General features: G+C 44.8%; 2 protein-coding genes and 1 non-coding gene across 11 annotated transcripts; 2 read left to right on the forward strand and 1 right to left on the reverse strand.

Annotated features, from left to right (window-relative positions):
- Positions 1 to 54467: 54467 nt before the first annotated feature.
- On the reverse strand, positions 54468 to 113116 carry Xpnpep1 (X-prolyl aminopeptidase 1). 9 transcript variants are annotated; one of them, XM_076563278.1, is made up of 23 exons: positions 112345 to 112399; positions 111785 to 111910; positions 108112 to 108241; positions 105722 to 105810; positions 98539 to 98663; positions 87556 to 87619; positions 86331 to 86435; positions 84827 to 84919; positions 84419 to 84562; positions 82667 to 82762; positions 80263 to 80344; positions 77607 to 77817; positions 76279 to 76368; positions 75300 to 75350; positions 74194 to 74252; positions 73994 to 74071; positions 63825 to 63896; positions 62448 to 62508; positions 60902 to 60971; positions 59919 to 60092; positions 59474 to 59550; positions 58578 to 58676; positions 54468 to 54995 (listed from the first exon to the last, which is right to left on the reverse strand). In XM_076563278.1, exons 5-23 carry the CDS (start codon positions 98653 to 98655, stop codon positions 54867 to 54869), a joined length of 1872 nt encoding a protein of 623 aa, XP_076419393.1. In that variant the 5' UTR covers positions 98656 to 98663; positions 105722 to 105810; positions 108112 to 108241; positions 111785 to 111910; positions 112345 to 112399; the 3' UTR covers positions 54468 to 54866. The 9 variants fall into 9 exon arrangements, with proteins under 9 accessions (XP_076419393.1, XP_015841415.1, XP_076419391.1 ...); XM_015985929.3 differs by lacking the exon at positions 111785 to 111910 and having other exon boundaries at positions 112345 to 112476; XM_076563276.1 differs by lacking the exon at positions 108112 to 108241 and having other exon boundaries at positions 112345 to 112469.
- Positions 80647 to 80751, forward strand: LOC121826936 (U6 spliceosomal RNA). The gene has a single exon (XR_006069097.1). It is a non-coding gene; the product is annotated as a U6 spliceosomal RNA (small nuclear RNA).
- Positions 113117 to 114012: 896 nt separating the features above from the next.
- LOC121824421 (uncharacterized) lies at positions 114013 to 116511 on the forward strand. The gene is made up of 2 exons (XM_076563282.1): positions 114013 to 114104; positions 115828 to 116511. The coding sequence occupies exon 2, from the start codon at positions 115944 to 115946 to the stop codon at positions 116364 to 116366; it is 423 nt and encodes a 140-aa protein (XP_076419397.1). The 5' UTR covers positions 114013 to 114104; positions 115828 to 115943; the 3' UTR covers positions 116367 to 116511.
- Positions 116512 to 131831: the final 15320 nt, after the last annotated feature.

A 131831-nucleotide genomic window follows, 5' to 3' on the forward strand; every position in this document is an offset into this window, starting at 1 on the left:
TCCAGACCAGCCAGGGTTACATAGTGAGACCCTCTCTTAAAAAAAGAAATTTTGAAAAGTAGCCTGGTCTGATGGAAAAACATTAGTGTCCATCTCTCAACCTCTATTCTAGGCATGTTCTTCATCCTAGAATCAAAGGGAGATTCTCAGGAAATAAGGAGCGAAGTTTTATTAACATTCCATGGGAAAAAAAAAAAGTTACACAAATTTCCCCAGTGATCACATATAATTTTATCCAACAACTACTAAAGGTTTAGCCCCCAAAGAGCACTTGTTTCCATGTTATAAATTTATTGTCAACTTTTCTTAGTCTATTTGTTATACTTTATGGACAGCCTTGCAGAGTATTGTATAAGTCTCATCAGACTCAAAATTCATAACACAGAAGTACTGTCACATGCAACAAATCACTGTCTTGACTGGCAAAAGCTGCAGGGCCTAAGGAACAGCCGTGTGGTGTTCTACACTGACATTGTCAAATCGACACATGCTTAACTTTACTCAAAGTGCCAATGGAAAAGCGACCGGTTGTACCTCATTCATGAAGCACTTGTACTTCATAAGCCCTCTCACAATTACCCACTGTTTTGCTTTTCAGTTGGGGCATGATTAAGTGCATTTTACAGAGGCTCTGAAACTCAAAGACAGGATAAGAATTACCTCATTGAGTACATTTGGTCAGGTAGCAGGCGAGCATACACTCCAAGATTTGTCTCCAAGCCCCTGGATTCTTCATTTCTAGCGACCTTCCCTCCTTGGGGCTTTTAAGTTTTGCATGCTGAATGCATCTCTAAAATGTGAGGGGGGAAAAAGTACACGCTCAAGGAGAGACAAAGGATTAATAAAAACAGTATTTTAATCAGCCCAGATGAAACAGCTTCGTGTTTACTTCCAAGCATTTTTCATTCACAGGGAAGCAATCAAGAAAATTAATTCGGACTTTATGTCTACGGGTTGAAGGAATTAAGCATTCACCTGATCACCCAAAACCTGAGTCCATTCTTCCTGCTTTCTGCAGAATGCTTTGCCTCTGGCCTCCATGTCTGACTCTGTTGGCCCCAGCAGTTCAAAGCACCTATGGGCGCTTCCCTGGACTTTCAGAAGGTGGTGCCTTGGAGCACTGTTATCTCACTTTCACTTTTATTTAACAGAAAGAGGGAGCACCAGATTCTAGAAGTGCCTTGAACAGCAGCCCTCTGCCTGTTGCATATGACAAGTTCTTGTTGCCAGTCCCAAGGACCATCAAAACCTGAAGAAAAATGACCTTAGGTGTGATAAGGAGTATAAAATCCAACTCTGAATGTCATAGAACCAATAACGTCCTACAGGAAGCCTCAATAAAAGACATAACAAAACCCACCACTACTTATTTGAGATAGGTAGAAGGACCCAATCTTCCCTAAGGCTATTAGGAGTTAAGACTGCTAAATAATATTAAGAATAATAATATTATTTCAAACATCCTTTAATGTTTATTTTTCTTCAAATAAACTAAACTATATGGGCAGCCTGGTTTGACCCTTTAATTGACAACTACCAGACCCTTCCCACATGCCCATGTTCCTTAAGAGTTTTCTGTCAGCCAAGAAGCCCACTTGCTTAGCAACTAGTCAGAATGTCATTGTGGTATTCCACATGAACATTTCACAAACACCTTAAGGAAACTATACTCCAACCACTGATAAATTACAATCATGGCTGCTGCAGGTATCATTAATTTCTATTTCATAAGGTCTGCCTCCAGTCAACCTTGCTCCAGTCTATACCAGTATCAGAAAGCTTTAGTTCAGCCATGACCTTCCAATGACCCTTTCTGAAACTGCTCCAAGAGACCATCCACTCATCTATCTCGTCCTCCCCCTTACACACACATACACCTCATCTGCTATAACAGCAGCTCTCAACAAGATTTGGGAGGAAGGATCTGTTTGGGAGGCATCTAGGCAGTGGTACCAGGTCCTGGGCTCGTTGCATGAGTTAGCTGTTTGAAACCTGGGACTTATGCAGGGACACTTGGCTCAATCTGGGAGGAGGGGACTGGACCTGCCTGGACTGAGTCTATCAGGTCGATCCCAGTTCTCGGGGGAGACCTTGATCTGGAGGCGGTGGGATAGGGGGGTGGGCTGGGGGGAAGGGGAGGGGGCAGGAAGGGAGAGAACAAGGGAATCTGTGGCTATTATGTAGAACTGAATAGTATTGTAAAATAAATTTAAAAAATAAGTAAAAAAAAAAAAAAAAGATTTGGGAGGAAGAAAAACACCTCCCCTATGACTCAGCCCAAAGCTTATGACTGACACAAAGTAGACTGTACCTATGCAAGCCTAGTGATTGGCCTGTATGCAAAGTATATGATTGGTTAGAATTGAAAAATTGAGACTATCCCAAGCTGTGATTGATTGAAGAGCAGCCAAAACACAAACATACCTCACCTACTTGTGGCCAATGTGTGGCCTTATCATGGGAAGAGTAGGTCTTTACTAGTCATTCAATACCACCCAAGCTCCTGGGGCTTGGAGACTCAACAGTGGCTGCAAGATGGCAAGCAAAAAGCTCCAGAAAGTCACCAAGAGCTGAGGACCCTGACAACTGAGATGGAGTAAGATGGCAACCGAACAGGAAGAACAATGAGCTAAGAGTGCAGATGGTGAGAGGCTGGGAAGAAGCAAAGGTGGTAGCTGGGACTGCAGGGCTTGGAGCATTCAGGGGCTGGAGAGATGGCTCAGAGGTTAAGAACACTGGCTGTTCTTCCAGGGGTCCTGAGTTCAATTCCCAGCAACCACATGGTGGCTCAAAACCATCTGTAATGAGATCTGGTGCCCTCTTCTGTCATGCAAGTACACATGCAGGCAGAACACTGTATACATAATAAATAAATAAATCTTTAAAAAAAGAATTTCAGAGAGCAGTCAAAGGTTAAAAAGCAGAGGATTCCTAACATGCAGGAGCTGGGATTCCATCTGGGGGTCTACTCTCTACACTGGGCAATAGAATTCTACTCTTGAATATCTGAAGCAATAATCATTGACTTAGAAAGCTTGGAACCATAGCCTCTAGTTCTCATGGCTCAGAGTTAAAATCTGTGGGTTTGGGAGCCCAGCCTGTGAGCTTCTAGAAGACAACACTAAGGACCCTACCCTTTTTCCTATTATTGATTTCTATCGAGATGAAAAAACTCAGCCAGGTGTTGGTGACACCTTGAGGTTTGGAAGTATCTAGCACATGCTTCTAACCAATAGAATTCAGCACAAGTGATAGATAGGGCATCATTCTCAGGATTGGGTTACATCCTAGAAGACTTCATCATATAAAACTCTCCTGGTCTAGCGAAGTAAAAAGTCATGTTGTAAAATTCACATGGCAAGAAAACCGAAGGTAACATCTGAGAACTGAGTGGCCTTCAGGAACTAGAAAGGGTCTAGCAATTGAAAGTAATGTCCAACCAAGGGCCATAAAGAGTTGGTTCTTTTGCTATGACCACATGAAAAAGATTCCTGTCAATATAATAGAAAATTGCCAGGTGGTAGTAGCTCATGCCTTTAATCCCAGCACTCAGGAGGCAGAGGCAGGCGGATCTCTGTGAGTTTGAGGCCAGCCTGGTAGAGAGCTAGTTCCAGGACAGTCAGAACTATATAATGAAACCCTCATATGAAGGCTGAACAAGGCAACACAATAGGAGGAAAAGGATCCCAAGAGCAGGCAAAAGAGTCACAGACACCCCCACTCCCACTGTTAGGAGTCCCACAAAAATACCAAGCTAAACAACCACAGCATGTATGCAGAGGACCTAGCTCAGATTCATACAGACTCCGTGATTGCTGCTTCAGTCTCTGTGAGCCCCTATGAACCCTGCTTAGTTGATTCTGTCATCCATGTTCTCATGGTGTTCTCAACCCCTCTGACACCTACAATCCTTCCTCTCCCTCTTCTGTGGGGTTCCCCTAGTGTCTACCTGTGTGTCTCTCTATTTGTTCCCATCTTCTGGAGGAAGCCTCTCTGATGATGATTGTGCTAGGCTCCAGTCTATGAGTATAGCAGAATATCATTAGGAATCATTCATTTCATTGCCTTATTTTTCCAGTCTGGTTTGGTTCTACCCTAGGTCTCTGGGTCATTCAGCTTCCAGTTCCAGCCCATCCAGGCAGTGTCAGGTATGGGCTCCCTCTCATGGCTTCAGCTTCCTCTTGAGGCATGGGCCTTAAGTTAGACCAGCATTAGTTGGCCACTCCCACAAGCTCTGAGCCACCATTGCCCTAGCACATCTTGCAGCCAGGATAGATTGTAGGTTGAAGGTTTTGTAGCTGGGTTGGTGTCCCAGTTCCACCACTGGAAGCCTTGCCTGGCTACAGAAGATGGCTGATTCAGGCTCTGTGTCCTCCATTACTAGGAGTCCTTTCTAGGGTCACCCTCATAGGTTCCAGAAAATTTCTACTACACTAGGTTTCCATATAAACCCCCCCCCATGCCTCCCAATTCCAGTTATCTCTCCCCATACTCTCTCTCTCCATCCATCCTCCCCGACCTGATCCCTCCCATTCCCATCCCCACCTGGCCCCAGTCCACCTGCAAAAATCTATTCTATTGTTTCTTTTGAGAGGAGTCTCTTGGAATCCAGCCAGGCCTCTAACTCTGTATGTAGTCTAAGAGGGTCTTAAATTCCTTCCTGATTCTCCTACTCCACCCCAGAGTGCTTAAATTATAGGCATGTGACACTACCCTCAGTTTGCAGTCCTGAAGACCAAAACGAGGGCCCCATGCATGCTAGGTAAGCACTCTATCAACATAGCTTCAAGATTCCTTTTGATTAGTTCAAAATCAGTATATTTGGTATGTTAATTACACCTTCAAAAATCTCATCATACTAAGATAGATACAGTGGTATAATTCCAGCCGTCAGGAGGCTGAGGAAGAAGGAATACCAGCTTGAGGCCAGCCTGGTCTTTGTAGCAAGATCCTGTCTCAAAAGAAACCCTTTCATTTTTGCTGTGCTCTTTTGACTAGAAGCAAGTTATAAAGGCCTTTACTCATAAAAGAAGAGGGAGTAGAAAGATATCAGTCATGGCATTCACCTTGGCTGTATCCAAGACAGGCAGGGCATAACCTGAATTTTCACTCAATGTTGGTAATTACTATACTTTCATTTAGGCATATTATTTTATCAATTTTCATTAACTTGAAGGACTTTCATTTAGCCATTATTACTGTACCAATTTTACTATCTTTATGACAAGAACCTATATTACATGCATATTGCCAGATAATTCTCTATTAGGTGTCAGCATCCTAATTAGGTTAGATTTGGACACACACTGGTTTCTGTTCTTATTTAACATGCAGACCCAAATCTCTAAGTAAACCAAAAGTGTCCTCTGGCCAATATACTTCATGGTACTTATGTGTTCTTTAATCTTGGAAAAGGCAAATCTTGGGATCTGAAACCACTGTGCCTAATAGGAAAATGACTCAAGTTTCCCATAATAGACCATACTGACCTAGTTTGTGATACAAAGTATTTTTCCAACAGCACTTTCGGCAGAGTCTCTCTTCCCTGATACTGCATAAAGAATGATCAATAGTCATGGGGTCCGGAGATCAGAACTGACCATAGGATTCATTTCCCAAGATTATTTTCTCATTTTCACTTTTAATTTGGGTAATTATCTATCTGTCTGTCTAGTGTCTTAGAGGGAAATGGAGCTGCTTTTCAATGTGGCCACACAGGGAGCCATCAAGTCCATCTTTGGGGTCCTGAAGTAAGATCAAAGTTTTAATAGAAAGTGTTCCAGACATGTTCCCAAAGTTACAATGTCTGGTGTGTCTAATAGAAAACATTCTAGCTGCTTTCTAGCATTGTGATGAACGCCACCACCAAAAGCAGCTTGGGAAGGAAGGGTATATTTCATCTTATAACTTACAGTCCATCATTAAGGGAACTCAAAGCAGGAACTCAAGGCAGGAACTGAAGCAGAGGCCATAGCAGAACTGCTGCTTACTGGCTTGCATTCTCTGGCTTGTTTAGCTACCTTCCTTCAGGCTATGCTGAGATCCTGTCCTCTGAAGCAATCATTCGGCTTATATTGATGTGTTTGACCAATGGTTTTGCCTTCTGGCTTCACAGTGCAGTCACCTAAGATTTTTAAATGTATTTATTTCAAAGAAGGGAGAACGATAAATTCTGACAATGTTCCAGATACCTGTGGTGCCAACACAAACCGTAACTTTGAGTTCTGTAAGCCACTACATTCTTTTTGGCTTGGCATAACTGAAGCAATAGTAGGGTTGTCTTTTATTTTCCATTACTTGCAACAGTAATTTCCATAACTAATACATTGCCAGAGGCAAGTTCAGATCATAAGTCTGGTTTCAACTAGCTTGATCTCCACAGCAACACAGATCAATTGGAGTTATGGATTTTTAAATGCTGGGAAAGAGATCATTGAATTCCTAGTCCAACATACTGAGTTTGTGGATTGGATAATTTAGCATCTACAATGGATTGGAAAAGGACACACTAATTGGTGGCAAGTTGTGTAGCAAGGTCACATTTCTTGACTTGAAGTCTGAGTGGTTTTTTTTTTCACTACTCCATGCTTCTTCAATCATGTATTAAAAATCTGTTAGTGATTGTTGAGAAACAACCATGTGCTCAGAGTTATTGGCTCTTTTTTTGTAGATAAATCTCTCAATAAATATCAGCTTTTCAACTATTTACTATACTCTATTGCTATGACCTTTGTATGTGGAAGAAATTAAAGGATAGAAGTAGAGGTATTGTTCCCATTCTCAAAAAGTTTAATAGCACAAGTACAAAAACATCTATTGGATATCTATTGTACATTTTCCAACCCAGTTGAAGACAGAAAAGGGAGCCTTGAATTATCAGCAAACCACAGTCTTGCAGTCAGGTTGGATTTGCATCCACCTCTCCTATCTGCTACTACTTGACTAACTCGTGAAGTCTGAGTGTGAGCATCCAAGAATGATCTTAGCATCCTGCTGTGGGACGGTCTGTATGTCAAATTGCTCTGCTTGGTCAATAAATAAAACACTGGTTGGCCAGTGGTCAGGCAGGAAGTAGGTGGGACAAGGAGAGAGGAGAATTCTGGGAAGTGGAAGGCTGACGCGGAGAGACACTGCCAGCTGCCGCCATGACCAGCAGCATGTGAAGTTGCCGGTAAGCCACCAGCCACGTGGCAAGGTATAGATTTATGGAAATGGATTAATTTAAGCTATAAGAACAGTTAGCAAGAAGCCTGCCACGGCCATACAGTTTATAAGTGATATAAGCGTCTGAGTGATTATTTTATACATGGATTGTGGGACTGCGGGGCTTGGGGAACCTGGAGAGAAGCTCTCCAGCAACAAATGGCGCCCAACGGCTCCAGTTTCCACCTTAAACCTGAGAATATTTAATAACCAATTCTAAACAGAGCCAAAACCAAGTTCCTGCTTTTTGTCTCATACGGGCAGCTAGACGCTGCAAAACGCGGGTTTGAACACTGGCGGGTTCCTGGCGTGTGCGTTTGACCAGCAGTATGGCGGGAATGAGGCGTCTGCCAGCGGCACATTACGCTGTGTGGTAGATTTAGTCTTTACTAGTATTAAAAAAAAAAAAAAAAAGAGGTTTCTGGGCTACACGCTGCTTTGATAAAAGCTTAGACCTACTATTTCTGAGAATTGATGGCTCCTCAAGCTGGCGGAAAACGTACCACCGCCATGTTGGGAAGCTGAAGTGGGCGGAGCCAGCAGCCACAGCGCTGTTTCAGTCTTAGAATGGTGCAGTTTAAAGCAATAGGCTCAAGGTAATATAAAACATAAGCCACATAAAGATGGCTACCACACAGAGAATCTGGATTATGTTCTCTTTGATATTCGTAACTGAAGAGAAACATTTGATTGCAAAAGCTGTTGAGTTATGCCAAAATGTGTATTTTAAAGGTACCTTAACTTCAAAATTTGGATGTAAGGATATGTTGTTTTGGAAAGGAGGCTCTGCTTTTGTTTCCACAGAAAGCCAGAGGCCATGGATTTGTTCCAGATTAAGATACATCAGGTTTGACCAGCCAAGACCACCTGAAAGGTCTCCGATGACACCATGGCCCAGATGATCCAACATCCAGAATCGTTTCAAGGCAACTGGCTCAGACGATATGGTCTCAATTTTATTTGTGTCCCCATAAGATACAGCACCCCCCTCCAGCAGGAAGTAGTAAGAGAAGCTACGCCCAAATTCCCAAATATACCAAGCTGACTTTGGAGATGTGTAAAAGTTAAAACCTTCCTTTTAAAAAAAAGAAAGGGGAAGTGCTGTGGGACGGTCTGTATGTCAAATTGCTCTGCTTGGTCAATAAATAAAACACTGGTTGGCCAGTGGTCAGGCAGGAAGTAGGTGGGACAAGGAGAGAGGAGAATTCTGGGAAGTGGAAGGCTGACGCGGAGAGACACTGCCAGCTGCCGCCATGACCAGCAGCATGTGAAGTTGCCGGTAAGCCACCAGCCACGTGGCAAGGTATAGATTTATGGAAATGGATTAATTTAAGCTATAAGAACAGTTAGCAAGAAGCCTGCCACGGCCATACAGTTTGTAAGCAATATAAGTCTCTGTGTTTACTTGGTTGGGTCTGAGCGGCTGTGGGACTGGCGGGTGACAAAGATTTGTCCTGACTGTGGGCAAAGCAGGAAAACTCTAGCTACAGCATCCTCTTTTTTCTCACCTTAAACTTTAATTAATGTATGCTTCCATGTGGAAAATATTTCAGTTAAATCCCTTAGAACTTATTACTATATCTGATTATTATTATTCAGTGAATTAATATAGTTATCATTACATACATGACATATGTCTATGCTCAGTATCCTGAAACATATTGGATAAGACAAATTACTCCATGGTCAATAGACATCCAGGGGTGCTAAAGGTTCCGTTGTGGACTTTGGGATTTGCAGTTGTCAGCCCATGGGCTAACTCTATTTTCAAGCATGGTTTGTGTGGTCCAAAAGCAGTGTGTGTGTTTTTTTAACACCTTAATTAACTTCCAAAGCTCCAAACTTAGGACTCTTTATGTGAAAATCTGTATTTCTTTCTTTTCTCACAACTCAGAAGATCTGCCAGTGCAATGGGGCTGCATCTCAGAAGGGGAGCAATACCTGACATGGGTAATACCTAACAAGTTCCGAAAGATCCATCCAACCTCTGTGCCACCAGCCCTATCCAGTAAGATTTTTGTCTGACTTCTGCTGGCTTTGAAGTTTGGGAACTCAAATATACACTTAACAAAAATACTGTTAGGATTCCCTACTTTCAGAATATACTAACGTATTTTAGACACATGCACAAAGAAAGAGAGGGGGGAGAGAGAGAGAGAGAGAGAGGAGGCAGTCTCTCCATAGTCACATGCTTTAGGAAATGTGTCATAGTAAATCCTCAACCAGTTAGAATACTATGACTCATTCATGATTCTAGAAACACAACAAGAAAGAGACATGTTCAAACTGTTTTAATTCAATGTTGCCCAAATATACTTGACAGTTAAAAAAAATTCCTCCAAAGACCTGGTGACACTATCTGTATAAGTGTTTTTTAAAACAGATGAGAATAACAATTTTAAAGAACTTGTGTTATACTTGAAGTTACTCTGCATGCTCCCAGAGACAAATAACCATCAACCCAGCTACTAATCCTGCCCATAAGATATGCAGATGCAATAGTAACACCAACACTATGGAAATAACTAACCACTCTCTGATTGGATTTAAAGCCCACTCCATAAGATGCAACCCATGTCTGACACTGCTCAGGTGGCCAAGAACTTGAGACTGGATAGATCATAAGGCTAAGAGAAAACCAAATACTATTGTTCTGCTAAAAAAAAGGAACAATAAAATGATTCCTAACAGCATTCTGCTATACCCATAGGTCAGTATCTTGCTCAGACACTATCAGAGAAGTGCCCTCCTGCAGTAGACAGGAACTGAAACAGAGGCTCATAACTGGACAATGTTCAGAGAGTAAAAGACTTTGGAACACATAGTTCTAAATGAGATGTCTTCACCAAACCCCTTCCCTCAGGGCTCAGGGAGCTATGGGGACAAGGAGGCAGAAAGATTGTAAGAAAGAGAGGAGATGGATGATGCCATGAAAACAGTGTCTTCCTGACACAATAAACTGATACACGTATGAACTCACAGACACTGTGACAGCACACACAAGGCACACACATGCTCAAACAACATGGGGTCCCAATGCTGAGATGGGGAAGTAGACCTGGTCTCCCACCCCTAACCAAGAAGCTATCTGCAATTGACAAAGGAAAAATTAGTTTTCTCCAATGTTGTCTCATTGGGTATATTAACTACATTTAAGGGTAGGTTCCATGCCCAACAGTAGATGGCCAACACAAAATTAACTCAATGGTATTTTTGTAGACGTTTTAATTTTACATTGCTTTGTTTTCTTATCTTGTGGGGTTTTTTTTTTTTTTTTTGGTCTTGTGTTTTTCTGGGTGTACCTCCATGGGCGCGCACGTGCGTGCGTGCGTGTGTGTGTGTGTGTGTGTGTGTGTGTGTGTGTGTGTGTGTGTGTTTCTTGTGTTTTTTCTTAGGTTTTTGGTTTTTGGTTTGTTTTTTTTTAATTCTGGTTTGTTTGACTGTTTGGAAACAAACAGGAATTATCTTCTGTTATCTCATAAATAATTTAACTTAATAAAAAGGATGCTTTGGGGAATTAAGCCAAAAAAATGTCTGGCTACCATATCTTAAGCAAAGCAATTGTGACAGTGATGTTCAGAAAGTACAAGTTCTACCACTTGGCACAGAACCTGTTTTGATCTGTTTGTCATATCTCTCCTCTTTCTCCATATGCTGCTCTGTGACAAGTAAGTAACGGAGTCTCTTTTTGTGATAATTAGATGGGAAGATCCTAGGGCCGATGGTCCACTTTCTTTGGCAAACTCATCTCAGATTGATCTGTAAATTTTTGTTTACATGGCCCAGCAGATGTCTCTTGTTTACTGACTTCCATCTCTATGAAGAAATCTGCAGTGTGTCATGGTGTGGCCTGGTGAGTCACCAACTATTTGCAAGTGTCAACAATTTCTGTCTGTGTTAGCTTGTCACCCATTACTTTATGAATGTGTGTTTTATTGTTTGACTACTGAATGAATATGTGGTGGTATTGTGTTCCCCAAAATATTGTGTACTCTAATAAATTTATCTGCGGTCAGAAAACAGACAGCCACTAGATACAAAGGCTAGAAAATGGTGGCACTCACACCTTTAATCCTAGCATTCCAGAGATAGAAATCCCTCTGGATCTCTGTGAGTTCAAGGCCACATTGGAAATAGCCAAGCATGGTGACACACGCCTTTAATCCCAGAAAGCCAGCCTTTAATCCCAGGGAGTGGTGGTAGAAAGCAGAAAGATATATAAGGCGTGAGGACCAGAAACTAGAAGATTTTGGCTGGTTAAGCTTTCAGGCTTTGGAGCAACACAGTTCAGCTGAGATTCTCTCTGGATAAGGACTCAGAGGCTTCCAGTCTGAGGAGACAAGACCAGCTGAGGATCCGGCGAGGTGAGATAGCTGTGACTTGTTCTCTCTGATCTACCAGCATTGACCCCGATAACTGGCCTCGGGTTTGATTTTATTAATAAGTACTTTTAAGATTCCTGCTACATGAGTAGATATTGGAGAAAATTAGAATTACACATAAAAGAAAAACATTTTTATTTTTTAGTATTTTATATTCTTTCAAAGTTTTATAGATTTATAAAATATACATTGATCATATCACTTCACCAATACCTGCCCCAAACTCCCTCTATCACCTCCCACTCTATCTCCCTCTCAAAGAAACATCATCTTTTGTTGTTGTTTGTTGTTAGTAACCCTCTGAGAGAAGGGAAATTTTAAAAATCAGTTTGAGGTAGTATTAAAGAATAGTATTTTGAAATATGTCCTACTCTTTTACAGAGAATATAAAACATATGTATCCAATATACCCATACATGCACATACCAATATACAGATACATCTTCTGTAATATCAACTTTTAACCTTACAATTTAAAAAATTCTATAGAACATACTTTTTATTTTTATTCCACCTAACTGCCCATCAATAGTAGACTGCATAAAGTTATTTGATATATATATAGAGAGAGAGAGGTAATACAATTTTTACATATATAATGTATATACTACATATATTACTCTCACTCAGTATGAGAGGGTTCACCTCCTCATTAACTCACCAAGAAGCCAGTGATTGGTAAGATGAGGGATGTGTGATTGTCCTTTATGCAATAATCCCACTGTATTCAGTAGAATTAGGACCTGTATTGTTACCAATGAAAATAAAGTCCTTTTTTGCATTCCACATCGATGCTACACAGGGTATTCAGCTCATTTTCAAATCAACAGGGACATGCCCTCCCATGATGCTTCTGGTGTTATACTGTCCATCCCAACAAAAGGCTTCTCTCAAATAGTCTTTTCTTGCCTCCTTTAGCACTGGAAGAGCAGGCTAGGCTGGTAACAGCAAGGAGAGGTGACGATGGCTGTGGCAGAGGTGGTAGCCATGGTATTGATGACGCTGGTGGCGGTAGCAAACCATAAAGAAAGGTCTGAAGCATTCTAGAAGGCAAATGGGGGCAGAAAACTGAGGTAGTTGAGATAGCAAAGGAGGAAGGAAGGCAAGAAGAGGCATAAAACCAAGAGGGTAGAAGCAGGCTGTAAAGAATACATATGAGAATGCAGCCCCAGTCAACAGGAGAGTTCTAAGGAACTGCCAGTACCTGAGGCCCAGAGGCTGGAACACTGGGCTCCATTGGAACCAGTGGTCCCAACACCGAGTGCTAGAGAGCTCAGGATGCTGGCAGCTAGAACTGCTACCAGTTTCAGCTGCTGTACAAGCTGTGGATCACTGGTTGCTGAGTGTTAGGCTGGTGATAGGAAAATCCAGAGCAGTAAAGCCCCTGACCTGTGCTTCCAGAGCTGTACCTGTGCATCCAGAGCTGCCCCTGTGCATCCAGAGCTGTACCTGTGCATCCAGAGCTGCCCCTGACCTGCACTTCCAGAGCTGTACCTGTGCATCCAGAGCTGTACCTATGCATCCAGAGCTGTACATCTCTGGCCTTTAGAGTTTGTAACCATAACTTTCTAGTTTTCAGGACTCAGGGGCTAAGCCTCTGGGACTGTTTGTCTATCTGTTTAGCTCATGGGTCCTTATCCCTGTAAGACCTAGAACCACTAAGAACCACCAACACTGAGCAAGTCCTCCTTTGTTTGTTGACAAATTCCATCTGGGCAGAGTCAAGGAACCAGCCACGGATTTTAGCTGAGTACAATTAAATTTTCTATCAGCAAAAATAACACTGTCTAGAAGTTGTAAACTTTTCTCTGGTCATTTCAAATGTATCGGTTCTAAGTGAGATCAGACAAGAGATAAGTAATTTGCATGTTTCTTTTACTTTCCTTTGGTGACAAAAAAAATGTTGCTATACAGAAGCCAATCTTTTCAGCAAGACGCTAACTGAGTGCACTGGGTGAGAAGCAATCTGTAAAATAGATCAGTGATACTTGAGTCAAGTCAGCACTGGGGCCTGTTTCAATCTCATTTAGTTACAGCATAAGCTGTCAGATGCAAATGAATGTAATTGTACTTCTAGCCACAGTAGAATAGCTACAGCTGACTCTACCTATTTTATTCTATAACCAACTTGACCTAATAGACAGAACATCTCTTCCAAAACTTCAGAATGCACATTAATTCAGTTTTGCACACAGCATTCACCACAGCAGCCTGGATATTTGGCATAAAACAAGCATCAGTATATTTTGAAAGCTTGAAATCTAAACTAATATATTCTCTAGCCACATTGGAATTAAACTAGAAATTAATAACAGATGTTTTGGAAAAACCCCAAATAACTAAAAATTAAGTGATAAACTCTAAGTAACCTATGTGTCAAAAATGAAATCACAAGAAAAATTAAGAATATGTTAAACTGAATGAAGATAAAAATACAGCTTTATCAAAATATGAACACTGCTGTATTAGAGATGTAGGTCACTGGTAAAATGCTTGCCCAGCATAGATGAGGTTCTAGATTCAGTTTCAAACAATACATACACACACACATACACAAACACACACACACACACACACACACACTTGTATCTATAGGAAACATTAAAACTTTAAATTCTTACATTCACTTAAAAATAATAAAAGTATAAAACTCAATTTTCTAAGTTTCCAGTTAGAATGTAAAAAAATAATAATAAGCAAGTTCCCTTCCCCCATGATAAATAAAATTAAGAAAAATGAGGTGTATATATTTTCAAATATAATTATTCCAAAATTAAAAGGAATTTCTTCAGTGTGTGACAGCATAGATAAACCCTGAAGACATTGTGCTAAGTCAGATAATCTAGCCACAGAAGATAAATCGTGCATGGGTGCATTTATGTAAAGTGTCTAGAAGACTCAAATTCGTCGAATAAAAGCACAGAATTGCAGTTGTCCTGGGATGGTGGAAAGGCAAGACGGAGTTACTAATCAAGGGGCTGAAGTTTCACTAAGCAAGGTAAATACATTCTAGACATTGCCTGTGCAACATTGGATTTATAGTCAGCAACATTCAACTATGCACTTAGTGTCTATTAAGAGAGTAGGTCTCATGTTAAAAATAAACTTTTAATTAAAAGTAAAATTTAAAAATTAACTTGAAACGGATCAGAAACTTTCATGGTAAGGCTACAACTTAAAATTTTTACAGAAAGAAACCCGGTTTTAAAAAAAAAAGGAATTGTGGCTGTATGAGGCAGTGGCTGTATGTGGCTGTATTGAGGCTTAGATTTCTTAGCTAAGATACAAAAGTATAAGTCTTAAAGTGAAAAAGGGGAAAACAGAGTTAACTCAAATTTAAAACTTCTAGAGCTAAAGTTATCAATAATAGAAACCTCAAATGCTTGGCATGGATGAGACCCTGGAGTGAGGAGGAAAAGAGAATGTAAAACTGCGGCTCATTGAAAGATCCCACTGAAGATAAAACACAAGTGATGCTCTGGAAGAAAATCTATGCACTGCACACATCTGACAAAGAACATGTATCTACCATTTAAAGAAAGACCAAAAACGATAAGACAGACCATTCAAAGTGATCACATCTTTGTGAAGACATTTTGCAGAGATGGTGGATGCCCAGTGGTACCAATGGACAGGAAATGACCTCCAGAGGCTCAGGTATTAGTCCTTTGTTACTTGTTGGTGCTGCTGGTTCAGGAGAGGCTGTTAAAGGTAGAGCCTCCCTAGAGGTGGATCAATGGGCATGGCTGTAAAGATTAAGCCTAGTCCCCGGGATCCCCCACACCTCTTTCCCTCCACCATGAGCTAAGCAGTCTCTGCTACCAGCATTCCCACAGAATGACATCCTATTGAAGCACATGTAGACAGAAGCCCATTGACTGAGCCCTTTGAAACAATGAGTAAAAATAACTCTTTTCTTCCCTTAAATTAGTCTCATCAAGTATTTGGGGATCAACTCTACATAACCAAACAGCACATGTAAAGATATTTCAAGATTATTAGTAACTAGGCAAATGCAAAGTAAAATCAAAATGAGATATCATTTCATACATATATCAAAATGAATAAAATTTTAAGAGACAAAATATTGTATGTTAATGAGGCTATGGATCAACCTGGATCACTGGTGAATTGCTAGTGGAATATAAAATAGAAAAGGGGGTTGAGGGAGGATGGTGGGAAAGACAACTGGAATTGAGAAGCTTTTGAGGGATGGTATGGAAACCCTAGTGCAGTAGAAACTTCTTAAAATATATTAAGGCAGTTCTAATTAAGTCTCCTAATAATGGGGGCGACAGAGTTCCAACTGGCTATCCCTTGTCACCAAATGAAGCTTTCAGTACCAGAGATGAGTCACTTTCAATTGGGTCAAAGGGGTGCCATGTAAATCACCAAAAAACCCAGGCTGTTGCCAAGATAGTAGGTTGCTTTCCACAAACTGACAGCAAGGCCCCATTGCTGTGGACAATATCCACACAACTGATTGAACATGGAGAGGTCAAGCTGGAACCTTCACCCCTATGTTCTAGTGTCTTTGGTGCTGGAAGGCACTCTGCAGGCTACTGGAAGAGAAAGGTAAACACCAACCCAGACACAAAACCTTTGATCTACAATCTGTCCTGTCTGCAAGATATGCTAGGGTAATAGTGGCACAAAAGTTGTGGGAGTTACCAACATCTGATTTGACCTAAGACCCACTCCACGAGATGAAACTCATACATAACACTGCTTTGGTGACTAAAACCAGAGACTAGATAGCCCCCCAAGACTTAGGGTAAAACCAAATACTACTGTTTTGCTAAAGGAACATTGCAATAAAATGACTCCTAACATCATTCTGCTATACTCCATAAATCTGTGCCTTGCTCAGCTATCATCAGAGGAGCTTCCTCCTGCAGCAGATGGGAACAGATGCAGAGATGCACAGCCAGACATTGCACAGAGAAAGAGACCTTGGAACACAGCGCTAAATGGGATGTCTCCATCAAATCCTTCCCCTCAGAGCTCAGGGAACCTCAAGGAAGAGGAGGCAGAAAGAGTGTAAGAGCCAGACAGGAGGAGAACAAGACTTTCTGAATCAACTGATCAAGGTTCATATGAATCCACAGAGGCTGAAGCAGCAAGAACAGGTGGACACAGGTCTGCATCAGGTCCTCTGTGTATATATTATAGCTTTCAGATCAGTATTTTTATGGGACTCCTAAGTATGTGAATGAGTGGGTCTCTGATTCTTGTGCCTACTCTTGGGGCTCTTTTCCTCCCATTAGGTTGCCTTGTCCAACTTCACTGTGATGGGTTTTGCTTCATCTTACTATATCTTATTCTGTCATGTTTGATTGCTATCTCTTGCAAGGCTGTTCTCTTCTAATGAGAGACAGAAAGAGATCTGGAAGGGGGGAAGGAACAGGGACAAGTAGATCAAGGGAAACTATAATTAGGATATATTATGAGAAAGGATTTTTAATAAAAGGGGGAAACAACGCATTTTTTAAAAAACATGAAAGTACGAGGGGACTTGTTGGGGCAAAGAGCAAGAGTGGAGGGGGCTGAAAAATGGAAAGGGAGTTGGAAATCACAAAAACACATTATATACATATATGAAAAACTGTGAAAAAATAAAAAACATAGAATAATTGCTTTGAGGATCATTTGGCAGTTTATCAAAATTCAGACTCTTGGTGACCATGTGATCCCTCATTTCCAGCCATAGGTATTTACCTGTGAAAAATAAAAAGATACCTACAATAAGACTTCTGCTCCCAGAAAGTGTTAATTGAAGAAAGCTGACACCAGACCAAACACCAAGGTATAGGCATAAACAAACCATGCATGTCAAAAACCATGTGCTAACGGAGCCTGACCCAGCCATCTTCTGTAACCAGGCAAGGCCTCAAGTGGAAGGACTGGGACACCGACCCAGGTACAAAACCTTCAACCTTCTGTTTGTCCTGCCTGCAGAGTGTTCTGGGGCTGGAGCCTAGCAGAATCATCAGCAGAGACCAGAGAGACTTCATCCAGCAGTTGATGGGAGCAGATGCAGTCTCACAGCCAAACATTAGGTGGAGCTCCAGGAGCCCTACGGAGGAGAGGGAGGAAGGATTGGAGGGACCACAGGGGTCAGGGATACCATGAGAACATGATCCACAAAATCAATTGACCGGGACTCATAGAAGCTCGAAGACATGAGGGAGCCTGTAGGGGTCTGACCTAGGTAGGTCCCCTGCATATATGTTATGGCTGAGTAGCTTGGTGTTCTTGTGGGATTCCTAACAGTGGGGGCTGTCTCTGACTTTTGTGCCTGGTTGTGGGACCTTTTTCCTCCTACTGGGTTGCCTCATTCTGCCTTGATGTGATGGTATGTGCCTGGTCTTATTGTAGCTTCTTATGCCATGTTTAGTTGACACCCCTGGAAGGCTTGCTCTTTTCTGAAGGGAAGCAGAAGGGTAGTGGATCTGAGGGAGAAGGGAGGTAGGGGTGTAGAAGTAACCATCTTATTCAATAAGAAACACAGAACCAATACAGAGATGAAAGCCGAGAGGTCAGAGCAATAGCTAAGAGCTAAAAACCTTACCCTTCACTGTCGCTGTTGTCCTACCTCTCCAAAAGAGACCTACTTCCTGTGTGTCTGTCTTTTTTTATAGAGTTTCTGTTCTGCCTTCTCATTGGTTGTAAACCCAACCACATGACCTCCCAGTCACTGCCAGTCTGTACAGACCTCCAGGTCTTCTATGGTTGGTATTGAGATTAAAGGCGTATGTCTCCAATGCTGGCTGTATCCTTGAACACACAGAGTTCTACCTAGCTCTGCCTACCAAGTGCTGGAACTAAAGGCGTGCACCACCACCACCCAGCTTCTGCTATGGTTTGCTATTAGCTCTGACCCCAGGCAACTTTATTTATTAACATACAAATAAAATCACATTTCAGTACAAATAAAATATCACCATAGTGGGGAGACACTGGGGGAGGTGAGGGAGGAGAAACTCAGTCAGGATATAATATATGAAAGAAGAATAAGGGCTGGAGAGATGGCTCAGTGGTTAAGAGCACTGACTGCTCTTCCAGAGGTCCTGAGTTCAATTCCCAGCAACCACGTGGTAGCTCACAACTACCTATAATGAGATCTGGTGCCCTCTCTAGCCTGCAAGGACACATGCAGGCAGAACACTGTATACATAATAAATAAATCTTTAAAAACAGAAAGAAAGAAAGAAAGAAAGAAAGAAAGAAAGAAAGAAAGAAAGAAAGAAAGAAAGAAAGAAAGAAAGAAAGAGGGAGGGAGGGAGGGAGGGAGGGAGGGAGGGAGGGAGGGAGGGAGGGAGGAAGGAAGGAAGGAAGGAAGGAAGGAAGGAAGGAAGGAAGGAAGGAAGAAGAAAAAATAAATAAATAATAGCTAGACAGTGGTGGCACATGCCTTAATCCCAGCACTCGGGAGGCAGAGACAGGAGGATCTCTGTGAGTTCAAGGCCAGCCTGGGCTACAGAGTGAGTTCCATGACAGCCAGGGCTACACAAAGAAACCCTGTCTCAAAAAACAAAATTAAAAAAATAAAAGATATTGTTGTTAATATTTCTTATTGATAGGTAAATTTGTGATATTACTGGAACCTCAGGTTTTCATTAATAAAGAAAACAAATAAACAAACTTAATTAAAACACACGTGCTGTGTACACAAAGCCAGAAGAGAAGAGTACAAATCATGCAGAGACCCACATCCGAGCACCAGGCCGAACTACGAGAGTCCAGCCAAAGAGGGAAGAGGGAGAAAGGAGCAAGGGGGTGAAGATCACGACGGGGAAACCCACAGAGACAGATCACCCGAACTTGTGGGAGCTTACGGACTCTGGACCGACATCTGGGGAGCCTGCATGGGACCCAACTAGGACAACTGCATGTAGGGGACAGTTTTGTAGCCTGGTCTGTTTGTGGGACCCCTGGCAGTGGGACCAGGATCTATCCCTGGTGCATGAGCTGGCATTTTGAAGCCCACTCCACATGGTATGATGCCTTGCTCAGCCTTGATGCAGGAGATTGGGGGGGGGGGGGGGCGGGAAGTGTTGGTCCTGCCTCAACTGAATGTGCCAGGCCTTGTTGACTCCCCATGGGAGGCCTTACCCTTTCTGAGGAGTGGATGAGGGTGGATTGGGGAAGGTGGGGGAGGAGCAAGAGGAGGGGGGGAACTGTGGTTGGTATGTAAAATGAATTTTTAAAAAAGAGTAAAAATCACATGTAATAGCTAATTTTGTCAACTTGCTGGGATTGAATCACAGAAACACACCTGTGGATGTGCCTATGGGAGTGCTCCCAGAAGGGAGTGCTCCCAGAAGGGATTAACTGAGGAGGGAACACCCACCCTGAGTGTGGGCATCACCATGCCACAGGCTGGGATTCTGGGCTGAATAAAAAGAAGAAAAGAAGCTGAGTGCCACCACACATCTCCCTCTGCTTTCTGGCACAGTGTGACCAGCCAGCCGCCTCATGCTTCCGATGTCATGCCTTCCCACCACCGAGCACTGTACCCTCAAATGATGAGCCCAAACCAGCTTCCTTCGGGAGTTAACCTTCGTCAGGCATTTTGCCACAGTAATGAGAAAGTAACTAATACACTACATTATTCACTCATTTATAACTCCTGAATTGTGAAAGCTGATCCACAGTGACAAAAAGCAGTGCTGGCTGGAGCTGGAATGAGGGGATGCAGCACAAAGCACATTGTGAGCCTTTTGGAGGGTGTTCAAAGTGAGCTACGTCTTTCTTATGCTGGTAGCTGCACACTTATGTTTACTAAACAATAAGCTGTACATTTAAGATGATGTATTTCATTACAAATACATAGGTTGAATTTATTATGAAAAAAAACACACAAAAATGAAGGGTCAGCTACCAGGGCAATGGTTTCTTTTCCCCCTTCAATTTTTCACTTTGTTTTTAGACACAAGCTCTCACAGTACAGCCCAGGCTAGCACTGAATTTGTTGCAGTCCTCCTGCTCACACTTCTTAGTGCTGGAATAACAGGCATGCCTCACCATAACCATCCTGACCTTCAGATTAATTCCCATTTCTTGTGTGGTAGTTGTCCTCCCAAAAGACAATGTGTTACACCCATAGAGTCTCACCAGCTTGACCGTCTAAATATGAGCTAAACAAAGAAGACACCATGGACCTGCCAAAGTGGATGGGGAAGACCATGAGACCACACAAAGAACTGCACACAACTAAGGAATGCTAAAGTGAGAGGAACGGTCTTCTCCAAGGAAGAGCACACCAGTTGGTTATCCATTACCAAATGATGAGCCCTAAAAACATAACATACAGGTAACATTATACAGACCGAGGAAGAGGTGTACGTGGAAAGATTTGAAGGGAAGAAAAGTAAGTTAGAAATGTTGTAGTTATATTATAATCTCAGAAATAAAAGAAAAGTGTTTTTCAAGGACAATGTGTTGACAAACCTGTGTTCTGAGCCTGCAATTTGCAGTTAGGAACACACACCATCAATGCCTGAGAGAAGTCCTTGTGATGGCCCTTCAAACGGACTCCAGGTACTTGTGGTGGTGAAGTTTGGGAGGATGGGAAGTCGTCCCCTTCAACCACATGGGACCAAGATGGTATTCTGATTTGAAGGCCTGAATAATTTCCTTGCCAACATAACTGGTGTCTTTTCCCAATGGCTGCAACCAGGAAGACCTGTTTCTCGCCATCTTTTGAGAAGGCAACCTTCACTGAATTTGTTAGGTCTGTACAGGAAAAGCTAGGGAATTACACACTGCGTCACCAGAGGTGTTATGTCACATTGTTACCACATAAGCCTAGCACTTGTCAACCTTCATTAAACTGTTAAAACTCAGGCTTGCTTCTAAATGGCAGGGTGCCAACATAGGTCTAGCAATTATAAAACCAATTACTAAGATCAAAAAGGAAATATAGAATAAATATTCTCCCTACAGGTTTTTTTACTAACTTCTTATCAAGAGGTAAATAGCTTAGCTGGCATCTACTAAGAGGTTATACTGTACTAGAAAGGAATTTTTTCTTAGATGTTTTATACTTAAATTTATCAGAGATGTTGAGAAGGAGTATGTGGAATAAGGAGAGACACTTTATTACTAAAGAATTCTATAGAACTTGGCTATGCCCATGATGCTTATCAAAGAGCATGATTCTGATCAAATTACTGCAGAACAAAGTAAGGGGATTTGAGCCGATATGCCAAGTGGAATGGGGAAAGTGGCGAGGACCAGTTTCAACTTTATTGAAAATCATGACTTTTGGAGTCAGAAGGGATGCTGGGGTCACCTAGCTCTGAGATTTCCTACACTGAAGGAATGAGCTGGTGATGTCTGTGTGTCCTGAGACCCTGTAGTCCTTGCTTCTTCACAGCTTGTTCAGAATCTTGCCTCCCTACGCTGGTTGAATGAAGGACAGGATGGTGGCTAAGTCCATGCATGCTGAATAACCATAGTGACCAGCAGGGGCCAGGAGTGCACAGATTGTCTTTCCGCAGTATCCCCTCCCTGGAAACCCTTGTGACAGAATGCCTTCCCCTGGGATTCCTGGGGCTTCATGATTGCCTATATCCTGGTGAAGAGGCACCACACAGAAGGTCTTGGACCTTTTACACTGTTTTCGTGCTCTTCCGTGGTCTAAAGTATGAGTGTAGAAGAACCAATGTTTATAAATGAAAGAAAAAAATTTGAAAGGCAGATTTTATTTCAAAGCATCACTCTGCCTTCTGTGTTCTATCTTTTAAATGGCAACAACTGCTCCTTTCTTACTCAAATAAGATGGTTTTTCCCCATAAGCAGACAGGAGACTCTAAGTCTCAGAGACCTGGAGGGAAAGACACAAGCTGCATGTATAAGAAGGATTTTTTGTGATTCCTCACCTACATTCTCTCTGTCAGCTTTACGAATTGTGAATTATTAGGTCAGAATTATGAATTTTATATGTGTAAGCTCACCACCAAGTGCTTTACTATGTGCCACTTCATCTCCTCTTTTGCAACAGCTCCGTGGTGTTTCTTCAGTGACTGAGAAAAGCCAGCCAGCCAGTATTTACTATTCCAAGTGTCATCATTATGCTGAGCCTAGAAAGCTGAGCCACCTGTTTTTAAACCATGTACAGTCTTATGGGGGGCAGAAATTAAGCAAGTAATCATAATACTGAGGCAGGAGAATAAGGTAGAGTGAGATCTGGAAGGCTTACACAAAGACTTACAAAATCAGTTAAGTCAGCTGAGGTGGACTTAAGCTCGCACAGAGCAGAGGCATTCCAGAGTGACTGAGAGAGACTTATGGCTCATTACAATAAGAAGGTGTTACACCCCTGGCTAGAGATTTAAAATGTTAATGACATAAGTGATGCGTGAAATTGTACACAGAACTGCATGTAACAGAGCATGCTCAGAAGGGCCTGTGTTATGCAAATGAGCCAAAAAGCCCATGTTATGCAAATGACCCAAAGAGCCTGTGTTATGTCACATTAAAAACCCCAACTCTTTGTACAGGGGGACTATTGAGCTTATTAACATTCTCTCTTTGCTCAGCCCACTTCTCTATCCCTGGAAATATACTATCTCTCAATGAATTGTCTCTGAGCTATTCTTTGTCCAGGAACAGAAGAACCTGGGACCCTTCCACAAGTACCTTCTGAAGCCGATACCAGGCTACATCAACACCATGTGACCCCTACAATGATCGTCCTATTTTCTATGCAAAGTATTATTTGGCGTTCACACATTGCCTTCAATCTTATGGGGAAAATTGCACCATTCTCTCTACCTGCAGATCCCAGAGAGACATCTAACAAAGTGGATCTGTACCAGGAATTTGGAGGAAGAAAACTGACCAAGCAGACTTTCAGAGAGAAGGGAGGAGAGCATTCTCCACAGAGAACACAGTCCAAGAAGTCTGCCAGTGTTGGTTGATGGAAGAGCACATTTGCAGAACTTCATAACAGAGGCCAATGGGAACACCCTGTCCAAGATTCTGCTGCTCTTTAACAGTGACGTGAGAGGTAAAGGATAATTTTCCTTCCCTGGTGAGAAGCAGCCAGGCTTTCCCAAACACACTGAGCTTCCTGAATTGGAATGCTTCCTGACCTTCCAAATGGAGTCGTGCAGCAAATCATCTCTGTTATTCTTGATTTTGAACAGCATCTCTTTGGACAAACCATTTCCACACAATAGCAAATTGCAGTAGTTATGATCATCATAATAACATCACAAGAATAATCAAATGCTATGAAACAAAAATGATCCCATTTAAGTCAAGCTTCAGCTACAGTGATATGCATTTGAGTTTATGCACATTTATAATTTATGGTGAAGTTTGTGCCCCTTTCTGGCTCCTTAGCTGTTATGGTAGACTGGCATCTATAGTCTTGTTTTGTTTGGCAATTTATCTCTATCCTCCTTTTGGGAGGGGGAAACAACATTCTTTTTGCAATCCGAGAATAAGCAAATTAAGAGCTAAGTCATGTTGTGCTGATTGGTAATTCTGTTGAATCCGTCCTTTCCTGGCAAGAACGGATTGGACTTTTGCAAACAACCCCCATGCAGCAATCATCTCAGCCCCTCATCAGCTTCCTGAAACTGGCGGCATGCTGCCAGTCTTTCTTCCATGTCAGTTGCTCTCAGCCTGGCTCCTCTGGTAACTTTCTTGAAGGAAAACCGTGTCTGGCCACAGAATGTTTTCCTGAAGAAGCCACACAGAAGCTTTCTAGTTCCATGAGTTTTATATGTTGATTGTTGGCTTTAATTCCAGAGTGAATGGAATCCTAATCAGATAGTCCTTCCTACAACTGTCTCTTGTAGATACTGCCTATGTTTTCTCCAAGCAGTTTCAGTCTCACAATTGGAGTCCATTTGTGCAGGGTGCTGTATATGTGTCTAATTTCATTCTTCCATGTGTGGCTATCCAGTTTTCCCAGCACCATTTGTTAAAGATTCTGTTTTCCCCAGTGTGTGTTTTTGACATCTTTGTCAAATATCAGATGGCTATAATTATGTGAACTCACATTTGGGTCCTCTGTTTTGTTCCATTAATCTACATGTCCATTTTTGTGCCAGTACCATGCTGGTTTTATTACTATAGCTCTGGGATATATATATATGAAATAAGGCAATCCTCCCAACATTGTTCTTTTTGTTCAGGATTTCTTTGACTATTGTGGTTCCATATGAATTTTAGAATATTTTTTCTTTGTTTATGTGAAAGATATCATGGGGATTTTGATTGAGATTGCATGGAATCTGTAAATTGTCAGTACTGTGGTGGTTTGAATGAAAATGGTCCCTATAGGTTCATATATTTAAATGTTTGGTTCCCAGTTACAACAGTTTTGGAAGGATTAGGAGGTGTAGCCTTGTTGGAGACGGTGTGGTCTTATTGGAGAAGGTAGGTCACTGGGAGTGCCCAGTCTCGTCTCTCTCTCTCTGTCTCTCTCTCTCTGTCTCTCTCTCTCTGTCTCTGTCTCTCTCTGTCTCTCTGTCTCTCTCTCTCTCTCTCTCTCTCTCTCTCTCTCTCTCTCTCTCTCTCTCTCTCTCTCTCTCTCTGTCTCCCCCTGCAGGTCAGAATGTAAAGTTCTCAGCTACCGCTATAGTGCCATGGATGTCTGCTTCCCACCATGGTGATCATGGACTAACCCTCTAAAACTGTAAGGCCCCAACTAGGTGCTTTCCTTATAAGAGTTGCTGAGGTCATGATGTCTCTTCACAGAAATAGAACAGTGACTCAGACAGGTAGGATGGTCATTTAGGTCTAGAGTCCTAAGAAAACCTCCACACAATCTAAACTATTTCGTCAAGGCAAAAAGTTTTGTGAAGAATCATAAGAGTATGTAGCCATGCTTAAGCTAGCAAGAAAGCACACATATCAAGCATCCCACTGGATTTTGACCCAGTTCAAAGGGGTCCTGCACCTCACTCTGAGTGGTCAGAGTTTGGTCTCATATTATGGCATGATTAGATAATAGAGTAGTTTCAAAATTTGAACATATATTTTAATTACAAGAAGCACTGACCCTGAAGGAATTTTAATTTCTTCCAAATGCCTTCTTTACAATTTTTAATGGAATGCCTCATTTAACCCTTTGAGAGAAAAAGACAGTACATTTTCTTTCCATTTCCCACAGAAATGATCTTGTTTTAAGGAGAAGGCCACAAGACTTTGTGGGTGGCATCATATGTGCCTATCAAGGTGCAATGAAAACTTCCAAGCTCAGCTCTCAGTACCACAAATTGGGCAGCACTCATATGAAACTAATTGTTCTTCCATGATGGATTTTTCTCCTTGGCAGCCCTGATCCTCCTGTGTGATGTCAGCCACAACCACAGGTCACAGCTCACTGGCAATGAGCAAGGGTGCAGCATGAAAGTCTTGGAATCAGGCCATGCTGTGGTGGTATTGTGTTCCCCAAAATATTGTGCATGCTAATAAACTTATTGGGGGTCACAGAACAGAACAGCCACAATATTAAACATAGAGGATAGGCAGTGGTAGCACACGTCTTTAATCCTAGCATTCCAGAGGCAGAGATCTACCTGGATCTCTGTGTGTTCGAGGATACAGCCAAGCATGGTGATTCACATCTTTAATCCCAGAAAGTGAGCCTTTAATCCCAGGGAGTGATGGCAGAAAGCAGAAAGGTATATAAGGTGTGAGGACCAGAAACTAGAAGCTTTTAGCTGGTTAAGCTTTCAGGCTTTGAGCAGCACAGTTCAGCTGAGATCCATTCAGATGAGGACACAGAAGCTTCCAGTCTGAGGAAACAGGATCAGCTGAGAAACAGGCGAGGTGAGGAAGCTGTGGCTTGTTCTGCTTCTCTGATCTTCCAGCATTTACCCCAATATTTGGCTCTGGGTTTGTTTTTGTTAATAAACAATAAAGAATCTTAAAGGACTCTTAAAGATTCCTGCTACACCATGCAAACCAAACCTAAGGAATAATCTTATTCCAGGTATGTGCCACAAAGTTGTAAGGCTACAAGAATGGAGTTTCCTATGCTAAAAATGAGTTTAACAGTATAAACTCCACAGGAGACAGCATCTGACTACGTAACTGACACCCAGAGCCTTTCTCTCAAGTCAAGTTTGAGGTTTGATTGGTGTCTGACATTTTCTCCTCTGACAGAGTCTGAATTCACAGGGAAAGGCAAATTGGCTGGAAAGAGAAGATTCAAACTAGAGCCTAGTCCCTCCAAGGTGAGGCTTCCAGAAGATGCCAAAGCTAGGCCAGACATCTCAGCCACCAGAGACAATTAGAGAAACTTCAATATCTTGCTGTGCTTTGGGAGCTTTGGAGGAAAAACTATTTTCTAGCTTTCCCTACGTGATTTAGGAGGAGGGTAGCTTGATGGGAAGCTCCTCTGTCCTTATGCAGTATTAGTTGATTAACTCACTGAATACTACTGTAGTCTGCTAAGGTCTATTGAGAAAGACAATGAAATCTGGGTCATTAGTACCATGGAACACAACAAACAATCAGGATCTATACATTGTATAAAAACAAAACTGTGACACAGACCAAAAGAGAAACTCACCAATAGGAAGAGATACAGAGATGAACGGGGTGATGAATTTAGTAGTGAAAACTTTAAAACAGCTATTGTTAGAGAGAAAATACAGAAAATGCCTCAGTTAACTGTATAAAATGGAAGGAAGGAGGGGGTGTAGAGAAGAGGAGAAGGGAGGGGAGAAAAAGGGGGAAGAGGGAAAAGAAAAAAGAACTGATGGTCAGATAAAGGCCAATGATAAGAGAGTAGCCTCAAACCCAATTAAAGGCAAGTGGAATAAATACTCTAATTGAATTGTGGAAGTTGCCTAACTGGGTAGAAATTAAACAATCACATGGTCTATGGCAAGTATCTAATTTGACCAAGATATCTGGTAAGAAAAGTTAAGTACTAGGAGACAGACCATAACTTGTCTGGAGCCAAATAATGTTGGGTCATGTTGTCAAATCCTGTATTTCTTATGAGTACTTACACCTTCTGTGTGCGAATAAACAGCCCAGCCTGAGATGGGATGAGTCCTCAAAAAACAGGTATAAAGCTGATTTACTTTGATAGCATGTTTCATGCTATCAAAAAAGCAAATCCTTCTCTTACCATGTGATACTTACCTCCCTTATAGTGAATAAAACAGCTATGACCAAGTATTTTGGCTCTCCGGGCTCCCAATGTATAAATAAGTCAGGTAGTATACAAAAAGTTGTACTACATTCTACGACTCTTTCCTTTAAAAATGAAAATATTCTTTAAAAGTGAAGAAAGAAATAAGCATACTCATCAATTGTCATTAAAGCAATAAAGAAATTAAAGCCATCCTTACTCAAACTGTGGTTCTCAGAAGATATCTCCCTTTTTATTATGATCATCACTGTTGTTGTTATTTCATTTTTAGTGGCCACTGTATATGAAGGTTCCTGGAGTTAAAAGCACAGTGAGATATAGAAAAGATATTGCTTTTGCCTGAGTTTCATGAAGCCGATATCAATCTTTTACTTCATAAACCTCAAGCTGGTTATTGCTTTAAATGAAGGCTGTGTGCATTAACCATGGTAGGGACAGGAATACATAAGAGAATTCCCAGTGACAATAAGAAGTGCAGCAAGGAAAAGTTGAACTGGTGTCCCTCCCATGCCCAGGGAGTCGAACATAAAGGAGGTCACAAAACCACCAGACCTGGAGTTGCATCTGAGCTCAGTGGTTTTTGCTGTTGTCTTCAACTAGAGGGAGAAAGGATGGATGGTTTGACTGAGCAGAAGGACAAGATCTGGTGACAGTGGGGTTCAACGTGCCCAGACCTCAGCTCTGATATGAAGCATTTTGCAAGAGTTCATCCCTAAAGTCACCTCTGGCTTAGAATTGTAAGGCCTGAGTACACATCTGTGAGGAGCAAACACCAGTATTTGAAAAATGTTTTTCAAAACACAGTTGTCTTGGAGCTAATAACAATCTTGAGAGGAGAATGGGACACAGTTAAGTTAACTGAGGTATATCTGTACAGAAGGAAGCAATCTACTTACCAAGTAAACGATCTTGTCTGTCTGTCTTTGACTTTAACTTATGGATATTGTAAAGGGCAATGACAGCAAACACTGACAAGTATGTGGGAGAAAAGGAATTCCTACACACCATCTGATGGTGTGGGTGTAAACTAGTGTAGCCTCTGTGGAAATCAGCCTAGAGGTTCCTCCACAAACTAAAAGTAGAAGTCTCATATGATCCAGTTTTACCACTCTGGCCTGTATATCAAAAAGAACCTAAGTCTACATACTACAGAGATGTTGCACATCCATGTTGATCACAACACTGTTCACAATAACTAACAAGATACAAAACCAGCCTGGGTATCTGTGAACAGATGGAATGAGAATGTTTGGTGTATGTACACAGTGGAATTTTATTCTGCTATAAAGAAGGATGAAAGAGACTAGAGAGATAACCCAGTGGTTAGGAGCATGTACCCAGGTTCAGCTCCCAGATCCCACATTGTGCAGCTTACAGCTGCCTATAACTCCAATTCTGGGGGTTCTGACTCCCTCCTCTGGACTACATAGGCACCTACATACACATAGTATACATATAGACAATCAGGAAAACATACATACATACAAATACATTGTAAAAAAAGAAGAATGAAATTGTTCATTTGCAGGAAAGTGTGTGGAACCAGAAGTCATCGTGTTAAATGAAATGAGCCAGACTCAAATAACTGAGTTGGTGATGCTGGCCTGTAACCCAGTGACTCTGAAGGACAATGCAGGAGGATCACAAGTTTAAGGCTTTCCTGGATTAAAAGTGAACTCAAGGTCAGCCTGGAAAACTTAGTGAAGCTTTGCTTCAAAACATAAAGTCAGAGAGAGGGTTGAAGGCATAGTAGTAAATTGCTTCTCTGTGTGGGCAATTCTTTACTTTCAGTCCCCAGTATTGAGAGGAGAAAAGAGAAGATCGGTAAGTACCATACTCTTATTGTGAGATAAGAGGGAAAGAGAGAGACGGGGGAGAAACGGGGCGGGGGAGCAGAAAGGAGACCACATGGTAGAAGAGGGAGAAGTTATAAAGGGAGGAAGAGGAGAGACCACGAGAGGATAATGGGAGGGGAAAGACAGACAAATGTTGCATATATATAAACCTTGGTTTATATAGATGAAAATGAAACTAGATGGGAATAATTAAGGAAGAGGAAAAGGGACCAGCAGGAAGGGGCAAGGGTGACAAGAAAGCGTGATATCCTGACAAATATGAGCAAAGAACCATGATACATACTGTGTACGACAGCATCATAAGGAAATCCATTGCTTTGCATGTTAATTAAAAAAACCTAAGGGCTGACAAGGTGGCATTGTCTGCCAAGACTGGAGAGCAGAGTTTGACTCCTGGGACTTACATGTTCAAAGCAGAAAACTGACTCTCACAAGCTGTCCTCTGCCCTCTACACATGGACTTCATCTTGTGTACATAGACAAAGACAAACAAACAAACAAACAAATAAATAAATAAATAAATAAATAAATAAATAAATAAATATGTCACAAAATTTTCAATTAATTTAAAAATAAACCGATTCTAACAAGCCACTGGCATAAATGCCATTAGTGTCTGAGATAAAAACAAGTCTTTATGTTGCCAGACATTTGAATCATTTCTCCATGGACTACAGAAAAATGGATTAAAATCCTCAGCTTCCCAGATCCCCAGTAATCTGACTTGTCTAGCCTGCAGTCTATGCCCACCACCCTCTTTAATGCACTATATGACCAGTCAGACCACAGACAGTCCTTGTCATCCCTGCACCCTGCTTGCTAACCATGCACTTACTCAGGCTCTTTCCTTAATTATAATTATGTCTTCTGCCTTCATATTCACATGTAGAATATTCATTTACACTGGGTGACTATATGTCACTGTGATTGATTTAATAAAGAAGCTGACTGGCCAATAGATGGACAGGATAAGGTTAGGTCGAAGAGCCAAACTCAGAATGCTGGGAAGAAGAAGAGCAGAGTCAGGAGTCACAGCAGATACAGAGAGAAGCAAGATGGACATGCTATGCTGAGAAAAGGTACCAAGCCACATGGCAGAGCGTAGATAAGAAATATGGGCTAATTTAAATGTGAGAGTTGGCTAGTAACAAGCCTGAGCTATTGGCCGAGCATTTATAATTAATATTAAGCTCTGTGTCAGTTATTTGGGAACTGGTGGGTGGGAAAGAAACTTTCTCCTACATCTACACATCTCCACAATTCCAGGAAACATCCTCTTCCAAGTAGCAATGCTCCTCTCTCTCGTCTGCATTTTTTATTTCTGTTATTATTGACAGTAAATGATCTTGTCTGTTTGTCTTTGGTTTTTCTTATCTCCTCTCTTTTAAAAATTTTTAACACATTTATTTATTTGTGTGTATGTGTGTGCATATTTATGTGAGTGTACATGCCATGGCATGCATGTGGAAGTCAGAGGACAATATAAGTGAATCTGTTCTCTCTTGCCATGTGGGTCCCAGAGGTTAGAGTCAGGTCATCTCAGATTTGGTGACAAGTCCCCTTATCTATTGGTCCACTCACTGGACCCTTATCTCCCCTCTTAAATGATACTTTCTGCAGTGGTATGAATGAAAATGGTCCTCATAGGCTCATAGAGAGTGGCACTATTAGGAAGTGTGGCCTTGCTGGAGTATGTGTGGCCTCATTGGAGAAAGTGTGTCCCTAGAGATGGGCTTTGAGGTTTCAAATTTTCAAGCCAGGCCCAGTGGTCCATTCTCTCTTCTGGCTGCCTGCAGATCCATATGTAGAACTCTCAGCTACCTCTCCAGTATCGTGTCTGCCTGCATGCTGCCATGCTTCCCGCCATAATAGACTAAACTCCTGAACTGTAAGCCAGCCCCAAGTAAATGTATCCTTTATAAGAGTGGTCATGGTCATGGTATCTCTTAAGAGACATAGAAATCCTAAGACACCTTTTTTCAAGGTTTTCTAATATAGACTTTCACAAAACATAGATGTAAAAAATTGAACCAACTGCATTTTGATCTTGCCTAGATCTTCCTGGCATCTGAAATTGGACATTAAATAACTCATTACATAATGCACAACAAGTTTGTTGAATTATTTAGGATTTTTAAAGATCTATTATTTTAGTGTGTGTGTGAAGGTACCAGCAGAGGCTAGATGAGAGCGAGCATCAGGTTTCAATGGAGCTGGAGTTACAGACAATTGACAACCACCCACATGGGTGTTAAGAACCTAGCTCAGGCCCTCTGAAAGAGTAGCAAGCCCTCTTAACCACTGAGCATCTCTTCAGCCCCCTATTCAAGATTTCTCTATTTTTATTTCAAAACTATTTCTACATTAAAACTCATTTCCACACTTTATTCACTGTGGAGTAGCGTTACCAAAATCAAAACAAATTAGTGAAAAGGCTGGGGACTCATAAGTATGTTTTAAGGGGATTTTCTTCTAACAAATGGGTACACCAAAGACTGAGACTCAGGATCCCATTGCTCAGTTCCGAAATCTATAGAAAGAACTTTGATCTTGGAAACAGAATTTCTCTGTGCTCTATGGGAATTTCCACATGGGATATTTTTAAGCCCTGGATGCAAACACGCTAAACTAAAAGGAGTGTTTTTCATGTCAATGCATCAAACCCTTATTCAGTTGACTAGTAAAACACACGCCTAATCATGGCACATATGTAAGGCCCTGAAATATTTATGATACAATTCCTGAGAGATGGTGTACCATAACTGAGTCTACAATTCAGAGAAGTCTGCTTACAATGCCTCAAACTGATGCTCTCAAATTAGCATGCCAGTACAAACAAATTTTCCTTAAAAACAGTTTGTCTCCAGGATTTGACTCTCACTCTGAAAGATCATGTTCTCTAGGTATATCTTAGACAACCTGAATAAATCAAGGCTGGCACTCTCGTTCCCCAGCCATCAAAGCACATTCTGCCTTGTGGCTGTATTACTTCTGAACATGTGAGATGATTCTCACTGCTCCTAACATTTTAGAATTAGTCTATAAAATGCCAGGTCTAAGTACATATTTGCTAAATGAAATAAAAATTCTCAGTCAGATTCCCTGGGGTTCTGAACGGCTCCTCACTACTGTTTTGGTGTCTCATCAGAAGCACCGGCTACATCAGTAAGTTTGGAAGCCTTGGGAAGCCACGGAGACTTGGTTTAAGTGGGACAAAAGCCTTTCTTTGTCAGAGCCTGAGACTGCTTTGCTAATTTTCCTTTTTTTTTTTTCCTTTTTTTTTTTTTGGCTCTGCCCCTTTAAATCATGTCACCTCTGTGACTCTGTTTTTCCTCCCATGATCTCCCTTGCCTTTTGTGTGGCTTTCTTTCCTCACTTCATATGTTACCAGAATGCAATTCAATGCCCAATAAGAATTTTTTAAAGGAAGAGAAAACAGTTTGTGAAACTTTCCTACCATGTGTGTTAAGAGATTAAAAATGTGAGAACAGACATGACCTCTGACCTGGTGAGGTTAAAGGTTTGTGGAGAAGGTGAAGCATCACTGAAGCACCACATAGCTGACATGTGACAAGTGCTAAGAAGCAGCTCGTGGTAGTGGGGTGCTGTGGAACATTGCTTCAACTAGGTAAAGATGCGCTACATCTGTTTGTGCCATACTTGTTTAACAATGTAAAGGTATGTTGCTTTGCCTGCCTAAGGCACCTTGATTGAGCTAATAAAAAAGCTGAACAGCCAACAGCTAGGCAGTAGAGGGACAAGTGGGGCTTGCCAGGAGAGAATAAGTAGGAGGAGAGATCTAGGCCCAGGAGAGAGAAGAGAAGAGAAGAGAAGAGAAGAGAAGAGAAGAGAAGAGAAGAGAAGAGAAGAGAAGAGAAGAGAAGAGAAGAGAAGAGAAGAGAAGAGAAGAGAAGAGAAGAGAAGAGAAGAGAAGAGAAGAGAACAAGGGAGAAAGAAAAGGAGCCACCCAGGGTCGGCCAGGCAGCTACCAGACAGACATGGAGAAGGAGATACCAGAGAGAAAGGTAAAAAGCCCCAAGGCAAAATGTAGATAAAGAGAAACAGGTTAATTTAGTTAAAGAAAAAAAGCTAGCCAGAAACAAGCATAAGCTAAAGCTGAGCATTCATATTTAATAATAAGTCTCTGTGTCATGATTTGGGAACTGGTTGGTGGCCCAAAAGAAAGTGGGCAGGAATATGATCAGCGTTCTACGCTGTCCAGAAAAAGAGTGCTTCCTTGAAGATACCATGATAGATGAGGACATCGTGGGAATAGGAAGAGGCAGGGCTCTGGGAAGGCTCTCAGGATGACCCCACCTTGATTTGCTGGCAGTGGTCCAGAGGATGCCTGGACCAGTCTACTCTGGTGACCAGCCTAGCAAATAACCTAGCTGTCATCATAGAGCCTTTGTCCAGTGACAGATGGAGGCAGATGCAGAGATCCATGGCCAGGCACCAGGCTGAGTTCTGGGAATCCAATTGATGAGAGAGAGGAGAGATACTGCAGGCGAGGGACGTGGAGATCATGATGGGAGGACCTACAGAGATGACCAGCCACACTAGTGGAAGCCCATGAACTGTGGACTGGTGGCTGTGGAGCCCCCATGGCCCTCTGGATACGGAAGACACTTGTTTGGCTCAAACTGTTTGGGGGGCACCCAGGCAGGGGGATCAGAATCTGTTCCTGGTCTATGGGCAGGCTTCTGGGAATATGGTGCCTGTGGTGTGATGCCGTGCAGAGCCATTGTGCAGTGGGAAGGAACTTGGACCTGCCTAGGCTCAGTGTGTCCGGCTCTGCTGACTCCCCATGGGAGACCTCTATTTGGGGGATGTGGGGATACAGGGTGGCTCGGAAAAGAGGGCTGGGGGTGGGGGAGGGAGGATCTGTGGATGGCATGTGGAGTCAGTAGAAAATTTCTTAATAAAGAAAAAAATTTGAAAAAAATAAAGAGACATAGACAAGGAGGAAAAAAAAGAGTGTTTCCTTGAGAGAGCGAGATCCAGGACAGGCACCAAAACTACACAGAGAAACCTTGTCTCAAAAACCAAAGAGAGAGAGAGAGAGAAGCTTCAGTGGTGTTTTTAATTGTGAGTATGGGGTGACAATGTTTTTAATTGTGAGTGTGGGTGACAATGTGTTTGAGTGTGAGTGTGGGTGACAATGTGTTTGACTGTGAGTGTGAGTGACAATGTGTTTGATTGTGAGTGTGAGTGACAATGTGTTTGACTGTGAGTGTGGGTGACAATGTTTTTATTGTGAGTGTGGGTGACAGTGTGTTTGATTGTGAGTGTGGGTGACGAGAGACAGGGCAGAGCACACCAAGCAGGACAAGTGGCATGCGAGGATGGCAGTGGGAAGGAGGAACCCAGGAATTACCATCAGTAAAAGAGGAACGCAAGCCCAAAGCTGAGGAACACTGGGAAGAGAGGGTGGAAAGATTCTAAGAGCCAGAGGCCCAGGGCACTCACTGTTAATAGATAGTGTCCCCTCAGCATGACAGGGAAAATGCACCCGTGAAATCTCAATGATATGGTTGCCTGAACTAGATCAGCATAACGACACACCAGTTGGCATGCCAATATGGACAGGGAAAATACGACATTTAGGTCCTGACCCTAAACAAAGAGCTACAAGTGACTAGTGGCTGCTGAGAGGGGCAGTCAGTTTAATTTAGGGACAGGTTCCCATTTGAGTTATCCAGTTCCAAGTAATCGACCCTGGACATAAAAACAATGATAGACTCAGTAAGTTGTGGATGCATGTGTGCATATGTGTGTGTGTGTGTACAGACATGTAACAATAATAATTAAAGAAGATATTATGAATTTGGGAGGGAGATGTAAGAGGAGTCTGATGGGGGAGGGGTGGGAGTGATATAGACACAGTGCTCATGAAGGAAGTTCTCAAAAAATAAAATTCAAAACAAATACTTTAAAGATGGATATGGAGTGGGTGAACAGATGGAGGGAAGTCTAGAGAGGAAAGTCAGCTTCAGGTCATACAGACATCTAGCTCCCTTTTCCAGAGCATCAGTTTAAGAGCCACAGAGGCATTGTTGGATTTTAAGCAGAGAATTGACTTCATTGGATTTGGGTTTCAAAACCAGTATGAAAAATTACTGATACAGAAGGAGAAGAGTGACCCCAGAACTGCCTGGTGAGTGGAGGGAAATATTAGCCAGAAGGTTAATGACAATGCGCTTTCACTCTCTGCTCCCCTCTCACTGCTAAATTGGCACATCTGTTTCTAAGGGAACAGCACATTTAAAATCGTCTCCACAAAGGTGCGTGGCAGCTTACCTCCTGTACCAGCCTTTGGGTGGGCAGAGGTACTATCTTTATAACAAAACAATGAAAAAAAGATTATCTGCTCCAGCCTCAGAAAATACATTCCTCATGTTCAAGCAGGGCTGTTCATAATAACAAGCATGAATGGAGGATTTGGGAAGGAAGGAACAAGTCCATTGAAGTTGGATCACTGGGTGCAGAGAGATGGAAAGCAGAATGAAATCAGTTCTATTGGTGGGATCTAGATGCAGAAAGCTTAAAAGGGATGACTAGGGATTTGCTCTCTAGTCTATAGGTAATGGGGAGCTGCTGTGGGATGTTCTGTATGTTAAATGTGTTGCTCTGATTGGTTAATAAATAAAACACTGATTAGTCAGGCAGGAAATATAAACAGGACAAGGAGAGAGGAGAATTCTGGGAAGTGGAAGACTGAGTCTGAGAGATGCTGCCAGCTGCCTGCCATGAAAAGCGAGATGTAAAGTACGTGGCAACTTATAGACTAATAGATATTGGTTAATTTAAGATATAAGAACAAGATAACAAGAACTGCTACGGCCATACAGTTTATAAGTAATATAAGTCTCTGTGTGTTTACTTGGTTGGGTCTGAGTGGCTGTGGGACTGGCGGGTGAGAGAGATTTGTCCTGACCTTGGGCCAGGCAGGAAAACTCTAGCTACAGGGAGCCATAGTGGGTTTCAGAGCAAGAAAGTGGCATGATCCAAACTATGCTTCACAAGTCTAGTTGCTTTGAACATAGAAAATGGATTCAGAAGGGAAGAGGCTCATAGCAGGGATGCTGGTGTGAGATCATTTCAGTAGATCAGAAGGAAAAAACAAAATCACAAACAACTAGGGCATCTACAGAAGAGAAGAAGAGAGGGTATGAGGAACCCACTGAGATAAAATGAACTCCAAATTCTTCCAAAGGAGAGTGGATAAACAAGGAGTCAACTCAGAACACCTGAGAAGTAGGAACTGTAACAAGCATTGGGTGTACATTGGGTTCTACAAGACACAGTCTTAGCCCATGCAACCCTCAGGAGCACCATATGAAGTCAGCCTAGCTTTTTCAAGTGTAGTCACAAAGACACCAATTGTGTTATGCAAAGACTTCAAGAGGTTACACAGCATGCCCAAGTATACTCAACTGATGAGGACAGTACCTGCCACTACAGTGCTTTGAGCTAGGCCACCTGTGACATGGCTCACCCTCTTCATCATAAAGTAAAACTAAATCTCTAAGGCCAGAAATCCAAGAAACCCCATAGATTTAGCCTGCATGAGACTGATAAGATGAAGAAGGGGCTAACCGGGAAGAAAGGGCTTGGTTGGTAAAGCATAAGGACTTGCTTTCCAGTTCACTAGGACCCCTGTGAAAGACTGAGTAAAGTGGCACACGCTCGGAGGATGTGTAGACATGGGGATCCCTGCAATTCACAGACCAACCAGTCTAGCGGAAGCAGTGAACTCCAGGTGCAGTGAGAACTCTTCTCAAAAACGATAAAGTGATTGAGAAAGACAATATTGACCCCTAGCCTCCACATTCACATGTGTTCACTCAAACCACACACAGGTACATGTGTGCTCCAACACACACACACACACACACACACACACACACACACACACACACACACACACACACACACGAAGCCTAGAAGGCATCCAATAACAAGGTCAAATCTGTGGGAATCCCCAAGGTCAAGAAGGGGGCTTCTAAAGGGAGTGACAGTGTGGGCCACCCTGTTTACTGAGTACTCACTCTGTACCTGGAGCCTTGGCAAGCCGTTCAAATGCTTCCCTAGCACCCTGGAGATGTTCTAGCAGGTAGCTACAGTGTGGTTCCTTGGATTCCAGATAAAGAAACTGAGACTCAAGCTTATATATAGATAAGGATTTGAACTCAAGTCTCCATTTGTTGTCAGAATCTAATCAGTTATCCAATAAATTATTCCAACACAGGAATCAGCACAGATGTGTAGCAGGAATCTTAAAAGTTCTTATTAATAAAATCAAACCTGAGGCGAGTTATTGGAGTCTATGCTGGTAGATCAGAGAGACAGAACAAGCCACAGCTATCTCACCTTGCCAATTCCTCAGCTGGTCCTGTTTCCTCAGACTGGAAGCTTCTGTGTCCTCATCCCAATGGCTCTCAGCTGAACTGCTGCTTAAAAGCCTAAATGCTTAACCAGCCAAATGCTTCTAGTTTCTGGTCCTCACGCCTTATATATCTTTTTGCTTTCTACCACCACTCCCTGGGATTAAAGGCTGGCTTTCTGGGATTAAAGGCGTGTGTCACCATGCTTGGCTATTTCCAATGTGGCCTTGAACTCACAGAGATCCAGAGGGATTTCTATCTCTGGAATGCTAGGATTAAAGGTGTGAGTGCCACCATTTTCTAGCCTTTGTATCTAGTGGCTGTCTGTTCTCTGACCCCAGATAAATTTATTAGAGTACACAATATTTTGGGGAACACAATACCACCACACAGATGAGAAAAAAGAAGAGACCCTGGGCATGGCTGCCTGGAAGGGATGAGCAAAAGGCTTAAAATCCAAATTAGAACACTTGAGAAGATGAAATGGAAGGCTGTTACTAACTGCGGTGGTTTGAATAAGAATGGCCCCCACAGGCTCATACATTTGAACACTTAGTCATGAGGGAGTGGCACTATTTGAAAGGATTAGCAGGATTAGGAGGTGTGGTCTTATTGGAGGAAGTGTGTCACTGGGGGTGGGCTTTGAGGTTTCAAAAACCTATGCCAGACACAAGCTGGTTCTCTCTCTCCCTCTCCCCCTCCCCCTCCCCCTCCCCCCTCCCCCTCTCCCTCTCCCCCTCCCCCTCCCTCCCCCCCTCTCCGTCCCTCTTCTTCTCTCTCTCTCCTCTCTGCTACTTCGGCACCATGCTCCTCACCATGATGATAATGGACTAAGCCTCTGAAACTGTAAGCAAGCCCTCGATTAAATGCTTTATTTTATGAGTTGACTTAGTCATGGTGTCTCTTCACAGAAGAAGAACAGTGACTAACACGTTAATTCTTCTAGAACAGTGGTCTCAACCTTCCCAATGCTGCAACTCTTTAAAACAGTTGCTTGTGTTTTGGTAACCCCCAAACCATAAAATTATTTTTGTTGCCACTTCATTACAATAATTTTGCTACTGTTATGCATCATAATGTAAATATCTGGTATGCAGGATATCTGATATGTGACCCCTGTGAAAGGGTCATTCAGCTCCCAAAGAGGTTGCAACCCAGGCCTTGAGAACTGCTGTTCTAGAGGAACTGGTAGAAAGTGGCACCATTCCATTCTACCGAAAATTTTAAATTCTAGGATGGTATAAAATAGTGGTGATAACAAGTGCTAGGTGATAGTGAGTTGGGACAGGAACAAAGCAAGAAGGGTTGGGGAAGATGAAGATGGACTCAGCTTCATGAAAAAAGCCTGTTGACGTCAACAGCCACCTCAGAGGGGCAAGGTCTGCTACACTGTGAATGAGGTAGCATCTTGCACAGCATCCAACCCCAGTGAAGGCCCTTCACAAATGTCTGCTGACTCATTCACTAGGACCAGAGAAGGGATTTGTTTTTTCAGAAGGGAGAGATGTAAAGTATATTTGTAGTGAGACAAAAAGGACTCTCCTGGAGGCAAAGAAGATTAAAAATGCAAATGCCAGAGCAGTTTGTGCAATAAGGAGGGTTGGAAAGCCGCAAGAAGGCACGGGTTGGGGAGTTTGCCTTGGCAAAGGGAAGAAGTCTCTTCTCCTAAAGGAAGAGTGCAAACGAAGCCCTCGTCAGCGGACCTACAGACGGGAGATGGAGAGAGAAGGAAGAGCTCCAGGCTGAGGAGAAGGTGTCAGCAGCAACCATGCAAATTTACCAAGCGGCTTCCCGTGTTCAGGTCTCCCAAGGCATCCTTCTACTAGACAGCCTCCAACTGTGTGTCTACTCACAGACTAGGTGTCCCTGAGCTAAGCCACAGAGGTGAGACCTAGCTCCAGGTTGGCCACTGCCTTATTTTGACTTAGAAATAAGCCATTTCTAAGCAAGCTTTCTCACCAGACTTTCTTTTGGGAACACCAGCTCCCCAATAATGACACAGAGACTTATTATTATGAAACTTTGGCCTTTAGTTTAGGCTTGTTCCTCTTATAACCTAAATTGCCCTCCTTCTATTAATCTACGTTCTGCCTTGTGACTTTTACCTCTCTCCCATTCTGTACATCGGACTTGCTCCACATCTTGCTGGTGTCTCCCTGCCTCTCTTTTACCCAGAGTCCCTCTCTCTTCCTGGAAATCCTGCCCATTCTCTCCTGCCTGCCTATTGGCCATTCAACTCTTTATTAAACCAATCAGAAGGTGTCTTAGACAGAGACACACCTTTACAGTGTACAAAGAGATTATCCCACAGCACATTCCCCTCTCAGAGGCTCAGAGGCTCAGAGGCTCCTCTGTGGAGAACTAAGCACCCAGGCTAGATAACAGTGTGTGCCTGAACAATAGTGCAGATGGGGAAACCAATTTATATTTCTCTGGATTTTCACAAACTGAATATACAATGAAAGGAAGCATAACTAGTAACTTAGAAGCCCCCCCCTTGCTGCCTTCCACTTAACAAGCATAAGTCAGAGTCATCCAAGAATATAAATAGCTACCCTTTGAATCTGCCTCATAAGATATCATGTCTTAGCTCTTTAATTTTAAAGTCACTGGGAACTTTACATTTTAATTAATGAGCCATGCTTTGCAAGGCAGTGAGAAACATTTCTGCCAATTAGCATCAGGTCGTGTGTGTGTGTGTGTGTGTGTGTGTGTGTGTGTGTGTGTGTGTGTTTTAAATCTACACTTGTACTGACCTCCTTTCTCAGGCATTCATATGGATTTTGTCACTCCATTGTATTCACTTTTGCCATCCCGCTGTCAAGGGACAACTAGAATATCAACACCTGCTACCCCCTGACCCAGTCGTGGCAAATACAATTTCCTCCATAACAGGATCACCCAGAGTGCCACCTCTGCTTGCCAGGCCTTGCAGCCAAGTCTGAAAATGGCAGCTGCCTGCATGAGACTGGCACCCATGACATGGGGTGAGGGTGTCTAGTGCCTCTTGGATGCCAGCCCAGTCTCCAGAGTCAGCCTGCCAGCTGACATTCCTGGCTCCATCCTTTCCTGGCTGTGCAACCTTGAACACGTCATTTCTCTTCTCTTGGCTCTAACTTCTGGTTATGTAAAATCAGATGGTGATTAGCACTCACCTTAGAGGAGTTTTAAAATGATCAAATGAAACTGTAGTATTTTTTAAAGAACCTGGATTCTTAGGAGGTATTCAGCAAAATAAATGATTGCTAAGGTTCTGTTCTCTTCTGGGCACTTTCTGGAGAGCCCAGGGAGTAGACCAGGGCCATGTGGCGAAGGTGAGCCAATTTAACACCCACAAGCTCGGTACCTCTGCCCTCTCAGAATCCCACAGCCACCCGAGAAGGGCTGAGCAGGAGACCAGAGCTGATCTCACAGAAGAAAAATAATTTGGATATCCGGGCTCTTCCTTAGGATGGGCACCGTTTCAGGAGAACCAGGGCAGGAGAAGTGACTGAAAATCGACTCAGCATTCAGCTTGACAAGGGATGGGCATGGTCCTAGGGCCTAGATGGGAACGTACTGAAGACAGACAGATAGCTAAGGAAACTCAACTGAGGACTAAAAAGGTGGGAACTCGGAAAGCAGAGCTGGAACATCATGACAAGACCAGGATTAAAGGCGGTGGCTGATCACAGAGCAGCGGCCCCCTGTTTCGCTGAGATTTCAACCAAGGACTGTGATTTTGTTGGTTCTGAACACAAGCACACTAAGATAACCAGATTACCCAAGGCTACAGAGCAAAAAACCACATGGAGAAAACACCAAGAATCAATCTGTGGCTAGAGGATGGAGAGATGCCCATTGGCTAAGAGTCCTCTCCATTCTTCCAGAAGCCCAGAGCTCAGTTCCCAGCACATGTGTCAGTCAGCTCACGGCTGCCTGTACCTCCATCTCCAAGGAACCCAACACTCTTCTGGCTTCCAAGGGTCCCTGTGCATCTCTAGTAAAGGGTAGAGGGTACAACAGAAGAAGCCCCCAGCCCTCTTCTTTCCAGGAATGGAGTCCACCCCAGGTGACCCATTTCAGATCAAAAGAGACAAAGGAGTCTCAGAGAAAAAGAGAAAGGTGATATTGTTGATGGCGACAATAAAAAGGGCAGGGAGCAAATGCTGCCCTGACTTACCATCACGCTGACCATCGTACCCAGACCCGAAGGAGGTCTGTCCTCCCAACTAACGGAACTCGCCTGTTACCCGGGCAAATCTCAGTCAGATGCAGTGTCAGCGCGACAGAGCACCAAGCCCCAGCCAGGGCACCCTCGAGAGGTTCTGCAGACGCCTCCCAGGGACGGCTTAGATCATAGGCCCCGGGCTGCAGCTGACAGGCCCCACGTGGCGCGCGGCTCTCTTCCCACCACACTAGCTCAAGGGCCCCTCAGGGCCGGCACTTGAGTCTAGCTTATTAAATGAGCTCTCCCTCTCCTCCTCCCCACAGTCATGGGCTGCTTAGATAGTGAGCTTTCAAGGGACATTGAGTGGCAGCCATGTGGCAGCCCCTGTGTCAGAGATGTCCTGGGGTCCTCCAGGGGTCCCACTGAGTATCTGTAATTGACCTCTCTTTCCAGGCCCGATGGTGGTCTCTGCTCGCTCCGAAGAACCACACTGCCACCTGCTGGCAAAACATGCAGCTGGGCCTGGGATGCTATAGGATGTCCTGGAAATTCCTCCCCGGTGCCTATCTCTAGGGATGATATCCTGACCCACGGACGTCTACCCTGCTTGCTGTGGGAAACCCTGCTCAACTGTTCCCTTTGGCTTTTCCCCAGTTGCCCTTTTTTGCTTCTCTTGTTGAGAAAGGTGTGTCCTCCACCACCCCACCTGGGCTCAGGGAGCATGATGGTGGAAAGAGCCAGATACCATCGTCCCCACACATACAACTCACCCCTTCCCAACGAAATTCACTACACCAAGTCACAGCACCCAGGGGAGCTTAGGCAGATGCTCTATTATGGCAGTTTCTATGTTTGTTTCACATGTCAATAATCAGGATGCACTTTACATTCACGATGATGCCAGGTGATCTTTGACATCTGGAGATGGCAAGAAAGTACCACTGTATTGGTCATTAGGTGGCTGGCATAGTATGTCAGTTACATCTCAGTAATGCTGCGATGACATTTTTTAAAATGTCTCAGGTTGGGTTGAAAGGCATGGGTGTACACAGAGCTCTCATATGCAACAACGACCTGGTTGAGTCCTCACCATCAAACCTCATCAATGTATCTTTACCTCACCAATGTATCTTTACATTGTTAAACAAGTACGGCACAAACAGATGTAACACATCTTTACCTAGTTAAAGCAATGTTCCACAGCAGCCCACTACCACGAGCTGCTTCTTAGCACTTGTCACATGTCAGCTCTGTGGTGCTTCAGTGATGCTTCACCTTCTCCACTAGACCTTTAACCTCACCAGGTCAGAGGTCATGTCTGTTCTCACATTTTTAATCTCTTAACACACATGGTAAGTCCTCACCATCAAACAGGAGGTGGGACCACCAACCTCCATAGGGAATAGAGACTCAAAGGCTTGTGCTGCCCAATGACACGGCTCAGACACAGTGAGGTCTACCCCGGAATATGTGTTTCTAATCACTGTAATTCTCTCTTGTTATGTTACTTCTAGAACAAAAAACTAAGATCAAATTTTCTCTAATAAGAAAAAAAAACTTTCTCTTTTGAGTTAAAAAACTATATTGGGACTAGATGCTGGAGACTTGGCTCAGCAGTTAAGAGTGTTTGCTGATCTTGCAGAGGATCCTTCTTTTAACACCCACACAGTGGCTCCCAATCGTCTGTAACTCCAGTTCCAGGAGATCTGACACCCTCTTCTGACCTCCTTAGGCACCAGGCATGCATGTGGTGCACTTTCATACATGCAGACAACCACATTCATACAGTTAAAATAATAAAATAGTTTTAATTAAAAATAAATGGATATTAGGACTGGGGATTTATTGGGGAAAATGCACAGCATGTTAAAGGCCCTGGGTTCGATTCCCAGCAAATATGTGTGTGTGTGTGTGTGTGTGTGTGTGTGTGTGTGTGTGTGTGTGTGTGTGTAGGTAGATTAATGATATATAACTAATAAAAGGCCAATAGGTAGAAAGATCGGTAGACAGATATTATGATAGAAAGCAACCAATCTGCCCTTCAACAGGTGACTGGTTTACAAACTGCTATATCTATGTACTAGAATATTATTCAATGATTGAAAAAGACGCTATTGAGCACTTGCCTATTATGTACAAAGTTCTAAGTACAACACCCCTCAACAGAAACAAACAGAGAGACAGAGACTCAGAGAAAATGCTATCAAGTCACAAGACATGGATGAACCTTAAGTACATATTGCTGATGAGAGCCCCATCTGAAGAACGTATTACTTTACAACTCCAGTTATGTACCATCTGGGAAAGACAAAACTTTAGAGACAGTAAAAAGATCAGCAGCTGCTAGGAGCTTGCCAGAAAGACAAGAGGGAGGCTTGAGTAGATGGAGTTTTTGAGTGGGGGATTTTTTTTTCAAGCGGTGAAACTATCTTCAAGATATTGTCATTATAGATTTAGAACACTAAGTGCTTATCAAACTCATTGAACCTTACAGTCAGAAAGAAGACTGTACCTCAGTGTGTGTAAATATGAATGAATGAATGAATGAATGAACGAATGAATGAGCCAAGAGAATATAGGATGGGATTCAGAATGTGACCTAATAGCCTTTGAAGGAATGAAACAACCACATTCAAATGACAGGGGGGAAAGGTTGGGTCTAAGCCACTTTTAAAAATGAAGGAATGGAGCTTATACGTCAAACAAAAGAAGGCGCATTGAACAGTGACAAAGGTACCCTCACGGTGGCCCGGGTTACCAATCACAACACAGATACTAAAACCCAACAGTCAAGTGCACACTCAGACTGAACAGTCAAGTCACATACATGGTGGACGATGGTGAGTCAAGCTTCTCACCAACGAGCAAGGTTGCAGATGAACGAGAAAACATACCTTGCCCATGGACTGGAGTTGGAGACATCAGTTTGAATCATATTTAGTTTAACACAAACACGTATAACTGGTTACATATAGAAGCATTTGTACAAATAATGAAATGTTCTATGACTCTGTACAGATGTACAGATGTACAGGTGGCTTTGTACCCTTGCACCAGCTGAATGGGTCTAGAAGCAATGATAATCCAATAGCCAATAGCCAAGAATCCATCCTTGGTACAAGAGCTTAGTTTTAAATACCTCCTTCCAAAAGAGTTTGAGCTCCTTGGAGAAATGGCTAACTCAAGGACTGGCCAGGAAATATACTATACAAGTAAGTCTGAAAGCATTGGATACCAAGAATGAGGCAGGGGTGGAGAAGATCTGGCAAAGGGACACAGAAGCCAATAGGAAGAGATCCTAATAACCAAAGATGGAACAGTTCGAGAAACAAAAATTTCCTTCCAAAATACAAAATATCCACAGGTTTATGGATATGAAAAAAATGTAAGAAGAGAGATAAGCTGGGCATTGGTGGAACATGCCTTTGATCCCAGCACTTGGGAGGCAGAGGCAGGTGGATCTCTATGAGTTCATGGTCAGCCTGGCCTGCAGAGTGAGCTCCAGGACAGCCAAGGCTACACAGAGAATTCCTGTCTTGAAGAAACAAAAGAGGAAGGGGGAGAGAGGAGAGAGATCTCCCATGTGGATTATTTTCTAATAAGTTCTGTAGATACTCACTCTTCTAGAAAGCTGAGTGTAACTCCCTACTCAAGTCTGGTCTACACGTAGTGACTTATTTCAGAAGAGTATAGTAACAAGGAGGGAATTAACTTTACAGTGAAGAAATATGAGCAAAACCTCCTCAGTCAGATGGCCAAGGCACACACCAACAGTGACAGGCTGTCTTGCTGGTGTGTTCCTTTGATCTGATGTGGTAAAATAGTACTTTATCTTTGTGTCTTCCCCTTGAAAATCTAGAACCACAGGTTAATCATACGAAAGTCCCAATGTAAGGACAGTACACAGAATAGCTGGCCATTATTCCTCAAAACTGTCAATGTCATCAAAACAAAATGAGAAACTGTCACAACCTAAAAGGACATGACAGCTGTGATGGCTAATTTTTTGTCAACTTGATATATGATGGAGTCATCTGGGAAGAGGGGGAACTCAAGGAGCTGTCTCCACCAGATTTCCCTGTGGGCAGTCTGTGGAATATTTTCTTGCTTGGTGATATGTAGAAGGACCTAGCCCAATGTGGGTGGTGCCATTCCTGTGCAGGTGATCCTGGGGTATGTAAGAAAGCAAACTGAGCAAGTCAGGAAGAGCAAACCGGTAAAAAGTGTTCCTTGTGTCCTCTGCTTTTGTTCCCACCTTCAAGTTCCTGCCTTGGCTTCCCTCAGTGAACTGTGACCCGGGATCCAAGCAACAGAAAACACACAGAACAACAGCTAAATGTGATCCTCCGATCAGAAAATAGTACAATACAAACACCGAGAAAACTGGAATGAAGAATGGTCTTCGGTTATTAATAATGCATCAACATTTGTTCATTGTGATAAAAATGAATCTCTCTGTACTGTTTTCACAGTAAATCTAAGACTGTTCTAAAAAAACATTTGGTTCCCTTGAGATGCATTTTTATTTGTGTTTACTGAACCTGGAAGTATGTGTACATGGGTGCAAGTGCTTGCAGAGCCCAGAGGAGGGTGTTGATCGCTGGTACCGGAGTCACAGGCAGTTGTGAACTACCAAACACTGGTGCTGAGAACCAAACTCAGGTCGTCTGGAAGAGCAGCAAGCACTCTTACCCACGAATTCATCTCTCCAGCCCCTGAGAACATTTGGTTTTTAAAATAATGATATAGGGATGAAGAGGAAGGAATAAAGAACAATAGTGAGAGAATTCAATACAGAATACATGTCTCTCCTTCTTGACTAAAAACACAGGTGCCCTCTCATAACACTCAGCTTTACTGGGTGGCAATGTGTGTCCTACAGTAGGCTAAGATTTGTGGCCATTGTTTTGCTTCATCCATACAAATAAGCTATCAAGGATGTCATTACTACTTCTATTTTATAAATGACAAAACTGGAGGTCAGAGAAAATAGATGGTGCCAGACTTTGAAAGCCGTGGGAAGATGCCTATTCTGCTTCCATATCCTGTCATCTGTAAGCCTGTTTGAAATATCTTCACCCACCATGTCAATAAATAAATATTTTTAGTGATTATGTTCCTAGTTGTGGCCACAGACTGTGTTGAGTCTCAGGAAGCTGTAAGCCTAGTGCGAGAAACATGGGGAAGTTCAGCTTTCAAAGGGAAATTTCTTACAGTTTTTGAATGCTATAGAAAGCTGGCATAGGGACTCATGCAGAGGGATGTGCAGAATTGGAGCTAGGTTCTGAAGAAGAGAAGGAAGTGGAAGGATGGACGATATGGGGGTCCTCCAGGCAGAGGAGGCTGTGGCATGCCATCTCTTACAGGACAGGTGCTGGGTAGGTAGCAAGCCCCAGTGCAGTGAGCCCTTGGCCTGAGACCCAGCAGGAGCTGCTAGAGTGTCGGTCTTAGCCTTCAGTCTGGCTCCCAGACAGCTTTGTCAAAACCTCCTTAGGTCCCCCTGTACTGATTAAAACACAGAAGATTCTAAGTTGAGAGACCCTTAGTCCAGTGACCTAGTATCCGTTTCAGCTTCTCTTGGAGTGGTGTAAATGCTTCAAAACCAGGAACTGGAGAGATAGGTGGACCAGTGGCTAAAGAGTTTGCAGTACAAGCCTGAAGACCAGAGTTCAAACTGTCAGAAATCTCATAAATGCCAAGTGGGTGTGGCCGCCCTCAGAGGTCCAAGGCAAAAGATCCTCAGAGCAAGCTGTCTAGTGAGACATGATCACAAACTCTGGGGTCAGTTGTGAAGCCCTGCCTCAATAAAGTAGAAGGGCCAAAGAGGAGAAGCACTGACATCAACCTCAAGCCTGCATACACACACACACACACACACACACACACACACACACACACACACACATGCACGCACGCACACATATACACACAGGAAATAAGAAATGCTTAAAAACTACAAAATGTCACTCACACATCACTCCCATTTATATGCTCACACACAATTTCACCTCTTCCTTAAAACTGTATTTTCTCTGTTCCCCTTAAGCCCTCCTCATCCCGTGGCGAACCAGTGCAGATGGTGCCTCCTGCCAGCTTTATGCTGGACACATTCCCTCCTCCATCCCACACCAATCCCACCAGCACTAACTAACTCAGTTATCTTGGCAACCTGGTCAATGCCAGTGCTACTTTTAAAAAGAAACCTTTGTGAGTGTTAATTTTAGCTCAGATACCAAACCTAGCATGAAAGTGGAGCTTAATCAATTATAATGAAGACCTCTGCTGCTGTCATGCCACTTTCTTGACTCCGCAGGGCTGTGAAAATGTCTGATGACAACTTTGTACTTTTCCCACTGTACAGATCCTGTGGGTGTTTTGTTTAAACACTAAAAGGTTTCTTCCTTCTTTAAAGTCCAATACTTACTACATTCTGTACTGTTGGACATTATTGGTTTACTTATATAGCTGTGAGGTGTACCTTTTCAATGTATCAGTTCACATTTTTATTCTGTAATCTCAGGGACGTTTGTTTGAACATTGTCAAATATTTGTTCTGTTCCTTTGCTTTGGTTTCCATCTTTGGAGAAACCTGTATAAATGTTTAATTTGTTGTCCATCTGTGTCGTACTCTTAGTGTTTTTTACTCATTTTGACTTTTGTGTGTTTAGTGTGTGCTAGTGCCTGTGCACTCACATAGAGATCATACATAGGTTGATATCAGATACCTTTCTCGACTCGTCTCTGCCGCCGTTCTTTTAGACAGGGTCTCTCTCTTTTAGACAGGGTCTCTCTCTTCTAGACAGAGTCTCTCTCTTCTAGACAGGGTCTCTCTCTTCTAGACAGGGTCTCTCTTCTAGACAGGGTCTCTCTCTCTTAAACAGTGTCTCTCTTTTAGACAGGATTTCTCTCTTTTAGACAGGATTTCTCTCTTCTAGACAGGTTCTCTCTCTTCTAGACAGGGTCTCTCTTCTAGACAGGGTCTCTCTTCTAGACAGGGTCTCTCTCTTCTAGACAGGATCTCTCTCTTCTAGACAGGGTCTCTCTTCTAGACAGGATCCCTCTCTTCTAGACGGGTTCTCTCTCTTCTAGACGGGGTCTCTCTTCTAGACAGGGTCTCTCTCTCTTCTAGACAGGATCTCTCTCTTCTAGACAGGGTCTCTCTCTTCTAGACAGGATCTCTCTCTTCTAGACAGGGTCTCTCTCTTCTAGACAGGATCTCTCTCTTCTAGACAGGGTCTCTCTCTTTTAGACAGGGTCTCTCATAGGGTCATCACTGTCAGGGTCATGCTGTCTCTGCCTCCCGGGCTGGGACTGCAGGCACACCCTGACTGACCTGGCTTTTAATGTGAGTGCCAAGGCTCCCACCTCAGACCCTCAGGTTTGGGGCAGAGAGCTCTTGGCTGACAGCCATCCCCTGCCTGCTCTGACTTGTTGCATTTTCTTCATTCCTTTTCTGTTTTCCTTAAGATACTGTCTGCTATGCTTTTCCATCCTGTATTCATGTAAGCCTGAGGTTTTGAAATGTTTTCCATCTGTTGTTACCACATCTCCCTGAGGTGTGCCTCCATTCCTGGCATATAATTCTGCGGTTTTTCAAATGTTTCTAACTTCTCACCTCCATCTTTCTTCTGTCATGTTTCTGTGACATGATTCCTTCTGTGATTGTCTTGAGCTTCAGGAAAAGAGACTTGAACTGAGATCATTTTTTATTATTGGGGCTCTACAACAGTCTTTTCTGATGATATTGTGACTCATTCAAAAGACAGCACCTACTTTGGGATCTCCCCAGCTCTGATCCCGGTCTCTGCTGGATCAATCTCCACCTTTGCCTGTCCTGCTCCTGTTTAGGTCTATCCTCAGGAGTGTCTCCTGTTTGGGACTGTCCTCAGGAGTGTCTCCTGTTTGGGTCTGTCCTCAGGAGTGTCTCCTGTTTGGGTCTATCCTCAGGAGTGTCTCCTGTTTGGGTTTATCCTCAGGAGTGTCTCCTGTTTGGGTCTATCCTCAGGAGTATACCCTGTTTGGGTCTATACTCAGGAGTGTCCCCTGTTTGGGTCTATCCTCAGGAGTGTCTCCTGTTTGGGTCTGTCCTCAGGAGTGTCTCCTGTTTGGGTCTATCCTCAGGAGTGTCTCCTGTTTGGGTCTGTCCTCAGGAGTGTCTCCTGTTTGGGTCTGTCCTCAGGAGTGTCTCCTGTTTGGGACTATCCTCAGGAGTGTCCCATTTGGGTCTATCCTCAGGAGTGTCTCCTGTTTGGGCCTGTCCTCAGCAGTTTCTTCTTGCTGTGGGGCTTTGCCCCGCCAGTTGCTAGGATTCTCTGCTGTGGCTCATGCCTCTCTTCCACAAAACCCACAAACATCACCAAAATGTGCAGTGTTCTTTGTTTTGATCACAGCTCTCAACCCAGCTCTTGGAGCCTGAGTTCCTGGCCTGTTCCCAGGCTGGTTGAGCACCTGGCCCCTCCTTCACCTTCCTCCAACACAGAAGTGGAGAGAACAGCTGCCCTGGTCCTGTTGAATTGTGTCACTGTTTGTTGTAAATCTCATCCCTGCATTTCCATTTTGCTATCCCAGCTTCTCTGTCTTTATAGTGATTTGGAGAGATTCAAAACTATGGAAAAGTTGGAATCTGCATTTTTAACTCTAGATCCTATGAATTTCTTTTTTGTTTCTTTGGGACTTTTGTGGAAGGTTTGTTATGGTGATAGATTGTGTACCCTAATAAAATTTGCCTGAAGATCAGAGAACAGAACAAGTCACTAGATTAAACATAGATGCCAGGGAGTGGTGGCACACATCTTTAATCCTAGCACTCAGGAGGCAGAGATCCATCTGTATTTTTGTGAGTTCAAAGCCACCCTGAACTAGCTGAGATTGATTCAGTCTAGCAGAGAAACAGAGCCAGGCAGTAATGGCACACACCATTAATCCCAGCACTAGGAAGGAAGTGACTGCTGGGTAGAGAAAGGCGTATAAAGCCTAAGGAGACAGAAATCAGAGCCTTTTTCTGCTGAAGCTTTTTCAGCTGAGGAGCACTTTTCAGCTGGAGCCCTTTCGGCTGAGGACTCAGAGGCTTTCAGTCTAAGCAATTGTGGAGAGAGGATCTTGCCTCCATTTCAGCCTGAGGATTCGGTAGTGGTGAGAAATCTCTCTGGTGGCTTGTTCTTTTGTCTCTCTGATCTTTCAGCATTTACCCCAATGTCTGGCTCCAGGTTTTTTATTAAAAGACCTATTAGGGGCTGGAGAGATGGTTCAGTGGTTGGGAGCCTTGGCTGCTCTTCTAGGAGACCTGGGTTCAATTCCCAGCACCCACAAGGCGGCTCACAACTGTCCCTTGGAAAAAAACTACTGGACCACTCATCTCTAGCTCACCAAAAAAAAAAAAAAAAAAAAAAAAAAGACCTATTAGATTTCATGTTACAGGTTGTTTTTGTTTTGTTTGGTGCTTTGAGACAGAATCTCTCTACACAGTCCTTGCTGTCCTGTAACTCACTCTGTAGACCAGGCTGGCCTTGAACTCATATCGCCTGCCTCTGCCTCCCCAATGCTGAAATTAAAGGTGTGCACCACCATGTCCCACTTGCCTGTGAATTTCTTAATCTGTATTCTGACTAGCTGGTAACCACCATGTGGGCTTGAAAAAGGAGGTAGCTCAACTGGTAAAGAGTTTGCTGTTACAAGCATGAGGACCTGAGTTCGGATTTCCAACACCCATGTAAAAAGCCAGGCGTGGCAGCACATGCCTGTAATCCCTGTGCCAGGAAGCAGGGGCAGAAGGTCCCTTGGGCTGGCTGGCCACCAGTCTAGCTGAACCAGTGATTTCCAGGCTCAATGAGACCCTGTCTCAAAGACTGTTGTGGAAAATAGAGGAAGACACTGGACATTGACCTCTGCCCTCCACATAATACACACACACACACACACACACACACACACACACACACACACACACACACACGAACACGAACACGAACACGTACACACACAACATAAAAACTGCCACATACTTACTTCCTCCCTTGAGGCCCTCCAGAACCACTACTACTCTTCCCAGAAGTAAAGTACTCGGAACACTGAGAAATTCGAGATACTTTATGCTGAGCCTCTAGGTCATCGGTGGTATAAACTCTGAGCCGCTGAGAAACCCTAACACTTCCAAAGGAGCCAGTCACTACTCCTGGGTCTGCCTCCAAATCACTACCACCACCCAGAGCTGGTGTGGTGAGAAACAGCAGAAGGCTGTTGCTTGGCAGTTAGATACCAGGCAACCTCCTAGACCAGAGATCATGGGGGGGGAGGGGGCGCGGGAGAGGCTGTCTCCCATGTGCAAGTATCACAGAAGCAACAGAGATTGAAAAGCACCCCGGAAACCAGCCCCTGGGGTGTTCAATGCCGAAGCCATGCATTGAACCATTCCTTGATCTTCACTATTGTACTTAAAACTTTACCAGGGAACAGAGCAGGCAAAACAGAAATGAGACGGGGTTCCTTGGAGTTCTGTAATGTCGCATCAACGCTGTTTTCCCACTCAACATCTATCACTTATTCAAATTGATTCTTCTGTTCTGCGGTTTGTCTCTCACATCTTCCCTCGAGCTCTGGCACATTAGAGCTGTATCCGGCCCTGTCTTTATGGAACTGTCTCACCTAGTTTAGGTCTCAGAGGCGTATGCTAAGACAGTACAGCCCAGGCAGAAGCTCCAGGCACCTGGCACCTGTCAGCATGGCTGGAGCCAATTAAGTCAAACTGCTCTGAGGCTGCCTTGGGAAGCGACAGGCTGAACAGCCTGATGAAGGAATGGTACAGTTGCCGTCACACTTGAGTTATGGTCTGTTTAAACTTGAAATCAACTGTGATTCACAGTTCCCATTTCTATGGATAAGGAAGCTTTCAGGATATCAGGAGATGACAGACAGAGTCCTAAGGGGATGCCTCCTGCCTTCCAGAGGGATGACGGATGAGAAACATGCCTAATCCATTCTATCCTTTGGGGAGAGATTTTCCCTCTAAGTCTCACTTTCTGGTACATATTAGAAATATGATCAAGTACGGGGGAAAGACAGTCAAGAACTCATCTTCAGGGGATCAAACTGCATCCTGCTATTCACTGGCAAGCATCATTTCTATACTTTTCTGACCCTGTTACAAAACAACCTGAGGAGGAGATCTTGCTCCCACCACGTGGCAGGTTGGAATTAGGAACTCAAAAAGAAAGCAAACCATACTGGCAAGCTTGTTGGTACTCTGTGGATCTGGGCTCACTCTTCTAGTAAAAGTGATACCATCTTGGTTCTAAATGGTAACATCAATTAGTTCTTTTATTTTCCACTCCCGATTGGCAAAAATAATGGACACTGCCAGTCAGGCTTTGATGAACAGCAAGTGTACTCACATTTGTTCATCTGTCAAAGCCATTCGAATGACAGGTATGGTTTAGGACCGAGTTGAGGGACAGTCACAAAGTGGGACCTTGTGATTCTGTCTGCTCACCTACACAGCACCCACACCGGCAGAACCCGTCGATGTGACCATCTGGGAACTACCAAGTCAACCGAGGGCTTGGAACTTGCAGAGGCCTTGACAGCAAGTAGAGGTTGATTTTGGACAAGTTCAGCCTGTAGCCCTGAAGCAGCTACCCGCCCCCTCCCGTCTCATTACACAAATGTCTCTCTGCACTGGCAGACGGCGGCACATACATGTTCCTAGAACACATTGCAGAGCTTGGAGGAGCTCAAACAACAGACCTTGGATCAGATGAAGATGTGCTCTGGTGGTAATTGCTGCTTCTGAAAAAAAGTGCAGAGGTAGACAGCTATGTCACATGACCACGAAGAGTTGAAAGACTTCCTCCTTCAAAGTAATGCCTATGAGATTTAAAGAGCCAGTAATGGTTTTTTCTGTTTTCCTTTTTCCCTTTTGGGAACCATGCACTAAAAACTAAAACCCTGGGTGGGGGCGGGGGGATCTGGGAGAACTTAAAGGGAATAGCACAGGGTAAATATGATCAAAATACATTAAATGCATGTATGAAATTTTTTAATTAGAAATGAATTTGTCTCAAAATACCCACTGGGATAGGGAAAATCAGCTTTCTCTAATGGAGTCTCTCTGGGTATAGTAACCACACCTCAGGCAGGCCCATGCCCTGAGTCACTGGCCAACACAAAGTGAACTCAATGGTGTTCTGCAGACTTTCAGTGTCCTTTGCTTAGTCTGGGCATATTTTTGACTCCTTGGTCTTTTGCTTGTGTTTTGTGTGGTTGGGGGATTGTGTGTGTTTCTTGATCAGCAGCCATGGAAATCAGCTTGCCTGACTTACTGGGAGACAGCACCTTGGGGAAAGAGACAGCCAAAACAGAGGAGAGTTTTGATGTCTTTATTCACTGATCGGAAGAGGGTCTCATGAACATCAAGGTGGCCGTGACTGATGTACTAGCACCTGGAACGAGACCATCATGGAGCACTCAGTGTTCACCATCACTGGCCAGAGGGCACGGGTGCCTCCCCTTGTCAAGTCTTCAGCTTTGTGGGTCCCCTCCTTCTGGCATAGCAATTTTATTCTTGGCTCATTCTCAACAATTAAAAATTCATAAAAGACTGTTTGCAAGAAAATATCAAAGTGGGTAAGAAGAGTTTCAGTTCTTCTTAGTGTCTAAAAGTAAAAAGGGGAGTCGGGAGGAAGAGGTAAGGAGGAGGAAGTCGGGGTCCGCCGTGTTCCTTCCTTCCCCCAGAGCATCCTACAAAACGAGTGCAGGGAGGCGTCAATGCTGCTTGGAGACAGGCTCCGTCTCCCGGAGGAGCCACTCGAGAGCGTCCTGGCGGCCCTGAATCTGCAGCTCCTTCCCAATCACGTCCCTGCAGGTCTGGTGGTAACTGTTGAGCCAGTCACACTGCAGGGGAAGAAAAGGACACCATACTGTTACTGAAAAGCTACACAGGCCAACAGTGAGAGGCCCAGGTGCTAAGGTCACAGCTGAGAGGAAAGATGCACAAACCTTGTCCTTTTGCTCCCAGATTCCTGTCTGCTTCCCTGGGAACAGACAGGCTGCATTGCTTCTGGTGAAATGCTCCCTGAAGAGTGTAGTGTGCCAACCTGAACTAGCAGTGACTGTGAGGGAACCAAAAATAACCTGGCAGCAAGCCAAGGTACTAGGCTTCCTTGAGTGCAGCGCAGCTTGTAACCAGGGCTCCCCTTGTCAGGACACCTGGAAGCCACATCCACTGATCACGTCACTAAGCTAAAAGCTCCTTACCAGGCCATGTGGACTTAACCCAAACTAGCTCAGGGTACTGACCGACCTGAACAAACGTTGACAGCTATAAAGATGCCTGCTGAGACCAGACGCTCCTCAGCTTCCTGTCCTTACCCACTAAAGCTGATAAATGAGCATCAGCTAAGCCCAGGTGGCTCTGGTCTGCAGTTGTCTAGAGGATACAAAGCCTTTGGTGGTCAAGGACTACGGTTCTTCAGAGCAGCGCTGGACACAAGCTTGACTCTTAGCCCCTTGTGGATAAGCCACCAGAGCCACAGAGTTTTTTAAAAAGGATTAAACAGTAATGTTGGCAGAACTTGGTGCCTGGGAACTGCTAACTCCAGACCTGCTATCAGAAGGACTGTTTCGGGCACCAAGAGTGAAATCCTCTCCTGTTGGGAGTGGTGGGAAAAGGGAATGAAGAAAGTGAGGACAATGTCCATAGCATGGACTTGACCATATGCCTAACTGCCTTTGGTCTGGCTGTAGCAACTGAGCAACATGCTACTCAGGGAGGCTGTGTTTTCATAAAGGAGCTGGCCTCTGGGAACAGTCTGCACCAGGTACCAAAGCCTGCCCGAGAGACCGAGATGGGCACATAAACCAAAGGTAACAGACGGGGTGCTGCTGTCAACAGGCTCTGACAGAGCCAGGGCCCTAGTGCCCACTGATAAAAGCAAACTAGCCCTGCCACAGCTGGGCAAGTGCTGGGGAGGGTGTCAAAACTAGCGGAGCGCTGTGTGCCTGTGCTTGCAACAAAGCCAAACGGAGTTTTAGGCTGCCAGCAGTGGAAACAGCTCAGTATTGGGGGGTGGAGGGTGGCAACCTTGGGCAAAGGGGCACTCCTAACGCCCTGTTGGTTGAGGGCTGAGAGACAAGATAATGTAAAATGACTGAACAGGAACTGAGCAATACCCCATGGCCCTGATGTCTGCGGGTGACCGAATTCAAATCAGACTATGGTCCTCTGCTGCCATCTGGTGAGAAAAGGTAGACCTACTCCAAAGAACCCCTAAAGGGACAGTCAAGAGCAGGCTGATACTGAAGTACAATGATCAGGTATTTTAAAAGAACAGAGGACAAACCTCATTTTGAGCTACGACCACTCCTTCAGAAAAGATGGTGTCCTAGCCTATGAAGTGCTATACAAGAAAGGGGCCTTTTGCTAAAACAGTGAGACAGCACTCCACCTGGTACGTCAAACACTATATCCACGGAAACGTGCTTCTGACCCAAAGAAAGGGGAGCTGCCCACAACAATCCTTTGGTGATTTGGCCAGGCAAGGTATATAAATAGCCACTGGACATGGCAGATTCCAGTGGTCTGTGTCAAGTTTCACAAAGTGGGTTGTGAGTCTTACTAGTCAAACTCTTTCAGGGAAAAACAGCCTTGCTTACCTTTTCCTCATTCCCTAAATAAAGTGGAACATCACCTGGGACAAATATCTCCTGATCCACACACAGTCAGGGCAACTGTGTAACCTACTTCCCGGTCCTAAACTAAAGCCCTGGGCTTTCGAGAGCCTTGATGAGGCCCTGAAAAAAGTGTAGCAAGGACGCTGCAGGAGGCACAGGTCCCTGTGGGACACAGAGCTTCGAAGCAGGAGGCTCTCACGCCGTCGTGCGCTCACGCTCCCTTGCTCCACAGCGTTACTCCGGTGGGGTGGGGAGGGGCTCCTGGCTGCAGACAGGATTCTTCCCACTCAAGAGACACAGGCCACCAGGCTGCTGTGAGCCTGAGCATCCTGTTCTAAATCTACCCACAATCTGAACAAACCAGCATGGCCAGGCCCCTTAAGTGTTCTGCAAACATAAATGCACCACGGCACCATAATCAGAGAGGTGCCCAGGCACACAGGAAAGCTAAGCTAAACAGGAAGCGGATGGACTTCCTCAGTAACCCACATGTTAAGTCAAACACACAGGAGGCTTCTAGCTGGGTGAACCCCACTCTACAGCCTCCCTGGAGAGCATCTGAGTCCTCAGTTTCCCTCCTCTTCAGTGCTGAGGAGACACAAGCAGACCCCAGGGAAGATCCACCCTGCACCAGAAGTCACCAGCGCCCTGGGAGGGCCTGCGGCTTCCTTCAGGTGTCTGATCCCTACAGTGTCTTTGCGCTTTTCCTGCCCAGTGTGTTCCCATCAGTCACCTGCACCTCGCCATGGAGCTTATGTCCTGGCTTCCAGCTTCCTGGATGAAAACCTGCTTTGCTCTGGCTGGCTAACTGTTCCTGCCCTGTCCAGGTCCTGTCTCTTCCCTGACCTGGATCACCTGCCTGGTCCCTCAGTCGTTACTCCAGGTACTTGGCCTGCCACCTTCTCTGGCCTAGAGGCTTGGGGACTTCCTGTACCACCTGAAAGGTCTGGATCCCTCTAGCCCTGTGAGCTTGGTAAGTGAACCCCACGGTGCCACACAAGGTGCCCACAGCCATAACAGACAGACTGGGACGACCTCACTCAACTACATGAACCTGAGCTCACGACAGATCCTGCTTCTTGTCGCCTTAGTGTTTCCTGCATGGTCACATCCACCTGGCTCTCTGTAGGAAAGACAGATGGATGCGTGTTTGCTCAAGAGGACTCTGAGATGCAGCCCATGAGCTCCTGCTTTGACTGTTTGTACCCCAGGAGGTGGCGTTACTTTCAGAGGCTATGGAACCTTTAGGAGGTGGGGTCTATTAGCTGGCAGGAGTCGTCACTAACCACAGGTCCTCAAAGGTCAGGGACTGGTCCCTGGTTCTAGTCTTTCTCACTGCTTCCTGGTCCACTGAAACATGGAAAACCTCTGCTACACATTCCAGCCGTCACAAACTCGGCCTCAGCTCCTCTCACTCATGGAGCTGTTCCTCCATGCCCTCCCCACAGGATGGCCCCAAATCTCCTGAAACTGAGCCAAAGCAAACCTTTCCCCCAAAGCTGCTTCTGTCAGCTCCTGAGGACACAAAAGTAGCTGATGCATTGCCTCCGTGCACCTGAACAGGAAGAGTGGAGCTGTTTCTCTTGAAAAGCAATGGCCCACTGTGCCTACCCATGAGCACTAGGGCCCCACGGCCTGTGGAATGGGACTACCTCTGCTAAGAGCCCAGCACATACTGGCTACTAGTCCCAGAGGACTTCAGACGAAGTTGAACTCTAAATGGAACCATGGAATGGAACAGGGGATAGTCTCCATCCCTTACTAACATTTCCTCCAAACTTCCACCCCAAGACTCCCTGTTACCTCTTTATCAGTAAGAGAATCCACATCTATCATTTTCGTCTGGATGGGAACCAAAGTTAGAGGTTCAAAGGTCAGGCTTCCTCGGTTGTTGAAATTATACTGTAGGACAAGAGAGGAAACAGCAGGTTACACTCGCCTTTAGCACAGTGGATGGCTGAGCTTCCTCCACCAAGCCCGGCAACCTCAGAGAAATGTCTATGTGAGAGCTGACCAGTAGACAGCAGGGCACCATCTTCAACCAAGAAACACAAGGGCAGCTGACACCACTTCCCACGGCACTGCGGGCACACCTCTCAGTTACCAGGGACTAGCGGTGGTGCTAAGCGCTCCCACGGGGCACCTCCGTAAGGCTAATGTACGCTGCAGCGGAGAAGGTGAGCACAGGACATGAGGGTGTCCGGACTTGGGGAATCTCTGGTTTGGGTTCTTGAGATTCTACTTGGTATCAACCATCCAAATCAATTAGCCTATGTTGTCCTATTTACTAAGCTTTTTTTTTTCCAATTCTGTGTCTGTGTAAGAAGACAACTATCCACCATGTGTGTCCCGGGATCCAAGTCAGGTCTCCAGGCTCGGTGGCAGGTGTCTTTACCCACACAGCCCAAATCTCATGCTCATCCATTCACTACGATTTTTTTGTTATTATTCTTTTTTTGATAGTGCTGTAGACAGAACTCAGGACCTCATTTGTGCCTAGCCAGGACTCCACCACTGAGCTACAGCCTCTGTCCCTTTCTGGTTTTACAGAGGAGAGAAGCTTCTGGTAAAACCCCTGGTCTGAGGGGAAGGAAGCTCCATTTTGGCCCCACTATGGCACATTTTGGTTCCAAAGACACAAATATGCATCTTCCCACAGTAAGAGTAGGAAATCTTTAAGCAAATACAAGAACACTCACCTTGGTCTTCACGGGAACCACCAGAACAACATTCTCAATGCGGATCCCGAAAGCCCCATCTTCATAATACCCAGGCTCTAGAACAAAGAACTCAGTGAGAGGCAGCCCACCAGAGAAGAGAGGGGGAAGGGTCCGCTCCACCCCCACACACTGTGTACCAACAGGACACAGTGATGCGGCACCGAGGTCTGTCTGCAAACACTGGGTAATGTAAGAGAGCAGACTACAGTGTGTCCAGTGCGACCTTGAAGACAAACAAAATGTCTATAAAAGACCCTATTTTTACATTCTTATCCAGACCCAAATCACTCTGATAACTGAAAAAGGTTGTTGTCATTTCAAGATGACCAAGGAGGGAAGAGTTATTACCAATTTCCTTTAAAATAACTGAAACATAAGAAACATCAAAGAACTCCCATATGCCCTGTCCATGAGGAACACCTACCATCCGTGACAATCATGCCAGCCTCCAAGGGCTCATCAGAGAATGTTTTATAGCTGATGCCACAAGGACCCTCATGAACATTCAAAAAAGAGCCAACGCCATGTCCTGTTCCGTGCAGGTAATCCAGGCCAGAATCCCACAAAGCTGAGCGGGCAAAGGAGTCTAGGAGATGACCTGAAAGACAAAGGGACACCTGATATTCATGCAGCACTTTAGAGATTAGATGGATTATGTTTGACTTCAAGAAGGTGAAACAGAAACCGAAAGTTACTCAAGAGTCCAGATTTAAGCTCAGCACAAGGAAGAACTTTCTAACAACCGAAAATACTGAGAAGCCAGTCCGAGCTCAGTCTAAAGCCAGGGGATCATTTGCACCAGCAGGCTGGAGATGGACACCTTCTTGCAGATTAAGGCTACACTGGGTGACATGGACATTCCTTCCTGGGAGCTTAAGGTTTCAGAATTCTAAGCATGAGAGTCTTACAAGCAGAATGGCAGGCATGAACGATGAAAGGACCAAGTCTAAGGAAGGTAAGCAAGTGCCCACCGATGGCCAGAGCCAAGGCCGGGGTCTTGCAACTTGTAGTCCAACGCCCCATCCACCAGTGCTCGAGCAGAATACATCTCAAGTCAGGATCCCAGTGACATAAATCCAACAAGGGCCATCAGAGGAGGTGCTGGCCCACGCCAAAGACAGACGGGCGGCTGCCCACTCCGGGCCTGAGGCCTCTGCGCCCAGTTTGCACCACACATGTCAATCACTTCTGTTACTGGTCAGAGCTGACACCGAGAACCACCCTAAGCCTGGCTCTTGGGGATGGGGGAGGGTGGGAGGCACTCACTCCATGGGGTATCCTGCACAGCCTAGCTGGGCCAGAATTGGACTAAGACTGACAAAACAAAATGGAGGATACACTTTTTTCTACCCAAACTCAGACATGTTTGAACCATGAGCCTGCCATGTTACAGAACAAACCACCTACCTTTGGTTCCCGTCGGGAAAACAGCTGCGCTCACAGCTATGTGGCCTTTGAGGACATATGTGAAGCATTCCTGCCAAAAAAAAAACCCAGAAGGCGACTGCAGGAGACAGGCATTTTAACCCCACACAGTCTTCTAGCATTTCAAAACACCTCGGCTGTTAAAGTGTCTGGCGATACTACAGAGAACATCGAGGTGATTTCAAAAACAAAAACAAAAAACAAAAAACAAAAAAAATCCCCACCCAAAAAGCCCAGCCACAGTACCAATTTGCCAGAAAAACCTTTTTTTGTTTGTTTGTTTGTTTGGCTGTTTTTTTTTTTGGTTTTTTTGGGGTTTTTTGTTTTGTTTTGTTTTGTTTTTCGAGACAGGGTTTCTCTGCATAGTTTTGGTGCCTGTCCTGGATCTCATTCTGCAGACCAGGCTGGCCTCGAACTCACAGAGATCTGCCTGGCTCTGCCTCCCAAGTGCTGGGATTAAAGGCGTGTGCCACCGCTGCCCGGCTGCCAGAAAAATCTTGAAATTAAACTTAAAGCAGCAGGAGAGAGATGGTCACCCGGGCCCTCCCTTGAAGCACTCTGACACGCTGTCAGGAAGATGTGAGATGAGGTAACATTTACACCAGTCAGCACACCCTGCAAAACCTTCATGACTGAGACACCTCAGCACCAGGCCAGCCACCATTCACAGGTGGCAGACCCTGGCCTGGCAGCCAGGCCTCTGGGCTTCTCACCACCATGCAATCCTCAGGGGCTTGCAGGGGGCCGGGAAGGACTGACACCCGAGCCTCCTCTATCCAATCACAGCCAATGGATCCTGCACACAAGGCCCAAAATCTTCCAGGTGGGGTGGCTGCAACTGGCAAGGCCAGAGCACCAAGCCCGAGAAAGCTCTCCAGCCACCTTGTGACAAACACCCTTTCCCTCAGACCCAGCACTCTGAGACCCAGCCTGTGCTGGCTGAGCAGACGTCAAGGCTCCCAGAGCCTCATGTGCCGCCAGGAGGTGGCCCCTGCTGTGCCCGCATTTACAGACAATGAACACTTTGTTCAAGGCCACAGAGTCAGTACAGCAGAGATCTAAGCAGGGGCCAGACCCCTGGCAGGGAGCGCTCCACCTCACAGCTCTACGCTACCTTTCTAAGTGGTCAGAGCAGAAACTAAACAGTGTCCATCATTCCACAGTCCCTTGAGAGGGGAGCTGTAAAGCGGAATGCTGACCTTGAGAAACAGCGAGGGCGGCTTTCAGAGTCCAGACACTGCTGACAAAGCGTGCCTCTCACCGCCCCTCCCTTGAAAGAGAAGGCCAAAGCTATTTGAAGTGAACTTGGGCTGCTTTGACCTTAACAGCATGCTTTTAAGTTTCCTCCAAATGTCTTACCCACCAGTAATTAATTACACAGATCTCATAAAGCCGATAAGCCTGACTCCACAAAAATGAGCGTTTTACTACCCACTTATAATTTTTATTTATTTATGCAACCCCTTTTGAGAAAAGCAGTGTCTTTTTAAGAAGGCAGAGAGGGCCTGGAGATTCTGTTTCACATTACCTTCTCATAGGCCGTAGGGGTCCCAAAGTGCATGGTCCGGGTCACATCTGTGGTTCCGTCCCTTTCAAAAGTAGAAAAAAAAAGTTTTTCCAGTCAAAGTAACCTTTTCTCAACCATGAAACAGATGGGTACGTGGAGAAACTATAAACACAGAGCTGGTGGGAAGAGCATGGGAAACAACCCACTGTGGAAAACCCCTTTGCCTGAAAGGTTAAGAAGGTACCATTTGAGCCATCAGCCCAGCTCCGCCCAGAGAACTGGAAAGGTGTATCTGTCCTAACCCTCCCATGAACTGACTGTGGCAATGGGTGCACAACTTTACATAAAAACTGATTTTATACTTAGAGTAGGTGAACTCTGTCTCAATAAAATTGTTATAAAGGATAAGGAAAAGTGTGAATGTAAACTTGGCTTGATAGAATAGGACTGGATGGGCCCTGACATACATTATTCTTGGTACATACAGTGAAGCTACTTCACGAGACAGCCATCACCAGGTTATGACGAAGAGGGCAAAGACCATGTACACAGAGGCTTGTAATAAGTACTTGTAGCAAGAAAGGCAAAATCCATTTCCTGCTGCTGGAGAGCAAAGGGATTACCGAACCGAGACCCTAAAACTACCCAGAAGCCTCTCTTAACATACACTAGTTCACATTAATCACACCAAAATATAATTTCCAGGATCTTCCCATAACATTCCGAAGAGAGGGGAATTTATGCTATGACCAAGAGATCCCCACGCAGCCTAAGGCCAGATGCAGTCACCGGGAACGGGCTGAGTCCGTGTAACAGCTGGCCTCCAGCTGCAGTGGGGAAGGCGCCTTTCTGTGCACACAGTGCACACGCTATCTACCCTGGCTCCTCTCAGGGCTCAGCAATGAGATGGGAGCGAAGTTCAGCTTTCTTCTGAGGGAAAAAAAAAAAAATGCTAAAGTGGACAGCTGTAAAAGAGGCAAGACAAGTTCAGAAGTGGAGGGTCAGTCAGGCCCTTATTTCACACCCTCACATTCAAAATTAGCCCTTACTTCCCCGGGCCCCAAGGCTGCTCCAAGCAGGAGCTGGCAACCACTTTCTGGGATGGAGCAGGAAGCTTCCCAGGTTCCCAAGGCCTCGCTTTCCTTCAGTTCTTATTTCACAATTTACCAATTTACAGCCAAGGACTACACAGTTCCATCATCCTTCACAGGAACAGCCAACTGGGCTTTTTCAGTGAGAGGTCAAAAACGAAAATAAGACAGAAACCATCCATCCGTGGCCAGCGAGGGATGGGTGAGCAGCTGGGTGCACTCAGCCAGACTGGCACAGCTTATCCAGCTCCTCAGACTTGGGCCTTGAACTCAGTCTCAAGTTCTACAGCAGCCCCGGTTTACTTACTTGTACTGAGCACCCGAGTCAATGAGGTACACCTCATCCAGGGACAGGGTCCTATTCGTCTCAGGGACCGGCCTAACAAAGTTAATAAAAAAATTAGTTATTCCAAAAATGTGATCACTTGGCAAATCTGAGAAGGTATGAATATTGTAAACTATTCTTTTTTTTTTTTTTTTTTTTTGGGGTGTTTCAAGACAGGGTTCCTCTGTAAAGCCCTGGAGGTCTTAAAACTTGTTCTGTAGACCATTCAAAGACTCTGCAGCCTAGCCTCCCAACTAAGGAAGTGGAACAGAAAAAGGATCAATGGTGCTGGTGTCTAGAACAAAAGTATTTGAGAGATGACTTTAAAAGAACAATCGACAGAACCCAGTGTGGATGCAATCCTCAGAAGGCTGAGGCAAGAGGACCACAAATTAAGACAAGCCTGAGCAACAGGGAGGCCCTACCTCAAACAACAGACAGACAGACAACATAAAAACCCTGACAAAAGAAGCAGTGAGTCTAAGCGTGGGTTCCAGGGATGGGAAGTAATCAGCCAATGTCCATGACAAGCTCACTAGTCTTAGGGCTCCAGACCCTCCCAAGAATCTCTGTGCTAAGAGACCCTACCTTCCCCTGGGGAAAGTAGTGGGTAAGGAAACTCTTCAAAGATCAGGAGGTTCTTTGTGAAAAGTGACCTACCTTCCCCATCCCATACTCTAGACAGTACCAGTGTGCTGGGAAATGTCCAAAGGGAAGACAGCTGTGGTGATATTTTATTTGTACTGAAATGTTATTTTAATTTTATGTTAATGAATAAAGTTGCCCTGGGGTCAGAGCTATTAGAGCCATAGTAAGAGCGTGGTGGTTAGAAGAGCTAGGTAGATTTCTGTGTGTTCAGGGATACAGCCAGTATTGGAGACATACGCCTTTAAGACCTGGAGGGCGGTACTTACAGGCAGTGATGAGGCAGTCATGTGGTTGGGTTTACAACCAATGAGAAGGCAGAACAGAAAGATTATTTAAACAGGGACACAGGAAGTACCTCTCTCTCTCGGGGAAGCTAGGAGCACTGCAGGAGGTAAGATTTTATCTCTGAGCTCTGACCTCTCGGCTTTTCTCTTTTACCTTGGCTCTGTGTTTCTTATTTTAATAATACGATTGGTTACATCTACATCTGGCGCCCAACGTGACAAGAATCCATTAAAAACTGCTTGGGGCCGGCTCCCTAGCCGGAGCAGCCGGCTCCCTAGCCCCGGCCCAGGTCTGCTTGGGCTCAGGCTGGACTGTGAGCTGCTTGCTTAAAGCCAGTGCTACAAACAGCTCAGGCCTGCCCTGCTAAACAGGGCCCCTGCCTGTAAAGCCAAGCCTTGACTCGGCTCAAGAGGGAACAAGTGGCTGGCTTTAAGCTTTAGCCGGCTACCCCTTCGCTTTCACTTTCACTTTCGCTTTCACTTTCGCTTTTGCTTTCTCTCTGTCTCTCTGTTTCTGTCTCTCTCTCTCTCTCTCTGGATTCACACCTAGGACACTAGGTGGCTCTTTTGAAATTCGCTCGGATTTCTACTGTTCTACGCAGATTTGGTAAGTCATAAAGGAAACTATTTAAAAGACAAATTTTTTCCACATTTAAAAAAATGGGTTTCCTGTGTACATTGGAAGAAAATTGGGTTTTGTTTGAAATTTTAGGCAGTCTGACAATGGAACAACTATATGAAAAGATTAGTATTATGGGAATTATGCAGTTAATCACCATGCTTATTCTCATTTTACTATTTAAAAAGATAGTCGATTTAAGTGCCAGGATAACAGCTTTAGAAAAACCTGTTAATTTTAACAGTGAAGTTGGTTCAAGTTTGGATCATAAGGTTACAGAAAGAAAGCCTGTTTTCACACAGTCATCCTTAATTTATCCTGTAACCGTACAGCAGATGCCTGATCAAATGGCTACACAAAATATCTGGGCTCCAATTGAACTGATGGATTTTAAAAGGTTTAAGGAGGCAATAGTATCTTATGGCATGCATTCCCCATATGTAAAGCAAATGTTAAACTCTTGGTCAACATATAATAGGATTATACCACAGGACTGGCGGGACCTTGCACAAGCTGTTCTGGAACCCAGCCAGAGAATTCAATTTCTAACGTGGTTTAAGGATGAAGCTAGAAACGTAGAAACACAATGGAGGGATAAAGGAATACAAGTTTGTCAGGATCAGCTTATTGGAGAAGGCCAATATGCTTCAATACAAACACAATGTTTATATGATGTTCAAACTGTAATTTTATGTCGAATGGCAGCCTTGAATGCATGGGACAGAGTTGATGAACCAGGAAAAAAACCTGAGTCATTCACAAAGGTTATGCAAGGCCCAAAAGAATCTTTCACAGATTTTTTAGAAAGACTGGCTTCAGCAGTAAACAGAATGGTCTCAGGATCAGAAGCTAGTAAGGCAATAATTGAAGCTTTGGCATTTGAGAATGCGAATGCAGCATGCAAAAGAATAATCAGGCCGTTAAGGGCAAGATCTGCACCTTTGGAAGATTGGATTAGAGAAACAATTAATGTTGAGGCTGATGAGCATGATGATACGTGGGTAGGAGAAGTAATTTCAAAAGGTTTGAGGAGTGTTAGATGTTTTGGGTGTGGAAAGCAAGGACATTTTAAAAGGGACTGTAAACAGGTCATTCCTAGAAGCAATGTTTCTTCAAGGAACAATGGCAACAGAATGCCCCTTCCTTCTGGAGTATGCAGAAGGTGTGGTAAGGGAAAACACTGGACCAACGAATGTAGATCAACAAAGGACAGACAGGGTAATCCTTTGCCTCAGTTTTCGGGAAACTCCCGGAGGGGCCTCATGCAGGCCCCCATAGCAAAACCAGTTCAAACCTTTCCTGCAGCTGTAGAGGAAATCCCTGCTCTGAGCGATTAAATAACCAAATGACTATTGGAATAAATCATGCTGGTCAGGATGATGAAAAAGAGAGAATAGAAAATTCAGGAGAAAACATAAAGAAAATTTTTTGGCAAACTTCTATTAATGAACAGAGACCAAAATTAACGATAAAAATAAATGGTGTTTTGTTGTCTGGTCTGGTAGACACAGGTGCGGACATTACCATAATTGCACCAGAATTTTGGCATCCAGCTTGGCCTCTTCAAGAGGTAAACGTTCAACTGTTAGGAATTGGGACATTATCTGGAGTGAAACAGAGTGCAAGATGGCTGGAATGTATAGGTCCAGAAGGACAGAGAGGAAAATTAAAACCATATGTCGCTAACATAGCTATGAACCTGTGGGGTCGAGACTTGTTGCAACAATGGAATACTCAGATTAAAATCCCTCCAATCTCAGAAACAAATCATAAACTAGCACATGTTTCTGAGAGAAATATTAGAAGGCATTATTTTGAGTGGTCACCAGCCATCCATATTATACAAGAACAGGGCACAACAACTGATAATCTTCCAAAAATACCAACAGCTCTACCTTTAAAATGGTTGACAGACAAGCCTGTATGGGTTCAGCAATGGCCTTTAACAACAGAGAAACTCCAGGCTTTAGAAGAGCTGGTAGAAGAACAGCTAAATGCTCAGCATATTGAACAGTCAACCAGCCCTTGGAATTCTCCTGTATTTGTTATTAAAAAGAAATCTGGTAAATGGAGAATGGTAACAGACCTTAGAGCAATTAACAAAGTAATTCAGCCGATGGGCTCTCTACAATCTGGAATTCCTTTGCCTACTCTGTTACCAAAAGGATGGCCTCTCATAGTTATTGATTTAAAAGACTGTTTCTTTAAATACCCTTACAAGAAAAAGACAAAGAAAGATTTGCTTTAACAGTGCCTACTTATAATAATTCTCAACCGGTTAAAAGATTCCAATGGAGGGTCCTCCCACAGGGAATGTTAAATAGCCCAACTCTGTGCCAATATTTTGTACAACAGCCATTGGAAGTGATACGTAAAAAATTTCCTAAATCTATAATTTATCATTATATGGATGATATTTTACTAGCTGACTCAAATGCAGAAACTTTAGAAAGAATGTTTGAAGAAGTAAAGAAAATTTTGCCTTGCTGGGGATTACAAATTGCTCCTGAAAAGATACAAAGAGGAGATTCTATTAATTATTTAGGATATAAAATAGAGCTACAAAAAATTAGACCCCAAAAGGTGCAAATTAGGAGAGATAGACTACAGACTCTTAATGACTTTCAAAGATTATTTGGAGATATTTCTCATCTACGAACTATTGTTGGGGTAAAAAATGATGAACTGACTAATTTGTTCAAAACCTTAGAAGGTGACAAGGACTTAAATAGTCCAAGAGAATTATCACCTGAAGCTGAGAAAGAATTGGCCTTGGTAGAAAAGAAAGTACATGAAGGGCACGTGGATCATATTGATCCAAAGCTGGATTGCATTTTGGTTATTTTACCTTCTAGGCATTCCCCTACTGGAATATTAATGCAGAGGGAAGATATTATATTGGAATGGATATTTTTACCAAATAAACCAAATAAAAAATTAAAAACTTATGGGGAAAAAATCTCTGACTTGATTTGGAAAGGAAAATTGAGACTTCGTCAATTAGCAGGAATAGACCCAGCAGAAATTGTCGTACCTTTAACTAAGGAGGACATTGAAAAATTATGGACAGAAAGTGAACCTTGGCAAAGAGCTTGCAGTAATTTTTTGGGAGAAATTAACAGCAAATATCCCAAAAGCAACAGAATTGATTTTATAAAGAGAGCTGATTGGATCTTGCCTCGAATTGTACGGCAAAAACCCATATCTGGAGTTTGTACATTTTATACAGATGCCAACAAACAAGGAAAGGCAGGTTACAAATCAGAAAATTTAAGTAAAGTGGTACAAAGTCCTTATAATTCAGTGCAAAAATCAGAATTGTATGCTATTCTGTTGGTATTAATGGATTTTTCAGAACCTCTCAACATAGTAACTGACTCTCAGTATGCTGAAAGAGTGGTATTACATATTGAGACTGCAGAATTTATCCCTGATGCTTCAGAATTAACTTCACTATTTATTCAATTACAAGATACAATCAGGAAAAGGAGTCATCCTTTATATATAACTCACATCCGATCTCATACTGGTCTGCCAGGCCCTCTAGCACAAGGCAATGATGAGATTGATAAATTATTGATAGGAAATGTGCTGGAGGCCTCAGACTTTCATAAAAAACATCACGTCAATAGTAAAGGTTTAAAAAAGGATTTTTCCATAACCTGGCAACAAGCCAAAGAAATAGTAAAGAAATGTCCTACTTGTTCTTTCTATAATCAAACACCATTACCAGCAGGATGTAACCCAAAGGGTACTCAGAGAAATGAAATCTGGCAGATGGATGTGTTTCACTTTGCAGAATTTGGAAAATTGAAATATGTACACCACACCATTGATACTTATTCAGGATTTCAATGGGCAACTGCTTTGAGTTCTGAAAAAGCTGATTCTGTAATCACTCATTTGCTAGAAGTTATGGCCATCATGGGTATACCTGCACAAATCAAAACTGACAATGCTCCATCATATGTCTCTGTTAAAATGATACAGTTTTTTGATTATTACAAAATAAAGCATATTACAGGTATACCACATAATCCTACAGGTCAAGCAGTTATAGAAAGATCAAACAGAACTCTAAAGGATATGCTAAATAAACAGAAAGGAGTAACAAAAACCCCCAGAAATAGACTGCATAATGCTCTATTAACTTTGAATTTTCTGAATGCCAATGAGAAAGGAACAACAGCTGCAGAGAGACATTGGGTAATAGAAAAAACTACAGAATTAAATCAGCCTATATACTTTAAGGATGTGCTGACCTCAGAATGGAAGCCAGGGTATGTATTACGTTGGGGACGAGGTTTTGCTTTTGTTTCTACAGGAGAAGATAAGCTGTGGATACCATCAAAATTGATAAAGGTTCGATTTGAACAAGAAAAACCTCTTAATTAGAGGAGGTGATAGTTCATCAACCAGCATGAACATCCAATTTAAACTAACTTGTACCTGTAACACATGTCTTTTCATTTAATCAGATAATAACTTGCCAAAAAGGAACATCCCCAAAATTAGTCTTGGGGGAAGGTTTTTGTTTTTGTCTTTTAGGAGAATGAAGGTTAAGGAATCTGAAGGACACAAGACAAATGAGACAACTGAAGAAAAGGGACAAATCATCTATCCCAGGAAACAGAGTATATGGGAGTATATGGCATATGGGTATATATTATCTAAAAAATTTTATGTCTTCTTAAATGTTTGTTTCTGCTTTTCTCTAAAGATTTAACACTATTGGTTTTCTAATAGTCCCAGTTCAATTAAAATTTAAAGCTGACTTTGGAGTTGGAGAATGGCTCTCTCCTTCTTCAAACTCAAGCATGTTGTTAAAAGGAAAATGCAAACTCCCTGTATCATGCCAGAAAGAGCCATTTTCTGCTATGGGACAGGACAAAAGCCAAATTAATTAAGGGACTATTCTATTACTAATCTCAACTCTTTGATTCTATTCTGATTCTTTAAACTTTTCTTAAAGTATAAATTTTATATCAAAATTTACAAGATTAATATATATATACATTTTAAACTTGGTTAAGATATGAATGGTCATATAGAGTACTAACTAATTCTAGAAAAAAGGCTTCAGTTAGCTGCATATATATGTCTTTGTGTTCGAGTCTCTTATCAGTTTTCTGCAGGAAATCACGGCCAGGCCTAACATCAACTGAAGTCTCCGGAAAGAAGATGGGGCCCCACAACAACCACAACAACAACAACAATTCCACGTGGACAATAATAATATCACTAAACTGACAAACATCATCTACAGATCAGCTTTGAACTACAAGGTGCTCAGAGCAATTTTGAGATGACTAGCTGAGATGATCCAGTCTCAAAGACTACTTGAATAAGGACTTGAGATAAACCCTGAACTTTGGCTTTATACACAGACTGGATAATAATGAAGGATATAGTTACCTTTCCTAGAATTTGACAATTAACCTAAATTTTTCTTTCAGGATAAAGATAACTTCGCCCATACCCAGCAGGAAGCAATTTTAAGAATATGACACCCACATTGCCAAAGAAGTGGTGTGGGGCGGGTGGTTTTTTGGTTCTTTTAATGGGTTTTGGGTCTGGGATAATTTTCATTATTTAGGGGGGTAGGTTACAAGTTGTCAAGGGTTAGGAAAAAGGCTAAGCAAAGGAGATTAGATTTAAGGTTCTTGTTTAAAAAAAAAAAGAGAAAGAAAGAAAAGAAAAAGACAATTACTAGTTTTAAATACTTTACATTATTACCAACTATTAGGATATAAAGAAATGAAAGTTAGTAGTTAGACATTACAATAGAAATTGCAGTCATATTAGATATGTTTTAAAAAATTGAGCAGATATATTTTAGACAGGTCATCTTCAAACCCTTCAGAGATCTACAGAATATGGCATTTAAAATGTTTTAATAACTTAGAAATTTTTCTTTTTTGAGACATGTCGGCTCCTGGCAGTACCAATCTACTTCAGAGAAAATATGGGCATTGAAGAAACTGCATATGGAGTTAATTTTCATTGTGGCAAAAGTTAGCCACTGGACAACAAAGTATCCTCAAATCAACAGAAAAAATGGACAGACAGAACACGAAACAAAGGACTACCAATTCCTGCCAAAACAAGTGTGGTTATGGCTTTATCAAAAGGCATCTTCTGAGGCCAGGACAATATGGCACCATCCCTGAAGTGGCCTTCACAATCTGGAAAAGGTACAGTGCCCTTTTCTTTGAAGGCAGCTGAACAGGCAGTGGGCCGATGGCTTCTGTTGTGCAATGGAACAGCAACTGAAAGCTCACGCCTCTCAATAGTAGACTGGCATTTAATAGAGGGATGTGGAGAAGGGCATGCTTAGATGAAGCCATATATACACCGCCAAGAAGAATGGACAGCTGAATTCAAAAACCATCAACAATTTCCAGAATTTAAAATCCTGAATCATGACATGACACTAGTGGAATTCAGGTGTTTCTGGTACATGGACTGCTCTCACCCAATGTGAGGTTGAACTGTTGACCTTGTGTACAACCTACTTCACAAATGAGTCTGTCAGATACCATAAGCCTATAGGCTGAAGATGATGCCCCAACACTGTGGAGAAACCTCAGGTGACTGTCCAGGCAGCTGGCTGTTTCTGTCAACCCACAAAATTTTTGGAAGCTGCTTTTGTGCACTTCTTGTTTTTATTTTTGTTAGCTAATATTATTTCCTTCTTGGGTCTCTGAGGGAGTTGAAGATTAGTTAGTTATAGTTGAAGATTAATTAGGATAGAAAGTGAATTAGATACATTTTGGACTTACTAAAATAGGATAGATAAGGGAATTATTTTCTCTGATTTGTCAAATACAAATGGACTAGACATCGTTTAGGTATTTGTTACTTGTATATATTGTATATAGTTATTGTACTTTTGTATATAGTTTTTCTTTTGTTAGTTATAACCTTTTGCCTTTTTTCTTTTTATTAAAATAGAAAAGGGGAAATGTGGTGATATTTTATTTGTACTGAAATGTTATTTTAATTTTATGTTAATGAATAAAGTTGCCCTGGGGTCAGAGCTATTAGAGCCATAGTAAGAGCGTGGTGGTTAGAAGAGCTAGGTAGATTTCTGTGTGTTCAGGGATACAGCCAGTATTGGAGACATACGCCTTTAAGACCTGGAGGGCGGTACTTACAGGCAGTGATGAGGCAGTCATGTGGTTGGGTTTACAACCAATGAGAAGGCAGAACAGAAAGATTATTTAAACAGGGACACAGGAAGTACCTCTCTCTCTCTCTCGGGGAAGCTAGGAGCACTGCAGGAGGTAAGATTTTATCTCTGAGCTCTGACCTCTCGGCTTTTCTCTTTTACCTTGGCTCTGTGTTTCTTATTTTAATAATACGATTGGTTACATCTACAGACAGCAGTCTAAGCTGACACGCTGCAGAGGCCAATCCCTCTCAGACACAGGCCCGGTCTCTAGGCTGACCTCTAACAGCCTGCCGGGGAGAAATGCCGAAAGAGGAGCAAATGGCTTTCAAAGTTTGATTGCTCTAATCGTACGGAAAAAACCCATCATGAAATTCATCAGCCGAGTCAAAGTGAATGCCTCTGGTATCTGCATATTGGAGCAGGGGTGTTCGTGTGAGAGAGTGGTAGACACATCTGTGACTATGTCCCCCACAAGCTTTGAAAGCTGCCCCACGACTAACAGCTCTAAAAGCAATCATTTAAAAAGGAGAAAAGTGTACGCCAACTGTAGCACAGAGACAGTCCGAATGCCCTTCCCTTACTGCACTTGGAAGACAGAGGACAGGAGCCAAATGCCCTACACAGAGAGAGAGAGAGGGCACCGGGCTGGGTAAGCTGATGTCCACACCCAACTACATTTCCTACATCACCAGCAGGGCTCAGATCCCAAGTACAACAATGCCCCTCATCTCAGAGTTCAGGGAGGCTCAGCTCTGTGGGTCCACGGGCTCTCACAGATCATATGGTGAAAAGGAAAAGAAAGGGAAAGAAAAAAAAAACTAGACTGGGATGCTGGCTTCAAACCCCGAGAGTCAGGGAGAGATGGCTCTGCTACCCAGCATCTCTTGACCCACAATGGCTACCCCACCAGTGAGCAGAGCACTTTTGGATGCTGGCAGTGGTGCTCATACAGGATAGACCAGGACATCAAGAAGCCTGCTGACACCAGGAAAGATAACTCCAGAAATCAATCAAAATACAAGGGTTATAGAGACAGTTTCTGAGCCTCAGTATGGAAATATGGTTAAGTGTGGGAACTCATCCCTGTCATCTCTGGCTGAGGCAGGAGGATCACCATGAAGTGGAGGCCAGCCCAGGCTATGTAGTAGGTTCCAGACCAGCCTGAGCTAGAGAGTGAGAATATATCTCAAAAACTGTTAACAATAATAACAAAAAACAAGTAAGAGGAAACTCCTAAAAGACAGAGGCTTGAGGACTCAGGAAACTCTGGGATCCTGTGGGATCTTCTCTCCCCTGCTTCAGTCTCCACAGACACACAGTGGTGGGCACAAAGGCTCTGGGAAAACTGCCTCCCCTGCTCAGGCTGCTGTGTGGAAGCAACGCAAGCCAGGCCTGTGCTCCTCCTCTGTCCGTCCGCATGCCTTACGCGTAGTGAATGATGGCGCCATTGGGTCCCATACTGGAGATCGTTGGGAAGCTCAGGTCCACAAAGTCAGCCTGTTGCCTGGAACAGACAGAGCAGAGTCGTTCAAGGGTTCCACTGTGGCAGGAGTCAGGGACCTCCCAGCTCATTCAGCGGCCAAGAAATCAGCACACACGGTTTAGGTCTTCTCCATAAACACTTACCTTCGAAATTCCTCAGCTTTGTCAGCAGCTGAGATCTCAGTTACACCCCCTTTGGGGACCTACAAGAGAAAGTGCTTATGAATCATCACAAAGAACCTCGGGCTTCAGCCATGCAGAGTGAACATTTGGTGCTGGCATCCCAAAGGCCCCCTCGTCAGGATACACTGTGTCTCCTCTCTAATGAGGGAATGGCGGGGGCTTTTAACAAAGCTCTCTAAAGGAGAGGGGTTTCTAGTCACTTAACTTTGCCCTGAACCATTGTGTCACAGCACTATATCCCCAAATCTCCCAAAATGTAATGCATCTAAGTTTAAAATTTCAAAAGCATCCCCTATAAACAACTATCCTAAAGCCAATTATCCTGGAGGAATAAAAATAGGTCCTAACAGTCAAAAACAGGAAGAATACGTAAGTAAAACAATCTGGCCACTGGATGCAACGAGATCACCACCTGGATTTTCTCTTAAGACAGCAAAGCATGTGCACAATGCTCACACTACATGATCCTAAGAGTAAAATAAACCAAACACAAAAACCTATCTGCATACTACAAGAAAAACAAAAAGAATTTACAAAGATGAACAGCTGGAAGTATGGAGGAAAAAATGCTCCTACTAGAAGAAACTAGTATAATCCCCTTTTTCCAATTCTAGTTGTCCCTAGTTATTTAAATGTAGAGTGGCGCTGTTTAATAGCAGCACAAAGAAACTAACCATTGTCAGCTCCAGGTATGGTTGGGCAAGAAATTAATGGCCAAGGGTCAATTTAATATAAAAAGTTTCATAGCTTGAGGTTCAAAATGAACACACCAAGAGAGCTTACCCCCAGTGTAGCCAGCTGGCCTATAATTCAGGAAGGGCCACTCTTCCTTCCAATGAAATTCCACTCTCTAGCATAAAGGAGCCACAGTGATGGAATTTCTTTCTTTCCCACAGAATTTATCAATATATATATGCACGAAGTTACAGAACACAGTGCCAAAGAGAACACTAAAACCAACCAAAGCCTTAGGCCATCAGAGCCCCGGGGAGGCCATGGTTGTATTATGGTCTGTTGATATCTTGGAGTGTTCTACAGCCACGTGCTCAACAAGGGTAAGAACCAACCTCTTTCTCCAGCCAGCTGAAGAGTTCACAGAGGGCAACGGCATCCTTAATCTGTGCAAACAACAGAGAGTCAGATGACCAGAGAGCCCAGCCCTGAGGCACCCTTCCAGGACTGCACCCCAGGGCCAAAGAACCCAACAGCACTCAGGCTTCCACTCTGTGGACACGCTCCTGGAAGCCTTCTGTGGCCCTTCCCATTACAGGGAGGGAAAATGGGCTGCCCAGCTACTCATCAACTGAGGCAGTCAGGAGGGGCCCGACCTGAACACACAGGCAGCGCCTCTAACCAGTGAATTCCACCCTACACGGGCCAGAACGACAGGCTAGGGTCAGCCTCTGCCAAACTCAGATCGTGCCTCACCTGCCTTAACTTACTCATTACACCACGGCCTCGCCACCGTCTACACTATCATCATCAATACCCCTACCCCTCCCCGTGTGTGTGTGTGTGTGTGTGTGTGTGTGTGTGTGTGTGTGTGTGTGTGTGTTTAACATTTACAGGTGTTTTGCCTGCATATGGCTATACACCACATGTGCCTGGTGCCCACAGAGTTGAAAGGAGGGTGTCGGATCCCCTTGGACTGGGAATACTGAGTTATGAGATGGCGCGTAGGTTAGGTCCTGGGAATCAAAAGAGCAGGCAAGCGCTCAGCCACTGAGCCGTCTCTTCAGCCTCCTTCATTGTATTTTGTGTTACAGTTCATAAGAATTTAACACATCCAATTTTATTATTTTTTGAGACAGGTTCCACCATGTACCTGATCCTGACCTCAAATTCACATCCTCCTGCCACAGCTTCCCAGCAGCTAGGGTTCCAGGCTTGCATGCCCAACAAAACAGTTTATTTCATTCCCCACTAACTCTGGAAGACCAGAAGGACCTAGGCTCGGTGAGTTTCAGAACTTGTGCCAGCCACAAGATGAGGGAGAGCAGGCCCTTCTGACCCCCCCATCCTACTTCCCGCACCAGCTCGACTCACGTGGGCCCGCCTCATGCCTTCCGCCTCAGCTGAGTTCTTCACGGCTTTGGCAATGCAGATGGGTGTATAAGGCATACAGCAGCGGTGATCCTGGGGCAAGGCACAGAAGATGAGAAGCACGATTTACTCAACCGCCAGGAAAACACACTCGGAGGCAAACGATTTGAAGAGCTCCCATTCGGAACCGCAGCTGTCCCGAGCCTGGAGTCCCCCCAGTTCTGCTGATGCCCTGAGCATGTTCACACAGCTTGAGCTCACCCCAATAAGTTCAGTACATCAAATGGGGCATCTTCCTCCTCGACTCGCACTCTTTGCCATTGCCCGCCTGTCACAGCAGAGGTTGCTTTCCAGGCCTCGTGGCTGTGGCGAGGGCACCGCCTCTCGGAGCTAACCCGGGCAGCTCTCCTGCTGGAGTGGCACACAAACCTGCACAGGGACCCTCCTCTCTGCCTCTCGTCACCGCGGCAGCTGAAGGAGAACCCAGCCCTGTGTGTGTGACGGGGTGACGAGGAAGGCCCTCAGCTTCTCAAGCTGTGCACAGTCTCCCCGCACCGCCCTCCTCAAACAAACCTCAGGAAGCAGGGAAAGCAAGAGCGACCCCTGCTGGGGTCAAGGACGCTCAGCTCTGAGTGATGAGTGGCCAGACAGAGACGCGGCAGGGATGCTGATGAGCCAGATCTGGGCTCTAGCCGAGAGTGCACTGCTGACCTTGCCAAAGCCCACTTATCTACCAAGAGCCCAGGGCCTGACAGAAGAACAACCAGCTGAAGGGATGTGGGTTCTAGGCCTGCCCCAGATTCTAGTGTGAAACAACAGTTGTTGGCTGCTTAGCCTGGCCCAGCAAGGACTCAGTGACGGGCAAAACTGTCACTACCATGTGAGCTTAAGACAAAGCCTCCACTCCCCAGCCTCTCTGGGCCTTGAATTTCTGCATCTAAAACCTGGGGAAAGAGATGAGGCATGTGCTAGGAAGTGTACCCCAACATTCAGGTTCCTGTGCTGCCTTCAGCCTGGTACCCCTTACTCGTTCTGTACTTCATCTGAAAGAATATTCACAATAGCACCGTCTCAGACACTACTTAGAGCTTTTCCTCAGTTACAGTAACTGCTGTTAAAACATATTTAAATAAGCCTAAGTACTAACGTGTGCCACCTAAGATCATCTTTCACGCCACACCCTGGAAGACGTGGACCTACACCGTTTAAGGAGTCTCAGATACTCCACTCCAGCTCTGGGCTTACCCGGAGACCACAGCTCAGAGCCCACGCCTCTGCTCCCGCTGTGTACGACATCAGAACCGCAAAGGGGCCAGAGTGAGGCCACTCACCTTGGGGATGGCCTCGCTCACAGCATAGCTGGCTTTGTCACTGACCCACACTTTCTCCCTTGGGGCGAGGTCAGAACACAGCGTCTTGAGCTCACTTAGGACGGACTTGTAAGGAAGCACCTGGATTTTATATTCTGCCTCCAGGCCCAAGTCAAGCAGCAAGTGCTGTTTCACACCAGGCGCATCGATGCGATCCCCGTCAATGAAGAGCCTGCCGGGGACAGGGGTGGATCACCAAAGGGGGCACGTGAGGAGGTGAACACACACAAGGCTCACATCTTCTGGCACTCAGAATCAAACAGGTTTTCCTCTTTCTCCGCAGCCTGCCCCAGCCCTGCCCTCCCAACTGCATCTCCTGCCCCTGTAAACGCTGTTGTCATCCGTCTCATTCTCCAGGCCATTGTCTTTGATGTCCCTTCTCCCCACCCCCACCTCCATTAACATCCGGGACCTCCAGCCACACCCCATCACATCTGTCCAGCTGTCTGTAGTCCTGTCCACCAACACCTCTCTGTGATGGGTGATGTCGCTCTGTATGCTGTGAATATGTGTTGCTCTGATTGGTTGATAAATAAAAGGCTGATTGGCCAGTAGCCAGGCAGAAAGTATAGGTGGGATAAGCAGACAAGGAGAATTCTGGGAAGAGGAAGGCTGAGTCGGGAGTCGCCAGCCAGACACAGAGGAAGCAAGATGTGAAGGCAAAACTGAGAAAAGGTACCAAGCCACATGGCTAAACATAAATAAGAATTATGGGTTGATTTAAGTGTAAGAGCTAGTCAGTAATAAGCCTGAGCTAATGGTCATACAGTTCATAAATAATGTAAGCCTCTGTGTGTTTACTTGAGTCCGAGAGGCGCAGGACTGGAGGGTGAGAGAGATTTGTCCTGACCATGGGCCAGGCGGGACACAGGAAAACTTCAGCTATAAATGGCTCCCACACGTGGTGACAAGAGTTTCCACGTAAAATCTGAGAGAGCTTAAGAAGAGATTATAAATGTAGCTAAGAGCACCTTCCTAGTTCATGTCGCTCATGGCAGGCCTAGGTACAGTGATGTGTCCCCTGGCTGTAGCCAGTTTGTGGCATGCAGGCTGGAGCTACAGAACGGCGGATTCCTGCCGAGCTACACAGAAGTTTCTGCAAGCTGCGCAACATGGTGTGGTGGATATAGCTTTTGTTACTTAAAAAAAAGAGGTTTCTGGGCTACAGGCTGCTTTGATAGAAGCAAAGACCCACTGCCTCCCAGAGTCAGCGGACAGCATGGCTCCCAGAGCTGCCGGTGAATTATCTCCACGGTGTTGAAAAGCTGAGATGGGCGGAGTCAGCAGCCAAGGCTGCTGCTTCAGGACTGACCACTGCAGTTTAAAGCAATAGATTCACAATAAGGCAGACTCAGATGAAATAAGACTTTAAATGGTTTATAGTATGTGTAAAAATGTATGTAGGCTTGGAAGAGAGAAGAAAATGAATATAGACAGTTATATAAAGAAATAGTTTTAAAAAATAAAGTCTTTAAAGAGTCAGTAAAGGTAATATAAAAAATAAGCCATGTAAAGATGGATGTTACACGAGAATCTAGATTATATTGTCTTTGGGATTTTTAACTGCAGAGAGACATCTGATTGTAAAAGCTGCTGAGTTAAATCAGCATGTATATTTTAAAAGTATCTTGATTTCAAAATCTATGTCTAAGGATACGTTGCTCTGGAAAAGAGGTTCTGCTTTTCTTTCCACAGAAGATGAAAATCTGTGGATTGCTTCCAGGCTAATACAGTTTTACCAGCCAAGACCCCCTGAAAGGTCTCCAATGACACCATGGCCCAGATCATCCAACATCCAAAATCAACTTCAAGGTGACTGGCTCAGAGGGACTGTCCAGAAAAACTGTTGGTGGGCAGGTTTCTGGGGAACTGTCTTGGTTCTCAATGGATACAGGAGGGCCCAGCCCACTGTGGGTGACACCATTCCCTGGGCAGGTGGTCCTGTGCAGTATAAGAATGCCAGCTAGCAAGAGCCTGCCTCAAGCTCCTGCTTGAGCTCCTGCCCTGATTCCCCTCAGTGATGGGCTGGGGCATAGAAGTGTAAGATATTTAAGTCCTCTCCTCCCCTAAGTAACTTTTGGTCAGTGTTTTATCACAAGAGAAAAGAACTGGAACCACACACAGTAGAAAAACAATGACAGGAAGCCTATAAGCAATGTTCTGACTGATAAAACTGACAAGTCCACAGAGCAAAGTTGGGGTGGGGGTGGGGGGGGGGTGTTTCCCGCATCACTGCTGACCTTCCAAATGACTGGGGTCGAGAACTACAAGCTGAGCCTGTGTGGCCCCCTCTGCACTGCCTTCCAGGAAACCTGGATCAAATGTAGCCTGGGCAAGACTGCAACAGGAACCTAAAGAACCTCATACCGGCTTTGTCCCGCTGGACTCATCTACTTATTTCTCAGTCTCCTGTCACTATAAATACTTCTGTAGATTTCAAGACATTTGGAGGTTTAGCGGGAAGGCAGGATAAAAACAAACACCTGTTAAGGCAAGGCTGAAGGGGAAGTTCCGGAGAAAGGAATCATACTACCATAACTGTGGGGTGAGGACTAGAAAGGGGAGCCTGAGCCCTTGGAGCTGTGGGGACGAAGTTTGGGTGGGAGTGAACACTTACATGATGGTCTCTAGTCCTACGATCGCATAGGAGAAAAACACTGGATTGTGCTCCACATCTGACCCTCGGAGATTGAACAGCCCTGAAAAGGAAAGCATTTTCTTAAAGATGGTTTCTATCAGCTGTCTGGCTCCCAGGTAAAGCTTAACAGGTAGCTTTGGGGGGAGGGAAGAGTTTCTGCTTAGAATTCAGCTCCTCTCAAAGGATCTCACCACATCTCTCACAAAGGTAAAGGACCTTACACAAGGTTCCACAGCTGAGCTGCAACTGCTGAGCCTGCCACCTGATGGCACCAGAACTGTTTCCTCGTTGGCCATACTGCAAGCCAGAGAAGGAAGCAGGCTCAAAACACACGAACAGTGTCCCCCTAAGAGCTGAAATAATGCGCTCGCTTTGGCTGCACATAGACTAAAATGGGAACAATACAGAGAAGATTAGCATGGCCCCTGCCCAAGCATGACACAAATTCGTGAAGCGTTCCATATTTTTAAAAAAGAGTTGAAATAGCTAACCCAGTTGCTGGGACCTGCCAAGTTCAGCTCTCTGGCACCCAAAAAATATAAGGAGGATACAAGCATTCTCTCTATCCCAAGGCAAATGACCTAGGACAGAAAAACTGAAACTGGGGTGGGGGGGGCGGTGAGGAGAATGGGGGGGGGGGGGCGGGGGCACAAGGACCTCCACTGAGCAGAGGACCCTACGGAGGCAGAGCTTCTGATCAGAGGTAGAAGAAAAGCTCTGACTCACAGCCTGTGGCTCAGCCACAGTGAGCTGTTACTACGCTGGGTGGAGGACCTGCCTCGAGTCAGGGGCCAGAGTCTGATGAGGTCACAGCATATTTGAGAAGCCTGATGGACAAGCACACAGTAAGCTCTGGTCCTGGCTGCCAGCTCTAAAGCATGCTCTCAGAAAGATAAGAGCAAAAAGGGCCGAGTACAAAAAGTTGCTGCCTCTATTTTAAAATAATCATTTCTAAAACCAGAACAGAAAAGTAACATTTTTTTAACCTCTCATACTGACTCCTTTTTTTAATTTTTTTGGAGAGAAGGTCTCTTTGTGTAGCCCTGGCTAGCCTGGAACTTGCTATGTAGACCAGGCTGGCCTCAAACTCACAGAGATTCACTTGCCTCTACCTCCCAAGTACACCACCACATCAGGCTTACCAGCTCCTTTTAAATGAAGGTACCTGGAGCTGTGTGTGTGGTGTGACAGGATGCATAGGTCGAAAGTCCTACCACACACTTACCCTTAAATTCACAAGACTATCCCTAAAAGTTAACCAGAAATACAAAGACCAAAATGATCAAAAACTAAGACATAAGTGTATGAGCCACGATCTTGATGGAAGTATCAAAATAAATTACGGAGAAACCGGAAATAGCCCAAAGGCCTTCCATATGGAAACTGTTAGGCAGACTGTTGTATAACCATTTTATGGAATTTTTAATGCTTAAAATTACGTTTATATTTGCTCCTAGCAGACTGAAACATTTAGAACAGCAGACTGAATGACAGACACACAGAAACGTCAACCATGGCTGTCACTAGGGAACAGGATTGTGAGTGATTCTGGTTTTCTTCTTCTACTTCTGCACTTTGCAAGTTTCCATAATACGTTTTTCTTAAATTCAAGGGAGAAACTCTGTGTGTGTGTGTGTGTGGTGTGCGTGTGTGTGTGTGTGTGTGTGTGTGTGTGTGTGTGTGTGTGTGTGTTTCCTCTGACACTGGGTTTAATTAGAGACAGCAATCACTGACATCTGACACCGTCTGAGAGACTGAAGAGGCAGGACGGATGGAGTGGACTTTCTTCCTCCAGTGGGGAGATACGACACAGCAGCCTCTTCCAAGCTTCCCTGAATCAAATCCAGTCAGAATGAGACAGGAGGGGGCATTGCAGTCAGATCCCTTCAGATTCTGAAGACTACAGATTTGAAACAACTCCATGTGGACAGGAGTCGTGGAAGGTATGAAGATTAAGGGAAGGGGCCTTGAGAAGAATTTTCAGTTCTTAAGTTTGCTGAGGTAAAAATTTTACTAGAAGGTTCTTCCTATGAACATATTAGAAAAGTTCATAAGCATAAAGAAATAACGACACAAAAACGTTCAGAGAAATGTTCTTCCTCAGAGAGGCCACAATCCTAAGAGATGGGGCAGAGGCAGGCATTGCCCATGGCTTCACCATGAGCCCCTGCTGTGTACTACTCTGGCACGTCTACACTCCCCTGCCCAGCTCATCGTGATGTTCTCTCCTGTGTGCTCACTGGCATCTGCGCTCTCATTTGGAGACACTGTCTGTTACAAATTCCCTCACCATTCAGAAAGCTGAATGGCACGAACACACAGATTCCCAGAGGCCCAAGGAAGGGATCAGGTAATGCCCAAGCATTGAAACCAGAGCACTCACATGCAATTTCATCTAGGGCAGTGACCACAAACCACACGATGCTCCTCTCAGCCATTTTCAACCGAAGGTCTGCAACCTTCTCCTTCCAGGAGATGCCTGCAAGAAACAAACATGCTTTTGACTCCAGCTGTGATTCCGTGAAGATGGAGGCCAAGTGAGAAGGCCTATGCCGAACACTTACACAGTACTTCTTACATCAAACAGGCAACCTGCAGAGCAGGCAGCCAAGATTCAATCCCCAACAGAAGAGGAATGACTCGGCAAAGTCCCTTGACTGTTGTGGGCCCTGACTGCCTGTGACACCAGTATAATGTTTATCCCACTGTGAAGCATCCAGACTTGCCAGGTAAAGGTACCTACCAAGGGTCCTGCTGCTCAGTGCAGTTATGGCTCTGAAAAAAACCAGTCCCTGCCCTCTTTGAACTTAGAATCTACAAGGCAATGCATACAGTTAGATCAGAAACTAAGTGCACTACTATTCAAACACTGGTGTGACTGAGTAAACTGAGCTCTAGGAATACATGTGAATCTCTTTGGCAGAGATCTCGCCTGTGAAACCCACTTTACATTTCTTTGGCCCTGAGATTTGGTGCTAAGACCAAAGAGTACCCTGCAGCCTGACTCACTGTGAATATCATGTCCAAATCACACTTGCCCTGTCAGGCACAGCCAAGGCCTCCCTGCTACTCCCCAGAATGCAATATGGTACCAGAGGAAGTCATCTCACCAGGGTAGCATCTGTAACTTAGCTTATCGCTAACTACCTATGAGCAGCATAGTCACACCCATATGGTATACCTAGAAGTGCCCTGCCCACAGCAAGCATGCAACTGTTTGCAAAACAGAAACTCTGGCAGCATACCTGAGATCTCTTCTCCTACAGTAACAGGTCAGAGGCTCTGTTTCAGTTAAAACTCTTTCAACCATGCTGATGGAAAATATTAAGCTGACCGTGGGCCACCGCTGTACCCATCCTCCCCTATAAATCACACCCAATGAGGGTGTCACACTGGAAAGCAAGCCTGGGGCTGCCCACAACCCACGGCTGCTTTGAAGATCAGCCCAGGAATGCTGTTTAAAACTTGGCCCAGTGTCTCAGCTGTGGTACTTTATTCCCAGGACCCCTCTGGCAATCTGCCTACATTCCAGATGTCCCCCATCCTCCATGTTTGGGCTGCAAGGCTCCCCGCCCTGCAGTCCTACCCCAGTCTTCTCCCTCTACCCTCACTGTCTTCATTGAGCCACAATTCCTCTCCTACAAAAGGTGCACAGAATGTGCAGCTCACCCACTGTCCCAGGCCAAGGAAGCAATCACACCTCAGCTTCTACCAGCATAAGGTACGGTGAGGCCACAAGGCAACCCTACAAACGTCACCATGGAGGAAATGACGCTGGCGTCACCAGATGCTGCTCCCACTACCAGACCCAGAAGAGTGGCAGCTGGCAGCCATGAGAAAGCTTCAGTCTTTCCACCAGGTCCCACAAAGATGCCCAGAGGAGCGCTGCAAAAACACACTAAGCCAAAAAGCAAGGGACAAGCAGGTGCAGAAGTGGCAGGCAGTAAAGCCACAGCCTTGTCAAATGGTCCTCGCCACCAGGTGAGGCACACTCCATGGTCATGTCAAAGGCCTGTGCTGGAGACAAGGCTACATACGATGTGGTCGGCCAACTCCATGACAGGGTCTTTAATATGACCTTTGCCAAGACGGGCTGGCAAGCCAGGGGTCCCAGGGTCGTAGGTGTGGCTCTGACCTGTATAATCAAGGCCCAGTGTGAGGAGGGGCTTGCAGGGGCGCTCTGGCCGGTCTGTCCAGATTTTGTCCACAAGGTTCTCTTTCACGGGTACAAGGTGGTGCCCAGCACTTCGAAGTACCTTGGCCATCTTCTTCCAGTAATCTGAAGAAAAACACATGGTCAGCCATGAAACAAATATCTATTTCTTCTAAGGCAAACAGCAGGACCTTGGCCAGGCCCTTCTGGAAGGCATTCCCCGGTGCCAGGCATGCACCATGGCCTCCCCTGCCTCTGTCCCAGAAATGTCCTCCAGCTGAGTCTTCACTGTGACGTCAAGTCATATTGAGCCCCAGATGCCCCAGATCCAAATAGCAAGCAAGGAGTATGCAGAGAAGTCTAGCGGGCTGGAAGGACTAAGTCACTCACCTGTGGGAATGATGAGTGGGTCTACACCAACCCTGGATCCTTCCGGAAGCACACTCACCAGCCAGTCCTCCTGAGTTGGTGTGTCCTTCAAACCTAGGAGGACAGAATTGCTAAATGCCCACCCTTCCCCTACAAGGTCAAGAGCACAGAGCAAAGCGCCCTGCCCACAGCCAGCCTCTGACGAAAGGACTGAGCCTAAGTCTTGGCCACAAAGAAATCTTTCTTGGGATTCCAAGAGGGATACCTAGGAGCCTGCTGCAGCCCTGGGACTCCCAACCACAATAGTGGACAGCCTCTAATTTCTACAACACTATGATAGGAACTAAACAACCACCAAAGAGAAAGAACTTATTTCAATAAGCCAGTTTTTCTTTAATCAAGCCAGTATCTTTGGGATATGGGTTTTGTTTTGTTTTGTTTTGTTTTGTTCTGTTTTATTGTTTCCAGGCACTGGTAGGGAGAGAGGACATCCCTGAAACTTACTGGACTTCTAGCCTAGCAGAATAGATGAACTTCACCTTTACAGAGATCCTGTCTCAAAACATAAAGGTGGGGGGCTGGCAAAATGCATCGGTAGGTCAAGACGGGGTTTCTCTGTGTAGTTTTGGTGCCTGTCCTAGATCTCTCTCTGTAGACCAGGCTGGTCTCAAACTCACAGAGATCCACCTGGCTCTCCCTCCCAAGTGCTGGAATTAAAGGTATGCGCCACCATTGCCTGTATGGGATATAGTTTTTTAAGCCAATGAGATTTTTGCTAAATAATTAATATCCTGGCACCATGCATGTCTATTCAGAGTAAAAGCTTGTGCATTCTGACGAGTTTCTCTGCTGACTTCTGACAGACAGAGCTCAAAGGTTTATAAAGCTCATGACTTAACAGTTCTTAAAAGCTGTAGGCTGGCATGAAGTTTAATTTTGCTATTTGATTCTTTCCCTTTTTTTTTTTTAAACAAACCACTAAATAAGCCACTTTATTAACAAAGTTTTTCTTGGAACTCCTGATAACTTCTGTAGGATGAAGTCACATCATTTCCTAGCAGACAGATCTTTGGCGAAACCTTGGGGCTGAGTCACTCATGGGCAGTGACTCGCCCTCCAGAACCTCCCCACACAGTGGCACACCTGAGGAAAGGTAGATAACAAATGAGAACAGCGCTCAGGAGGGCTAGGGATCCACCCATGCCATGCAGCTGACATATTCCCACTTCAATAGCCTGATGGGACTCAGTCTTCTACTGCTCTACTCCATAGTGCTACCAGACCTGGCAGCTTCAGTTTGGGGAGCCCAAAGGCAGCTTTCTATCAGCAAAATGAACCTGGGATCCTCCAAAAGTGAGTATGCAATAGTGTGTATACAGAGGCATACCACTTTTTGGTTTTCCTTGGCTTTTCAAAGGATCCGAAATGTCAGGGAGAACATTAAGATCCTAGATGCCGGAAGCATTCCACCCCTGCCCAGACCAAGCCAATTACCTAAGGCAGGTTGGTCTATGCTTCTACCCACCCATCTTCATGAGAGTCCAGTTGTTGTCCATCTGCTTGGCAGCTTGGAGAAAGTAGCGCCCATCAGTCCACATGGCTGCATGCTCCTCCGTGATGATGGCTGTGCCTAGAGCAAAGAAGCAAGAAAAGAAAAGTTTCTGACCAGCACTGACAATCTGTGAAAAACATGGTAGCAGGCAGCTGCCAGGGAAGGGAGGAGCACCTGCTCTCACTGGGGCAGAGGGGTCCTAGACTCCAAGGCAACCGCCTCCGGGTAAGAGAATGATGCCGTGGCAACTGCGGATCAGACTCTGGAGGAAGCAGTTGTGAGGCCTAGACTACCAGGACGCTGGTCTCTGAGCACATGCAGCCTGAGTTAAGGCTGGAACAGAGGACCATATAGCCAAATCTCATAACCAACAAGACAGGGTGGGGAAGGTTCCTCTGCCCCAACAGACACCCTAAAGAGCTGCTTCACCTCTCCCCAGAAGCAGCAACCCGGACCATACGTGTCCACAGTAACTCAGCAGGCACCAGCAGGAAGTCCATGCCTCCCACCTCTATTCACCCTTAGTTCCCACAGACCTGGCAGACCTTGGGGCTTTCAGCAGAGGTGACGGCCAAAACCAACCTAAATGTGCCAACCAACACAAGCACTTAAGCCAAAGGAAGCAGAGGTGAACCACAAGTTGAGAGGGGCTCCCACCTCATCCAGCTTGCTAAGGGATAGGAGCCCAAAGGGGAAACCACCCAAAAAGTCAAGGCTGTAACAGCTTTGGAAAAGTTAGAACCTGACACCAAGGGAGCTCACCAGTACCCACTGTCACCTACACCACTGAAAACAGAGAAGCCAACAGTCCTCAGAGAACTTCACAGAAAGCTAGTGAGCTCGCAGTGCACGTCTGGGGCACCACCTAGACAGCTATGCTCAGTTGAACTAATGCTACTTTTTCTGTGTATGTCATAAGCAACACAAAGCTCAAAACTGTTCCTTATACTAGAAGGTTGTTTTGCTTTGTTCGAAACAGAAAAGACACAGAAAAGAACAGAGGGTCACTAAAAGGTGACACTGATGAGCCAGGGAAACTGGAACCCACACACACCATCCTGCACAGGCTCAGCTGGGCACGTCCAGTTTGCATTTTATTTTTGGTTCTACAGCACAGGCTGAAACACAGTTCTGTTACTTTGGGAGGGGAACACAAACAAACAAAGACAACGGAAAAACACTAAATTCAGTGACTCACCTGCAGAGCCATCGAATCCAGAGACAAAAGCCCTCCGACAGTCACAGGGAGCAATGTACTCACTCTGGAAAAAAAAAAGGTGCGAGTTGACCCTCCACTGTTCATGCCCTGTGCTAGAGCCCGTGGGTATTACAAAGACTGGAGGATTCTTGGTACCTTTGCTCATGGAGCCAAATGTACAGGTAGAAAATCAAACCAAACACCTTTTTTAAAACTAGCCAGGCATGGGGGCCACACCTGTAATCCCAGCACTGAGGCAAAAGGATCTCAAGTTTGATGCCAGCCCGGGTTACACAGCAAGCGCCCGCCTCCAAAAGCAGAACAACAACAAGTTAGCACGCACTCTGAAAGGCCAACCGAAGGCTGCGGGAGTCAGTGCTCTTAGCTCCCCAGCCCCCGGGGAACACAGCAAGCACAGAGAACTGGTTCCCAAGCGCTCTCCTCAACGAGATCCTGCAAACCCTGGGCGCCTTCTCCTCCCATGCCTGACATTGTGGGCGTCTGTTATTTTTCTGAAAACTGGAGCTACATTTCTGTTTTAACAAGTCTCTCATTAGACGCTGGTACTTTCTGAACACCCTGTCTGTGTCCCCTCCACGGTGGAGTCAGTCTCCCACACAGGCCCTCCCCTTCCTGTGAGGCAATCAGAAGAAGCACTTCCTCCAATCCAAGGGGCTCCAGCAAAAACAGGCCCCACCCACTGATAATCCCCCTGCCTCGGTGAGGGAAGGGGGAGGGCAGGAGGTGTGAGAAACCACCACATGGCAGCCAGGGAAGTAGTGTTCATGTAACTTGTACAAAGTAAATAGTGCAAAGTAAATAGGATTTGAACCTGCGCTGTCAGCCCCAGAACCTCCACTTTGAAGCCTGTGCCAGGCTACCTTCTACCACAAAGTATCTCATCCTCAGGACTCGTTAGGATAAGATCAATAGCAAGCAAGAAAACTGAGTGATGGCTAACACTGTCCCTCAGAGCATCCAGACTCACCTAGCAGAGGGAGGAGTAAGATTAGGCTAATTAAGGAAGACTAACCCACCCTAACTGTGCGTGGTACCGTTCCGTAGGCTGCAGCCCCAGACTGAAGAGAAAGGAGAAAGTGTGCTGAACACCAGCATTATCTCTCTCTGCCTCCCAGCTGTGGATGCCATGTGACCAGCTACCTCATGTCCCAGTGGCCACGCCTTTCCTGCCATGACGGAGTGTATCCTCAAACCCTTCCGTAAGTGCTGTCTCTATCTATGTACCATGCTCCTGCGGCCAAGCCTTTCCTGCCATGATGGAGTGTATCCTCAAACCCTTCCTCCCATATGGTTCTTCTGTACGCTGTGAATATGTGTTGCTCTCATTGGTTAATAAAAAGCTGACAGGCTGGTAGCTGGGCAGGAAGTTAGGCAGGAAAGCCAAACTGAGAATAATGGGAAGGAGGAGGGCGGAGTTGAGTCTCCAGCCAGATGCAGAGGAAGCAAGATGAGAATGCTGTACTGAGAAAAGGTACCAAGCCATGTGGCTAAACATAAATAAGAATTATGGGTTAATTTAAGTGTAAGAGCTAGCTAGTAATAAGCCTGAGCTACTAGCTAAGCATTTTTAAGTAATATTTAGCCTCTGGTTATTCAGAAACTGGCAGGCGGGAGAGAATCATCCAATTACAGTTAGTAGCTTTTGTCAGATATTTAACGACAATTTTAGCCAGACAATTAACTAATACACTAAAGTTCAAAGAGAAAATCTGGCCGGGCAGTGGTGGCGCACGCCTTTAATCCCAGCACTTGGGAGGCAGAGGCAGGGGAGCACCAGGCCCTGTGGCACAGGCCTCTATCAGCTGCTCAGGAGGTTGAGGCAGGAAGATCTCAAGTTTAAGGCCTGCTGGGACTACAGAGCAAGTCCAAGGACAGCTGGGCAGCTTAATAAAATAAAATTTTAATTAAAAAACAACTGTCTCAAAATAAATTTTAAAAAATGTTAAGGAGAAAGGAGCTGGAGAGGATAAAAACAACATCTCTCCTATGCCTGTTGGGAAGGACAGACAGGATACGGAGTTGGCCTCAGCAGACGTCTGGAAGCGGTGCATGTACACAGGAGACATCTTCCTGAGAAAGCATCTGAGGAGCCAGGGCAACAAAGCTAACAGAAGTAACTCATCCTCTCAGCAAGGACGCTCTCAACCGACAACATGGCTCCCTGGATGTGGCCTCCTACCAGGGAGGGCAGAGTGAGGATGCCCTAACAGTGCTAATGACCCCAGATCTCTCTCAGAGACACATGTCTCCAATGTGCCCGGCCCCATTACTCTGTGGGCAAGCCTGGGGGCGGGGGCAGACCACAGGTTCCATCCAGCCCCAGCAGAAAGCAGGGGACAGATTTCTCCAGCAGATGAGCATGTCTAGCCTGGGACCCAGACAAGGCCTGGGGCAAGAACCAAACATGACCTAAGCGGTCAGCAAGCCAGAAGGACACCGCCAGTGAGACTGGCAGCAGCATCACCTCCACACTGCAGGCTAAGGAGGCCAGACAGGCCGAGTCCTGGCCTGGGCTCTCCCCCAGTCAGGACGCTGGCAGGGCCCAGGAACATTCTTCCCGGAGCAGGCTAAGGGAAAGACGCAAAGAAGCAGACACACCCGCTGGCTTTTCTTGCCGAATTTCCCACTTCTCTGCATTTCTCCTAAGAGGACTCGGGCCCAAGCCTGGCCATTTCCACCTGAACACTGCCCTGAAACCCACACTTCAGACACAGAGTTTCAAGCACATGGATATTTTTAGTATTAGCACATCTTATTACCACTTTCCTTCAAACTCTCTGATGGCTGCCTGTCATGTTTAAGATCCAATGCAAATCCCAGCCCAGTCCCCGAGTACCACCTGACCAAGCCCTGTTGTCCCCTGAGACCCCAACCCCACTCTAACCAGTGCCTTCTCATCTGTGCATCTGGGTTGAAGGTCATCACGAAGAGACTGCCCGAACTACCAGACAACACAGCCACCCATTCACTTCGAACACTGTATAGAAGCCACTTTCTCTCAAGGAACACTTTATACTTATGCCACATAGGTCCTTCACGCCTCCCCCAGAGTGTCCCTCAAGATCAAAGCGGTCACAGCTGTCCCTGTGCACAGAACAGGGACCATGCAGTGGGTCCCCAGCCAACATGTGCAGAATAAATGCCGGTCTTTCTCCCTCTGCCCACAAAACCTTACCCATCTCTACAAAAATGGAGGAAGAGACCATGAGCCAGGAGACCAAGGAAGGGGAGCCTCCCTGAAGCCTCCAGAAGTGACACAGCCCTGCTGCTCCACTACAGACCTGGAGACCTTGGAGCTGTGAGGGAACACATCTGTGCTGTTTGACTTGTCAGAGCAGTGACAGGAGACAGGGAAAGGCTGGAGGGATTCCTCAACCCGAGTGCTTACAGCACAGGCGGCCCGCAGGCAGGCAGGCGGCCCGCAGGCAGGCAGGCGGCCCGCAGGCAGGCAGGCGGCCCGCAGGCAGGACAAGGGGTTATCGTCTGCAGGCAGCAGCTGCTCCCTCACTCTCACTGCCGCCATGCTGGGCTGCAGCCCTCGGCACTCGGGAAAACGAGACAGGCGGGTGTTCATGAGAAACCTCCCCATTGTTAGATGTTGGCGTCTAACTCAAACAATATAAAGCACACCTACAAACTACAAAAAGACCCTCAGTCATCTCTCAAAATCCAGCTCCAAAACCCCTCTACCACAATGCTTCCCTACCAAGTCCAGCTTGCAGAGGTCCCCACATCTGTGAGTCTCGGATGATGGTGACAAACAACAGTGGCTGAGGTATTTGGCGCGATTCCCATTTGTTGCCAATGACTATATTAATTTCCTCCACTTCTAATACCACAGCAGGTCTAGAAGGAACCACCTCCCCCAGCTACAGATGGAAAAATCAACCTGAAGCTCACAGAAGTCAATTACTCCCTTCCACTCAAGGGACCACATGGCAAATGGTAGAGAGAAGATTTGAACTCGGGCCTGACTCTTAAAAGCCCTCATCCTCGCTGCACTGTCAAGCAATTTCCTATTTTTAACCATGTATAATCCATACAGTACAAACTCAGAAGGAACAAGGAATACAAGTATGCCCCCAGAGTCCTCAACCTTCAATAACCACACAATCGACAGCTCAAGCCTATGACCAAGCCTGGAACTCAGCTTACTAGCTGGATAAACCTTGGGCTCAGCTTGCTCATCTGTGAAATGGGGAGAAGACGATGCCCACACTGCAGGGCTGGGTATGAGCTGGTGCTCAGCACCAACAAGGAGCAGCACCCGCTCCTCTGCGTCAGGCGGCGAGCCAGACGGGGCCTGACCAGGCTTCTCGGTCAGCTCTCTGGCCAGGGGACAGGCACCCAAGAGACATGAGCTACAGCCACACGGGGTACGCCAAATATGCAGTCCAAAGCTTGCTCTGGCTTCAAGGTTGCCTTAAACCCAAAGGCCACACTCAGAGGTTTAACCTGGGCCACCAGGGACAGGTGAGGAGGACGGAGAGGACAACCCAGAGGGCAAAGCTAGAGAAGGCCGGAAGCAAGAGACAAACGGCCTGGGGCTGCCAGCCAATGGCCTGACAACAGAGGCAGCAGCAGAGGATTCTGGGAACAGTCTGAAGACACGGTCAGAGGCCCAAACGTCTTCCTGAAAGGCTTGCACTCCACCCTGCAAGTTCTAGAGAAACACTAAGGTTGAGGACAGGGTGGTAACTAGTGCTGAGTTTTAAGAAGAGCCGTCACATGGCCACATGCACATGGAACAGGGCAAGGACAACTAATGCTTGAATGCCAGGACAAGCAAGATGAACGTTATTACATCCCACACTGGAGACACATCTCCCTCCTCCCTGACCCTGCACTCCTATAAGCCACGTATCTGGAACATGCCTCAAACATACAGTTCTCAACAAAAGTGAACCTGAACGTTTGGATGTCTACACACAGAAAATACCACGTGTTTTTGTGAACAGAGACATGAGCTCCTTGTGCCCAAACACTGACGTCATTAATGCCCTGGCTTTGGCACTCCCCCCTAAAGGAACGGAGTCAATGTGAGGAAAGACTAGCACTCCTGCTGTAGTGGAGACAGGTCACTGGATGGTGGCCGCCCAGCTGGAACTTCATTTCCCAGGCCCCACTGCTACTAGGTAAGTCACATGATAGGAAGGGATGGCTGGGTCAAGAGTTAAAATAAATATGTTCTCTCCACACTCTTTCTCTCTGTGCTAGCTAGAAAGGTGGTACCACAGATGAAGGAGCCCAGGTCAGGTCTCTCATCAACCAGGATGGAGACTTAAGACTTCACGGTGCCAGGCCCCTAAAGCTACACGATGAATTACCCACCACAGACACTGGCTCTAACAAACTAGTGGGTAAAATCACGACTCTGCCCCTGGATTAAGTTTAAGGAACAAAAAAAAAACAGGAGGCTGATTTCAGGAGGCATGGATAAAAATGCAAAGAGTTTAGGAAAATCTGACTCATGTCTTCCAGGAGAACCGTACGCTGCCAAACACTCACATTAGCAGATTCGCCCTGACAAAATGTGACCCTTTGACTCAGCCAGGCCAAAGAGCAGAACTCAGGGCCTTGCAGATGAGAAGAAGGGTGAGGAATTAGGATTTCTAAAATCCTGGCCCTGTCCCCATCCAGTGACTGTCCTGGCTTGAAGCAGGAGATGCCTGGAAATTCCAGTGTCTGCCTGAGATAGTACATCCAGATTACCACTGAAAGTTCCCCTGGGCCTTGTTCTGGGATTAAAGAGAACCCCATAAATCGATGGAGAATGGAGAGAGGCCGACCACCGCAGTGCCAAGTCCTTGCATAATCCCTCATTGGGGTTCATCTGTTTCCTCTCTACTAGGGAACAGTATGTGGGTGTATTTGTATTTTGGAAAGTACACAAAGGACAGAATTCAAGATCCCCTTCACTCCTCTAGCGCCCTCCCTTCTCCACCCCTAGGAGGAATTCCACCAACCTTGAATCAGGCTGAAATGAAACAAATAGGATCACAGAGAACAGAGCCTCTCTATTGCAGAGGAGGCTGCTGAACAAGTCACACACAAAGCAGCCCTTCCTCCCTGTTCTCAAAGTCCTGGCAAGGACCCAGAGCCCCACTTAGTGGAGTCACCCCAACTGCACAGTGCGCCCCACAGGGACTGAAGCCAGGAACCCAGTGCTGTTGCTGCCATCCTAACCACCCGTGGACCCTACCCTTGAGAGTCTCTGCTACCTGCCTGCTCGGCTCACACTTACAGCAGGCCCTGCTGGTTCTCCTCCCAAGCCTTGCTCTCTAAGGCCAACGCTCAGCCTCAGACCCTCTTTACAAAGACTCCAGGATTCTACCTGACCCATCAACAGGTTTCCACTTCTGTGTCTTCCTCCTCCAACCAATCCACAGTCAATAGCACCCCACTGGTCATGTCACTTTCCTGTTCCAAAATCCTTACTCAGCCAGACATGGTGGGTGGCACACTGTAATCCTTGCAGGCAGGAGGACAGGCATTCAAAGTTACCCTCTGCTACAATACCAAGCTTGAGACTAGCCTGGGCTATAAGAGAGTCTAAAAAAAAAAAAAAACTCCTGACTATGGGAGTCAAGGTTATGAACAGGAATGGATGACTGACAGATGGCCTTGACCTAAATGTGCCCATGGTTTTTTTTTTGAATGTCTCTGTCTGTTTCTCTCACTCTTCCCCTCTCTACCTCTCTCCTCACATCCAAATTCTAACTGCCCATAGTCCAGTTAAATGCACTTCTTCAAGGAAGCCTTCCTTACTCTACTGTCTGCAGGTCCCTCTCACCTAGGGATGCAGTCCATACATAGACAAGCTTATGCAGTGAACAGCAGCAGCAGCCTTGGCCCACGTGTGGCTACTAAGCACTAAAGAAAATTAAGTATTAAGTATTACTTCACTTTAATCAACTGCAATGTAATTCCCCACCCACCCCGAGATAGGGTTTCTCCACGTGGTCTTGGCTGTCCTGGAACTCACTCTGTAGATCAGGCTGGCCTCAAACTCACAAAGATGCACCTGCCTCTGCCTCCTGAGTGCTGGGATTAAAGGCACCACTACCCTGCAAACTGCAATGTAATTTTAAACAGATATTCAATTATTAGAAAACCTTTGGGTGTGCTTAGAACAACTTGGGTATGTGAGTCTACTTTGTCAACTATAAATTTAATGAAAGGTATATACAGACCAAATACTCAAAACCGTATGTTTAAATTGAGGTGTTTTATGAATATAAACTACCATATTTGAATGGTTCCTATAAAAAGTAATCTATACTCTTTATACTGATATATGAAAATGACAAATCTTCTGATACACTGGAGTAAATAATTAATTAATATTTTACCTTATAGTGTGGCTAAAGATGTAAAGTGACACACACCTCACAAATTTCTCCTGGATGGTGCTGGCTAAACCCTTCCTTACAACAAGTGGGATTTTATATTTGTGTTCACATCTCCAATTGTGGCTTGTCTATTTTTTTACTCAAAGGGGACTCTTATTAGCTTCCATAATGGTGATAATAACAACAGAAGCAGCTCACACAATGAAACCTAAGGGGCAGAGCTGCTTCAAGTATTTGCTGACAGCAGCCCTGTGACTCACATGTCACTGTCCCCTTTCTGCAGGCAAGCTGAGACTGAAGTCTAACATCTAAGTGACCGGTTAAGTGGCAAATCTGACATCCAAGCCTTTGAACGGACAATCCCTCAGGCCCACATGGGAGCCACCTGCCTCTCCACTTGTCCAGTATCAGCCCTGAGCAGGCAGGCAGAAATGGTAAACAAATAAAGCTCAGTCTCCCCTACAAACTCATGACAGGCACTTAAGTCACAGCAACAAAGAAAGCCAGTGAAAGATGAAAAAACAGGAGCGGCCTGGTGGGGAGGACGGAAGGACAAGAGCCAGGAATACAGCTGGGTGCGGTGCTGCATGTGATCTCAGCAGTGCAGGGGCTGAGCCAAGAGGACTGAGGATCAAGAGTTCAAGGCCAGGGACTAGACAGATGGCTCAGCAGTTTAAAGTGCTTGCTGCTCCTTGCAAAGGACCTGAGTTCAATTCCCAGCATGCACACTGAGCAGCTCACAAGTACAACCTCTTGTACCTGGAGCTCCAGGGGTCCGACACCTCTGGCCTCTGGGGGCACCTGCACTGTCACACACACACACACACACACACACACACACACACACACACACACACACTTAGAAATAATTAAAAATTAACTCAAGGCCAGCCTGGGCTACACAGTGACTAGCACTGACCAAGCCTGATTTGTTGTTTTTAGGATGCTGCTGGGGGACACATTTTCCTGGGGTCGGAGCCTCAACCTCCTGATGGAGGGGAAAACTTTCAACAATGACATTCCAGTAAAAGCCGAAGGACTGAGTAAACCTGCACCATGCACCAGCCTTTGGCCAGCCTTACTATCACTGCTGAAGAGTATATCAGGTCACATTCAATGTCAGAGGCAGGAGTATCTAAATTCAGTGAGTCGAAGGAGAAAACCCGCTTTGTGATAAATTCTCGTGAACAGCGCCCAGGACTGAGAACATCAGGAAAAACTTGGGTTGGCTTAGCTGTGAGAGTGTTCTCTACAGACAGTACAGAGCGTAGCTAAGACCAGGCTAAAGAGACAGACCCAAACAGACACACAGCTGCACACACACACAGCCTGAACCAGGCCCTTTGACTTTGAACTGAACGTGCACTGAGGCTCAAATCTTCCTGCACTAGGCCACCCTTGGAGGAGACGGGTCACAAATAAAGTAAACGTGTTAAGGAGAGGAAAGGGGAGAAGAGCAAATGGAAAAGGGAAAGAGTGGGGTGAAAGCCCTTATCAGCGTCAGCTCTTGTCATATGCAGTGGAGCCCCGAGGACACTTAGGTAAAACAGTCTAGTCACAAAGGGCAAACACGATTCTGGTTACATGAAGCCTCTGAAGTGTCAGACTTCTGGAACCTGAAATACAATGAAGGATTACAGGAGCAGGGAGGAAGGAAAACGGAGGGGTCCTTTAATGGGTAGAGTTTCCATCTGCTTTGCAAGATGAAGAACTTCTAGAATCTGTCATGTAACAATGTGTGCATGTTGCTAACACTGCAGTACTGCACGTTCTAAGTGATTATGCTGGTAGACTGTGTGATGTTTGACTACGGCTCACTTCACTGTTTAGATCACAGATGTGTTTGCAGAGCATATGACAAGAAACAAACACCTCAGAACGCATGTGGAGAGCACTTCTAAATACCACACACAGAGGTCGGAGCTTAGCAGTAGACCCCAATCATTTGTGCCACGTGATGTTGGGGGCGGGAGCACAAGACAGGGAGTTCCAGCAATCTCATCCTCCCTGGACTCTGGACCTGGGATGAAGGCTCTGGCTCAGTCTAGTATCTTCAAGGTAAGAGATAAGGAAATGAAAGCCTAGCAGTTTATACTCCCTGCTCTGTAGCCTGCCTGTTGGCCCAGGAAAAAAACATGATGTCAAGAAAGGGGTCACGACCCACAGGTTAAGAACCACTGGTCTAAACTCCCAAAGCATTTTTATTGTCCATGGTGTGTGGAAGCAGTTTCTGCCACCTGCAGTTGAGGACTCCTCAAACCCAGCCTTAACTCACACTAACACTTTACGCTTCCCTGAGACTTCACCAGGGAAACTGCCACACTATTCTAAGACTGTCTGCCTCCCTGGTTGTGTTCCTATTAACCCTCACCTGAAACCCCTTCCCTTCCCCTCCCCTGTTTCCACGACCCACACTACCCTTCAGGCTCTAGTTCAACTATCTTGTCTCACAAATCCCCCATGATCACCCTCTCCCATCCTCCCACTTCCACAGTCTGATCGTTTTCTTCACAGTAGTTAACACACTCTCTCTGCCTTACAAGAGACACGTGTGCACACCTTTTCTTTCAATGTGTGTGTGTCTGTGGGTGACAATGCATACGTATATGAGGGCACCTCCAGAGGCAAGAGGTATCCGGTAACCTAGAGCTAGAGTTGCAGGCAGTTGTGAGCTACCCAACATGGATACTAAGAATCAAACTCAAGTCTGCTGGATGATCAGCAACTGTTCTTAACTGCTGAGCCATCTCTCCCGCCCCATACATAGACATCTTAACCCCATTACTAAAGTGGTTCTTTTTTTGGTTTTTCAAGACAGGGTTTCTCTGTATAGCCCTGGCTATCCTGGACTCATTCTATAGACCAGGCCGGCCCGAACTCAGAGATTCGCCTGCCTCTGCCTCAAGTACTGGGATTAAAGGCGTGCGCCTCCACCACCCAGCTAACTGATTCTTAAGGTAGAAAACAATTCTCCTGTTGGCATGAGGCACACCACTGAGGTAGTGCCCTGCACATGAGCAAAGGCTGGAAAAAAACAAACATAGATGCCTCAATGGGGAGCAAAAGCACTTTGTACACTGTTTCTTCTCTCACTAAACCAGAACCCTCCACCTTTAACCCTTCAGTACCATCACAGGTGACACTCACACCTGCTGACCTGCCTACATCAAGTCAGTCCTGAGTTCATTCATCACCACTAAGATGGAGCGCCTTGATGGCTTCCTACCTATCTTCTAGCAATGCCAGAGGGGTAGAACCATCTGCATAAGCACAGAGAGGCAAAAGAGACAATTCTGATGGGGTCAGAACATGGCAGAAGCAATGGGATAGAAGACACCAGCAATGGAAAGATCCAGAACTTATGCCCTTAATTTGCCCACTGACTTCTTCACAATTTACTGGAAGAGCTGAATTCCCTGGGAACAAAGAAGCAGGGTCAATGCTGCAGGCATTCAGTGAGTCTTAACCAGGTACCACTCCTGTGTCAGGCCCCAGAAGACACACTTACTCATGGGCTCACAACTAGAATTCTATAAACATGTTAGAGCTGAGGGAAGATAAAAGGCAAGGAGGGTGATGGGTCCTTTCTTCAGCCATCTCTACTTGGTACCTGGTGGGCATCTCCTGACGGGATGATATAGGCCTGGATTGGTTCTGCCACATACTCAGCGTTCCTCATAGCTTGTCGCAGCTGCCGAAGCAGCTCTGATGTCACCTTTGGAGCCATCCTGTGGTCTGCAACAACAGGAGAATTTGTTCCAAAACCAGCCTGGCTCCCGAAATTCAACTGACTAGTAGTTCAAAGCAAGCTAAAAGAGGGTACCTCCCACATCCCATCCTCCCTCATCCCATCCTCCTTCATCCCATCCTCCCTCCTCCTATCTCCCCTCCTCCTCTCCTCCCTCATCCCATCCTCCCTCATCCCATCCTCCCTCATGCCATCCTCCTTCATCCCATCCTCCCTCATCCCATCCTCCTGCAGCTTCATCTTCAAACTGACTACACCACCAGACTAAGCATGAAGCAGCCACAGACACTTATGTTTATAGTTATTTAAATATTACTTCCAAACATCCATTAGGTGGCAAGAAAAAGTTTGCCACTAAGACTCATTTTCCAATTATCTTGCACTTCTAGGATATTACTCTAAGGAGATAATTAAATAGATATATAAAAATATAGGTGTCAACCTTTGTTTATAGCTTTGTTTATAGGAAGAAACAGGAATTATTGGTTAGATAAACTATGATGCATAGAACACTAAGCAAGCCATGAAAACTTATATAGACCTAGGAAAATATTACATAGGTGTATGTGTGGGATGAATACTGGAAAGATGTCTAGGCCTGGTGGGTAATTAAAAACATATTTTGAAAGGGCATATGTAGATTATGCTACTTTAAAATTGCATTTTAAAATATACACATGCACAAAGAAATTTCCAGGACAATCATCCATGTAAGAGTGTGTCATAATTTTAGGTTTTCCATTATTGTGATAAAACACCATGACCAAAAGCAACCTGGGGTAGAGGTTTATTTCAGTTTAGAATTCCACCTCAGAGTACATCACTGGAGCAAGTCAGGGCAGGAACTCAAACAGGGTAGGACCCTGGAGGCAGGAGCTGATGCAGAGGCCATGGAGGACTGCTGCTCACTGGCCTGCTCCTTATAGCTTGCTCAAAGAGATGTCAAAATGCAAAGAATAGAGATAATAAGTAATCAGCTCCAAATGGGACATCTGTATCACCCACTGCAAAGCTCAGCGAGCATACAGAAGAGGGACCTAAAGCACACAGAGCCAGACGACGGAGGTTCAACGTACAACACGACTGTCACACTCCAAATGCACTGCAGCTGTGGTTATCCACACCAGACCTGCACAGGACGGGGCCTGGCAACATCTCATCACAGACAAAGCCCACCCATCTCCGAGAGACTAGTGCCAGTTGGTTTCTGGAAGGACGCTGTAATTTTCCTCAGTGATGTAGCCACTGATAGCTGCCTATGCTTCAATAAATAACTCGCCCATACTTGTGTAAGCAACTCTTAAACTAAGTAGACCACACATAAAATATAAAAAGATATGAAAGTAGGTGATTTAATGAAAAGAAAGGTTTTAATAAGAAAGTGGGGGGATGAGTGTAATGGGGGTGAAAATGACTAAAATTATATAAATGTATAAAACTGCAATTTTTTAGATTTATTTATGTATATGAATGTTTTGCATACACGTATATATGTGCACTATATGCATGCCTGGTGCCCTTGGAAGTCAAAAGAAGGTAGCAGATTCCCTGGAATGGGATTTATAGCCAGCTGTCAGTGACCATGTGGGTGTTGGGAATCAAACCCGGGTCCTCTGAAAGAGCAGCCTGGGCTCTTAACTGTTAAACCATCTCTCCAGCCCCTGCTTAGTAGGCTCTTCAAAAAGACCTTTACTCAACAGATACTGACTCATCCAATAGATAAGCCCTAGCCACAGTCCTATGGCAGCCTAACCAATGACATCACAAAAAGCCAACAGAGCTGTGGTCAAGCACACAGTCCTTAGTCCATGCATTACTAACATAAAACATGCCTAGAATGCTAGAAGTCAAAGTGGGAATGATAAGGGATTTGTTCGTTAGAGTTGTTGCTGTTGGAGACAGGGTCTCATTAAGTATGCTAGAATGGCCTGAAACTCACAATTCTGCTCAGCCTTCTGAGTGCTGGGAACTATATGTACCACCATACCCAGCTCAAAGTATTTCTTTTAATTTCTAAATTATATTTGTGTGTGTGTGCACACGCATATATGTGTGCTCGTGCATAAGCAAGCTGGCTGAGCAAGAGCTGGAAGGAACATGACAGTAAGCAGTGGTCCTCCACTGCTTAAGTTCCTGCTTGAGTCTCTGCCCTGACTTCCCTGGATGATTGATTGAGTGACCTGGAAGTGTAAACTGAAATAAATCCTTTTTCCCCAAGCTGTGTTTGTTTCAGTGTTTCCTGAGCAACAGACCAGTAAACTAGAGCACCAGCCCTTGATTTTTGAGACAGGATCTCTCTATATCCCAGGCTGATTTAGAACTTACTATCTAACTCAGCTGGCTCACGTTCACATCCTCCTCCCTCAGGCTGGGGTTGTAGGCAAGTACCACCATGTACAGTATTTTCACTGGCCCCCAAAATCATCCATGCTCAACCTACCCATGCCTCACTCTCCCCTAGGCCCTGGCAATCTTTCATCTTTCTTACTATCTTGTTTAGACCTTCTCAGAATATTATTCAACCAGAATCATACAGTAGGTAGTCCTTTCGATTGGCCTCTCTCACTTAGCAAGATGAAGGTAAGAGCACCCCATATCTTTTTAGGGTGTGCTATCTCAACTCTTTTTAGTTTTGAATGCTATTCTAATAATTAGCTGTACTGCAGCTTATTTATTCATTCACCTGTTGAAAGACACCTAGGTTACTTCCAAATTTGGATAACTATGAATGAAGCCACCATAAACAATCACGCTCAGGGCTTTTGTGTGGATATACAGTTTCAGCTTATCTGGGTAAATACCAAGGAATGTGATAGCTCAATTACATGACAAGCATTTATTAGCATGTAAATAACTTTCAAACTGCTTTCCAAAGTGGCTTGGCCATGCTTCACCCGCAATGAACAAGAGTTCCCGTTGCTCCACATCCTTGCCAGCATTAAACATTGTTGGTGTTTGGGATTTTGCAACTCATTTTAAGCAAGTAATGAAAGATCTTAGTTATCAAGAAACAACCTGATATACAGTTATGCATAATGGAGGGGGGTTCCTATGAGGCAGCTAAACCAGGGGCTTCTCACGGACGGACATGACTGCTGCAGCTTACACGCACTGTCTCTTTTCCATTTGCTTCCTTCTCTTTCTTCATCAGCACCAGCACCTTGGGTTCTCACACTTCAGTTCTTATGGTGACCTCAACAGACTTCCCTACAACATACCTCACACCAGTTGTATGACTCGCTGAAAAACTGACCAGTTCATCATCTCCACCAGGACAACTGCACCAACTGTTACAGCTCAGAGGAGTCTCAGAGCAGAATTACTCAAAGGAAGTATTGCTGGAGACTGTCCTACTCACCACTCAATCATATCCATGTTCCTTACACTACAGCTGTTCTGAAAACTGTCTTCAGAGGAACTTCCTTTCCTAATCTCTCCTCTACTTAGCCTCTATCAGCTCATGTCTCAGAGAAACAGAGATTAGAATATCTGGTCTGAAGCCAAGCCTGGAGGCCCCGACCTGTAATTCTAAAGGAGAATAAGGCAAAAGGACCACAAGTTCCTGGCCAGTCTGGGCAAATTAGTGATATGATATACGACTTCAAAAGAAAAAGAAGGCTGTGGATACAGCTGGGGGGCGGGGGGTGCAGTCTGGGGGATACAGCTCGGAGTGGGAGCACAGCCCAGCTGCTTGCCTAGTATGCACTAGGCTCTAGAGTCAATCTCCAGTAGCACACACATACACACACAAGAAGTATCTGGACTACTATGAATTCATCTTAGTACTAAGAGCACAGCTCAGTAGTAAGCGCTTGCCTAGCACCATGAAGCACTAGGTTCAATACCCAGCACTGCTCCACTCCCTAAAAGTCAAAACTCAATGCATATGTTAACACTCCTACTGAATCCAAAGTAAAACCCACTGTGAACTCAAAAGAATGCCTGAAAACATGGCTGTGACAACTTTCCTGAATTTCAGAACAGATTTATTATGCTTCTAATTAAACAAATTAAACCCCATCCCACTGTGGTGCGTGTGGGGGGGGGGGTTGGGTGTCTCTCTGTTGCCTATGCTAGTCCAACCCTCTTGTACTCAAGAGCTCCACCTACTGCAGCTTTCTGAACATCTGGGACGGCAGGCAGGCCCCCTCCCCCACCTATGGTAACATTTTCACATCAGGCCAAAATAAAGACTTCTTTTGGAATACTGATTCACCCTTGGCTGCATGTTAGAACTGCCTTGGGAATTTCTGATTTAATTGGTCTGGGGTGCAGCCTGGGCATAAGAAATTTTAAAAAGCAAATATCTGACAGAGTCCACGGTACTTTCTTTTGAGATCACTAATTTTCTTACAGAATTTGGCTAATTAGGGCACACTCCGACCTAAGGGTTTTGTTGGTACCACCTAGGAGTTCATAGCACAGCACCAAAGGCACCCACACTGGCAGTTACTAACCTCGTGGACAAGTTTAACACAGCGGCAAACATCAGCACCTCGGCTGGGAACTGAAAACCATCAAGACCAAGTGAGTTTGGTCCAAGTCATCTTCACTTCCTACTCGCTATCCCGTCTCCTCACCGCCATACCCTGGCCTTCATCACTCTTTCCTGCCTCTTTACTATTATCCCTCGCTGCGATTGGCCAATCGGGCCGCCTTAGAACCATAAGCAGCATCCATGTGTTACAATTGTGTATTTCTTTCCATCCATCATGACCTCAACCCCCAAGGCTAGTCTCAACATTTCCCTTTTCTGCCTTCTTATCCTTCCGGCTCATCACATCACTTGTTGTTTTGGGTCAAATGTAGCCACTTCCTTGTCATCTGTATCCTTGACAAGATGAAAAAACTCCCAAAAGCACAACCAACAGATACATACAGTGAGGGGCAGCAAGAGTAGAGGCCCCAACATCAGACAATGGCTGAAGTCAGACAAACAGCTCAGCCACAGACTGCCACCGAGGTAAGCACAAGGGGAAAGATGGCTGAGCAGCCTCAGCCATGTACAACAGTCGATGAAAGTGACTGACGGATGAAGAGGTGACACTGAAGGACAAAATTGGCACAAATGTGCACCCCAGCCTAAGGTAGGAAAGGCACGTGACAGTCATGGCTGATAAACTCAAAGGGTAGTTCTGATGAAAACTAGTTATTCTAGGAGAAGCATTAGGAGTATCTGCAGTTATTAGAGTCTGATACAGAATAAATTAAGAAGAAATGCAATGGGCTGAATGATGTAACAGGCATGTATCCTGCTTTTCCCTAAGGCAGAGACCATGTCATTTCTGTATCCATGCATAACTATGCACATTTAGATGGCTGAGTATCACAATGGTGTGTCTATGATCTTTTCAGAAAAAGCTACATAACAGTGAAATAAAAAGTTAGGAACTCAGAAGATGCCATATTATAGCATCTCACTCCACATCCTTTTATTTTTTCAGAAATGTTAGCAGCTGCCAAGAGCTGAGTGGTGTGCAGGGTAGTGGAAAGCCAAGAGCAACAGACCAGCCCATGATGTAACATTAGCCTACACTGCCAGGTGTTTTTAAATCATGCCTTAAAGAGAATGACTCATTGAAGTCTCCTGCATATGAAATAAGTTCTTAAACCTGAAGCCTTGATCCCAAAAGCTTTGCCTGACCACACTGAAGGCACAGCTCACTCCCCTCGCTGGGTGGCTAGCACTAGACATGATAACAAGTACGAAAGCACCACATGAAGGAACTCTAGAAATATGTGAACCAGGACCTGAGGCTCCAGCTGGGATTCCCACTCATCTTGTAAGAGCAGGGGGGCTGATACCCTTCAATTTCAGCATCCTAGATTATACCCAGATGTTCTTGTAAACAGAGTCTGTGTCTCTGCCTATATGGCTGTGATAGCTGAGGGCTTTACATACGTTAGTGCTTGATTCTCACAATGATTCTTTCCAGCAAGATTTCATTGTTGCCATTTAAAGGAATAGGGAATAAAAAGAGTTAAGGAGTTGCCCAAGTCAGCTGGACCATCAAGAGCCAGAACCCAAGGTCTATGCAATTCTCTAGTTCATGCTCCATTACCAACATTGCTAGGGGACTTAATAGAGGATTAAATGAGCCTATGACCAGTAGAATCAATACTTGGGCTCTGATCTCCAGCTGGCATCTGCCACCTTAGCTCCCGGGAACTCTTACCTCCTTCATACAGTTGGAAGTTTTCTTCCAACTCCAAATTTGATTATTTGAGCCCTCTTTTTCCTTCTCTCCTCTCCCTAATATGCTCAAAATGAGCTGGACAGTCTGTATTTTTAGATGTAAAACTGCACACAATGCCATTGGTATTCCCACAGCCACTTCAGGATGGAAGACACACTGCAATTCTGTTAGGGTAGCCACAGCAAAGCGAGGCTAACCAGTTTTAAGAAGTAAGCTGATCTTGGAAATCCCTCCCCCACAAAAAAAGAACTTTTCCTAATCGCATACTAAATGTATACAGCACAGTAATATATTTTCCCATTTCAGAATCTGACACATGGTAGAAAGTTAATTTCTAAGGTAATCAATAGGGAGTATATGAGAGATAAAAGTTGGCACTAGAAGAACCAGAAGACATTTCAATAACAATCGCCTCCACCTGCCACCATCACCATCCATCCCCATAACATGAAAAAAAAAAAAAAAAAAAAAAAAAACACTAGGGCCAGCAAGACAGTCCAGCAGGTGGGTGCTTGCCACCAAGCCTGACTTGAGTTCCAGTCCCAGGACTCATATGGTAGAAAAAGAAAATCAATTCCCACTAGTTGTCTCTTGACCTCCATACACGTGCCATGACATGTACACTCTTACATATACACACAATAAACAAACATAGTATAATAAATTTAAGTGGTAAATATATAAAAACAGTAACTGATCACCCAGGAAGCCAGAGGACAGCATGATTTTTAACTTCATCTTAGTCACACTCAATTAAAAATCCCTTGAGCTCTCTTCCCAGTCAATCTGAGGTTGGGACAGGAACTCTTGTGATATTCCATATAATTTATAAGCAAAATTGTTGTTACCTCTTTCCACACTCTTGTCTCCTGAAGGTGTCACCTCGTTAGGTTCAATTATTCTTAAATTTCTCAGCTGAAAATCCTGGTGATTCGCCCTTAAAGAGAAAGAGCAGAATGCTGCAGACTTTGGCCCCAGGAAACGTGGCAAGGCTCAGTCAAAGAAGGCGTAACTTGGCTGAGCAGCTTTCCTGGGTGAGTCAGAACTCTTACCCTGGTATCAGTGATGGCACACCAGTTTTGGATAAACCACCCTTCACTCTGTGTACCCCAGAGCAGAGAGCACTTCCTTATGGGGTACCCCAGGCAGGGAGCACTTCCCTATGGGGCACATTAGATTGCCATTGTTAAACAACCCACAGCAGCCAGACCTCTTCAGCTGACTACCAATTCATGAATTCTCTTCAATTACATCTAATCCCATACTAGACTAAGATTTATTTTCTGTAACTATGTTCTCGATGATGAGATTTTGCACTTGTAAAAGGTTCTACTTTGTTCCATTTCACTCTTTTGTGGTGTCCTATTCTTCCACTCTGGTTTCAGTTTCTCCTCCTAGCAGCTTGATCATTTTAGGCATTTATTTCAAACTTTCCACCTTGGAGAGCAAGTCTTGTGTTTATTGGATGTGCTGCTTTTCCCCGTTGGTGGTTCACTGGGAGTTATCTTCACGGGCTGAGGGTGTAGCTCAGCTGGTAGAATCCTTGCCCAGCGTGCAGGAAGCCATGGGCTCAATCCCTAGCATTGAACAAACCAGGCTGGGTAGTACAAGCTCAAAATCGGGAGTTCAAAGTCACAATATACTACTTAGTTCAAGGTCAGCCAGGGATACATGAGAACCTGCCTCAAGGAACTGAAGTTTATCTTCAGCCAGGCATTTGGTACACAACTATGATCCCAGCACTCCTTAAGAGGCTGAAGCAGGAGGGGAAGAGTTTGAGCCCACCCTGGGCTGCAGCGTGAACATCTATCTTAAAAAGGGGTGGGGGGCAGGGATGTAAACTATCTATGAAAAGCTATGTCCTAATTCATACAAGCATTACTGTCACAGTTTGCAATTTTCACATTAACTTCTTAGGCAAACCATCTACAGGGACCCTGGATCTCAGGCATAAAGGCCTCCATTTGGATCTCATACCTTCCCAGGCTAAGTTCACCATCTCAGGTAAGCTGGAAGTCCCTCTAAATCTGTGGCACCTGAGAATTCTCTATCACCTTCACTCGAATATTGGCTGAGAACCTTCCAGTATCTAGATGTTAGTGTAGACACTGGTGGATGAGACCTCTGACTTATGAGTGGGCCAGGGAGACAGGACAGGGGAGAGAAAGCAACAGACACTGTTCTACAAAGCAGGGAAAGGAAGGGAGGGCAAGGGAGGTCTTCCTGGTAATACTTGCCATGTTAGCAAAGAATGATCTTTAAAAAAAAAGTGACAAAGTTAGCCATGTTCAATTCTAAAAGAACATCCCAGAAAAGGAGTATAGCAAATACAAGGCCATGAAGCCTCTACAAGAATATAGGACAGAATGCCTTGAATTTGTGTCCAAAGTAAGATATGCCAGGGATCTCATAGATGTTAGAGCACATGACCTCAACAAAATGCCAGAAAAGAGCAAACACAGCTTTTATCCCAGGAATACAAGGTTGGTCAACATAGTAAATTTAATGTTAAGACACCAGATCAATAGAATAAAGAGCAAAATCAACATCTCAAGACATGGAAAAAAATCATTTGACAAATGCAACACCCAATGAGGATAAAAGTACTCAGCAACGAGATGGCTCAGCAGGTCAAGGAGCCTACGGCTAAGATGGATTACCAGTTCGATCTCCAGGACCCACGTAGTGGAAGGACAGACACGACTCCCCTAAGTTGTCCTCTGACCTCAACATGTGCACACACACACACAGACAAATAAGTGAATTGTTTTTGATTTCCCAACCTAACTATTAGACCTACAGGATGTGTGGAAACTGAATGCTTTGCCGTATAAGGAAGAAGCAAGGCAGAAATTAATGCTCTCTATACTGCATTTGTGGTTCTATCCTGGGTAATCAGGCAAAAAAATGAATCAAATGTATCCAGATCAAAAAACAAGTAAATTCTATTTGCAATGCCATTGATTTGAGCAGACAAAACCCTAAAGAACTCACCAAAAACTAGAGTAACTGAACTCACCAAAGACACAGTATGTAAAAATTAATTATACTTCCATACCTTTGCTCTCAACATCAAGAAATAAAGAAAAATCCCTGTTCAATAGCATCAAAAACAATAAAATACTTAATATACTTAGCAAAGAAAGTGTAAAATGCATAATGTAAAATATACAAAAGATTGGTGACATGTGAGTTAAATAAAATCTGAATATACAGATTCATGGATCCGAAGACTTACTTATCATTAATATAAAACTCGCCAGGTGTGATGGTACACTCAGAGGCAGAGCCCAGTCGATCTCCGTGAGTTAGAGGCCAGCCTTGTCTACATAGCAAGTTCCAGGAAAGCCAGGGCTACACACAGAGTCCTGTCTCAAAAAGAAAAAGATGTTAATATAAGATTGAACATTCTCTATCAAAATTCCAGCTGGCTTCTATATATAAGCTGACAAGTAGATCCTAAAATACAGTAATACCAGGGACTGAGATTAGCCAAAAGGGCCCCAATTATCTCAACTCACCAATAAAAAGATAACCATAATTTGAAAATGGTCAAAGAATGTGAAAAGACCTTTCTTCAAATGGTCAAAGACAGACAAGATGTTCAACACTACTGAATGTGGTGGCTCGCACATGCATCCCCAAAACTCAGGAGGCTGAGGCAGGGGGACTGCCACGAATTTGAGTCCAGCCTAGACTTAAGTGCAAAAAAAAAAAAAAAACTGAAGGGAGGGAGGGAGAGGAAAAAAAAGACGTTCAACATCATTGAGCATCCTAAGTCTGCAGAACAGCCATGATGGCTGGAGCTGGCACCCAGGGGAAAGCAAGTGGCTCTCCCAGCATGCTTGAGGCCCTGGGTTCTACCCCATCACTGGAGAAAGGAAGGATATCACTTCTCACCCAACAAGAGTGGCACAGTCAGGGGCTGGAGATGACTCGGCAGTTAAGAGTGCTCAATGTTCTGGCAGAGGACACAGGTTTGGTCCCAGCACCCACACAGTGGCTCACACTGCCTGTAACTCCAGTTCCAGAGAGTCCAACACCCTCTTTTGGTCTCTGCTGGCTCCTGCCCATACATACACTCAGGCGCGCACACACACATAAAATATAATTTGTTTATTTGTCTGAGACAGGGTTTCACTATGTTGCTGACTGGCCTGGAACTCACTGTGTAGACCAGGCTGATCTCAAACTCACAGGATCCACCTGTCTGTACATTCTGAGTGCTGGGATTAAAGGCACGGGCCACAAAAAAAAAAAAAAAAAAAAAAAAAACGACAAAAACAAGTATGGATGTGGATGTAGAAAGCTGGAACCATCAGGCATTGCTAACAACATGTAAACTGGTGCTGTGGCTTTGGAAACAACTCAATAGTTCCCTTAAAAATTAAATATGAGCCGGACAGTGGTGGCACACACCTTTGACCCCAGCACTTGGGAGGCAGAGGCAGACGGATCTCTCTGAGTTCAAGGCCAGCCTGAACTACAGAGTGAGCTTCAGGATAGCCAGAGCTACACAGAAAAACCCTGTCTCGGAAAAAAAGAAAAAGAAATATGGTTATCTAACCCATGCAATTCCACTGGTAGGCATATACTCAAGAAAACTGAAAACATCGCCTCATAAAAACTTGTTCAAAGGACAATAGGTGTAGCTCAGGGGTAGAACCCTTGTCCAGCATGCAGCATGCGTAAGACACTGGATTCAACCCCCAGCACTATAAAAAGAAAAAGTGAAAAGATAAAATTATACTCAGGGAAAAACTGTCACCTGCATCAAAAAAACACAGTGTATGATTCTATTTATATGAATGGCCAGAATGGGCAACCTAGAGAGACAAAGGAAACTTCTGGAAGCCAAGGGCTGAAGACAATGGGATGCTGGGGAAATGAGGAGTTCTGAGGAAGAGCCAGGGTGGGGAAAGGACCTGAAGAGATTGCTCAGTGGTCAAAACCACTTGCTGCTCTTTGCAGAGGACCTGGATTAGGGTCTCAGCACCCACGTGGCAGCTCACAACTGTCTGTAATTTCAGTTCTAAGGGATCTGATGCCCTCTTCTGGTCCCCAAAGGGCTACTGCATACATGAAGTACACATAAAACTCATACATGCACACATATACACAAAATAAAAAATGAGTAAATCTAAAAAAAAAATGCATTTGGAGATAAAAATGTCCTTAACATCGGTGAGTTATACAACTAGTGATTATTAAAGCCATTCAACTATTCAGAAGCAAAGTATTACAGAATCAGAGTCCAGGCCTCTCGATGTCCTCATCCCTCCTCAGTGTTCTACCCCTTCCAAGAACTTCTGAAGCCTAGACCTTCTCCAGATCATAAAGAAAAGGTACCTCAGTGGGAAGGAGTGTACAGAACACTCCCTGATCCATCCTTGCGTACGGTGGCTATGGCCAGAACTACTGAAAACTATGCATTTGTCTCCCTTTCTCCCTCTCATTTTAAAAAGAAATCCCAACAGAGTTCTAGGTATGCACCAAACTCCATTCCCAGCCTGTGATGAGAATCACACAGCTCTAATGCTTGAGCTGAGGCCAAAGAACAACCAAGTGCTCAACGACACTCCATGAAATGAAACAAACGGAAGAAGCTGTGAGGGTGGGAGAGGAGGCAACGGTGTCTTCCTCCACACGGAGCCCACCCTCTTGACCTGAGGACCACCTTCTCCATTTCAGTCAAAGACTTGGAATGAGTATCCATCACTGATGTGCTACATCATGGATGCAGGCTTGGTTAGTACACGCCTCTGGTCATGACAACTAGTTCAGATAACATTTACAATCAAGTAAGTCTGGTCAGAGTAAGATCTAAGAGTCCTGCTCCAACCATGCTGAAGTAACACTGTTTCTATGTGACTGTCTGCCTAAGAGTCTCACCAAGCCAAAGTAGGGCTGTTTCTATATGACTGTGAGCCTAGGAGTCTCACCATGCTGAAGTAAGACTGTTTCTATGTGACTGTCGGTCTAGGAGTCTGTTTTGTGTTGTGTTATGTTTTGTTTTGTTTTTTTTGTTTTTCGAGACAGGGTTTCTCTGTGTAGCTTTGCGCCTTTCCTGGAACTCACTCTGTAGCCCAGGCTGGCCTCCAACTCACAGAGATCCACCTACCTCTGCCTCCCGAGTGCTGGGATTAAAGGTGCGCCACCACTGCCTGGCCACCTAGGAGTCTTGTAGGAAAAAGTCTGCCCCAGTCAAGAGCTGAGCAAACCAGAGCCAGAAGTGAAAGGGGGCACAAAAGATGCTGATCCTGGTTCTTCTGGCTTTAGCTTCACTAACACCACCCCAGCTCCATTTTACATCCCTCTAAAATGAAAGGAGTCCTCGTACACTGGATGGCACTGGAATTCTACCACTTCAGGAAAGCATCCTGAAACAAAAGGCCTCCCTTCTCAGCCTACCAACTGCCATTCAAAGACCACCCCCAATACTGTCACTCTATGGATCTAGCAATGACTACGGTCTGGTCCTCAATGCTTCCTCTCAGCCTTTGGCATTACATCATTTTCCACTTGCCTGACCTTCTTTTCCAGGAGAAAACTTCCAGAAAGGTCTATCCATGTGGACAGTTACCCACACCCCTCCACAGTGTACATGTGAATTTCTGGTCGTACTTAACGTACAAAACCAGGTCCAAGTCAAGGTAGGATTGAGATCTGTCCACTCACAAAACACAAGCGTAATATGGTCAGAATTCTACAAATAAGTCAGGCTGCAGTTTCTCATGAGTTCACTCGAGCGTCAACTGGTCTTAGAGGACTGGTAAGCCTCTGTGGATCACCACAGTTTTAATTCTGGCCTTTGTGTACTTATTTCCCACTTTTAATAGCTATGTGTGTCTGATTTGGGGGGAGAATCAACTAAAACATGTTCAACATGAGGCTGAGAAATATCTTCGCACTTCCTGTGTCCAAGGAGCACCCAGAGCAGGTTCCTGGTGGGATTTTTCCGGAAGGTTATGCCAATCAGTTTCCTGATATTGCCCCAGAGACGATTTGTGTGGGAAGGGCCCCGCAGCTGCCTGTCTCTGTGGAGGGGGTGGATAAGAGGTAAAATGCAGACATCAGAATGCTCAGGGCTGCTGTAACTTTAGATTGCCGCGGGAAGGGGAGGGTGAGGACAGGGACACAACCACCTCTGGGTACCCCGGGTGGATTCAAGAGGGACCAACTTCCTGCAATAGCAGGGCCTTCCCTCCGGGTCGGGGTTGGTGAAGATCGCGGCCCGCCCGGGTCCCAGGACGGGATCCGGCCGCCCGGAGGTGCCCGCGGCCACGCCGGAAGCGAGCTGAGTCCTGCCCGGCTGCACGGATCGATCCCCGGCTCCAGCTCGGAAGGCTCCCGCCAGTCTTGGCCAGCCCCCGACGGCCGCGGGCCCGCCGCTCCTCGCCCTCTCTTCCCTACCCTCCCGGGTGTGCAGCTCGCGCGCCCGGACGCCGGCCAGCCGGCACAGTCCCCTCACCTTACTCGCGGTGGCTTTCTGGAGGCTGCCATTCGGCGGTGACGTGCCCTAGCCCACGTCAGGGGAGCGCAGACCAGCTGATCACCGGCGGCAAGGCGCGCGCACCGGGCAGGCCACGCCCCCCTCTGTGGCGTGCTCACGCAGGACCCCGCCCCACTCTCAGGCTCCGCCCCCTTGCTGGAGGGGGCGTGGCCACGTTTCAGAATTCCGAACCCCTGCAGGCTGCTGTTGCTGGGAGAGGGTGGTGCCCTTTGCAACCAGTTGGGAAGAAGGCGCCGAGCTGCTGCCGTGCGACAGCGCTTCTCTTCCTCCCCAAAGAGGAAGGAGAGTTTTGCCAGCTAATTAGACTGCAGTGCTTCCCAGGTATGTTCCAGCCTTCAGGTCAGCTAAGACTAGCGTGTCGTGACCAGCTCTGTAAGAACCTGTTTTAGGGTCCTGGAGACCCTGGATCCGGATATAACTTGCTGAGACCTTAGAGATGTCACCCAAATGATTTTGTTCAAACAGCTTCAAAACCTGCTGCTCACTTCACTTAGGTGACGACTGAGCCCTTCAACGGTAAAGCGTCCAAACCTAAAGCCCTAACCCCATACACAAAAACGTTCTCCAAATAGGGCTTTTTCATCTCAGTCAGTGGCTGTTCCATGCCCTTAAAGGGCAAAAATCTTGAAGTGATGTCTGCCTTTTTCCCAGCCCATGTCCCATCTGCCCAAAATCCGATTGGTCCTGGCTTCAAAATAGGTCTCTAACCCACCGACTTTTCATCATCTCTACCTGTCACCTATCTGATGACATCACATCCACCACCAGAACAATCCTATCCAGAGGTTCCCTGTGGTGTTTACTGTAATCAACTTATATGGGCTCTAGAATTACCTGAGAGAAACGCCTCTCATCTATCTGTGAGGATTGTCTTGATTGTGTTAATTAGCATGGGAAGACCCATCTTAATTGTGGGTAGAACCACTCACTCCCTAGGCAGAGGATCCTAGACAATACAAATCGGTGGAAATGAGCTCCGGGCTTTTGACTATGGATGTAATGACACCAGTTCTCTCAATCTTTGTCCACTATGACGTCCCTGCTATGATGAACTATAACCTGGAACTGTAAGTCAAATAATAAAGCCTTTACCGCTCAAATTCCTTTGTCAGAATATTTTATCACAGCAAAGAAAAAAGAAACTAAGACATTCCCCATTTCATTCAGGATGAAATCACAGCTCACACCTCTCACTGCTGGCCTTCTATATCCTTGAAAAGGCTGAACACACTCATGGTCCCTTCCTCCAAGTGCCACAACCTCAATGAAACCTGCTTAAAGCTGTAAACTCCCTCTGACACATCCAGTCTCCCTGAGCCTGCTATTTTTCCCACAGTTTTTACCATTTTTTCACATGACTTTATCTTTTAAAAATATATTCTGCCCTCTTTCTCTCTAACCCTACAGACATACCATAACCCTCAATACAGGAGTTGTTTCTGTTTAAAAATGAGCAATAGCTGACATTCAATAAATTCTCACATATTTTCTGCAGAAATAAATGTCCCCAGATTGCACACTTCTCAGAAGCAGAGACAGTGGCTCTCCTATTCTTTGTTATGTCCCTAGTGCTTATCTCAACACCTGGCACTAACTGAAATTACATTTTTTAAAGCTGATGGGTGCCCCCCAAGTCCTAATACACCTGTGTCGTTCTGCTATCCTCCAGTACTGAAAGTTCCAGTTCATGTGAGCACCTAGACAAGCCAGAAAAGAAGGTATGTGGTAGAGCATGTCTGTTCATTTCCTCAAGTTTATGGAGCCAAAAGGAGACTGTAAACAAAGTGACTGGCTCCTGCCCACACCCAAAAGAATAGCAAGAGAGAAAACCAGTTACCAGGAGGAGCTATAAGTGAAACCAAAAGACATGGAGCAATTCATAGACGTATTGCCAAGGAGAAAGGAGCTGGCTCAGAATTTATGTCTGGCTTTAGAGGGGAGAGAAAGAAACACTGGGTATTCCCTGAACTAGACTTGAATTCCTGTTTGCAAGACAGCAAAGCCACCTTCGTGGTCTTGAAGTTCTTTGGGGAAATCCCAGGAAGAAAACTCTGAGAATAATTGCAGAGGGTGAGAGCAGGAAGGGTTAAGTGTGGTTTGGGGTCTGTAGACCTCGAGTCTTTGTAGGTAGGCACACTGACACAAACTGATCGATATCTGTCTAGCCTATGACAACCCAGTGAACCAAGAGACTATTTGTGCACGTTTTACAATAGTAAAATATTCAAAGACTGAGGTTTTCAGAAGGCAAGTTCACTGCCCAAAGTTTTTGAGCTCATACGTGATGAAAATTATAGTGTACATTCTGGCATTAGGATGTTCTTAGCTCTCACACACAAAACCAACAAGTTCTTGTTGCTGAATCCTAAATGGTCACATAATAAAAACCCAGAGCCAGATATTAGGGTAAATGCTGAAAGATCAGAGGACACAAGCCACAGCCACTTCTCACCTCGCCAACTCCTCAGCCAATCCTGTCTCCACAAATCCTCGGACTGAATGTCTCTGAGTCCTCAGCGGAAAGGGCCTCTGGTTCCTGTCTCCTCACGCCTTATATGCCTTTCTCCGCCCAGCCATTTCACCTATCTCAACCTCCTTGGTTCTGGGATTAATGGCGTGTGCTGGAGTTAAAAAGTGTGCCACCACTGCCTGGCTCTGTTTCTCTCCCAGACTGGATCAAGCTCTTGTAGTCCAGTCTGTGGCTGGCTCTGTCCTCTGATCTTCAGGCAAGTTTTATTAGAATACAACAAAATATCACCACAGGTTCTAGGTAAGGGGCCCTTGAAGTGGCTTCATCCAAATTGCTAGCCTGCTCAGTTGAAAGAGGGAAGTGACTGGTTGTAGCGTTTGAATTCAGCTCAGATGGGTCTTAGATGGAAACAGAAACAGGAAGTGTGTGAAAGCATTATAAATTGAATTGTGCCTACCCCACCCCCACCCCAGAAATCATAGATTATTCCCAGTTCCTCTGATCTTATTTGGGCATGTGATTAATTAAAATGAATCCTTTCAGAACAGACAGGTTTCTATTCCAATATGACTAATTTTAAAAGGAATCTGGACACACGGTGTGTACAGGAAGAATGCCATGAGAGCATGGAGACAGAGATCAGAGTGACGCATCCACAAGGCAAGCACAAACATTGCCAGGAGCCACACAAAGCCAAGAGAGAAGTGTGACCAGATTCTCCCTCGAGGAAAAAATTAAGTGACCCCATAGATACCTTGATCTTACATGTCCAGATTCCAAAAGTTTGGGATAATAAGTTTCTGGGTTTTGAGGCACCAATTTATGGCAGTCTGTTATGAAAGTTCTAGAAAACTAGCATAAAGTGAGTTCTAAAAGTCCAAATGTGTTTTGTAGACTGGTGTTGGGCCGCCCACCATTCACTCCAATAACCGTGCTGTCCATGGAGCCCAGCCTCCCTCTTTTCTTTACAGTCTGTGTGGTCCAGGCGAGACATTTGAATCCCAGGGAGTGCTGTGTGACCCAGACGCAAACCCACAGGCACAGGCACAGCGATTGCTGAAGGACCAATACAAACAGTCAGGTTTGCATGATAAGGCTGGAATGGGACCTTCTCTCCTCTGCCTGCCGGGCAACAGCAGAGGCTGGTCCTCCTGAGCTCCTGCCTCCTGAGCTGCTGTATCCTGAGCTGCTGTATCCTGAGCTGCTGGCTCCTGAGCTGCTGTATCCTGAGCTGCTGGATTCTGAGATGCTGGATCCTGAGCTGCTGGCTCCTGAGCAGCTGGATCCTGAGATGCTGGATCCTGAGATGCTGGCTCCTGAGCTGCTGGATCCTGAGATGCTGGATCCTGAGATGCTGGATCCTGAGATGCTGGACCCTGAGATGCTGGATCCTGAGCTGCTGGATCCTGAGCTGCTGGATCCTGAGCTGCTGCTGGCTGTGCGTGCGACCTTCCAATGGTACAAAGGCAGCAGAAGGACCAAGGGGAGAGGAGAGAAACAGACTTCATAACAGCACCTGAGCCCTGAGTCTTGCTGGGCCTTGGACCACATCTCCCATTACACCTTTCAGATGTGAGCCAAAAAATTTCCTCTTGTTCTTAAGTCATTTTGACATGGGTTTTCTGTCACTTTTAATTAAAAGACTCCTTACTGAATCATTTCAATTATCACTTGCACAGTTGGATCTTATACATGACTAATTACAGCTTTATTCAATAACTGTGGACTAACAAATGAAAAAATATTATAAAACAATATAATATCTCTTTTGACAACACATAGCTGTAGATTTAGATACAGTTATAGTGCAAATGCTTTTTCAGAATAAAAGCAAAATGATCTCTAGTGCCTTGGAGCTTATCTTGGGACGACAGAAACTAAAACAGATTCTGTTTTCTTGTCTTTCTTTCTTTTTTGTTGTTGTTTCTTTGTTTTGTTTTTTGGGTTTTTTTTCCCTATCTCTGGCTAGGAAGATAGTTCATAGAGTAAAGCAATCGACCTCAAAGCCAGACAGCTTGCGCTTGACCCCTGGGCCCCACCTGATGGAAGGAAAAAATGAACCTTCTTAGTTGTTCTCTGACCTCCACACACGCCCAGTGGCACATACTCACACCTACACAGACTTTTTTTTTTTTTTGGTAAGTAAAAGGTTGGGAATTTAGCTCAGTGGTAGAGTGCTTGCCTTGAGTGCACAAGGCCCTGAGTTCAATCTCCATTGCTGCCAAAAAAAAAAAAAAAAAAAAAAAGGAAAATATATATATGTAAGTACTCCTCATTCTGCCTTTCTCTTTGGGAGGCAAAGCGAAAGAAATTTTTATCTTCCAAACCTAAGCATTCCAATAAACAGTGATTCTTCAGGACTCGAGTTAATAACAGGTTAATATCCTGACTATGTACTGAGGGGGCTATGGCAAAAAATTCCTTCAATAAACTTCCACCTGAAGGGACTTTGAAAATAAAATCCTTGCAGTAGATCAAATGAAAATACAGCTTCTGAGAAGATTTTTGACTTTTCCAAATGTTTCTATGTGCTCTAATGAAATTGACAGCTATAGGAACTATGATGAGTGAGGTCCTCACAAACATATAATATGCTCTCTCGCTCTCTCTCTCTCTCTCTCTCTCTCTCTCTCTCTCTCTCTCTCTCTCTCTCTCTTTCGTAAACTTAACTAAAAGATAGGCTTATGGTTACACCCTAGAGAGGAATGGGAGAAGAAAGCCAACTTTCAGAATTGTAGAGTCTGCCAAAACAATGTACTGTAAATTAAGGGTGGGAGAGCGCATTTGGCTCGGTTCACAATCTACTCACCCTTTGTCTTCAGTGAAAACTGAACTCAGACCTTTTGATATCTGAGTTCCATTTGCTCTTGGCAAAGCTCAGTTCTCTGGTTCAAATAAAAAAAATTTTTTTAAACCTTATGAGGCCCACAGGGTTTCTTGGACATCAAATGGTGGTTGCGAAAACAGTGTTTTGATGAGCTAAGTGTGACTGAATCCCAAACATACAGAGTACGTACAGAGTAAGGATTTTCTGGAGCACAGAGACCCTCCTATGCTGCTGGGGGGAAGGCTGGGGGCAGTATGCGGCCTGTCTCTCCCTTTAAGGGGTATCCTTCTTTACAGTGTTTTATCCTCTTCTCAAGAAGCCTTCGGGTGGAGGGAGGAAAGCCTTTGCCAAATAGGAAAGGAAGCAAGCATGATGTTGATTTCTCACAGTCCTTTTCTGGTTACACTTGAACACATGGCTATGACCAGAGGAGGAGGTCAGGAGAGGATCTCTAGCCCAGCTCTGCCACTGAATGGGAGGATGTCTTTAACTCAGGCACAGCCCTCTCTCCCCTGATGCCCTAAGCTTCTCTGCAGCTGTCAGGACCTATGCAGAGAATCTGAAGATGGGAGCTATGCTCTGTGAGGCCTTCACTGGGTTCTTCTGTAACAGCGTTATTGGGGAAACATGCACATACCGTACAATTAGCCTGTTTACAGTAGAGCTCAGTGGGTTTGGGTTATCACAGCCATCACCACAGGCAATTTCAGGCAATTTTCTTCATCTCAGAAAGAGATCCCTGCCCTTTGTATTCACTCTCCACCCCTTATCCTCATCTTCCATACCCTAGGGAACTGCTAATCTTTCTGTCTGAGTAAACTTGTCTCTTCTAGAAATTGTATATAAATGATATTGGATATCGGAGTTTTTGACTGGCCCTTTTCACTTAATGTCATTTTTAAGATTTTGGGGTTTTGGTTTGGTTTTTATGGTTTTTATTGTTGCTGCTATTGCTGCTGTTGCTGCTGTTTTGTTTTGGGGGTTTTGTTTGTTGTTTCGTTTCTCAAGACAGGGTTTCTCTGTGTAGCCCTGGTTGTCCTAGAACTACTCTGTAGACCAGGCTGGCCTCAAACTCAGAGATGCACCTGCCTCTTCTTCCCAAGCACTGGGATTAAAAGTGCATGCCACCAAACCCAGCTTTGTTTTTTTTTAATAATTTTATGATTTTTATTTTATGTGCATTGGCATTTTGTCTCCACGTATGTCTGTGTGAGGGTGTCAGATCTTGGCATTACAGACAGTTGTGAGCTGCCATGTGGGTGCTGAGAATTGAACCTGGGTCCTCTGGAAAAGCAATCAGTGCTCTTAACCACTGAGCCATCTCTCACAGCCTCCCAGCTTTGTTTTTTATTTTTAATTGCTTGTATTGTGTCTGTGTGGGGATATGTATATGTGAGTGCAAGTGCCCTTGAAAGCCAGAAGAGGGCATCAGATCCCCTGGAGCTGGATTTTCAGGTGCTTGGGAACACCCTAAAATGGCATTTTAAAGTTTATCCATGTTGTAGCATGTACCGGTACTTGATTCCTTTTTATTTCCAAATGCACTAATAATATCCCACGTAGTGGAGGATTACCTTTCACCAGTGACTGAACATAAGTGATGTTCCCACTTCGGGGGTACATGAACATAGAGGTTTGAATGAACATGTTCCCTGTAAGCTCAGATGTTTGAATGCTTCAGTACCCAGTTGGTGGAGCTGTTTAGATAAGGAAATGTCACTGGGGGCAGGCTTTAAGATTCCAAAGCCTCACACCGTTGCCAGCACCTTCCCCCTGCTTCCTGCGTGCAGTTTATGAGCTCTCTGCTTGCTCCTCCAGCCATTGTGCCTGCCACTTCCCAGCCATGATGGACATCAATCTGTCTGGTACCCTCAGCCCAAACAAACTCTTTCTTCTATGAATTGCCTCGGCCATGATGTTTTATCACAGCAATGGAGAAGTAACTACTACAATGAGCAATGCTAGTATTGAAGTTCATTTACAGCCTTTCATTTGCACATATATTTGCTTGTTTTGAGTAGGTAGCTAGGAGGTAAAGAGTTCATCACACAACCATTCCATTTACCCCTTTGAGGAACTGCTACTGTGTTTTCAAGGATGACTGACTGGGGTCATTTCCCGTTCCCAGCACCACTGCGAGGGCCCAGTCACTATCCTCACCACACTTACTGTCTTCTTTCTTTTCTAGCCATCCTGGTGGGTAGGAAGTAGAATCTCACTGTGGTTTGGGTCTCTATTCTCCTGACACTAATGACAGTTAGCTTTTTTTTTTTTTTCTTCATGTTCTTATTACATTTGTGTGTCTCAACAGGATGATGTGTCTTTTCGGACCCTTCTCCAATTTTAAATTCAGGTTGTTTATCATTGTTATTGTTGTCAGTATTGTTGAACTATAAGCATTCTTTATATATTCTAGATGCAAATCTCTTATCAAGTGTATGATTTGCAAATAATTTGCCCCCTTAAATTGCTGTAGGTCATTGCATTTCAAATTCTGCTGAGGAGCTGGAGATGAGTCAGTGGTTAAGAGCACTTGCTGTTCTTGCAGAGAACCTGGGTTTGGTTCCTAGCACCCAGCTGAGGTGGCTCATTACTACCTAGAATCCAGTTCCAGGGGATCTAATGCCCCCTTCTGGCCTCCACAGACTCCTGCGTGCACATGGAGCACATATGTACACATAAAATAAGATTAATAAATAAAACTTTAAATTCTGATTAAATGGCAACACTTCAAAAGAAGATGTCAGTATGTAAACACCCTTATGTTCAGTTTCATTTGAAAACTCACATTGCTTTGGAGACTTCGCCCTTCCTTCCGTTCAGGAACGGGCAGCACACGGGGAGGGGGCAGCCCCTCCCCCAAAGATGAGGTAGGCAGCCCTCCATCTGGGAAGCGGACCGCCCTTCTCTACCTGCCCGACATCTGATTTGTGACCCCTCTTCCCAGAGAATCTAATGAAGCGTGGCCTGGGTTTGAACCCCACTGAAGTTGTCCTTGCGATCGAATTAAGCAGCTTCTTGCCAGAATGCTGTCGCCTTTGGCACCGGAACAGACTTCCTCCCAACTTCACACCGGCCAGCAAGCCCTCCACTCTAGGTATTTTGCAATTTTGGTTTTTCAAGTCCCGGGGCAAGTCAGTGGGACTTGGCAGAACTCCGGCAGTTCTGCCAGGACTGATGTCATGAGTGTCCCCTGCCATATGCATTCTCATTACTAACTCAAACCAGCCAAACAAACAAATGGAGCCAAGAAAACAGACCAACAGGCTGCTTGAGCTTCAAAACACCACATTAAAATACTCAGAAAAAAAAAAAAAAACAGTTCAGTGCTTAGGCCCACATCCAAGAATGAAAATCACCATTTCTCATTCTTAACCATCACTTGCCCTGGTCACAATTTGCCTGATAAAAGGCCTGTCTTGAAATAAGCTAGGTACCCCTAAATCTATATGTTAGTGAAATGGCTGTTTGTATGGCATGTGAGCACGTGGGGTGAGCACATGGCGGGGTGCACCCATACGTGTACATGGAAGCCAGCGGAGGGTGCTGAGTGCACCATCACTCTCCACCTTATTCCCATGAGACAGGGTCTCCCTGAACCTAGAGCTAAACTGGCAGCTACAAACCCAGACAGTCTCCTGTCTCTGCTCCCCACAGCATCAGGTTACAGGTGGGCAGGTAGCCACGCCCATCTCTTTATGTGGATGCTGGGGATTTGAGCTGCAAGTATTCTCATCCCTGAACCATCTGCCCAGGTTCCTTATTCATAACATTCCTATTCCTGTTTCTCACCGGCCTTTATCTTTTTACCTCTTGCTTCCCTTAAATATTCTTTTTCATTTAAACAGCTTTATTGGAATATAGTTCAGATACCTTACAATGCGTCCACTAAAAGATTACATTTTGGTGGGGTTTGTGTGTTTGCAGAATTGCACATTCATCACCACAGTCCATTTTGGGCATTTTTATCACCATGCAAAGAAACGTCATATCCTTTAGCATAACTCATTTCCTTCACTCTTCCCAGCCTTGAGTGTCCCCCACTCTGCTTTCTCTTTCTTTGCTGTAACCTTGACCACTTCATATGAACATATGCCACTCTGGCCAGCTTCTTTCACTTAGCACAATGTTCTCAGGATTGATCTATGATGTAGCACGTCCACAACTTCTTTTATTGCAGAATAATCCATTGAATAGGAATGCCACTTTTTGTGGGGTTTGTTTCATTTTATTGTTGTTTTTGTTGTATGTGTGGTATGTGTACACTGGTGAGTATATGCCAAAACGTGTATGGATGTCAGAGGACAACTTTGGAGTCAGTTTTCTCCTTCTGCACTGGGTTCTGGGTATTGAAATTAGGTCTTCAGATGTGTGCAGCAAATGTGAAAGCCATCTCAGCACTCCTGATTTTACTGTATTTTTTTGAAACAGGATCTTGCTGTATAGCTGAGGCTAGCCTCAGATGCACTGTATACCTCAAAGTAACCTCAAATTCACAATCCTGCTTTAGCCTCCCGTGTGTTGGGATTACAGATGTGTACCGAGCCACGTTTTATCTATTCATTCAAACAGACCTTAGAGATTTTCTACTTTGGGAGCACTGTAAATAATGCTGCTATAAACATTTGGGCATAACACATTCTAAAAACACATGTCTCACTAAGGATAGAATTGCTTGATTGTGTTGTAATGCTGTGCTTAATATTTTGAAGAACTGACCAACTTTTTAAGAATGACTGCTCTGCTTTGCACTCCCAGAAGCTGATGGCTAAGGGTTCAGTCTCCTCTGAATCATTGCTATTCTTGTCATGCTTTGTTAATATGGATTCCATCCTTCCGTCCACTCTCCCCAGATTTCAGATGAAATTCCTGATGGTATTTGCCATTTGGGGAATCATAGTAGCATTTAATTTAAGGATGACCGTTATTTAGCCTCTCCTTCTAGGAAATCTATTGGGGGAAAAACAGCCTTCAGGGACTTCTTTACAATTTACAACCAATTATGTTTCTACAGTGCAGCATAAGCCTGCAATTCTAAGTGCCTAGTCTGAGTACATTAAATACAAACAGAACGGAGCTAAATTCAAGCCATGGACATGGAATTTGGGAAGTAGAAGAAATCCTAAGGATTCGTTCACCAACAGTTTCGTTTCATAGATCTAGATTCTAAAATCAAACCAAGAGACTCATGTGAGCACAGCTATTTATTATAGAATAAGACTGAAACCTGATCTTATCAGTCCACACTGGAGTCCCAGACAGCTCTGCTCAGCAAACACAGGAGCACTACTAATTTCCAGAGCAAGGGCAATATACATGCGCGCACACACACAACAAAGGTCATAAATATTCAGGCATAGCACATGCTAAAACTGAAAAGAAAAGCTGGAGCTGATTCTAGCCAATTGAATTGAATGCATGTTACATGGCATTTTAAGATTTTGCTTGGGGGATGCAAGAGCTAGCTCTGCCTTTAGGAACACTTAGCACTCTAGGAGCACTTAACACTCTTGCAGAGGACCTGAATTCAATTCCCATATGGCCACAAACCATGGTCTGTAAAGTCAGCTCCAGGAAAACCATTGCCCTCTTCTGGCCTCATCTGGTGCTGCACTCACATGCATATACACACAGATACATACACATACACATAATTTAAAACTCAATCTTTAGCAGGATGGTGGTGGTGCACGCCTTTAATCCCAGCACTTGGGAGGCAGAGCCAGGCGGATCTCGATGAGTTTGAGGTCAGCCTGGCCTACAGAGTGAGATCCAGGACAGGCACCAAAACTACACAGAGAAACCCTGTCTCAAAAAAACAAACAAACAAACAAAAACAAAACAAAACAACAAAAAAAACCCACCTCAATCTTTAAGAAGGCTTTGCTTAAATAGTTGCTACTATGGTTTGGGTATGATTTATTCCTCCAGAGGGGCTAAGAGACTGTGTGCTAAGAGGTTGTGTGACCTTTAAGAGAGAGACTCCATTAGAGATTTGATAGGTCGTTAGGTACACCTATGTTGGTAGGGGTGAAGATAGTTCTCCTGGGACCCTGAGGAGTTCCCATAACAGCTAGTTGCTATAAGAGGGAACCTGACTCTCCCTACTTTCCTGCTTCCTGTCTCACCACACATTCCCATCTTTTACACCTTCCTGCTGATGTGATACATCACCTACAGGTCTTCAGGACAGCTGAGCAAAGGTCAGCATGTCCTCAATCCCCTGGAACTATAAGAAAAACAAAACTATGTTTCTTTATTGAAAAACACAGCTTTGTGTATTTTGTTATAGAAATTGAAATTTGGCTAATACAGCTTTCCCATTCAGGAAACAAAGAGACTTCATACACATATCCAAAATATTCATTGACATCAAGCCTATGGCTACTGTCTAAATTTTGCAACACCCAGACATGATGGTGCGTTTCTGTAATCCTATCACTTAGAGGTTGGAGGCAGAAGAATCAGGAGTTCAAGGTCATCACCAGCTACACACTGAGGTGGAGGCTGATTTGGGCTTTATAAGACTCTGTTTCAAAAAGAAGAGTCAGCTAGAGAAGAGTAATACAGTCCAGTGTTGGCCCACTGGGCTCATGTTATTGTCCTTCACGCCCACCTGTTTCCTGAAAGGATCTGAACACGTACCCCCCAGATGACTGGGACATATGTGATGTGTTGGTACATGTGCTGACTGCAGTACTTTGACCATACAGAGCTCTAGGAGAGAGGGGGAAACATAGAGAAAGAAGCAAAGTAGGATAGAGGGAAACAGAAAGAAAGATATGGACAATCACCATGGGCAACAGATCTTTGCCTACGTGCAGGCTTGTCAGAAACAGCCGGGGGCGGGGGTGTTGGTGGGGCCTCCCTTTGGCCTACATTCACAAAAAAAAAAAAAAAAAAAAAAAAAAAAAAAAAAAACCCGAGCGGCAGACACAGCAAGACTCCTGCAGAGAAATGAAGACAGCATATTGCCCAAGTTCCCTCAAGGGAAGGTCTGGGAACAGTGTGCCTTCTTTGAACTGAAACCCTTCACCTCCTCTCCCGCAAGAAGCTGGCTGTGTTTCCAGAAAGTGCTCTGCTGTGTAGTGCATCAGCTCTCACCGTCACTAACTGGTGACCTAGGCCATGGTAAGCCACAGTCCGGAGGACTCCAGATCCTGTGGAGTGCAGCAGCGCACAAACCAAAGACTGCTGCCGGCTGGTTCCTCACACTCCTGTCGTCATAGGGAGGGTGAGAGGAATGCTGCCCATCATCAGCTCTCTTTCAGTCCTAGGAAGTGACCAAAGCTCGGCCTTCAGTGAGAGGAGTTCTAAATGCCAGAAAGCCTGGACCGCTTCTAGATGCGGCTGTTTCGGTAACTTTGTTTCCTCTCTCAATGAAGCAAGGGAAGGAATGCCCAACTCCAAAGGCTGTTCTAAAGACCAAAAAAGAGAAAAGTGCTTTACACTGTCTGGGTACAGAGAGAACTCTGCTCCCACGAGGCATTTTAAAAAATCTCAAATCTCTAAGTCTTCGTAAATCATATGCTGTCACAGCAGGAGGAGTCTTTTGAGACCATCTATTCCACTGAACTTATAAGACAAGCAGTTTGCTCTCCCATGACATGAGGTGATGGCCCTGATCAGTGTGTGGTCCCATCAGTCTAAGGTTCTGTCAATGCCCTCATTGTGGAAAGCACGGCGCACCTGCACACACCAGAGTAGATTTGCCCCTCACCCCAGGGCAGGAGGTCTTCTATTATGCTAAGCAGTCACCTTTCCCGCAGGGTTGGCTCACTATCCAAACCAACTTCAGAGGCCCCTGGATGAGACTGGGAGGCACATGAGCTCAGAACACACATGGGAGAGCAAAGCAAGAGCTACAGTCTGTACTCTTTCTCTCTACGCCAGCAAGCTGAGTGTGAGGAGTAGGACAGACAGCTCCGGGTTGGAGGCAGGGCAGCTGTGAAAACAACCTGTCCCAGGCTTCGCCCAGCTCTGTCACAAAGGGGCCCCAGCAGCTTCTCGCCGGGGAGGAACTCCCAGCCCAAACAGAGAGAGCAAAACAAAAGCTGCTGTTGTGTGACCTCAGCACAACCAGGTCACCCCTCCTTCCTTTGAAGTTAAGTGGGATAGAAATCATGTGGGTGTAAAGTAATGGGGAAAAGTAACATTAAAAAAAAAAAAACCTGAAGATTTTCTTGCAGTTGGGCAGATGATTCAGCTGGATAAAGCACTTGTCAGGAGAGCCTGAGAACCAGAGTCCAAACACCCAGAACCCACACAAAAGCCAGGTAGGCATGGTGACACACCTATAATCCCAGTGCTCTAGAGACAGAGATGAGGGACCCCGGAGCAAGCTAGCTAGCTAGACTAGTCATATGGATGCGTGCTGGGCCAAGTGAAAGGCCCTGACCAGAGAATAAGATGGAAAGTGGCCAAGAAAGACTCTGCATGTCAGTTCCCGCCCCCACACAGAGGTGCACCCACTCGTGAACATGCACACATCATGCACACACACATGTAAAAAAAATGTTCTCTCACATACCTGGCAACTGAAGGTGGTCTTAAACTTTCTAAGTAAGTTAAGGATATACTGACATAAATGGAAAAAGAAACTGTGGCACTATGTACAGTATAATATCATTCAGTCTTTTAAAAGGACATTTTTCCATTTGCAGCAATACAGATGAACTCAGAGGACATGACCAGACATGAAAGAAAAATACTACATACTCAATAATATCCAGAATCTGAAAGAAAAAGAAAAGACACATAGAAACAGAATAAAATGGTAGTTATGGGGAGCGGGTAGATAGCAGGTGGGAAAGAAAAGAGAGAAATGTATGTCAAAGGCATTACAAAGCAGATCTTTGGGGTGAGTAAATTAAAAGGCACAATCCAGAGCCCAAGGACTGTCTTAGATACATTTCTATTACTGTGATAAAACACCATGACCAAGACAGGTTATAGAAGGAATGGCTTGTTTTGGCTTCTTGTTATCTAGTTCTTCTATCTTAGATTAACCCATTTCTATAAGTCTATAAGTTGCCACGTGGCTCATGGCTTACCAGTACCTTACATCTCACTTGTCATGGCAGCAGCTGGCAGTGTCTCTCTGCCTCAGCCTATGTACATTTTTACACACATTATAAAACATTTAAAGTCTCGTTCCATCTGAATCTGTCTTATTGTGAATCTATTGCTTTAAACTGCAGCATTCTAAGACTGAAAAGGCAGCTGTGGCTGATGGCTCTGCCACCATCAGCTTCCCAACATGGCAGTGGTACAGTTTACAGCCAGCTCTGGGTCTAGAGCTATGTGTACCATCAACTATCAGAAGCAGTTCTATCAAAGCAGCGTGTAGCCCAGACCTAACCTCTGTGGTTATATAGATTGTAGCTTGCTTATCAATGACTGAACAGCTAACATCCACATATAAGAGAACATGTACCATATTTGTCTTTCTGGGTCTGGGATACCTCACTTGGAATTTTTTTTTCCTAGTTTAATTCATTCACCTGAAAATTTCATTTTATTTTTTTAACAGCTGAGAAATACTTTATTGTGTAAATGTACCATTTTTTTTATCCATTCATTCATCAATGGGCATCTAGGTTGTTTCCAATTTATGGCTATTACTAATAGAGCAGCAATAAACATGGTTGACCAAGTGTCTCTGTAGTAGGATGAAGCATCCTTTGAGTATATTCTCCAGTGTAGTATAGCTAGGTTTGGGGGTAGATCAGTTCCCATCTTCCTGAGGAACAACCACACTGATTTCCATAGGGGTGTACAACTTTACACTCCCACCAGCAATGGATGAGTGTTCTCCTTCTTCCACATCCTTGCCAGCAAGAGCTGTCATCTGTTCTATTGATCTTGGCCATTCTGATGGGTGCAAGATGAAATCTCAAAGTAGTTTTGAGTTGCATTTCCCCAATATTGAACATTTAAGTGTTACTCAGACATTTGCCTTTCCTCTTTTGAGAATTCTCTGTTTAGATCTGTGCCCCATCTTTAAATAGGGTTATTTGTTTCCTTCACATCCAGTGTTTGTTTATTTGTTTGTTTTTATATGCTTTGGATATTAGCCCTCTACTGGATGCAGAGCTGGTAAAAATCTTTTCCTGTTCTGTAGGCTGCTGCTTTGTCCTAATGGTGGTGTCCTTTGTATACAGAGGCTTTTCAGTTTCATGAGGTCCCATTTATTAATTTTTGTTCTTGGTGCCTGTGTTATCAGTGTTCTGTTCAAGAAGTCTTTGGTGTTCTGTTCAGGAAGTCTTTTCCTGTGTCAATAAATTCAAGGCTGTTCCCCATTTCCTCTTCTGTCAGGCTCAGTGTACCTTGTTTTATGTTGAGGTCTTTGACCCATTTGGAGTTGAGTTTTGTGCAGGGTAATAAGTATGAAACTATTTGTATTCTTTTATGTGCAGCCATCCAGTTTGATCAGGAGCATTTATTAAAGATGCTATCTTTTTTCCAGTGTGTATTCCAAGCTTCTTTATCAAAATTTAGGTGTCCATAGGTGTGTGGACTTATTTCTGAGTCTTACATTCTATTCCGTTGATCATGACTGTTTTGTACCAATACTCTGTTGTTTTTCTTACTATAGCTCTATAGTACAGTTTGGGATCGGGGATGGTAATACCTCTTGCAGTTCTTTTACCACTCAGGAGTGTTGTAGCTGTCCTGGGTGTTTTGTTTCTATATGAAGCTGAAAGCTGTCCTTTCAAAATCTGTGATGAATTGGAATTTGAGGCAGATAAGGCTCACACACCAGATGAATGGGCTAAGCCTCAAGTAAAAAAAATCTATGACATGTGCAGTAGTGCCTTGACACAGAAGAGCCTGAAACTGGACCCCCTAGATGGCAACTGTCAATATAAGACCCAGGGCCAAATCAAGAAATGCCACAATAGCCATAGAAGCAAAATCTGCCAAACAGCCCACTCATAAATACCTCAACCCTTTGTTTAATAAACAAGCTTTCTCGAAACTCCCAGAATCTGTGTCGTTGATTCTGTGTCTTCTCAACCCCTGCCCACAAGGGTACCCAGGCCAGTAGAGCCAGAACAGCATCAGGAATTTCGATGGGTGCTGTGGATATCACTCTGTATAAATAAACACTGACTGGCCAGTAGCCAGACAGGAAGTATAGGCAGAACAAACAGAGAGGAGAATTGAAGGAACAGGAAGGCAGAGGAGGAGACTGCTGGAGCCGCCATCAGGACAAGGAAAATGTAAGGTACCAATAAGCCATGAGTCACGTGGCAAAATATAGATTAATAGAAATGGGCTAAATATATGAGTAAGAGCTAGACAATAGGCCTGAGCTAATGGCCAAGTAGTTTAAATAATATAAGCATTTGTATGTTTATTTTATAAGTGGGCTCCAGGACTGCTGGGACTTGGTGGGACCCGGAAAGAAAAAACTCCAGCTATAGATGGGGATTGCATTAAATCTGCAGATTGCTTTTGGGAGGATGGCCTTTTTTACTATATTAACCCTACCAATGCATGTGGGCTCCTGACTTCTAATGGCATTCTTTTTGATCTGGCCTTGTTATATGTCAACTGGGTAAAAACACAACCTGTGCACTTTTTTGTAGCTATATTTCAGGGGGAAATTCTTTAAGGTGCTTTTAGAAGAAAATACAAGAGGAGATCATAGATTGATTTTTCTTTCTCTTTGTTCTCCATTCTTTTTGTTTTTTTTCCTTTTTTTGTTTTTTGTTTTGTTTTGTTTTTGTTTTTGTTTGAAATACTAAGGATTAGTTGAACATTGAGTCTTATACATGCTAAGCAAGAATTGTTAGTACCATTGAGGTACATCTTCAAATGGGGATTTTTTTTTTCATTTTTATTTTCAAGACAGGGTCTCACTAAGTTGCCCATGCTGCCTGGAACTTAGAATCTCCCTGCATTAACCTCCTGAGCCTCCACAACTGGGCCCAGTTTAAAGGATTATTGGATCTGGGCTTGAGATATAGCTCAATTGGTAGAATGCATGCCCAACATGCACAAAGCCCTGAGTTTGATTCTCATTCCCAAAAAACCAGGTATGGTAACACATATCTATAATCTTAGTACTTGGGAGGTAAGGCAAAACCAGAAATTTTCCTTATTTCTTATATAAGATACATAAAACATAAATCCTTAAACGTTTGATAAATTCAATTGCACAAAAATATTTTAAATCAAGAAAGCAGAAACAGCAGCATCAAAGAAGCTGTAAACATTATAAGAAATAATATCATAAAGGCGGTGCATTCATTTTGCCAGGATCTATGCCAATCCTTTGTAAATGTTATTCCCTGGACCCTTGTAACTACCTCTCAAGGACAACGCTATGATCATCCCTGTTTTGCAGATAGGAAAACTACTATTTGAAGAAATTCAGTTACTTGCTTATGGGCATTTCACCTTAGTAAGTATGAGTCAGTAGTTGAACTCAGGAGGGTCTGACTTGGAGGCTTTTGTCATCAACCAGGTACACAGAAGACTAGGAATCCCAATTGGAGAGTAAGGTTGGGGTCATAAGTCATGTTCCAGATTCCTTTCCCCATAGAGTGCAGCAATGTTTTCAGATATTGTGGGTAACTACAGTTCTGATGCCGCTGCTGCCTTGAGATCACGGTTAGAGCTCTTGCCTCCTTATGGGCTACAGTGAGTGAGAAAAACGGGGACTGGGGAAGGGCCAAGAGTAGAGAGGGGAGCGGCTTCTCCCGTTCGTTCTCTGTGCTGTTACCACTTAGACTGATGGCTTTCACAGCAGCTCTGAAGCAACTCTGCACTCTGACTGGCCCTGTCCTCTGGCGCACACCAGGTCCATTCCAACCCTGAGCACTGCTCCTCCCACCCGAGAACCCTTCCCTTCCTCTTTACTTTGGCCAGGATGGAACCGCACCTGTACTCTGTCGGTGGCATCTGTAGGTGGCTCCAGACTGTTCCGTGAAACTTTCCCCAGAGTGACTGTTCATTTGCCCTCTCCAACCCGGTGACCACTGAGCCACATGTGGCTATTCAGCACCTGCTATAACAAGCATGACTAAAAATGGCTGCCTATGGCCAGCAGCTGCCACACTGACACTGACTGTAGATCATTGCGTTGATTAGATTCCTTCCAGAACTGAATACGGCGGTTGCTTGGTTTTCTATTTGACTTGTGTGAGTCTTGTCTTTGGATGTGAGCCATTAGCATAAGAAAAGAATTAAAGACAGGAGAAGTCTACTTGTGTGGCCCTACAGTTCAGTGCTGAGCCCAGAGGAGAATCATCACAGTGAATTCCTATTAACAACAGTTTCTGGCTCACAATAACAGAAGTAGAAAACAGCCTGGAGCACTTGAAACCCCAAGTGGCAGATGTTCTACTTTCAAAGTCCAGGTAGACTATGGATTCCAGGAAGAAGCTAATAGCTTCTCTGTGGTACAAGTCAGCACCTAAGACCCAGCTGAGGGCAGACATTAGTCCTGGCCAAGCATCCAAAGTCCTCCAAGGCCTCGCTGCCATTACCTATAATCCTCCTGCAGCTCAGTGGTGGCTCAGGATTCCACAGTAGGTCCCAAGCAGGGTCTGGAGAGGTGATATGTGTCACAAGCCAGAGGGAGCAGGGATGCCGGGAGTGCTAATTATAGGCACTAAGTATGGCCTTGGACTCTGCTTTCCCTTAGCCAAGCCCCACGAGCACAGTTGCTGAAACTTCCTCTGAAGTGATAACAGACAGGCAGAAGGTGAAGGAGAAGAAGCTGAGCTGGGGACACCTTTGACGGGTGCCTTGTCCCCGAAGCCCATCCCTTAGTGCCTGTACAGAGGTCTGGGCTGCTTCCAGGACACAGCGGTTGAGGGGGGGCAATGCCAGCTGGGGAGAATCAGCAACAAAGGGAGCTGTGGTTCCCTTGAGACAAGAAGACACAGCGGTAAAGGGTTAAGAGGACTGTTAAAGAATGGCCCTCAGAGCCTCCCAAATCCCGGATCTAATAACGGCCCTTAGGTGGATGACAGTCACACTGGAAGATAAAGATAGAAGTGGTTGAGGGCTCTGGGCATTGTGCTCAGTGAGCTGTCTATAGTTAGACAGTCTGGAAGGTGCCTTTAGGGACTTGGGAGAGGCTCTGGCCCCTTCCTTTAGGGTAAAGTGAGAGAGAGAGATAAAGGGAGATAG

This window comes from Peromyscus maniculatus, chromosome 1 (assembly GCF_049852395.1).
Source record: "Peromyscus maniculatus bairdii isolate BWxNUB_F1_BW_parent chromosome 1, HU_Pman_BW_mat_3.1, whole genome shotgun sequence".
In the NCBI taxonomy this organism is placed as follows: domain Eukaryota; kingdom Metazoa; phylum Chordata; class Mammalia; order Rodentia; family Cricetidae; genus Peromyscus; species Peromyscus maniculatus.

Coding starts and splice junctions, on each gene's coding strand:
- Xpnpep1 (XM_076563276.1), bottom strand. CDS start 112,376: ATGGCAGCCTCCAGAAAGCCACCGCGAGTAAG. Junction 111,911..112,344: donor AGAAAGCCACCGCGAGTAAG/GTGAGGGGACTG, acceptor CCCCCTCCACAG/AGACAGGCAGCTGCGGGGCC. Junction 60,093..60,901: donor TTTCCCGACGGGAACCAAAG/GTAGGTGGTTTG, acceptor TTTGTCTTTCAG/GTCATCTCCTAGACTCCTTT.
- LOC121824421 (XM_076563282.1), top strand. CDS start 115,944: ATGATAAGGCTGGAATGGGACCTTCTCTCCTCTGCCTGCCGGGCAACA.